We start from the raw sequence: 140,219 nt of genomic DNA, 5'->3' as shown, positions 1-140,219 counted from the left end.
CTTTTTTCATGGTCCACCAATCTTGACTCACTTATTTTCTCATTTAGTCATTTCTTGATATTTCAAAATCTAAAGTGATTCAACTTGCACCATTTTCTTCCCTTGAACATGAGATAAGTCTCCAAAGTACAAATTAAACTCATGGCTAGGGCCTTAGCATCGATTTAGGTCAAGTTGGATGATTTGAATGTCCCTTGGTGCACAAATCATATCGAATATGTGCCATTAGAACACATATTTTGGCTCCAATCACCCTTGAAGAGGCACAATTAATTTAAACAAGTAGCCCTAGGAGTGTTTTAAAATTAGCTCCTAAAAAGGTACAAGTACCTGATAATGATGAGATCTCAATTATCTACTTATATATAGAGAAAAATGGTATTGAAATACTCTTATCATCGACAATATATATTTTTTCCAAGTGGCTCTTGACATCATGAGAAATGATGAGGATCCCAAAGTAAAAACTATGGATGAATGTCAACATAGAAAAAATTGGCCAAAATGAAAAGAATACATCTTGACAAAATTAGACTCATTAGAAAAATGAGTATTTGAACCTGTAGTCTAGACGCCTGAAGTTATCAAACTTGTTGGATATAAATGAGTATTTATAAGAAAGTGTAATGAGAAAAATGAAATCATAAGATATAAAGCATGACTAATAGCTCAAGGTTTCACGCAGAGACCTAGTATTGAATACGAGGAAATATATTCTCTTATAATGGATGCAATCATATTTAGATATCTAATTTGCTATGCGATCTCAGAAGGATTGGATTTACATCTCATGGATGTCGTTATTGCGTATTTATATGGATCTTTAGATGATGACATATATATGAAAATCCTTGAAGGATTTAAAATGCTTGAAGCAACTAATTCAAAACATTGTAGCATATACTCAATTAAGCTACAAAGATCCTTGTATCGATTAAGCAATCAAAAGGCATGTAGTACAATTACTTCAATGAATATTTGAAACGGGAAGTATGCGTATTACCTTATTTGTCTATGCATATTCATTATGTTGAATATTTGTAATTTTTATATTATATGTGGAACATTTGAATTTTGTTGGAACTCCCAAAGAGCTTACAAGAATAGTTGACCATTTGAAAAACAAATTTGAAATGAAAGATTCTAGAAAATAAAATTTTTGTCTTAACATACAGATCAAGTATTTTTCAAATGAAATATTAATTTATTAGTCAACATATATAAATGAAGTCTTGAAGCACTTTCATATAGGTAGATTGCATCCATTAAGTTCTCTGATGATAGTTTGTTCACTTTAAGTGATAAAGGGTCCCTTCCGTCTTAAAGAAGATAATGAATAACTACTTGATCCAAAAGTAGTATATTATAGTGTTATTAGTGCATTGATGTACATCTTGCAAATTTTATACGATTAGATATTGCATTCTTTGATAACTTACTTACGAGATAGAGTTCTGCACCAACTCATATGTATTGGAATAAAGTCAGTCATGTACTACAATAACACGGGTCTATGTTTTTTAGAAGGATCAGAATCTTAATTGTTTGAATATGTAGATGTTGACTATATTTTCAACCCTTACAAAGCACGATCTCAAATATATGTATTTACCTATGATGGTACGACAATATCATGGAGATCAATCAAGTAAATAATGGAACCATGTGGACTGTCTTCCATAAGAAGTAATGCTACCAAGTTATATGAAGATAATGTTGCATGTATTGCACATATTAAAGAATGATGCATTAAGGGTGATAAAATCAAGCATTTATCGCTCAAGTGTTTTACTTTCATCAACTCTAGAAGAGTGATGAAATTGTTATTTAACGTGTAAGATCAAATAACAACTTAGTATATCTATTCACAAAGGCATTGTCAACTACAATACTCAAAAAGCTTATTGGAATACGTTGACTCAAAGATTTCCATGTTGCGCTACTAGAGAAAATATAATGATGTCAACATGAAAGGTGAACTAATTGATAAAAATATCATTATGTTGTCCTTTTTTTTTTCTTTCGTCTAAGTTTTGTCCCACTAGGTTTTACTGACAAGGTTTTTAATGAGGCAATTATAGTAGTCCAAAAGAATATCGTACTTTTTTTTTTCCTTCACTAGTGTTTTTCCCATAGGATTTTTCGTAGTAAGGTTTTAATGAGACATATTCTTATAATCATCCAAGGGGGAGTGTTAGAAAATATGAGAATTTATCGAATTATGAGAATTTGTGGATAATCATCCATATTGATATATATCTCTTTATGACTCCCTATAAAAGGGTGAGACCTCTAATGAAAATTTATTTCGTTTTTTTTCCTACATTCTAATTTCTTTTTTTTCTTTTTTTTTTTCTCCTTCCACTTTATTATTTTACAACAATATCATATTTTCAAAAAATGGAGGTCCGTCTTCCAAACTTGGGTTTTAAGGGATGAATAACAAAACCAAATCAAACCTTATAAATAGGCTATGTTTGGTTTCAAGAAAGTTTGAAGAAAAATGTGATTGAAAAAAATAGAGAGAAAAAATACCAAAAAAAAAAAATGATGCAAGATAAAAAATAGATTTAAAAATAATAATTTATATATATATTATTTTAAACATTTTTCACTTACTTCACTATTCTATATAAATATTAAATAAGGGTTTATTACATTTTACCCTCCCAACCTATACCATGTTTTTCACATTGTCCCATCACATTTAAAATCGAGCAATGCACCTTTCATACTTCATAAATACATGTAATGTACATTTGTTGTGTGACACTGTTAGCGGTAATGAATGGAAGACGCATGTATTGAATACGTGATGTGTTTAAGTGAGGGTAAAATCGTTATTTCATTTTAAAAAAACCTAAAAACCCCAACTCGGCCTTTCTCCTTCGATTTTTGGAATTTTCCTAGAGTTCTAGCCTAAAAACCTAGAATTCTGACAAATAGTATTACAAATATTATATATATATATATATATATATATATATTATTTTAAACATTTTTTACTTACTTCACTATTCTATATAAATATTAAATAAGGGTTTATTACATTTTACCCTCCCAACCATACCATGTTTTTCATATTGTCCCATCACATTTAAAATCAAGCAATGCACCTTCATACTTCATAAATACATGTAATGTACATTTGTTGTGTGACACTGTTAGCGGTAATGAATGGAAGACGCATGTATTGAATACGTGATGTGTTTAAGTGAGGGTAAAATCGTTATTTCATTTTAAAAAAACCTGAAAACCCCAACTCGGCCTTTCTCCTTCGATTTTTGGAATTTTCCTAGAGTTCTAGCCTAAAAACCTAGAATTCTGACAAATAGTATTACAAATATTATATATATATATATATTTTAAACATTTTTCACTTACTTCACTATTCTATATAAATATTAAATAAGGGTTTATTACATTTTACCCTCCCAACCTATACCATATTTTTCACATTGTCCCATCACATTTAAAATCGAGCAATACACCTTTCATACTTCATAAATACATGTAATGTACATTTGTTGTGTGACACTGTTAGCGGTAATCAATGGAAGATGCATGTATTGAATACATGATGTGTTTAAGTGAGGGTAAAATCGTTATTTCATTTTAAAAAAACCTGAAAACCCCAACTCGGCCTTTCTCCTTCAATTTTTGGAATTTTCCTAGAGTTCTAGCCTAAAAACCTAGAATTCTGACAAATAGTATTACAAATATTATGGTAATTAGAACCAAACTAAAAAAAATTTCAAAAAAAATAACAATATTATTAAACAATCATTTCAACTAATTCAAATAGTCTCATATTCAAAATTTATAAAAGAAAAAAAAATTGATTGATTTTCTCGCCAACCAAACAAAGTGCAAAAACTTAAAAAAAAACAATAACAATCAAACAAACCTAACAATACAATAACAATTACATGACACATGTATACAACACACACACTACAATCCACTACAAATGAGAGAAAAATTGATGATATAGAGAGAAAAGTATAAGAGGCTAGGCTTTCTAGAGTAGATTGTAGATCTGAATAGCTGGGTTAGAAGAAGTCGGCTTTCTTGGAGAGAACAACTTGGAAGCAAAGTACCAAAACACTGCAATCCTAATGATTCCAATGATCGTCTGTTGGAAACTTGGCTCCTAGTACTGTCATCGCACTCCTCATTCTCCATCTCCTTCTACTGTTGTTAGTGTTGTCAATGATGCCATGGTGTGACGAAAAGAGAGAATAGTCGATGGCTCCAAGGAGGAGAGATTCCAATGATATTTTTTATATATAATTTATAGGGTTTATTACACTTTGCCCCCAAAATTTCCCCAAAATTTCTAAGACATAAAAACAAAACCCTAACCTTAACCCTAAAACTAAAGCATGACATTAAATTTTCATCCATGTTTGTCAAGTTTTATTTTCCCTAATTTTCCCCAATTTTTCTCCAAATTTTCTAAAATAGAAAAACGAAACCCTTAGCCCTCTTTGCCGATATTTTTGTAGCCATTAAAGAAAAACTCAAGCTTAACATTATAAGATAAAAAAAATACAATTGAACTCCATATATTTGATGTCAACCCTTTGATGTTTGCATTAACTTGTTGGGATTCTAGGGCTTTGATTGTAATTTGTGGATTTAGGAAAATTCTTGCATCAAAGAAAGAGGACTGGGTTGGGGTTTTAAAAAAATAAAATAAAATGATGATTTTTCCCTCATTTAAACACGTCATGTATTTACCACATGCGACTTCCATTCATTATAACTAACATCGTCACACAACAAATATACATTGCATATATTTATGAAGTATAGATGGTACATTGCTCGATTTAAAATGTGATGGAACAATGTGAAAAACATAGTATAGATTGGGGGTAGAGTCTAATAAACCTTATTAAATAATTTAAAAATATACAAATTTCTAAATAATTTAAATTGTATTTGATTTTCTTTAATATGAGAAAATCATTTTCTTTAACATTTTTTATTTCTCCAAAAAAAAAAACTTTCTAGGTAATCTACTATAACACTTCTTATATGATTACGTTGTATTCAGTTATTTAATTTTAAACTAAGTTTTTTTTTTTTTAAGTTTAATAGTTTTTAAAAAATGTATGCATTCAATTTTAGTCCAAACCAAATAAATCAAATTAAAGTTAAGATGATTTGAATTTATAAAAAATCAGTTTTAGCCAATTCTAATTTAATTAAAATCAACCAATTCAATACATTCTTAGGTTTGTTAAAAATTGACTAAAATTGGATCATGTCCACACCTAACCTTGATTGATGGTTAGAGATTAAGTGTTTGTTTATGAATTATTTTTAAAAATAAAAACTCTTTTCCTCACTCGAAAACATGTTTGATAGTTTAAAAATAATAATAATAATTTATTGAGAATTTGTTCTAAAAGTTGGATATTTTTATACTTTTTTTAAATTATTTTCATTTTTTTCTTCTAGAAATCGTTTTAAAAAATTATTTAAATACGAAGAATAATTAAAAATAAAGTATTACATATAAAAATTATTTTTAAGAAATATTTAGAAATACCAAAAATTAGTTTTAAAAATGTTCTCAAATAGGGGTTAAGGTTTTCCATTGTTGTTTCAAAATTGGCATTTGAGGTTTACTTTACACCATAAATTTAAATTTTTTATTTTTTATTTTTTTGGCTTGTTGAAGTTAAAGTATCCATGGGGAGTCCAAGATTGGTTAAATTCATCCTTGGTTTTTGGTTTGCACATTTTGTTTAGAATCGGGGATTTCAATAGCTACTCCAAAATGGCATTCAGGGTTTTATAATTGGATATGTCATTTCCCCATGTCCTTAAGAGAACAACTACAAACAAGGAGCTCACAATATTGTAGAGTAAATTAGTTTGTGCGTGAGTTCAAATTGATGAATGCATTTATAAAGCAACTTGGAGTCTTATCTTGTTTCTTTAATGTCAAGATATTTAACTCTTTGTACATAGTAATTACAACTAAGAAAAATTAGATAATGAGTTATTATGACTTTTATAACAATTCAACCATCATTCTCAAGATTGACTTATCAAAATTACAAAACTTAAAGTAAGTGCTTTTATCTAAATTCATAAAGATAAATTATTAACCAAATTCATTTAAATGAACTTGAGAAAACTAAAATAAACCTAAATAACCAACAAAACAATTACTAATTTTCTAATTCAATTTATTCAAAAAATTTGCTTAATTAAGATCAACTAAGCTCTATAACTAAGGTTACATTCAAAACTTAATTTTTTTCTTTTATTCCAATTCCGAATTACCATCAAAGGAATTAAATTTAATATAAGTTCAAGTTTAGATTTTTCATCATTATTACTCTTTTGTAGGTTCATCTTAATATAGATAACAATAATAAGAATTGAGATAACTAATTATCTAGAGTTACTAAAAATCATCAGTATTTGATAATGTGCTAACATATCATCTCCTAATTCAAACTAAAATTAGAGAGTACTTTGATATAAATAAAAATGCTTTAATTCATTCATTAAATCTATCATTCATCTTATTTTTACATATCATTTCACTTAGTCTCTAATCCTAAGTTTTTATGTTGAACATATAAAAAGATAGGTTTTTAACATCCATATAAGAAATATAAAACACCATTCTTAAATCAATAGAAATTGGAAAAAATGATTAATTTAATTGCATATAGAAGAAAAACAAATAAAAGAAATCTTTAATATCTTATTCTTTTTTTTAAAAAAAAAAAACCTCATAAACCCTAAAACCATTGAATTTAAATAGTAAAAGGCAATTCCTAACATATAGTGAATGCCTATTGGCTACTTATTTCAAAATTGTCTAAAAGAATTAAATTTTATGATTTCTAAATGAATAGGGTTCATTTCCAAATGGATGGAGTCAAAAGGAGGCCATTTTTGAAATGGTCTAGGGCTTATTCTCAATTAGCATACCTTCATTTTGAAATTTGAGGTTGTTAGAAAAATTAGGCTAATCCAACCTATGGTAATCACCTTAGAGGGGGAGGGGGGGTGAAAAGGGTGATGGTCACTTTTTGCAAATTTAAACTATGTGAATGTAAGAGACAAACATATGTAAGTATATAATAAAACAATATAAAGACAATTGCATATAAAGTAAAAGAATATGGAAGAGAGAATGCAAACACAAGATTTTATAGTGGTTCGGCGCAACCCTACCTACATCCACTCTCCTCTAGCTTCAATCCCAAGCTTGAGGTTCCACTAATTTAAGGCTTCCAAACCAAGCCTTCAAGCAATACAATTGGATTATGGTTCCAATCGACCTTCTTGGAATTTTAGCTCCAAGTACCCTTTACAATCCTCAAGAGATACCCCACTCTTGAACAATCTCTCAAGTGATACCCCACACTTGAGAATCTTACTTTCAAAGATATATAAACAATTCATCTTACAAAATTTTAGTACAAAAACTTTAAGCTCAAATGATACAAGAAAAACTAGGATTGAATGGTGTACTAAAGATATGCAAGTTTTAGAACAATAGTGTACTCAAAAAATACTCTTCCAAGGCTCAAATATATTTAAGAAAGGTTTGGGAAGGTTAATATCATGAAACAATAAAGATTTGAGCATTTTTATAGAAGAAAAAAGACAAACTAGTTGTTGGGGGTTCGACTGGTCGAGCTGGGGGTCGACCGGTCGACTAGCCGTTAGCCTTTAATTGGCAGATGACTGTTGGACCTTAACCGCCCCTCGATTGGACCTTGACCAAACCTCGACCGGTTGAACAACCATTCTGGAAGAAAGATAAATTTTTTTGCACCCTTAACCGGTTGAGTTGGGGGTCGACCCGAACCTTGATCGGTTGAGTTAGGGGTCGACCTGGACCTTGATCAGTTGAGTTGGGGGCCGACTCGGACCTCGATCGATTGAGTTGGGGGTCGACCCTGACCTCGACCAGTTAAGTTGGGGGTTGACCCAGACCTCGACCATTTGAGCTGGGGGTCGACCTAAACCTCGATCGGTTGATTTGGGGGTCAACCTAGACCTAGACTGGTTGAGATGGAGGTCGACCGATTCCTCATTCGGTTCAACCAATTGAGTCGTTTTTGACTTAACAACCAAAATTTTCAACTTAAAACCTTTTAAATAAGTTTGAAAATCATTTGACACAAGGTTTCAGTTGAAAACATGAAATCATCCAATTTTAAAAATATTTAAAACAAAATAACTCTTGGATGATTTCAGTGCATAAGTAAAAAATGTAATGCATGAAAATCCTAATGCACCAACAACCTTACAAAGAGATCTTATGAAGCTTGGGTCTTGAAAAACACTTCTCTTTGAGGTGGTCTTCTTCTTCATGATTTCTCTTTGGCTTGATTTGTCTTTGTGATTGCCACTTTGGGAATCGTCTTACCTAAACACACTTGAAATATAATCATTAGTTCTAAACCTTGTTTTGTTATTATCAAAATCAAGATTAACCAAACCTTGGTTTCATAGAGGTTATTTTGAAATGGATTCAAAATGGTAAGTCATCCTCCTCAAAGTGACACACTCATTTCAAAATTACACCCTATTTTGAAATGTCAATGTTCATTTTGAAATGGATAGACTATTGTGCAACCCCACTTCACTCAGTTTTATCTTTTTCATTTCAACTTTAATTTGCAAATAGGTAAAAGCATTAAATTTCTGACTTCTGAAGTTTTGAAACCACATGTGGCTTAAGTTGATTTTCTTGAGTTTTTCCTACATTGTCCTTTTACTTTATTTTTGTTTACACTTATTTTTCACATGATTTCCTATTCTCCAAATGTCTTTATAGTCTTTGTAACTCATCTTTCATGTTGCTTGCACCCTACCCTTTTTGTCTTTGTTTGACTCTAATCTTTATACACAATTCCCATATCTTCTATTATTAACGGCTAGACCTCGTCGTCCACCTTGGTTAAAGATAAATCTTTATTTTGCATTCATTTTCATCTATTTTCTTTGGAGCATTTTCTTAACTCAAATAAGAGTGTATTTGAGAATTATTCTTATATTCTAAAAATAGTTTTTTTTTAAAAAAAAAAATTGCTCTAAAATATGTTTTTTTTAATAACAATTTAAGGTGTTTTTAGGGTTTTTAAGTATATGCAAGGTTTTTTAAAACCTTTTGCATTGTATATAATTGCATGTTTTTTCACAAAGAATAAATGAAGAAAACTATTTTCCAAATTTCAGTTCCTAATTTTTTTTTTCTTTTTTATGAGAATGACTCAAAATTATTCTTAAAATTTATATTTTGAGAACCATTTAAAAAAAATCGTTAAATAAACATTTGATTTTTTTAGTCTTGTTAATGATTATTGCAATTGTTATAGTTTCAAGTTAATGAAGTTGTAAATTAGTTATTTATTTGGCTAATAAAATATGGAGACATTCTAGTATTAACTTTTTAGATTTGTGAATTGAACCCTATAAATAAATACAACTTAGGAGATTGAAACTTGTAAACCTCATGTGATTTGTGGGTAATTTCTTTGTTGCAATTTCTTATGGCTTTCTTAGGCGGGCTTAGAAGGCATCTAAAAGCTGCATAGACACAAAAAAAAACCTGAGAGAAAATTTATGCTTGCGACAGCTTGACATCTTCATGATGAGCTTGGAAGAAGAGTTAGCATCCTTGCAACTAGTGAACTTAGAAAGATGAGTCAATGTCCATGTTATTGCTATACTTAAAAAGTAACCACTAACTGGCTTAAAGGCATTAAAGAGGAACCATACTTGAGTGAATTGTGAAATCTAACTCATAGTATTGTGTTGGGACCACATTTTCCAAATTGACAATGCCATGCATGTTACTTGCTTATCTAATAAATATTTGGGTTGGACTAAAGTCTCAAGTCACTGTTTGTTGAAAAGTACCACAAGTAGGCAACATATGTCATTCGAGTTTTATTACTTTAAATGAGTGTCATCACTTTATATCTCATATGATGTGTCGTTGCTTTGTACATTATTATTATTTTTTTATATATATATTGATCTTTTTTTTCTAAATATATTGATTCCATTTCTTTGTATTTTAATTCTATACATTTGTATTCTCATTCAACAATTCAAATTTCATCATACGTTTTAAAAGACCTAGATTAAACTTTGATAGGTAACAATTCAATACCCTAGATTTTTCTTGAATATTTACATTAAGAGTTTGCTTTTTATCACCTCAACTCCTTCTAAGGATTTAAGAATGATACATTTAACATTTTTTGCTACACTTAACTATTTGATAATAACTCAATGCAACTATATCATAATAGTCTGAAAATAAATAAAATTTGTAAAATTTAGTGATCAATAGATGTATTTCTTCTTGAGCTTTTTATTAAAGTGTGAGAATATTCTATGAAGCCTTTTGGACCCCAAAAACCCTAAGATTATGTTTAGTTTTTGAAAAATATGAGTAAAAGAAAATAAAGAAGAAAATTATGAGTAAAGAAAAAGGTAAGAAAGATGTTGTTCAAATTCGTAAGTATACAAATCGTGCAAGTAATATAATTGTACCTAAGTACGGATATCGAACCCACAAGGACTATGCTACTAATTGCTAAAATTTATTATTTCTACTACTATTTGATCAATCAAATTTTTAAAGTTGCAGAAGAAAGTAAATTAAACAATTAAAGAAAATAAATTCAAACTCTTATGATTTAAACGATCTAGGGCTTTTGATTTCACTACAAACACTTTCATGTAATTGATTGTTTAACCTAATTTCTGTTATGCATTATTTGGAGATTTAATTCCCTAAGCCAACCAATATTTTCTCTCGAAATATATCAAATTGCTCCTTAAATTACTAACCCAGCATATCTCTACGTGAATTTAAGTCTAAAGGAGTAATTAAGATCTATGGAATTATTATAGATTTAACTATTAATCTCTTAGAACATGGTAATGTATCTCTACTATTCATTCATTCTAACGTAGTCTATTCTATAGATCTAATTTAGATTCTAACTCTTGTAATCAACCTAAATCATAAATTCAATCAAAACTTGGGCCCTTAAGAATTGAGAGCTTTAAGTGCAGAATAGATACACAAATAAATTGATGCAAAATAGAGAATTAAATTAAACTAATAAAAAAAAAACATAAATCGTGATTGAGCTATATCTCAGCCCTAGACAAAGGAAATTAGCTCATATTAAGATGAAGAATAAACATCCTGAATTACAATCATTAAGAATAAACTAGAAAAATAGAAGGAAGTCTGCAAAATCCCCTTCTTGTTCTCTCTGCTATTTCTTCTTCCAGGTTTCTCTCCTCTCGAAATAAACCCTACTTTTGTCTATTTATAGCCTTGGTATCACAAACTCAAGTCCCACCTAATTCAGATATGAATAAGATGAGATAAGAACAAATAATTTTCAAATTTTAAATATCATGTCGCGGCGCTCAATGCCTTCCACCACGATGCTTTTGTCTCGAGTCCCCAACTACGATTTTCCACATGCACGCCCTGCGACGCTTAAGTCCTTCCCACCGTGACGCTTTCCTCTTGGGTAAGTCACTCAAATTGTCACGTAAGGGGCTGCCACGGCACTTCAGAGCTCCCGCCGTGGCGATTTTCACATTTTCGCCGAACTTCATATTTTTCTTCCAATCTTGCCTCGTATTGCTTCATTTTTGTACTCTTGGCTATTTGAGACCAAAAACAATAAAAATAATAATTTTTAAGATAAAATTACTCTTAAACTAATGAAATATCAAGTTAAATCAGAGATATTAAGTCGCTTTAAATCGACTTATCAAACTCCCCCAAACTTAACATTTTGCTAGTCCTCGAGCAAAAACAAAAAAAAATCTAACGTAAAACTATCCTAAAAACAATTAAATCACAAACTAAATCAAGACTCAAAACTTATCAAACTTCAAGAATCAAATTCATTCATCAAGTTTATTTCATAATATTGTCTAAAAAAATACTAATAACACAAAGTCGTTAAGAATCTATCGAACATTACAAAAATTAGAAGGGTCACTCAAACATTCATTCCATTCAAACCTTCAATCTTCCGAAAGATCCAAGTAAGCAATCTCTCAAACAATCAATTCTACTACTCGGATAATTTTATAAAAAAAAAATTATAGACAAAGTTGACCTCTAAAAAGTAATGTATGACATAAAATCTCATAGGCTTAGCTTTCCTGTCACTCTCCACTAATGTAGACTCATCATGTTACCTCGGATCAAAAGGTCTTTAATAAGCTTGTAATGTTAGGCTAAGGTGTTGGCTCAAAAAGAATGGAAAGGATAAATTCAAAGAATGAGAACACTCACAATTGAACAAAATGTAACAAACTCAATAGCTTTTAATCTAACATCACTTTATATCTTCTTGAAACTTTTCATACTTTTTCTTTCTTTCGTGTTCATAACCACTTTTCACATATTTCGCCACTAATGCCATTCTTTTCCTTCTTTTTTCACATACACTCTTCCTTTGATTCTTCAAAACCCCCAAACTTATTTCTCTATTATAACTGGGGTTAACAATACACTTTTCCATCATTTCCTCCTTAATAAAATAATTTTTTGCTCTCAAACAAAATAAATAACAAACATGTAAATGTTCTCAACAAGGGTAAGGATAAGTGATAAGGCTTAAAATAGGTAGGAAGACATGCTTAAAGAAAGAAAAATAAGGCTAACATTATATAAAAGTCTCAAATAGGTAACTAGCAGATAAAATATTCTGGGTAAGGTAAGAAAAACTAAAACGAACCAAAAATGACCTAAATCATCTCCCAAGTAACATGAAAATCTAGGATTTCACCTCGATTAACAATCAACCAAGTTTTAAAATTTGTTAAGATCTCTAATCATCCACAATTGTCTAAATAAAATGTCTCTAAGCATGCAAAACATGATCGTTATCAAAATCACCATACTAGACCAACTATGAGTAACCTAGCCCTCTAATCCTTCCATACACTCGACCATAGTAAGGGGCCTTGAAGAAGAAGACTGTCACCTTGCTTGTGAACCCTGAACAACTGGCCCCATTTTGTAATTTCCCTTCATTGCCTGCACCTTATTATCCGTTATTGCCGACATAGGAGCTAAAGACTCCTCATTCGGTCCATATTGGACCCCACTAGCAGTGCACATAACAGTAATCAATGACAGATAAAATAAGGACATGGATGAATTATCACATTGAATGATATGAGATGATAAAAATTTCCCCAAATCCAGAGACTTTCCAGTAACAATAGAATATAGAAGCACTGCCCACTGTTTATTAATGTCACTAAAATGTCTTACTGGCATCAACCTCACCGCCAAGAAATAATACTAAGATTTACATTCCTTAGTTAACCCAATACTTGGGAAGGTGACCGACTTATCGTCTGACATCTTCCATTGAGTATCCATAACTGCAATAGTCCTTAATACATCTTGATAATCAATTTATCTACCAAGAAAATTAGTATAATCATCATTTTCAATATCAGGAAAGTTGAAAAAAAACATTAATAGCATGTCCATTGAAATCTACTTGTTTTCCTCTCACAAATACCTTTCGGTGATGATGTTCAGGCACATTAGCATAAAATTCCCTAACAACCGGAACAATAGCAGCTTGAGGTTGAGCACAAAAACTATCCCATTTTCTCTCCCTAATATTAGTAGTAATGGTTGGCCAATTTATTCCAGTTACACATAAACCCCTCTTAGCCATCAGATTTTGGTTTGAAACAGGGTCATAATATCTATTTTGGGCATTTTCATTAACAAATTTGGTTTTATCAAATTGTATCACACCCTTGCCATTCCTTTTTTTGCTACTAGATGCATCCATATTCAACACAATATTCAATCCAGTAACAAATCACAAAAACAAAAATAAAAGGTAGAAATCCTTACCAAATTGCAACAAAAAGGAAAAAACAATCACCCTAAATCGTGACCCAACAAGAAGAAGGATTGAATTTGCGATTCCCCTTCCAAAATTACACCAAATGAATCTTCAATCTTGCCAAATCTCTAAAACCCGTGAGTCATCCAAAAGAAAGCAAAGAATTCAAGGTATAAATATGATTAAGATTGGAAGATAGAGAGAAAATTGAGAGAAAATGAGAAAATGAGAGAATGAGAAAAACTTTTCGTGAAAAATGAAGGAAAATGGCCCTTAAAATGCCCACTTACTTATCGCGCCACGACGCTCAAGTCTTTCCGTTGCGGCGCAAAACTCTAATTTTTATGAGTTAAACTCAATTGGGTGTGACCACTGCAGCGCAAAGCCTTACCCACCGTGGTAGTTTAGCCTCGGGTTTTCTTATCATGCATAGTTTGAAGAGCCCACCATGACGTTTTTCACTGAGTATGTAAAAAACCCTTTTTCACTTGAAAATAAAGGAAAAGTACTTAAAATTTTATACAAATAAAAAAAATTCCTAAACTAGCAAATAATTAACTCTAAAAATTCACTAACTAAATTAAAATTAAAACAAAATTGATTAAAATCCTAACAACTAAAATAATTCAAAATTCAAAAATAAAAATTGCTCAAAATAAATTGGGTTGCCTCCCAAAAAACGCTAAAATTTAAGTCATTAGCTAAACTTTCTCCACTCTTCTACTTCGGAATTGAAAGCACAACAGACACCATTTTGATGCTAAAATTGCCTCCCAAATAATGCTTCAATCGTTGCTCATTCACTGTAAAAGTTCTATTTGATGGATGATGAACTTCTATTGCTCATGATGGTAAAACCTTGTTAACTATGAATGGACCAGATCATCGTGATCTTAATTTACCTGGAAAAAGCTTGAGACGTGAGTTGAAAAGGAGAACTTGTTGACCAACTTTAAAATTGCGCTTCTGAATATACTTATCATGCCATCTTTTTGCCTTATCCTTATAAATCTTAGCATTCTCATAAGCATTATTACGAAACTCCTCCATCTCATTTAATTGTAACAATCTCTTCTCCCTTACAGTTCATAAGTCAAAATTCAAAAATTTAACAGCCCAAAATGATTTGTGCTCTAACTCAATTGAAAGATGACACGATTTACCATAAACCAATTGATATGGAGACATCCCAATAAGTGTCTTGAATGTCGTTTTATAAGCCCATAAAGCATCATCCAACTTACTTGACCAATCCCTCCTAGAAGAATTAACTGTTTTCTCCATAATTCGCTTGAGCTCACAATTAGATACCTCAACTTGACCATTTTTTTGTGGATGATAAGGAGTAGTTATATGATGTGTTACTCCATATTTACCCAATAGTGACTCAATTTGACTATTATAAAAATGAGATCCCCCATCACTTATGATAGCTCTTGGTGTACCAAATATTGCAAAAATGTTCTTCTTAAGAAATTTAACCACCACCCTAGCATCATTGGTCTGCACCACCTTAGCTTCAACCCATTTGGAAACATAATCTACAACATCCAAAATAAAACAATTAGCATGAGAGGATGGAAGAGGACCCATAAAATCAATACCCCATACATCAAAAAATTCTATTTCTAAAATATTTGTTAAAGGCATCTCATTTTTCCTAGATATATTCTCAACCCTTTGACATCTATCATAATTGGCAACAAAATTAAATGAATCTTTAAAAAGAGAAAGCCAATAAAATCCTGATTGTAAAAATTTGGTTGCAGTTTTAGTAGCTCCAAAATGTCTTCCAACTTCACGGGAATGACAATGATGTAGAATACTCTCCATCTCCTCTTCCGGCACACATCTCCTAATTATTTGATCGTCGCCCTCCTGCAAAGAAAGCCAGAGTTTGAGGCCCAGGAGAGTCATCAGCACCTCCACAGCCTCAGCCGCCTACTACAGAGTCTCAGATTCCTTATGAGATGACTCCGGAAGGGATTATCAAGTGACCTATGGTTACACAACCACCTATAGAGGGAAATTTGGATTGCCGAGCTAGGCCATTCCACTCCGAGCTATGCTTTGATAGAGAGACTTTCAAACACCAGCCGGAGCTCAAAGATTCATTCCACTTATTGTAGAGATACCATTTGGAGCACCTGATGACTCCAAGGGATGTCTTCTATCCCCGAGTAGCATTAGACTTTTATCAGTCTATGACTACACATCGCGTCCGGGATCCTACTGTCATCCACTTCACTATTGATGGATGTCATGGTATCTTAGGAGCCAGACACATTGCAGAGGCCCTGCACATTCCATATTAGCCTGTGAGTCCAGCAGATTACAGAGAGTGGGCTCATTTTTCTCAGAGCGACATGGTCCGTATATTGTCCAGGGGGACATCTACACGCTCATTTCTTTTTAAGAAGGAGCTTCCACCTGGGATGTTTCTTCTGGATATGTTGTTGTGCTCCAACATATTTCCACTTCAGCATATGGTGCAGAGGAGAGGAGCTATACTAGATGCCTTATTCAGGATATTAGAGGGTTTTTACTTTGACTCTCATCATTTGATTATGACCTCTCTTCTTTACTTTGAAAAGAAGGTCCATAGGAAGAAGCTATAGAGAGCAGATGTCATTCCACTACTTTTTCCTAGGCTGCTCTATCGGATATTAGAGCATTTAGGCTATCCTTCTAAGCCTCAGCTTGAGCGTCGACGCATTTGCCGAGAGATATTCACTCTCGACAAATGGAATCATATGACGACTTATGTTGCACCTCCAGGAGCCCCAACTAGGCTAGCACATCCAGAGATACCACAGGATGAGCAACCACAGTAGCCACAGCAGGTTGAGATACCTACAAAGATCATACCACCTGCCCCTGCAGCACCTTTTACAGTGACCATGCCTAAGGCTACATCTTCTACTCCTCCTACCACTCTTGGGACTCCACCATTCGTACTAGCTACATCTACTCCTCCATCTGAGTCTACTATCACCATATCTGCTCCAGAGTTCAGAGGTCTATGTCATACATTGCAGACATTAACTATCACTCAGAGCATTCTTGCCCAGCAGATGGCAGTCATACGTGCACATCGGGATCAGCTTATTGCCATGCAGACCCAGCATACTGCCATCCTTAGGGAGATATAGTAGCATTTAGGTATTTTGATGCCACCCGAGCATGATATGCCTAGTCCATCAGAGCCTACAGATCCATCTTAGGAGGCTCCTCCAGCAGAGCAGACTGTGCCCCATGAGGAGACTACTACAGTAGAGATCGAGACTCCGATCCAAAGCACTCAAACTACCACAACCAAGCCATCGTCTCCACACGATTCTCCCACCACTACCTGATCATCTATCTACTTTTTGTATTTACTTATTATAGTAGAACTCGTAATCCCATGTTTTTTATGTTTTATATACTGGGATTGGATGTATTACTTGTTCATAGTTCATATTGTACTTTCTTAAAGTAATACACATCCACCATTTTTTAGTATACTTGGCATACTATTATTTTATTTCCTCTACTCATATATTTTTTGTTGTTTTTGAATCATGTGGCTTCTCTTATACGACTCAAACCTCATGTCACTCAGGAGGCACCACTTCCTCCCTGTATTTTCAATCGCTCTTGCCACATTGAGGGCAATGTTCAGCTTGGTTGGGGGGAAGAGAGTTGAGGAAGGAAGTTTTGCTATAAATGCTAAGTTATTTGATAATTAGTTGTTTTTTGCTTAATTTTAAAAAAAAATTAAACTTTTTATTCTACTCTCCATGGTTATTAAGGAAAAATTCTCAAAATGAAATGGGAGAAATTGAATTTTTGTTTTTTTACTTGACTTAGAATTTGTATTATGCTTATTGAAGTTGATGAATTGTTGAAACTTATATTGAATTCAACCTTATTTCTTCCACTTTAAGCTATTCACACACTGTGCACACTAGGTTCCGATTATAAGATGAAAAACTATTTCACCCCCTTGACTTAGGAAAATTTAGACTTGGTACTTTTGACCTCATTTTAATAGTGTTGGGACACCTTATAAAAGACCAATGAGCCTTTGAAAAAAAAGAAAGAAATAAAAAATGTTTTACTTGCCTTGAAACCCGAGTAAGGTCTGAGGGGTATATGGTGAAAATCTTTAAAACCTGGTGCCCTAAGCCTTCATTGGTTGGGATTCACCGACCTCAATGCTCGTTACAAGGGTGAATAGGTGGAGTTTAACATACTGTAGGTGCTTGGGTATTAAAATTCATTCTCAAAAGTCCTGGGTAAAATCCGAGGAGTTAGTGGTTGAAAGATCCTTAAAGCTTGATGCCCTAAACCTTAATTGGTTGGAAGTCATCGATGGACCCTCGTTACATGGACAATTTAGAAAAAAATACCTTTAAGCTTTGTACTCCTACAAGAAAAAATGTGTGAAATGAATGAGGTGTGTTCTTAGCCTATTGAAGGTTGTCAGTTTGCTAAGATTTGAAAAAGAACTAGGTTGGGGGGAGAGATTAGTTCAGCATACTATATTTGAAAACTAATAAGTAACACATAGATTTTTGTGGAAGAGTTAGGATTGACCCTTTGGGAGTGGAAATTATTTTGAAGCTTAAATTTGCATAATATCTTCTCTTTATGAATTGTGATTAGACAAGTTATTTGATAACTCTTGTTGAAGTTTGAGTTTTATATCTTTAATGTTCCATGAGAGAGTTTGATCATCATGCCACTTGAAATTTTTTTTTGAAGTGATCAGCATAATGTTGTAAATTATAGTACTGTTTATTTTTCTTTTTCTCTCCTTCATTGCTAAGGGACTAGCAATATGTTGGTTGGGGGGAGTGATTACTACTCAAAACGTGCTATTTTATAGCTTATAATTAACTTTTTTAAACACTTTTGAGTAGTAGTTTTTACCTTTTAACTCAATTGACACGTTAAGGACCCTTGCAAGTGTTTCTAATCAAATTATGGCAAGTTTTGGTGTTTTTGATAGCTTTTTTATCACCAAAGCAATCCAAGAATGAGGGAGAGCTCTGTATAGTCCTTGGCAAAGCAAATAGAAGCTCATTTACATGAAGAATCCAAGCTTTGGAGCTTTGTAGTCCTTTGCCAAAGTCAATCAAGAATGCAAGGAGGAAAAACAGAGAGAGGAATCTAACATAAAGAAATTCAAGAGGAGAGCAGCTGCAGGACATATTTTGAGCACTTCCTAGAGTCCATTTTATACATACTATATATCTTTCGAAGCTCGGGAAGTCAAGAGTCTAACTCTTCAAACTGTGTGCAAATCGGAGCTGAAATGAAGAAGTTATGGTCATTGGAAGACAACCTCATCAAGCTAAAAGACAATTTCGCAAGTTGCGAAATCACAAATTCAACTTGCGAAATCAAAGTTCAATTTGCGAAATGGACAATTTCAACTTGCGAAATTTTTGCAAGTCATGTTTCAACTTGCGAAATCCACCTGTGTAATCCCAGATATTTGCGACCAACTCTGTTAGATTTTTTCTTCAAATATTTTTTGTTTAAATCCATATTTTCTCCTTGTAATCCACCAATCATAGGATTTCTTAGTTATGAAGTAAGAAGGAAGGGTGAATAGCCTTTCTATATAATCTATTGTAATTTTCTTTTAAAAATGATATCTCGGGAGTTTTTCTCAGAGACCAACTTTGTATAGTTTGAGAAAAAAGTAATACACAAAGTTTTGTTCTTCCTTACCTACTCATTTTGATTGTATTTTTCTCACTAGCCAAACAAACTCTGAGGATGTTTTCCTAGAGGATGAGTGGCTAGGCTTTTTGTTTCTTGGAGTGAAGGAGCTGGTAAGGTTCCGAATGCAAAAATTGGAAGTTTTATTGTTTCAGTTTTTAATGAAGAGAAAGTGTGATCCGCTAATGGTTTTTATCTTTTTGGTTAACTTAAAATGCCTTAAAATCACCTGGGCCAACATTTGATAAGGCAAGTGGACTCCGTCCATTGAGTTACACTAGTTTATCTCTTGCAAGCCTTTGGGAGGTGGTTTAAAGGTAGGATTTTCTAGAATAGCCAACACTTGGTAAGCTTTTGGACTCCAATGAGACATCCATTAGTTATCTCTTACGAGCTTTTGACGAGTAATCCAAGGTTAAGGATCACTTTGAATGGCCAATACTAGGTGAGAGGTATGAACCATTGCAAGATGATTCAATGACAGGGAATTAGTGTTTGAATCCATTAAGGAGAAACATCTATACCACACCGGTTCAGGAAATAACTATATGTTAAATCCCCAATACGAGGAAAAGATTCAAGTGACCGGAACTCTCTTTTTGTATAAGGAACCTGAGCCCAATGATCTAAAAACTCCAAGAAGCACTTTTCTTTGTAAGCAATTTTTGTTACTTTATTATTGGTTTCACTTAAAAACCAACCTTTTCAAACATCTTTATGTTTTCTTTTAAAGCTAACCTTGAAAAGAAAAAGCACCAATTCAGCTTTGAACTAATATCAGTTGTAATTTGAAAACTCATCCCAGTGAACGATCCTAGAGCCACTATGCTATGCTAGCTAATGCTACCCTAGTACATGGTGAAATAGGTTTATAAATTTTGTTGATTACTCCTGTCTGAGGACCGAAATCAAGGCACACCAGTTGATTGAACACCAATCAACAGGACATACACCAACTGGGCACGAATCAAGTTGGGATTGTATTGACGTTGATTATTGGCCACATAATTCACATGTTCGGATGAATTTGCTTCATATGGGCCTTCAGCTTGACACTCCAAGCTAGGATGGTTACTTGCACAATTTTCACAAACTACTTTAGAAACGACATCAACATTCATTTTCTTAAAATTATTATTTAAAATTGCAACTTGAGCAGCCAAATTATTAAAAGCATCGATATCATGAACGTCGGTTGTCCTCTTTTGTGTATTTCTATCCGTAGACTTTAAGAAATTGTTGCTAGCCATCACTTCTATAAGCTAATATCCCTCTTCCGGTATCTTATTAATAAAAGCTCCTCCACTTGCTGCATCCACCATGGTTTGAGTATTAGGATGCAAACTATTGTAGAACGTTTGCACTTGCATCCACATTGATAGGCCATGGTGTGGGCACTTTCTTAAAAGATCTTTGAACCTCTCCTAAGTTTCATAAAGGGACTTTTGATCTTGCTGTAAAAAGTTAGTTATATCATTCCTCATCTTTGCATATTTTGTTGGTGGGAAGTATTTAGCAATAAAAGCGTTAACCAGTCCATCCCATGTAGTGATTGTTCCCGAAGGTAATGAAGTTAACCATGCCTTAGCCTTGTTATTTAGAGAGCATGGAAACAATCGAAGTCTTATTGCATCATCGGTCACACCATTATGCTTGAAAGTATCACAAATTTCTAAGAAATTTGCTATATTTAGATTAGGATCATCATTGGCCAATCCTCTAAATTGAATAGAAGATTGAATCATTTGAATAATTGCCGGTTTGATCTCAAAATTGTTAGCTTGGATGGGTGGCCTTCGAATGCTTGAGACACCCACATTAGGAACAAAATAATCCTTGAGTGCCCTATTTGGGACTTCATTATCACCGTGATTCTCATCCCACATTATAGGAACCTCTTGAATTACTTGTTGCTTGCGTTCCCGATTTAGTTATCGCAGTGTTTTGTCGATATCAATGTCAATTGGCACTAAGTCCAAACTCCTTGTACGTCTCATACACTAAGAAAACCTAAAAAAAGAAAAACAATTGAGTAAGAATAAAAAGAAAATAAATCAAATTAGCAAAGAAATAACTGGTATTAATATTAGTAACAAATAGTCCTTGACAATGGCGTTAAAAACTTGTTCAAATTCGCAAGTATACGAATCGTTCAAGTAATTGATTGTACCTAAGTATGAATATCGAACCCACAAGGACTATGCTACTAATTACTAAAATTTATTATTTCTACTACTATTTGATCAACCAATTTTTTAATGTTACAGAAGAAAGTAAATTAAACAATTAAAGAAACTAAATTCAAACTCTTATGATTTAAACGATCTAGGGCTTTTGATTTCACTACAAACACTTTCATGCAATTGATTACTTAACCTAATTTCTGTTATGCTTTATTTGGAGATTTAATTCCCTAAGCTAACCAATATTTTCTCTCAAAATATATCAGATTGCTCCTTAAATTACTAACCTAGCATATCTCTATGTGAATTTAAGTCTAAAGGAGTAATTAAGATCTATGGAATTATTATAGATTTAACTATTAATCTCTTAGAACATGGTAATGTATCTCTACTATTCATTCATTTTAACGTAATCTATTCTATGGACTAATTTAGATTCTAACTCTCGTTATCAACCTAAATCATAAATTCAATCAAAACTTAGGCCCTTAAGAATTGAGAGCTTTCAGTGCAGAATAGATATACAAATAAATTGATGCAAAACAGATAATTAAATTAAACTAATAAAAAAAACATAAATCGTGATTAAGCTACATCTTAACCCTAGACAAAGGAAATTAGCTCCCATTAAAATGAAGAATAAACATCCTGAATTGCAATCATTAAGAAAATGGAAGAATAAACTAGAAAAATAGAAGAAAGTCTGTAAATCCCTTTCTTGTTCTCTCTGCTCTTTCTTCTCCCAGGTCTCTCTCCTCCCGAAATAAACCCTACTTTCGTCTATTTATAGCCCTGGTATCACAAACTCAAGTCCCACCTAATTCGGATTTGAACAAGATGAGATAAGAACAAATAATTTTCAAATTTTAAATATCCCGCCGCAGCGCTCAATGCCTCCCACCGCGGTGCTTTAGTTTTGGGTCTTGAGGATTTATGAAATTCCTTCGGGCGTCGCGGCGAACAAGTTCCTCCTACCGCGATGGTTTTGTCTAGGGTCCTCAACTATGATTTTCCATATGCGTGCACAGTGGTGCTTAAGTCCTTCCCGCCGCAGTGTTTTTCTCTCGGGTAAGTCACTCAAATTGTCACATAAGGGGCCGCCGCGACGCTTGAGGACTCCCGTCGTGGCGGTTTTCACATTTTCGTCAAACTTCATATTTTTCTTCCAATTTTGCCTCGTATTACTTCATTTTCATACTCTTGGCTATTTGAGACCTAAAACAATAAAAATAATGATTGTTAAGATAAAATTACTCTTGAAATAATGAAATATCAAGTTAAATCATAGATATTAAGTCGCTCTAAATCGACTAGTCAAAAGACTTATAAAATTTTCCTCTTATTTGGTTGCCAATATTGAGTTTAAAGGTAAAAAAATTAAATTATTAAAAATGTACTTTTCTAAAACTTTCTCCACCTTTATCTAAACAACATATGGAAAATCTTTTGACATTTTCCCTATTTTTTTAGTATTTTTGTTCTCACACTTTGCATGACATCTAAACATAATGAGATTATTAATTAAAAAAAATTTGGTATCAAATATGACTAAGAATTCTTTGGTTGCTAGTTATACACCATATCAGAGTAACAACTTAGCATGCAATAACAAGAGAACCATGTTTGTACCATCTCCATGGCTTTTTGTAGGAAATTTATACTTTTTCTATCTCTTCCACACTGATACTATCCTGATTGAAAGCAAATATCTGAAATAATCCAGTGCAAGTGCAGAGTTTTTACAAGAAAAATCACCTTTAACCCGGGCTGAGAAAACTAAGGGAGGAGCATATTTTTTCGAAAGTGCATGTAGAACAGATATGACATAAGAGCCCTGTTTGATGGAGAATCATTTTTGCTAAGTATTTGTTATCTAGGATTTGTCCAGGGAATCTTATAGATGGCCAGTTGATTTAGATTAAGTTCAGGTCGTTTTCCAAATTCCAACAAGAGCACCCACGTACCAACATTGTTCCCCACTTGTAACCTTCAAGCTTAGTTTAGTTCATTCCGCAGGAATCAAAGGAAATGGAGTGATTTGCTTTCCCTTTAATACCCTTGTTTATCCCTAATAATTCAATTCCAAAATTATAATCTTTAAAATACATCCATCCACACTTTTTGCATGTTGAGATGAAAGCTATTAATTCGTCTTCTTTGCGTTCTAAGTCGGCTGTGTTCTAAGTCTTACCTACTCGGTTCAGAAGAAAAGGTGGGCAGCTGCATGGAGGTCCTTGGGATGGTTTTCAGGTTGTTGATATCAGTTGCAGTGGTTAGTGTGTTGGGTTTGCTAGTACGTCTGTATCAGGTTTTGATGTTGAAGCCGGAGAGGCTTCGATCAAAGCTGAGGAAGCAGGGGATCAGGGGACCAGCTCCAACTATTTTGTTGGGGAACATCAGGGAGATAAAAAAAGGTTGTATCCACAGCCAGAGCCAGTGAAGTAGCTCCCTCTCTCTCGCACAACTGTGACCTTGTCTTTCCCTTCTTGGTCAACTAGAGAGAAGAGTACGGTACGTTTCACCCATCCATTCATCCATGATATTCTCACTTCTTGTTGGTTTATTTTAATTTCATTCAATGACCCATCAGACATTGTTTAGGTCAAGTGTTCATGTTTTCTCTTGGCGACATACAAATATTATATGTGAACCAGCCAGATTTGGTGAGAGAAATCACCACCTGCACATCATTGGACTTGGAGAAGCCTTCTTATCAGCACAAAGAGCGAGGTCCTTCGCTTGGCCAGGGCATTCTGACCTCCAATGGTGCCATCTGGGCACATCATAGGAAAATCCTTGCTCCTGAATTGTACATGGACAAGGTCAAGGTATGATTCAAATAGCTAGCTATTATATACTCAATGCTGATTGTTGATCAGCCACTGTATATACACACACATGATGAAACCCAAACACAAAACATCTTGTGACAAATTTCAGGGAATGATGAACCTGATGGGATAAACGCAAACAATGCACAACCAGATTTTATCCCCTCTTGTGAGAACCTAATAGGAATCAATTTAATAGAGTAGCAACAATTCACCCAATGCAACAAGAATATGAATACCAACAATTTTTAGCGTGGAAAACCTTCCCAAATGTGAGAAGTAAAAACCACGGGACCCTTAAGCCACTTAAACCCTCCACTAATATAATCAATGGGTTACACAATTCTCTCTAGATGAAACTAGAGGTTTACATCAGCCATATCTCAAGACAATTAGTCTTGGCAAATACAAAACAACTTGCATAAAACAATGGAGAGATCTCACCAAAATAGAGTCACTGTTCCCGGACACAAATCACCACTGTTCCAAACTCCAAATCCAATCTCCACCGTTCAAAATGAAGATCAATGAGTTAAGAACGTGCTAGCCAAAAATCATCTTGATCAGACCACGGATTAATCTCGATCAAGGCTGAATATCAGAACTGCCCGGGTGAGAAGAAATCAGCAACAAGACGCACTGTTCACGGACTGAAACAACAACCTTCCGGAACTTCAAATCCGATCTCCACCGTTCAGATTAGAGATCAATGAGTTGAAAATCTCTCCTTCAAATTTCAGGTCGATCGGACCACACATGAAGGTTTGATGAAATCTGGACAGTAAAGAGAAGAAAAGAAATTAGCGTTTTTCTTCTCTCTAATTTCAAAAATCAGTGGCTTTGGTCCTTTTTCTCTCCAACTTTCTCTTCCTTTTTCTTCTTACTCTCCTCCTAGGGCTGCAAAGATGAAGAAGAAGAAGAGAAAATGGTTTCTTCTTCCCTTTTATACATTAAGGCCTAAGAAGCCTTAAATGTTTGGGCTTTGGGCTTTCCTCCACAAGAAGGAAAAAACCCAACCCAACAAATCTCCCCCTTTCCGACTATGTGGAGGGACTCACCATCCCAGCGATGGAACAACAAACTCCAAGCTTCTCCCTTGGTAGTGTCTTTGTCAACATATCCGAGCCATTGTTATCTGTATGTATTTTCTCAATTTCAAACAAGTTATCATTGAGAGCATCTCTCATCCAATGATACCTCACATCAATGTGTTTTGATCTTGCATGATAGGTAGAATTCTTACTGAGGTGAATAGCACTTTGGTTATCACAGTATACCACATAGCGCTGTTGTTTAAACCCGAGCTCTTGCATGAAACACTTTATCCACAACAACTCTTTACATGCTTCTGCTGCTGCAATGTACTCTGCCTCTGTTGTAGAAAGTGCAACACATTTCTGTAGTCTCGATTGCCAAGACACAGCACCTCCTGAGAATGTCATCAAATAGCCTGAAGTAGACCTTCTATTATCCACATCCCCTGCCATGTCTGAATCAGTGTATCCAACAAGTATTGGTTTCCCACTTCCAAAAGTGAGTTTCAACTTGGAAGTGCCTCGTAAATATCTCATAATCCACTTGACTGCTTCCCAATGATGTCTTCCTGGATTCGATAAAAACCGGCTAACAACACCAACTGCATAAGCTATGTCTGGTCTAGTACATACCATAGCATACATCAAACTTCCTACTGCTGAGGCATACGGAACTCTTCTCATGTCTTCCTTCTCCTTATCTGTAGAAGGGCTATGTCTGCTGCTTAGCTTAAAGTGACTAGCTAGAGGAGAACTAACCACTTTGGCTTTGCTCATGTTAAACCTTGCAAGCACCTTTTCAATATATTGCTCTTGTAACATACATAGCTTCTTGGATGCTCTATCCCGCTCAATTCTGATGCCAAGAATTCTCTTTACTGGCCCTAAATCCTTCATGGCAAAGGATTTGCTTAACTGCTTCTTCAAGCTATCAATTCTTGAAACATTCCTGCCAACAATCAAGATATCATCAACATAGAGCAACAATATAACAAAATCATCATCAGAGAATTTCTTCACAAATACACAATGGTCAGAAGTAGTTTTTCGGTAGCCTTGCTCCCCCATAACTGACTCAAACTTCTTATACCACTGCCTCGGTGCTTGCTTCAAGCCATAAAGACTTTTCTTCAGCTTACACACATAATCCTCTTTCCCTTTTAGTACGAAACCCTCTGGTTGTTCCATATAAATTTCTTTGTCTAAATCACCATGGAGAAATGCAGTCTTAACATCCATCTGCTGAATCTCCAAATCAAGACTAGCTGTCAAGCCCAAAACCACACGAATAGATGACATCTTAACAACAGGAGAAAAAATCTCATCAAAATCAATACCTTTCTTTTGATTGAACCCTTTGACGACCAATCTAGCTTTGTAACGAGGTTGTGAAGTGTGTTCTTCTTGCTTCACTCTGTAAACCCACCTGTTCTTCAAAGCTCTTTTTCCCTTTGGCAACTTGACAAGCTCAAAAGAATGGTTCTCATGCAATGACTCCATCTCATCTTGCATAGCATCAACCCACTTCATCTTATTTTCATCTTCCATGGCTTCCACATAACTTTCAGGTTCTCCCCCATCAGTTAGTAATACATAGTCATCAACAGAATATCGTGTGGAAGGATGTCGATCTCTGGTAGACCTTCTAAGTGGAATATCTGATGGAGCCTCTGCTGCTGGTGACTGCTCATGAACATCATCATCCACCTCAACTTGTGTGGGTGTTTCAACATCACCCATGTCATGTTGGTCATCATGTGCTTCATCTTCAACCTGTGTGGGTGTTTCAACATCACCCATGTCATGTTGGTCATCATGTGCTTCATCTTCAACCTGTGTAGGAAGATTTGTTAGAGGAGCTGGATCTAAATCAATCAAATCACCACTATGCTGAGACTCCATTGGATTAGTCTTCTCAATATCCTGTATAGTATGGTCTTCCATAAACACAACATCTCGACTTCTTACAAGTTTTTTCTGCACCGGATCATAAAACCTGTAACCAAGCTCATCCTGACCATAGCCAATAAATACACAAGGTCTTGTCTTAGCATCAAGCTTAGATCTCTCATCTTTGGGAATATGCACAAAAGCCTTGCATCCAAAGACACGCAAGTGATCATAAGAGATTTCATTATTTGACCAAATTCTATCCGGAACATCAAATTCTAAAGGAACACATGGTGTAAGATTGAGAACATGTACAACAGTATTCAAAGCCTCACCCCAAAAAGATCTTGGCAACTGTGACTGCGAAAGTAAGCATCTTACTCTTTCAACCAGTGTCCTATTCATTCTCTCAGCCAACCCATTCAACTGAGGAGTCTTAGGAGGTGTCTTTTGATGTCGAATACCATGTTGTCTACAATACTCATCAAAAGGACCAGAATACTCACCCCCATTATCAGTCCGGATACATTTCAACTTTTCACCAGATTGTCTTTCAACAAGCGCATGAAATTGCTTAAACACATCTAACACTTGGTCTTTTGTTTTCAAGGTATAAACCCAAATCTTCCTTGAATGATCATCTATAAAAGTCACAAAATATAGAGATCCACCAAGTGTTTTTGTTTTCATGGGGCCACACACATCAGAATACACTAAATCAAGCATACCTGGCTTCCTTGTATGGCGAAGTGTTTTGAATGCAACTCTGGTCTGCTTTCCTGCTAAGCAATGAGCACACCTCTTCAAAGATCCCTTCTTCATACCAGAAAGAAGATTCTTCTTAGCCAAAATCATCAAGCCCTTCTCACTCATGTGACCAAGCCTGTTGTGCCAAAGCTCAAATGTACTATCATCATCCACTGCATTGATACTGGAATCAATTACCCTTGCCTGCATCAAATACAATGAGGAACTCTTATTTCCTTTTGCTATCACCATAGAACCTCTAGTGAGCTTCCACTGACTATCACGGAAGGTGTTGCAGAACCCTTCATCATCAAGCTTTCCTGTGGAGATTAAATTCATGCAAATATCCGGAATGTGTTTAACATTCTTCAAAGTCAACATAGTACCATTACTAGTCTCCAAACGTACATCTCCCATACCAATGGCTTTAGCTGAGCCATCATTACCCATCCTAACACTTCCAAAATCACCGGATGTGTAGGATGTAAAGAAATCCTTCCGAAGCGTAGCATGGATGGAGGCACCACTGTCAATCACCCAACTGGTTTCCTGGCAAGCAAAATTAACAATATCACTATCATAAACAATAAAGAAATCTGAAGTGGTAGTGGCAACTTGATCATCTTCACCACCATTGTCATTCTTATTTTCCTTCACTTTCCCTTGTTTCATATCTCTCTTCAATTGGCGACAATATTTTTTTATATGCCCTTTCAAATGGCAGTAGTGGCACTCAACATTGGCAAACTTGTTAGTCTTGCTTTTGCTTCTATCTCTGTTCTTTGGACCTCTACTCTTACTCCTCCCCCTCTTCTCAATAACTAGGACACTTGACTGTGAAGAAGAGCCCTGTGACTTTCTTCTCATTTCTTCATTTAGAACACAACTCTTAACTAAGTCCATATTCATAATACCATCTGGGGCTGAGTTAGACAAAGAAGTTCTAAACGTCTCCCACGAGTCCGGCAATGTACCAAGAAGCCACAACCCTTGCACCTCTTCCTCAAACTTGATATTCATTCCAACCAACTGATTAATAATACCTTGGAATGTATTCAAATGATCTGTCATAGGAGTTCCATCTTGATACTTCAAACTCATCATCTTCTTGATTAGAAACAATTTATTATTGTCAGTCTTTCGAGCATATAACTGTTCGAGCTTATTCCATAGACTCCTTGCATGTTTCTCTTCACTAACATGATTGAGAACATTATCATCTACCCACTGTCTGATATAACCGCAAACCTGTCGATGAAGTAAATTCCATTCTGCATCAGTTTTATTTTCTGGCCTTTCAGAAGCAAACACAGGCAAATAATAATCCTTCACATACAATAAGTCTTCCATTTTTCCTTTCCAAACATGATAATTGGAACCATTCAGAGTGATCATTCTACTTGTATTGCTTTCCATTGTTCTACACAAGGCACAAATTATCTTGAACCAATGCTCTGATACCACTTTGATGGGATAAACGCAAACAATGCACAACCAGATTTTATCCCCTCTTGTGAGAACCTAATAGGAATCAATTTAATAGAGTAGCAACAATTCACCCAATGCAACAAGAATATGAATACCAACAATTTTTAGCGTGGAAAACCTTCCCAAATGTGAGAAGTAAAAACCATGGGACCCTTAAGCCACTTAAACCCTCCACTAATATAATCAATGGGTTACACAATTCTCTCTAGATGAAACTAGAGGTTTACATCAGCCATATCTCAAGACAATTAGTCTTGGCAAATACAAAACAACTTGCATAAAACAATGGAGAGATCTCACCAAAATAGAGTCACTGTTCCCGGACACAAATCACCACTGTTCCAAACTCCAAATCCAATCTCCACCGTTCAAAATGAAGATCAATGAGTTAAGAACGTGCTAGCCAAAAATCATCTCGATCAGACCACGGATTAATCTCGATCAAGGCTGAATATCAGAACTGCCCGGGTGAGAAGAAATCAGCAACAAGACGCACTGTTCACGGACTGAAACAACAACCTTCCGGAACTTCAAATCCGATCTCCACCGTTCAGATTAGAGATCAATGAGTTGAAAATCTCTTCTTCAAATTTCAGGTCGATCGGACCACACACGAAGGTTTGATGAAATCTGGACAGTAAAGAGAAGAAAAGAAATTAGCGTTTTTCTTCTCTCTAATTTCAAAAATCAGTGGCTTTGGTCCTTTTTCTCTCCAACTTTCTCTTCCTTTTTCTTCTTACTCTCCTCCTAGGGCTGCAAAGATGAAGAAGAAGAAGAGAAAATGGTTTCTTCTTCCCTTTTATACATTAAGGCCTAAGAAGCCTTAAATGTTTGGGCTTTGGGCTTTCCTCCACAAGAAGGAAAAAACCCAACCCAACAGAACCCGATTTCAGACTCTACAGTCAAAGTGCTCAACTCTTAGAAGAGTAGAATTGACACGGAGGGCGGTCTTGCAGACATAAAGATAGATGAGTATATGAGAAGCTTCTCTGGAGATGTGATCTCAAGAGCTTGTTTTGGGAGCAATTACTCCAAAGGGGAACAGATTTTCCTGAGGCTTAGAGCTCTCCAGGAGGCTGTCCAAGAGAGGTTTAACTAGTGGGATTCTAGGCCTGAGATCTCTCTCCATAACTTGGTCACCAGGATAATCTTTGATTTATCTGATTTTATATTTGAAGTTGATTAGTTTAATTTGATGAATGTTACAGACACCTGCCTACAAAGAGCAATAGAGAAGCATAGAGGTTAGATGCTTCTCAAAAATTCATATATTACTAGATTTGAAATTATACCGGAATTTTCTCACACTTCTAATAATTTTTAACAACCCAAAACAATTATTTATCAACCAAAAAGAATTCCCAAAATTACAAAAAAATCCAAAAAAATTCTTACAATACCAATATTACCTACTTAACTCATAATGATAAGATTTATAAAAAAAATTCAATGAAAAACGCATTTAATTAAAATTTTAGGGTTAGGTTTCCCTACTACAAATCTAAGAATTCGACCCTTAAAATCACAATTGGCCACCGTATGATCGTTCCTCTCATCGAGTGGAACACCTTCTCAAAAATTCAAGCGAAACGTACATCGTTTGACCGTCCAAACGGCGAGTCAAGTTCTAGCGACAAGAACAATCTCCACAGTCCCGCGAGTCTCCTCTGCCACTTTCTCTTTTTTTTTTTTTTTTTACTTAACCAACAGCCACCACGGGTCCACGGCCCAATATCCAAGGCCCAATGAATTAATTCCCTTTGTTTTAACAACCCATATCTCATGGCCCATTATCCAACTTTTTGATTTATTTTTTTTCTTTTATTTATTTTCATTTGCTTATTTTTCATTTCCAATTTTTTTTAATAACACACAATTTAATTTATTAAACACCAACCCAAAAAATTTAATTTTCTCAATTTTATTAATACTCAATTTAATTTAGTTTTTACTTAATTAATTCACTTTTCATTTTCGTTTTCGTTTTTCTTTTCCGAAAATTTTCAATTTCTAAAATCCTAAGAAATCTTCTACCATAAGGTTGATGTGGCACAAAATTTTCAACTCGCCTAATGATCAACACAATAAATCGAATTTCGTCAATCCAAAATTTACACGTGTTCTTCAACACACTTTTCTATTTTATTTTTCAACCACCACTCAAAAGAAAACTTTTCAACTAAAATTTCCAATATGACCTAAAAATACCCGGTCATTACATTACAAAATGAGGTTCAGAGTTTGATACTACAGGTGGTGAAAGAGAGAGAAGAAACAACCTTATACCAAGGGCCTGTCTTGGACAAAACTTAGTCATGGTTGAACTCAAGATACTGTTAGCTCTTGTCCTCTGTAACTTCTCTTTCTCCTTGTCCCCCAAGTACAAGCACTACCTGCCCTTAGATTGGTCATGGAACCTGGAAATGGAGTGCATCTCTTGGTGAGGAAGTTGTCCACTAGTGCACTGCCTTGAGATTTCTATGATACACATAGAAAGAAAGAGACTTCTACTAGTGTATTTTTTGTGGATGCAAGGCAGGTGGTGCACATTCTTTTTGTAATGCCCCAAACCCAATTTAGAGGTAAAATCGTAATTTAGAAATTATCAATTAATTAAAGTAATTTAATAAGGGTAAAAACGTTTTTTCGTATTTAAAACCCTTATATATAAATTAGATATTTCCTATATTCTCTATTTAGAAAACCCTTTTACATAGAGATCAGAAAGATCAGAGAGCATAGGGCTGAAGGTTTGAAGGTTTAGGGTTTGAAGATCAATTTTTCAGGTAATATTTTTTAATCCTTAAATTAATATTTTATATTTATTAATTAGTTTATAATACTTTAGATATTCTTTGGAATATCTCAATTTTGATTAGAGTTCGTTTAATTAATTTCTAAGTCAAAAAATGATAAAAATTTATGAACATAGTTTGATTTATTAATGGAGATTGATAAATTTTGATTAGTCAAATGAATAGATCTAGATAAAAAATATATATATAGTTTCGGATGTGAAAATTACATAAAATTGTGAGTATGGAGGTTAAAAGTTTTTACTTTAGAGAGGAAAAAAAAAATTATGAAAGATACGTAGGAAGGATTTGACATGTTGAAAAAAAAAAAAAACAATTGCATGAGGTATTTGTTAAATTTCGGTGGGAGATTTAAATAATAGTAATAATAGTTTAATGCAAATAAATATTCTTAAAATATTTAATTTAGATAAGTTATAAAAAAAAGAAATAAATTATTGTTTAGGAAGTTGAAAATAATATTGGATGGTAATAATATTAATATGGGAAATTAATTAGGATACCTAATACTAAATAAAATATTTTTAAAATTTTCAAATTTATATATTTAGATAAATAATCAATAGTCAATATTGTGTATGATATTATGTTAGGTGAGGAGGAAATTCTTCAGAGTTAAATACTTCAAGATTTTGAGTGTTTTTTCAAGGTAAGGGAAGTTAATGCAGATTTTTATAAAAGAAAAATAATTTCCTTTTTACATTGTATTTTGAAATGTGTAAAAATATTATTTTTATCTTTTTGCATGGATCAAATATGTGTTTTATATGGATAGTATTTTTTTTGAGAATTTTCTTTGTTTATTTATGAAAAGTGAAAAAAATGAGGAGATATGATATTATAAGTTTGAATTAATGAAATAAAGTGTTTTACATTATATAGCCCTAGTAAACAGGTTATAATAGTTGACCTTAGTTATAATTGTTGACATTTGAATTTGTTCACCTTAAATGGAACAAATTTGAAACTAGCCACTCATTTGTAAAGTCTCACCTAATTGGGCACCATTTGTTATTTGATAATCAGAGGAAAGATATTATGAATGTATTTGATTTGATTTTGATGAAAATTTGTTTTGAAATTGATGTAAGAAAGTTTTGTTGAAAAGTTTGAATTTATTAGTATTTTGAACTTAAAAGTTTTTATGAAAATAAATATATGTTATATCTTCTATTTGCAAACATGATTGAAAAATGTTTAATCTATGAAACCGCATTGATGTTCCTTATTGAGCTTAAAGTTCATGCCCCTTTGTTGATAATTTTCAGGTACTTTTAGTTCGGGCGAGGAGTGATAGCTAAACTTGAGAATTTTTCTTTGTTAGGATTTTGGTTCAAACTTTATTTTTGGACATTGTGTGGTGTTTGTTTTTTTGGCTTTTTGCTTAAAGCAATTTAGTTTTAGAATTTAGGTTGTTTGTTTTTCTACTTTTTCATGACTTATTATAAACTTTTTACTAAATAGAAAAAATCAAAATATATAGCTTTTTCTAAATAGAAAAAAATAACATATTGGTTTTTTTTTTACTTTTTAATACTTAATAGAAATAAAATACTACAAAAACAAACAACCTAATATTTAACACTATTAAACATTAAGGTTCTATTTAAAATTAAGTAAAAAAACAAACACCACTAAATGTTAAAATTTAATTCCCATTTAAATTATTTGAATTTGGAGTTATTTAGACAAATAACACTCTAGTTGATGTGTTAGTTTTTTTAAAGTTGATACTTGGAGATTTTAGAATTTTGTCCTACTACTCTGAACAGGAATTTGGTAATTGGTAAATTTCCGGTTACAATATGAATGTTTGTGTCATTTCCACTATGAGCCTTTGGGCTTGAAGTGTGAAATGACCGTCATACCCTTCGAGTAGGTTTTGGGGCGTGACACTTTTTATGCCCACTCTAACTCTAGAGGGGACTTGGATTTCTAGTTTGCATGGTGCAATATAAACCTTATCAACTTTCAGATGTTTCTCATTTCATGTTCTATGGAGGATACAAATATGCAATGAACATCTGGTGCATCTGATTGACTTAAAAAAGAGACTTATTTGAAAAATATTGTTCAAAACGGTAAGAAATAGTTTTCCAACAAAAGAACATGTTTTACCAACTTTTTATTTAATTTTTTTTGAAAACAAATTATTTTTTAAAAATAATACCAAGTGTTTTTGCTTAATTTTTTTTAAAATTATTTTAAGCAAAAATTGAAAATATAAAGAATGCTTCGGAAAGCTTTATATGATACATAAATGCAAAATGGAGAACAAATCAAGAAAATTGATTTTCACATTTAAATTTTCAAAAAGAAATTTGTTATTGAACTATTTTTAATAATGATTTTTAAATACTCTTTTTGAGAGAAATATTTTCGAAAAAAGGTTCATACACAGGCCCTTCATATGTATCATCTTAGAACAGAGAAATGCTCAATTAACATGACAAAATGAAATAAGATACCAAAGATGATGAAATTCCTTGGTGACTCTTGTGATCCAGGATATTACTCAAAGATCTAACCATCCATTGGCAGGACCATGGAAAATGCTACTGAAGCAGTTCAGGAGCTGTAAGCCAAATATCTCATTCAATGTCATAGTTTCCAAACTGAAGTAACTGGAGAGAAAAGACTCAGACACAAGAGGCTAGAAAACAACCAAGCTTTTAATAGATCAATTTAATCTCATTGCTTTACAACGTTATGCAAGGTTCTTTCACTCCCAAATCATCACTCTGAATGCTGGAAAACTACAATGGCCCATTTTTAAGCTGGGTGAAACTACAAGAGATGGCCTGATATTTAAGAAACAACCGAGTGCTTACCTTCATATTCAATTTATTGATTCCAATTAGCCTCCAACATTGTGTCATGACTACTCTCAAGACATGTTTCACTCCTGTTGAGGTAGATAGATAACCCCATTTTAACCCCCTTAAAGCTGCCAAACACATAGAAGTTCCCCCTCCATCAAGCTAATCACCATTTCTCTTTCATGAGCACACTCTGCATAACAAAAGCCGTATTCTACTCTTTTGTCTACCCAACACTCAAAACTCCCATGAAATTAACTATAACTAAAACAAAAGAAAGTTCATAACCAAAATTGAAAATATCAACCAAACTACAGCATACACCGAAATCAGAGCAGGGAAGATGAAACAAAACAATGACAAATGTTGTAAATTGTGACAAAAATTACACTACAAACATCAATGGCCACCAACAAGGCATTCCCATGAGTGGCTTCATTCACATCCATCCCCATGGGCACACTACAAACAAAATAAAGATTCATTGAAGAAAATATATCAAGTAAATGGAGACAGAATACTTTGCTTTTGATGAATGTTGCTGGTTAGGGTGCTCAAATTGAAGAATAAACCTGAGCAACCTAATGTAATGAAAAGACTAATGCTGATTTCCTTATTTTTCTAGGAAAATATACTTTATGATAGATCTGCATGAAAAAAATTTCATGAACAAGGCATGGGATCAAGATATTAAACAGTCCTCTAAAATGCATATGATTTAAGCTGTAAGGACAAACTCAGAAGTGTTTCCCTTAAGTCTCAGTTTGGGCAAGCCAAGGAGAGATGTGCTAGAAAACTTGAACCAGTTCAGATATTCCTACATGATGCACTCAAAGGAGAGAACAAGAAGCCCTTTTTCTTTTGCACAAAACTTCAGTAGATTTATGGAACTTAAGTGCTCTCTCATGACAACAATCATATTTCTAACTTTCCTATCCACTTCTATGGGTCATCTTCAAGATTTCATTACCCAATAACAATGAAGATTAGAAATTAAACATAATCCGTATTTTCTATTTTACAAAGTTGTGTGCAAGCCTCACCAACTTAAACCACATTTTACTAATACATGCCAAAAATTATTGTTGGTTAGAAAAAGGGATGGAAAATCAAAAGATGAAGACTAACATGATTTTTTTTTTTCTGTGATAGGAAACAAGGACAAACATTTCATACTTTCGGCTTTACAGATCCTGGGGGCAAGAAGGGCTCCCACCACCCAAATTCATACTTTGGATAAGGTGCCACCCAGTTTTCTGGCTTCTCAAACTCTATATCGGTTGGATTAGATGCCAATGCTTCTTCTAGACTGACAGCCTCATAGCTTTCTGATAAAACTCGATCCAATCTTAACTTCATGAACCTGCCAAGCCACAAAATCATGTGCAGTGATATATGGTGGGTGAGAAAAGGCTATTCTTCTGTTTTGTGCAACGGTGTTGAATGTCAATACTTGTGCGTATCAAGAGAAAAGCTAATGACTGTTTATTGTTATACAACAAGCATAGTATTATGTAATATTGAAAGATCTTGTTATTTCTAAGAGTCAAACAACTGAAAGGCAGACGAAGGACATACACCACATACATTTCAGTATTTGAGAGCACAAATTATCTTAAAAGAGGGTACACACGGTCTTATTAAAGGAACATTGTGGAGATTGTCCAGGGAGTTAGAAGTTTGTCAAAGGCTACGACTGATCAGGGGGAATAGTCAGATGGAGCACTGCTCATTGATGTTTTCCTAAGGGTTGGAGACCTCTTTGTTGGGAAAAAATTGATTGTTGACATGAAATTTTGCAAAGGAAAATGTTAATGGGTTCATTCTATGCCCATTTGATAGAAGGCAGGGTATGATACAATGCCAAAGGGACTGCAAAGTCGTAGATGTTGTACCATAACAACATTCCTGGTTTATTGTTGAACCGCATTGGCAAATGACAGGTGAAGGTCTCAAACAGCCTTTGAAAGTTATGTTGCCATGATCAGGTTTTGATAATTGATAGAGCAGCAATATCAGCCTTCAAAAATTGAGTATCAAATTATCAATAACAAATGAGAGACGGGAATACTTACGTGATCCATGGACCATTGGTTGAAACCAGAGCAACAGCAGGCCTACGTAGTCTCTTGGTAATGTTGGGAAATTTATCCAAGAACTTGGGTTCAATGACAAGCCAGAAGTCCTGCTCTTTGCTACGCTCTCCATAATAGCGGAGGCGCTCGAACAAAAGCTCCTTGAAATGCTCCTCTTCGTCCAGCATAAATTTTGCGTTGGCCACCACAAAATAGTACTTGCCACTGCCTTGCTCTTGCTGCTACATAGTAATAAAAACCAAGTTCAAACGCGCCCAGCTCCATCACAGAGATTTTGATATTAAACAAGAGAAAAAAAGGAAAAAATAAAAAAGGGGGAAAAGGAAGGCAGAGCTACCATGTTGGCAGGATCAGAAGAACTAAGCTGGTCGGATTCAATGGAGGCGACGGCAGTCTTAAAGGAGGCACCTCTGGTGGGAGTGGTGTATGACTTAGATGGGGCTAGTGGTGATGCATTAGGACCAATGAACCGCGAAGGGAATGATGGACGGAGGAATCTGGAGGTGGGTTGGAGGGTGAAAGCTTTGTGGGCTTGGGTGGGCACACCCAAGGAGCCGAGAGTCAGTGTCACCGCCGGAGCTGCCATTTTTACTAGCTCTTGTTCAACACCCACTTTCAATTGTGATGCCACCGACAATTGATTAAAGCTTCCAGCTGCACGAGCTGGGAAAAGGCGAAGAAGATTGATACCCAACCTTATCTACTAGTGTTATCTACACTGCACTCCCTCCCAAAAATTTTATTCCACTCTTCTCCCTCTATATTTTCTCTTCTTTATTTATTTTTACTTTTACTTATAATAATCCCATTTTCAAAATTTTCACATCACACTGGATCATGACAATATTTTTTCAAAAATAATTTTTTTTTGGGCATGCTACTTATCCAATTTAATTCTTCATCTTTAACATTCAAAGCACTGATAAAATATAAGTCATTGATAAAATATAAGTCATTAACAATGATACCTCAAAAATAATATTTTTAAAAATAAATAGGTAAAAATAATGAAAGAATTAATCATATTTTTTAATAAATATCAATTTGATAACCCTTTTAAAAAATAATTTTTAAAAATAAATTTTAATTACTTTTAAGAATAAATTTCCCTTTGAGACAATTATTTCTCCCATCATAAAAAAATTTTCAAAATATTCTGGTAAAAAATATTTTAAAATATTTCATATTTATTTTCAAACACAATACATTTTAAAAATAAGTTCTAAAAATTTATTTTCAATACAAAATTTTAAAAGGCCTCGTATTTGTTTTTAAAATACCATACATTTTAAATCAGATCCTTAAAAAACATTTTTTAATAATAAAATTAGAAATATTGTCTTCAAGTAAAAAACATGTTTTTAACCATCAAGGATTAGTTGGTTCCATTAGTGAGGGACAACATGCATGCGTTCATTTATATTTCAAAAATGAGAAAATATTTGATTTGATTTTATTGGATGACTCGAACATGTTCCAAAGCAATTTTTTTATGAGATTTTGTTTTTGTGTTTTTTTTTTAACGTTTAATACAAATTAAAGAAATTTAAGTTTGATTTGATAATTATTTTGGAATATAAATTTTATTATTTATAATAAAAAATTTAAAAACATGTTTGATAATATAAAATTATTTTTTTATTTTCTATTATTAAAACCATGAAATATAATATTTTCAAATAATCCCTTTTAGTTATATTTTTTTCATTTATTTTTATGAAAGATGTTTTAAAAAATGATTATTTAAATATATAATATTAAAAATAAATTACTAAATATAAAATTATTTTTAAAACATAATAAAAATATTAAAAATAAGTTGAAAATATTTTACGTTATTTTTTGTTTTATAAAATATTAAAAAATTATTTGTAAAAAATATTTTTCACAACTGTATTTTAAAAATAGTTATAAAATGCATCTTAATTATTGTAATTTCAACAAAATATAGAGAATTTAATTATTTGCGCATATTTTGGTGTTGATATGAAGATTTTTTTTCAAATTTATTATTGTTTTATATTTTAATTTCAAAATTTTAAATGAATTAAATATGGATGTATGAAGGTGAAGGGTTGTTTTGTAATTGTCGTCGATGTTAGAAGAAAAATGGCGAGTGCCCGGTCCTCTTGCAGGTAGCGAAGCGACTCCGAGCCCTAACCCCAATAATTTCCCGAACCCTAACCCTAATTTCATTTGAATGAGAGAAGTAGGGGAGTGATTGGTTTGGGGTAATCGGAAGATTGGGTGTGGGCAAATGGAAACAGTGGCGGAGGGACTGTGGGGACTGGCAGACATGCACGAGAAGAAGGGGGAGATTGGAAAGGCCGTGAAATGCTTGGAAGCCTTATGTCAGAGCCAAGTCTCCTTCTTGCCCATACTCGAAATCAAAACTAGACTTCGCATCGCCACTCTTCTCTTGAAGCACTCTCACAACCTCAATCACGCCAAGTCCCATCTCGAACGTTCTGTCTGTTCTTCTTCTTCTTCCTCTTTTTTCATCCAATTCTACTTTTCTATTTCCTCAACAGTGTCCTTCTCTTCTTGCTACAGCAACTTTTGTTGAAGTCTATTCCCTCCTGCTTTGAATTGAAGTGCAGAGCGTATAGCTTACTCAGCCAGTGTTACCATCTCGTGGGAGCCATTCCTCCCCAGAAACAGATATTAAACAAGGCTCTAGAGCTTACAGCATCCTCCGGTGATGGGTATGCATTTCCTTCTCCTTCTATCTTTGCTTGCTCTTTTTGCCTTATCATAAGTTTCCTTATTCTGCCTCATTTCCCCTCATTTTTGCTTTCATATTTATCCCCTCTAGGTTTGCGGTTAAGTTATGGTTCTGCAACTTCAATTCACAGCTTGCTAATGCTTTGATAATTGAAGGAGATTATCAGAACTCTATTTCTGCTTTAGAGCGGGGATTCAACTGCGCAACGGAAATATGTTATATTGAATTACAGGTTTTTATTGATTCAGAATGAAGTCTTTTGCTACCGTGAATTTCTCTGTCTCTATTCTCATCTCAGGGGGAGTATATAAGGACGATTTTCTCTTTATCTCTATAGCATGGGCTGGCTTAATTTAATAAAAGAACCGTCATGCTCGCCATGCATTATATATCTCTAAGTGTTTGTCTTGTGTGATGAATCAGATGTTTTTTGCGACTTCTATCCTGCATGTGCACCTTATGCAGTGGGATGATGTAAATTTGGTGGAGAGAGCTGTCAATAAATGCAATGAGGTCTGGGATTCTATTGAGCCGGATAAAGTAAGTCAGATTTTTCCTTTACTCTTGTTGCTTCTAACTTATTAGGAATGTACTTAATTTGGGATTCCCACTTGATTTCCACCAGTAGCTTTGTTATGAATTTGACGATAGGATAATAACACTAATTGCATCGACTTGTTTGTTAATAAAACAAAAGATGAGTATGCCTATCATTTTTATATCAACTAAACTGCTAAGTTCTATTTAAAGCAATGGATGCATACTTGTGCCTTGGATTTTATTCAAATGATCAGTTTTGTATGACTTCTATGTGTGTTCAAGGTCTTTCATCTCACACCATTGATTCTGAGCTTGGTAAAAGAAGGATTGTATTGGGTGGACAGTAGTAGAATGTATTGTCAAACCTGTTTGAATGTTAACCTTGGAACTCACATCCTTACCAGTGGTCTTGGCATATGGCCCTGCATATGGAAGGATGGTAAAAATAGTTGTCAAAGTAGTTGCATGGCGCTTTGTTGAGTAAAAAGTGGAACACTGATTCACTTAATATTTGGTACTAAAATAGTTTTTCATGTGAAAATTTAGTGCCTTTTTTTGGATTGGTATACTTCTTTTCCTTGGGTCCTCCTGAGGACCTGAACCTGGGACCCCCCACGACTCTACCCTCAATCCCTTGCCACTTGAGCCATGGCTCAAGGGCAAAATTTAGGGCCAAAATTTAGTAGAGAATGAATTTTTTCAGAGAAATATTAAGTAATACCAAGGAATCCATAGTTCTAAACTTGTTTGGAGTTAAACGCAAGCTACCTATCTTACTCCTTATGGGGAGCCCTATGCATTAATAGCAATTGCAAAAACCATTTTCCCATTCCCTATAGATCCACTAGTCATACTGTTGAAGATTACTCCTTATGGGGAGCCCTATGCATTAATAGCTATTGCAAAAACCATTTTCATGTTTTTTAGTTGCAACTTTGATTACTTCAGACTGTTGAAGATTTATCTATTTCGTTCATTCATAAACACCAAAGTAAGCAAAGTGGAGCTGTATTTCATTTCATATTTTAGGAGTGAAAGAATACTCTTAAGATGAGGCTGGAACGTTTTTAGGAATAAAATAGAGGGTTAAGGAATGTTGGTTATAAATAAAGTGCGTGCAGCAGCAGGGAAAATAGAATAAAGAAGAACTTTAGAGTCTCAACAAAGCCCATGAGTATGGTCTTACCTTCAACCAACATACCACTTGAAAGTCACAAGAAAACACAAGAGGCTACTTGGAAGTTGTTTTTAAAAACAGAAAACTGTTTTTCATACTTGAAAACACATTTGGTATTTTTTTGATAGAAAACAGTCTTTTGAGAACTTGTTTTGAAAACAAGGTATTTTCTGACCACATCTTTTAATTTTTTTTCACTTTTTTTGTTTTGGTGGGGGGGAGGGGGTTGTTTTAAAAAATAATTTTACAAATATGGAGAATGATTGAAAATAAAACATTATAGGTAAAAGTAATTTTGAAAAATATTTGAAAACATAGAAAACAGGTTGAGTACATTTTGAGGTTCCCATATAGATTTTTATTCTACAACAATGTTAGAGAATTGTTTTTATAATGTTCCCAAACAAGTCCCAAGTGATCTCAAACTAGCATAAGAAATTGACAAAAATATAGCCAAAAAAAAAGAAAAAAGAAAAAAAAACACTTGCTAACTAAGACACCGAACAACCTCATTTGTGAAATTTCCAAAATATCTTTGACTATGGCAATTTCAGATTTTCTTCCAATTGAAGGGGGCTAGCCAGGTAGGTTCTTCCTCCTCTATGATGCAGAATTAGTTTGTTTCACATAGATCCATTCCCTCCTAAAACCTTCTTTCTTTTGCCTGTCTTATTCAATTATATTAATAAGGGACTCTATCAAATGAACTCCACATTGTCCAATTAATTAATTATATTGTTATGATTATGCCTACAAAAAATGGATCATTCACGTGTTTTTATTTGAATTTGATTTTTTATCCTTATTTTTACAGTTATCTGCCCTTGAATGCTAATTCTTGTTTTTTTCACCATACACATGAACCTCCTAACACATATAAAGAGGCAGCAATCCCTTGGTTTACTCTTTTACAATGAACTGCTTCATATTTTCTATCGACTCCGGATATGTGACTACAAGAACGCTGCCCAGCATGTGGACAAATTAGATGCCGCTATGAAGGCTGATTTGCAGCAAATGCAGCATATACAGGAGCTGACCAAGGAACTTGATGCCTTAAATCAAAGTCTGTCCCGACATGACTTACATTACACAGATAGATCTGCACTATCTGAAAAACAAGCTCAGGTTCAAGAGCAATTGAGACGTGTAACTAGATTGGGTTCAAGTGGCAAAGAATCTCTGGAATCAGCATATTTTGGAAATGTGAAACGGGCATGGGGAGATAAGCTTGATCTGGCACCTCCTCCTATTGATGGGGAGTGGCTACCCAAAAGTGCTGTCTATGGCCTTATTGATCTTATGGTTGTCATATTTGGGCGTCCAAAGGGAAATTTTAAGGAGTGTGGGAAGCGGATCCAATCTGGACTTCGTACCATCCAAGGTTTGTTTCTTAGATTAAGATACAATTAATCTCTCCCTCTCTCTCGATCCCTCTTAAATTAATGGAGGACATGATCACAGATAGAGTTAAATGGCAGACGAAGATTCTCATGACAGAACCTACATAGTTGGGATATAAAATCTTTCTGTTGCTGTTATCCTTTGACCATTTTATTTATTTGTTTTTGTTTTTTTTTTTTCCTCTTTGACTGATCCAAACAATTCTTTTCATTGAATAGCACAAGCATATACAAAATAAAGGACGGATTGTCCCTCTCAAAAGAACAAAATCTTTCCAATTTTTTACTATTTCACATTATCTTCATCATGGTAGTGATTAGATCGGATTCATCTCTCATGCTCCATGATCAACCTCTTGAAGAGTATATTTTGCTTTCTCTTTTCCCATGTTTACTCTTATGGATTTTTCTTGAAGGAATCTTATCCTCCCCTAAATTTTTTATATACTTTTCTTGAACTATCAATTGAAAAGCATGAATAACCTTAAAGTATGCACCACTCTAAAGATGTATGATATTCCAGACGCAAATAAATGTGGATACATTTATGTGTTTTAAGTTGATATCTTGCACTTATCAGCTTGCAGTTTGTGTCTCTGAATTTCATGATGAAAGGTATCAAGAGTAGAGAAATATAACATCTCACACTAATTGTTGATAGGGGGGAAGTTGTATCATTTTGCAAATGTTAGAAAGGTGTGACTTCACAAAATTAAAGAGAGAGAGGCACTTTAAATGAGACATTTATGTACCTTTTGGAATTTATTGGGATATGAGAAACATTAGCAATTAAAACAAGCTCTCACTCCATTTTAGTAGCATGTGTCATGTTTTGGCATAGTTGCCTATAGCTACTTGGAAATTAGTTCATAGACGCCTAGTTGATGAGCTACAATCTTGTTGTGTGCAGAGGAGCTGATGAAGCTTGGAATCAGTGATAGTGTGAGGGGTGAGCCTCAGTTTTCTTTATAGAGGTTCCTATTTTTTATTTTTTTTGATAGGTTTATATAGGTTCCTATTTTAGGCTCTTCTTCAGTGGATGCCCTTATTACTTTGTATTTGCGACTCTCTAAGGTTTCTAATGCTACCTTTCCCTAATCTTCTGTCAATCAGAAGTGGATTTACAACATTCTGCTATCTGGATGGCTGGTGTGTATTTAATGCTTTTAATGCAGTTCCTTGAGAATAAAGTAGCTGTGGAGCTCACACGGTCTGAATTTGTTGAAGCACAAGAGGTGAGTCATTTGCTTCCAGTATCACCATATTTAATTTACACTTGTTATTTGGAATCACATGCAATTATTTCTGTCCTTGTATTTCCGGATCCAGTTTAAATGAAATCTTGCATCCCCTTTGGTATGTTTTTTGGTGTTTGTTGTTAGGGAGCTTGTGCAATTTACAAGTGTTTCAGTCAGCATGAATCAACCATAGGGAACAGTGGGTTAAATCAATTCTTATTTTGAATTTGAATTTTGTTTACATCAACGCTTATTTATGACATTATGGCTATTTTTCACATATTGATAGGCCCTCTTTGTAGAGAAAAAGAACTAAAGAAAAAGGAAAAAAATCATTTGCCAAAGTACTATGGTGTTAAGGCCATTAGTGCACGATGTTTTTCTTCCCATAAATTCTCAATTTGTTTACATTTGAAGTATTTTAATTGTTTTGAAGGCTTGTTCTTGGAACTCCAATTCCTCTTCTTTTTCTTTTTAAAAAAGAAACAACAATTTAGTTGCACTGAAATAGTAAGCACTTGCTTTTTTAACCTTTTGAATTAGATTTTACATTGTGACAAAAACGAAGCACCGATGCTACCTTCATTGTTTTTGTACCAAAAGCGGTCAAACCAACAAAATCTCTTATTTTAGACCCATTAACTTAATCACTAGCTTGTAGAAGATTATTGCTAAGGTCTTATTAAGGTGTATATGAAGAATCCTCCATGAAACCATTTGCATTTCTTAAGGAGCCTTTGTTAAGGGGACACAAATTTTGGACACAATTTTGATGGCCAATGAATAGGTGGATGAGAAAATGCGATTAGGTGAGGAAGTGGTAATCTTCAAAATTGCTTATGAAAAACCCTTTGCTCTTGTGGATTGAGGTTTTTTGGACCATGTACTAGAGCAAAAGGGGTTTAGTACAAGATGAAGGTATTGGATGAGGGGATGCTTGTCCTTGGAAAATTTTGTGGTCCTAGTGAATGGGAACACCAAAGGATGGTTTAAGGCATTTTAAGGTTTAAGACAAGGAGATCCTCTTTCCTATTTTTGTTCATCATTGTAGTTGACGTTTTAAGTAGGTTGATGTTGGGAGCGGAGCATAATGGTTTATTGGAGGGCTTCCTTATGGGTTGGAGTAGGATTAGAGTGTCACATTTATAGTTTGCAAATGACTTTATCTTTTTGTCTAGAATTAATATGGTAGATTCGTAAAACCTTAAACTAATCTTGCTCGTTTTGGGGCACATTTCAGGACTTAATATCAATTTAGAAAAGGGTGATTTTTCTATAATCATCACGAGTTAGGATTAGCTCTCTAGTTTAGTTTTGATGCTTGAATGTAAAATCTTAGACTGTCCTCTAACTTACCTAGGTCTTTCATTGGGCTGAAACCCAAAGGCAAATGCATTTTGAGATCTAATGATTTGCAAAATTTCGAGGAGATAGGAAGGGTGGAAAAAAGTTTTTATTTTTGATTTTTTATTATTAAGTAGAAGAATAACTATAATCCAGTCTTGCTTGTCCCACGTTCCTAGCCATTCCGTATCTCTTTTCAAGATTCCAACATCAATGATGTAAAGGATTAAGAAGTTGTAAAGAGATTTTCTTTAGTTGAGGGTTAGGGAGGGTAAAAGAGATCATCTTCTCCGTTGAGACCTAGTATGTTAGCCTGTGGTGTGTGAAGGTTTGAGATTGGGGAAGGTTTCTTTAAGGAATCATGCTCTCTTGAGGGAAGCGGTTATGGAGGTTTACTAGGGAAAGTTCCCCCCTTTGTCATCAGGTCATTTTGAGTATTTATGAGATATGTCCTAGTGCTTGGGATACTAACATTCTAGTTAGATGGTCACATTGGCGCTCTTGGAAGGCTATTGTATAGGTTTTTGAGGATTTTTATATAACACTCGCTTTGTGGTGGGTGAGGAGATGAGAATTTGTTTTTGGGAATATTTATGGTGGAGGGATCAACCTTTATGTTCTCTATTTACCTATATATATATATAAACCTTTATATTCTCAATTTCCAAGGCTTTCCAAAGTTGTTATCGTGAAAACCTTTCCATCTCAACTATCCTTGACAACTCTCTCTTTTTCTTGGAACCTTAATTTCCGTTGTAACCTCATTGATTTAGAGATTGAGGACCTTGAAAGACTTATTCCTTCTATAAATTGTGTGCATTTGTCTTCAGTTGTCTCGGATGTGACAGCTTGGTTATTATCTTCCTCAGGTTTGTTCTTAGTAAATCCTTCTTCATGGCCTTGTCCAATTTGTCAGATAGAGGTCCTTTTCTCCAATCAAATTTGTATGGAAGTCTAAAGCCCCATATAGTGACGAATAAGAATTATTCATTTATTTCTAAATGAATTTGTACATGATATATATAGAGGACTTCTCTACACTAAAAGGGAAATAATTATGTAGTTGTACAATTCCTAAAACTCAAGGATCAATATTTAACAATTAAGTGTTGGATTGATTATATTTATAGTAAAGGAAAAAAAAGTCACAATATTAGAAATTAGCTTAAATTAAATAAAAAAATATACAATTCCTAACTTTGGATTATGTTGACTTTCCAAAAGGCCTTTGCCCAATTCATGACACATAAAAAGGTAAACCAATGATATACTACAATCGAGGAAAACCTTACACCCTTAGCCTTAACTGGTACAATAAAGGATCATATGTGATATGATGACCATCTCATATAGGGGTTTGAGGAGCACCATTAGAGGCAAGATCTTATAGCAAACTGCTTTTCTCACACTAATATCAATGGTGTAGTGAATGCTAGGGTCTTTGAGGATAAGTAGAGGATGGTAGAGATACTAGGGGATCTAATTCACTTCTATTCTTCTTTTTTGGCCTCTTGTACTTTTGTTTTTAAAGGCATTCTTCTCAATGTTGTTAAGCTTGATTGGTCCTTCTTGTGTAGAATGTAAAGGTTCGAATAGCAATGAGAGAAGTTTTGTTTGGGTTTAAGGAGATGCCGTTGTCTTTTCTTTTGGGCTAAACTATTGGCTAGGTCTCCTTGTATAGTGGTAGAGTTAAGCCATTTTTTTTATTAGCTTTTTGTAACTGTGGGGAGGACTCTTGATTTTGTTTCCAATTAAAAAACTAAAAAAAGAAAAAAAAAACCCTAGTATACACTGCTCATATTTTTTATCCTTCTTTGTACTTTACTTTTTTTTTTTTTTTTTAAATAATAGGAAACTACAATTTCATTGCATTGAAATATTAAGTATAAAAAAGGGTGAGAGATCCTTTTAAGAAGTACAATATACTTTACAAAAAGTATGATAAAAAAGGTAGTTAAGTGTATATTGGTTCAAAAAGGTAAATTTATATGCACATATGAAAATGATTAAGACATTTTTGTTTTTAATTTTTTTTTCTTTGGCAAACAAAAAATTTATTAAATGGTGTTATCAAAGAAAAGGGGTGCACACTATGTGGACTGAGGGTATACAAGGGGCTTTATCTAAATTGAGAAACTTGAATTTTGTTTTCTATAGACTTAAATGTAGAAATATGTTTCTTTAAAAGGAAGTCTTAGCAAATAGGTGGAGTCATGACAAGAATGGAATGTGAGAATGTAAATTGTGTCATTTCTCATAACCCTTCTAATGATCTCATACTTATTGTTAACAAATTCAGAATCAAATCAGAAGAGGAAATCTTGGTTCCCAAATTGAGTTTTGATTTTTGGGCAAAATCTATGTTTATTTTTGAATTTCTTTTTTATTTATTTTGTATTTATCTTGTAAGAGTTGTTACCTAATAGGAGCAGATTTATTGGATTAGATTATTATGAAGTTACCCTTTCATGGTTGTAGGATCCTGTATGTTTTTTTTTTTTTTTTTGATAACCGTGGATGTTCGGGTCAGCTTACGCGCACCTCGACTAATCCCATGGGGCCCTGAAGTTAACGACGGGGTAAACCTCTAGTGGCCCTGACGGGACTCGAACTGGTGACCATTGGGGAGTAAACCCAAGGCCAGACCAACTGAGCTACCCCCCAGGGTTTTGTAGGATCCTGTATGTTTTCAAAATCAAATTGGTCATTGAATTGAAAAAATTGTTGGACCATGATTCACTGATCGGATTGGTGGTCAATTATGGTTAAATTGTGATGTTAGCATGACTTCATACATATATAATTGTATATTATTAAAATTTGAAATAATATGATTGTAACTCGTTAAACCCATTAATACGATTTTAACCAATTAAACCTATTAAAACAATTAATTTCTTTTTTTGATAGGTAAAAATCAATATGTATATATTAGGGTACACTAGAGTGCACGGTACGTATACAAGGAGCACCAAAAGGAAGCCTTCACAAAAAGAACACAAAAAAACACTCAACACAATTATAATCCACTTAACCTATTTAAAATTTATAAAAATATTATTTTAAAATACTTTTTAGTTGCTTTAACTTTCAAATTACAATTTTTTAATCCTAATTAAATTAATTATTTAATTTTAATTATAATATTGTTATAAATTAGAAAATAAATTAAAATTTTAATTTTGCACTTGGTTATTATTTTATTAATGTTTTAATGAAAAAAATATTTTATTCCTTATGATAAAATATTTGAAATTTACTTTAGTTAGATCTTGTTTGGACACATTTTCTGTTTTTTGTTAGTAATAACTTCTATATAAAAATTAGAAATTTTTATATAAAAAGTATAGACTTATTTTATATCCTTAGAAATTTTAAAAATTGTAACCTGAGTTATATGAGTTATCTAAACATGACCCATTTATTAAACTGGTTATCTGATTTAACACTATTATGATACAAACATAATTATATATAACTTGAACTTGCTAAAGTTCATGTTGTTTTCAAGTCATGTTGTTATGTTGTGTTAAAATTATTAGACGCTTTTTCATTTTCTTGTTGGTCTGAATATAGAGTCTGTGTGAGGTCCAGGTTCTTGATAAGGAATCACTACCTTCATTAAACGGAGTCTTTTCAATCGTAATGGTTAGGAAGGATGGAGAATCGTGATGCTTGATTTTCGTGTTGTTGAAGGCTCAACTTTGTTCACTACAAAACCAAAGCATTGGGTTGGGAAATGGATCCATGGTTGAACTTGGAAAGATTGATCAATTGAGAGCAACAAGCAACAAGGATGATGTTTGGTGTGTCTACTGTAAAAAACCATGGGTTACTAAGGAGTATTGGTAGAAACTCCATGGATAACTACAATCCATTGATAATGAAAACTAAAACTTGAGATGGCAAAATGGATAGGCTAACCTTGCTCATTAGAGGATGGTTCTCATAAAGAGAAAGTGGTCTTCGATGCAACAAAAATCAATGGATTTAACAACAAAGAGATTGAACAACTCCATAGGCTGCTTGCATCACTAGATAAGCCTACGCCTTTTGTTTTTGACTTATGTGAATAATCCTTATCTTATGCCTTTAGTGCCTCTGTATGACAAATTCCCCATTGATTCACTTTCTATAGCCCTTGCCTTGGAAACCCAAAAATCAAAGTAGCAGATGGAATATTGACCATCATGGCTAGTCAAGGATCAATTGTTTTGACACAATCTCTCTCACTAAAATCTGTGTTATGCGTTTCTAAACTATCACTTAACCTTTTTTTATTTTTTATTTTTTATTTTCTTATTGGAAACAAAATATATATTGATAATAGTAAAGTTGAAGAGGCGGATGAAACGTCCTTCCCACAAAGTACAAAACCTGATTAAACTCTCTCAAACGTTATCTACCCCTTTACAAACCAAAAACCAACTAAGTAGAATAACATTAAGTGGAATTCCTATAAAAGTGATAGTACACGAAGCCCAAAAAGAGGTGTAGAAATGAATAAGATCCCATAACATCCCTTCCGTTCTGCACTTTTCCTAAAAAATCCTAGCATTTCTCTTTTGCCACACAAACCACAATGCAGTGGTGAATGCGATATGCCAAAGAGTCTTGCCTCTGATTGAATTCCCTAAGCCTTTAAATGAAATAATCATCATATCTTCAATACTCTTTGGTGGAACCCAAATCCATATTAGCTACATTGAAGAGCTTATGCCAAAGCTCTAGTGTTATTAGACAAGTAGAAAAAGATGGTCAATTGATTCTCCATTTCCTTTGCATAAAATGCATCAATGAGGACTAAGAGATTTGTAGGGTCTTGTCACTTGTGGCATGTCATTGGTAATCATTTAATATTTTATCCAACAATCAAGTCACAAAAGACCTTAATTGTAGTCTAATATTCTTCCTAACTTATTGTGTGTCCCTCTATCAGGTCATGGGAAGGCTTAATGAGCGTGCTAAGGAAATGGAAGGACTATATTTCCTTGAGACAAGTGATGGCAGTAGTGGCCGTCTTCCTCTCACTCATTTAAAAAAAAAATTCATTAAATGAAGCCTAAATTTAGCCTCATTATTTTCTTTTGATAGGCAAAGACACGGAAAAAGTATATATTAATAAGAAGAGGGCACATAATGGACAACCCAAAGCATACAGGAAGTATACAATAGGCGCCAAAAGACGAAAACAAAAGAGAGAGGGGTTAAAAAAAACACACCCGCCCTCACCTAGAGCCCAACCAAGAAAAAAAGTTGATTAAAAAATTAGACCCTTCATCTATATACGGGCTTAGCCCACAACCAAAAGTTACTAACAAAAGAATATTTCAACCTTTGAATCGAGAACTCCTCATTTTCAAAAGCAATCCTATTTCTTTCCTTCCAAACCGTCCAAAATACTTGAATGTCAGTGATTTTAATTGTGAATTCGCTAAATATTATCTGGTACATTTTCCTTTGAATGATACTAAATCTTTTGTTTCCTTTTTCACTAATCTATACTGATGTTTGGGGGCCATCTCGTATTCCCAACATCAATGGAGCTCATTGGTTTGTTTTCTTTATTGATGACTACTTTGGAGTTACATGGCTATTCTTATTAAAGAATAAATTTGATATGAGTTTTGTATTTCTAGTGTTCCATAAGATGATTAGTATTTAGTTTGGAGTCTTGATTTAAAAAATAAGACTTGACAATGGTATAAAATATTTTTATCAAGTTGTGTCCCCTTTTCTTTAGAAGCAGGGAATTGTTCATCAATCTTCTGCACATACACTCCACAACAAAATGAAGTGGCTAAGTGAAAAAAACCGTCATCTTCTTGAAATGACTTGATTTTTGTTGTTTAAGAAAAATGTCCTAGAAACATTTTTTAGGGGGCAGTTCTAATTGCAGCACACTTAATTAATCGATTGCCCTCTAGAACCTTGGACAACAAGACTTCCATAATTGTTCTTTTTGAGTTCTTCCCTCAATTCCGTGGTTATAATTAACTCCTTCCAAGCTATTTGGATGCTCTTCTTTTGTTCATGTCCCTGCCAATCATCATAGCAAATTGGATTGCCACTCTCTTAAAAGTATGTTTATGGGCTACTCTTCAGCAAAAAGGGATGCAAGTGTTGTCACCTAGCCTCGAAAAAAATGTTTGTATCCATGGATGTGACCTTTGCTGAAAATCAGACCTTCTTTTCTACCCTTTATCTTCAGGGAGTCCTAGCTGTTTTTCTTATCTCAACCACTTGGGAAACCCTTCATCAAGTAGTCTGAACCCTACCATTAGCCCATAAGCTGATCTTCCATCACTAGACAAAAATACTTTCTTGAAAACAATAGCTAATTTATCTTTTGGAAATGACCAAGGGGAAACTGTTGTGCCGTTGCAATTCTATTTAAGGAGGAGACAACCACCTCTTGTTCCAGTGCAGGTCTCAAACTCTGAACCAGTAATAAGTACTGAACTTCGCTCTCATTCTTCTTCTCCTTTATCTTCAAAGGAACAAACAAAACTCATTCAAACATGCACTACCAACGAACCAATGCCATCTTTTGATGGTTTAGAATTACCTATCACCCTTAGGAAAGGAACAAGAAAGTGTACTCAACAACCCATCTCCAACCTTAGTTCTTTTTGGTAAATTATCTTCTTCGCATTGTGGCTTGCTATCCAAATTGATCCATGTCAAAATTCCATGAACAGTTCAAGAGGCACTTGTGCGTAGGTGGAAGAAGGCATTATATAGGTTGGAGCAATCTCCTAGAGCATGGCTTGGAAGGTTTTCTAAACCTATGGTTGATATGAAGTTTTGGCATAGTCGAAGGATATTACACTCTCTTGATCAAGCACTCATCATTTGGTAAAGTAACAACCTTGATAGTGTTATGTGGATGATATTATTGTGACAGGTGATGATCTTGTAGAGATATATGAGCTTAGAGGGCAATTGTCCAAAGAGTTCAAATAAAAGATTTGGGGAGGCTCAAGTATTTCTGGGTATTGAAGTTGTTTACTCGAGAAGTGGGATCTTCATCTCACAACAAAATTACCTTCTTGATCTCCTTAAAGGCACATGGATGATTGGCTGTAAACCTGTTGATATCCCAATGACTCTGAATCATAAACATGGAGAAGCCAAAGAAGATACAGTAGTGGATTGTGGGAGATATCAACGGGTAGTTGGAAAACTGATTTATTTGTCTCATACATGTCCAAATATAGCCTATGCAGTAAGTGTGGCGATTGAATTTATGTATTCCCCTAGAGAGGTTCATCTAGAGGTTGTTCACAGAATTTTTTATTATCTGAACTTCACCCAGGGAAAGGAATTCTCTTTAAGAGAAATGGAGAGTTGAGTTTAGAGGCCTATTCTAATGTTGATTTGTCAAGATTCATTACTGATAGAAGATCAACTTTGGAGAAGCAAGAAACAATTAGTTGTTGCTAGGTCAAGTGCAGAAGTAGAGTTCAAAGCTATGACAGTTGAGATTTGTGAGTTGCTAAAGTTAACCAAGGAACTAGCCAGCCATTCATTTTAGGAGTTGACTAGCAAGATGGGAAGGGACGATATCTTCTATCCAGCTTGAGGGGGAGTATTTACAGATTTAGAATCCAATCAGGAGAGAGAATATTGGTTCCCTAATCAAGTCTTGATTTTTAGGAAAAAACTATGTTTATTTTTGAATTTATTTATGTATTTATTTTGTATTATATTATATGAGCTGTACCTAATAAGAGCTGATTTATAGGAACAAATTATTAGGAAGTTTCCTTTTTTTGGGTTGTAGGGATCCTGTATAAATACTTTATCTGTTATTCAAAGTAAAAATAGAGAAACACCTTTATTTTCTATGCTTATTATGGAATAAATTGATTTCAAAAGCTATGGAAAGGGGCTCATTTGGTATTTCCTTTCCATGAGATGGCCAAATGTTTCTTGAAATGAATAGTCACGTTTCTGCAGTTGTTTTGATAACTGAGCAGCTGGACTTTCATAAGTTGCAATAGACTATTGTTAGTGTCACTTTGGTGTGATAGTAAGTTCTCTAATCTTTAATCTTATTCTTGGCATGCATGTGCATAGACACATGTATGTATGTGTACATGTGTGTGCATGAATGAACTAATAAAACAAAACCAGTAACCAAGACCCAATTGAAAAATGAAAATAGAAAATAAAAGAAAAGTAATCATGATCTGTATGACTGCAGGCCTTGGTGCAGATGAGAAATTGGTTCCTTCGCTTTCCAACAATTTTACAAGCTTGTGAAAGCATTATTGAGATGCTCAGAGGGCAGTATGCTCATTCAGTTGGATGTTTTAGTGAAGCAGCTTTCCATTTTATTGAAGCAGCAAAGGTTTGTTGTTTAATTTGTTTATTTAGCCTTTTTTTTTTACATGAGTATGTTGTTTAAGATGTTAAAAACATTTGTTTTTATTTTTTATTTTTTGTTTTTATCAAATGTTAAAAAACAAAAATTGGCTTCAGATGTGTGGAGGAACCTCTTCCTAGTCTGTTATGTTCTAGAAGTTGAGTGAAACGTTATGGTTGTGCCATTCCTTTTTAAAAATATTTTAAGGATATTTTATTGCAATGCGATTATATCATATGATTTCTTAATGGTAAAATTTTCTAAATTTCCATTGATACATCCTCAATTACTTCATTGTGTCCTGTCATAAGTCCATATGAAATTCTTGCTTGTATGGCTGATTCGCATTTGATTTATGTTGTTTTAAAGATTGTTGTCCCTCGGGCTCATGGTGAAAACCAATTGCCAATTATCCTGTTTTGCCTATTCCTCGTCAAATTAGCAATTGGACTGATGTCTTAGTTAGGGTTTATGTAAAAAGTGTTTAAACTACGGGAATAAGGAGGCAGGGGACTTCTATCTTGCCTGGCATCTCCCATATTTCTTCTTATTTTTATTTTAAATTCTCTGCAACATCAATGATTTTGAGTGTAGTAGTAGTATTTTTTCCCATTTGATTCAAGTAAAAGACGGAATGTTGTTTGGTTTTTAACAGAATAGTCTGCATTTCATAGCAATTGATTTAAAGCATGAGAGATGAGATGGAAGTTGCCTCTTTGTTGTAATCCTTTTGAAATATATTTTACATATTGGAAACTAGTAATTGGAGACTTTAGAGTTAGAGATCCGAATGAGGGATAGGAGTGCTGGCACTGACATTGGATTGGTCCTCTCTCTGTGCACATTTTAAGTGTTGACACATGTTTTATGGGTTTCTTTCCTCTTTCAACTTAAGAATTGTTTGTGAAATGTTATATAAATCACAAATAATGGTAATTGTAGCTAACGGAGAGCAAATCAATGCAAGCTATGTGCCAAGTTTATGCAGCTGTTTCTTACATCTGCATTGGTGATGCTGAATCATCTTCACAGGTGAAAATTCCTTCTTGTAATAGAAAATGGGTTATTTTCTGAAAATTATAATTAATTTTTAGTTTCAGTTATCATTTTCATAAGTTAAATGCTCTTACAGAAAAGTTGTTTTTGTGCAGGCATTTGATTTGATTGGACCAGTTTACAGAATGATGGATTCATTTGTTGGAGTGCGAGAGAAAACCAGTGTTCTCTTTGCTTATGGCCTTTTACTGATGAAACAACACAATTTACAAGAAGCACGGTAAATGTTTCAGTTCTTAGCTTACCTCTACCCTGAGTGTGTTGGTTATTATTTTTGTTAAGACTTTGGAGTTATGGATACCAATAGAAATGGAATCAATCATTTGTGTGTTTTCCTTTTGATGGAACCTTCAAGCACTTGCATATTTTATGAACTGACCATCAGTTCTCTTTTGAAAATTGTAAAGGAGGGATTTGCATTTTAAATGCTATAATACTGAGTGGAACAACATTTTAGTGTAATCTACAAACACCCACTTAAACTGCGAAGCTAGTGTTGGTTATCTATTACAATTGGCCTGATGGGCTACAAAATGAGTGTTACTCTTCCATGGAGAAATCCTTTTGCAGCCCTGATGAAGACAAATCGATCCTAGGACTTTGGTACAGCCCTCTGAAAATTATGAGTTGGAACCCGCATTCAAATGCAACCCTATCAGCCCCAAACTTAATGGAGATTTTAATGTTGTAAAAAAGTTTCCTAGATTGGTTAATGTACAGGTGGAAGTTGGGCTAAAAGGTGGCTCTCTCATTTGAGGTGATTAAGGGTGATCTCTATCCTCCTCAAGGGTTGTGTTGTTTAAGTACTTTGTGTTGGTTTATATATGTATGCATATTTGCGTAGTTGTTGAACTTTTTTTGATAGGTAAATAAGCAAATAGATTAGAAGCATAGAGAAAGGCACATCAAGTACATACGGAGTACACAAAGAGAGCCAAAAAGCAGGCGAAAGAACTTTTCTAAGCATTCACTTTTCACTTGTAATTACCACTGCTTTGTTCAATAAAAGTAAAGAAAACCTCAAACAGCACATGACAACCCAGATCGTGAATCCTCAAACAGTACATGGCAACCTGATTGTGACCATAATAAAATGAATTAGTTGGTAGCAGTCATCTTCCACTTGTGGGTATAAACACAAATAATAAAACAACTGCGATGCCTTTCTAGTATCCACAATATCTGTATGGTGAATGATTGGGGAGCTTTCGTTCATCTTAACTGTCTCTTGAAGTTAAGCAGGATCAAAATGTATGGTAGATCACATGTTTGTAATTCAGCATTTACCAATTTACTGAGAGGCTTGAACTTATCTGTGCATACGTGCATGTGTGTGTTTCTCATTCATTCTCTCCTTATTCCAAAGTAACAACTTTGATGCAGAATTCGACTGGCCACTGGCTTGCAGATCACACATAATCACCTGGGGAATCTTCAACTTGTTTCACAGTATTTGACCATTCTTGGAAGTTTGGCACTTGCCTTGCATGACACTGGACAAGCAAGAGAGATCCTGAGGTCCTCCCTTACATTAGCTAAGAAGCTCTGTGACATCCCAACTCAGATATGGGTACTGTCAGTTTTGACAGGTATAAGTCATCCCATATTACCTCTTGTGTGTGTGTGTTTTAATTTTTAATTTTTTAAGTATAAAAAGAATGTTTATGACATACTGTAAACCAGACACATACAGGTTTGCATTGATTACTCTGGGTTTCTGGAAAGCAAAAGAAAGGTCTTTGGCATAGTGTGTACCTGAGTTGGACTACCCCATCCACAGTGGAAACCAACAAAGAATATCTACTTAAATCACAGTATTACTTATTTTATGTCATTACTTTGCATAGGTCTTTAGGGAAAACTGTCATTAAATTTGAGGTGTCTGCATGCTTGACCTATCTCTATAAGAATTTGATAACATGTGACAAATATATACCTCTTTGCAATGTTCTTGAAAAAAAAAATGCTTTAAATTGGTTGGGTCTATATGTGGTATTAAAATGTGTTCAAATTGGTTGGGTCTTATGTGGTGTAAGCAAGTTGTTAATATTCCACAATAACTATGTAAAATCTGTGATATTTTTTTTTTTTTTGTAACTCTTCAAACAAACAAGAGGATAAAAAGAACATAAGAAAGAGCATTTTAGAGCAGATTAAAACTATCAGAGTGCTAAAGCAAACATGATTCTAGAAACATTCTGCCAAATTTCTGATAGATTGATTGTCTTCGTTAACTTGGCCTGGCTGGCTGTGTTCAGAAGATATTCCGCTTCTTTATTACGTTGAATCTGGATGGAATTAAGTTTTGCATATCACCAGGGCTATTTAGTTATTTTTTGTTGTCTTGTAGCTTTGTATCAAGAATTAGGTGAGAGGGGAAATGAAATGGAGAATTCTGAATATCAAAGGAGAAAGGCTGATGATCTGCAGAAGAGACTTGTAGATGCTCATTCATCCATTCATCACATTGAACTAGTAAGGACATCCATCTTATGCTTATGCATTGGGTGTTATGAGAAAGATCAATTAGAAATATCTAACCTGCAGAAAATTGATTGTCAGATTTGCATGCACTTATTGGTATTCTCTCTTTACATATTCATGGGCAGATTGAAAAGGTCAGACTTGAAGTTCGGCAACTACATGAACTTGACATCAAACGTGCAGTTGCAGGCTCATCCATGAGGGTCAGTCTTGACATTCCGGAATCTGTTGGTTTGTTAACCCCATCTCCTGCTCCTTCATCTTCAAGGCTAGTTGATTTAGATACTGGAAGGCGTGGGAAGAGAAAAATTTAGTTGACAGTTGTAGAGTCTCCCTCTTTTTTTCTTCTTTCTTTTCTCAAAATTATACATCATCACCAATGTACAACTTGAAAGCTTGGTAGCTGCTATGACATAGGAGGGGATTGCAGGATAGAAATTGCAGCAAGCAGCAAGGTGCCGACATGGTTTACATTGTTGGATCGGATGCTGGCCATTTTTGTATTATGATGTTGTTAACCAATTATATCATCCTTTCCTAGAAGTTTGATATTTCTTTTCTCATCTCATTCTTTTTTGGTTGGAAATGTAAGTTTCTATTGGGTTCAGGACTTGACCTCACAATTGTATATAAGCAACACATTCATCAAATCTTTCGATTGATCTTTCTGTTGCTAAAGCATATAAGCTGTAATGGTAGATGATTGATTATATAGTATGAAGGATACAATGTCAAATATTTTGCCAACAGAACTTCTTAGTCGAAAAAATCCTGTTTATGGGCGCAAGCTGACTTTGAGTTCAGTTTTCCACAGCAATGAGCAGAGATAATTTTATTTTATACCATACTTTGGGTCCTCTGCGGTACAGTATAGAAGATCTGTCACTGTCACTACCCATTTGGTAAAATTGGATTACATCAGAAACCTTGAGGACAGATTGAGGCATAGCATTAGGATCATCATGCATCCTCGTTCCCAGTGAGTGCGGCAATCTCTTTGAGTGGCTTCCACATGAATTTTCTCCTGTGCATTTGACAGAAATCAATGATTATTAAGTATTCTTTGACGCAGATTTTCTCCTAGGAGGCAGTCTTACCAGTTTCCACATTCTGCAATGACCCTGACCTTGGGACGGAGGGTGGGCAGCAAGGCAAGAAACTGCAATTCCGACTTTGAGAGAACCTGGATATGAAGGCATAGTTCAACAAAGGGTTAACTTAAACTGCATTGGTTATGGGAGTGGTAGGGTGCCTACCTTGGCTTCAATGATCCAGACCACAAGTCCCTTGGCGTTTGGAGGCAGCAAAGAGAGCCTATAGTCCACTTCTGGGGGAAAATACCACCTTGCAATGGGCTGCTTCCCAACGTGAGCCTACAGTCGGCCAAGGCCAAAGAGAAAAAGAAGAAGAGAGCATAATTCAGCCTTTTTGCATGGATGGGGAAATGCATGATAGAGGGGAGCGGAGGGAGTGGGGGAGAAACTAACAGGACAAACGGGGTGAATCTCAGTGAGAGTGGTTTCAGGATCACCCAGGCCACGAGCTGAGAGGTCAAGGAAATAGTAGCCCTGGTACCTCAGCCTGTTGAGATATCGACCCTCATAGCCTCCCTCGTGGGGAGAGTATATGGCCAGGGCTTTGTGCTCTTCCACGTCCGAGAGCCAACGCCCCAGATCTAATTTCACCAAATCTCCTCCTACCAGGTCGCCTATTCCAATCCCCCCTCCACCACCACCACTACACCTCACTACTGAATATGAACTCCTCCTCTTCACTATCACCATATTCAGGCTTCTGTTCATCATCACGCACCTGTTTGGTGACACCACCACCCTTGGCGCCTTATACTGCAAGCAGGCCGCGGCTTCCATTCTTCAAAGGTCCGGGAGAGACAAGGACTCTATGGTGGGAAGACGGGATAAGCAACTCTTACCCTTTTTCCCGTCTTTGTCCAATATACATCTCCTCTCTTTTTATTTATTTTTTGTGGTTCTGAAAAAATACCCTCCTCTATCGGGACAAAAAGCTTCTATTCAAACTGAGAAATACCTTGTCTAACAGTGCTATAGCTCAAAATATTTCCATTTCAATTTAAATTTAGCAGAATCATGAGGTTTTTTCACTCCATGTATTACAGTAAATTGAATGGGACAGACGTTCTCATGCAAACAAGGCACTATTCACTGCAACTTCGAAAAATGGAAATTTTCTCACATTTTTTACCCAATTTTGTTCATTGGGTCCTTGGAAAAATTTAAAATGATAATATTTTTTTCTTTTCCTAAATCACAAATTCAGCCTCTTAATTATAAAGGAATATTTTGTTTCCCCTTATTTAGGGCTAGAATTCTCGGTAGTGGCCGACTAAATATATATATATATATATATATATAGAGAGAGAGAGAGAGAGAGAGAGGTCTGATACGGCGACAGAAGCGCTTCTGACAAGATACTTGGTCTTAAGAATACTAGAGAGTTCATCAGCATTAACCCAAAAAGAGAAAAAATAAGGAAGACCGCCATCCTCAAACATAAAAATCAGAGGGGAGGGCCAGACTAGGATTAGGGTTTTCAGATTTATTTACAGTGGATTAGATTGCAGAAACAATGGCGGGCGTTGCTTCTTGCTCAAGGTTGTTTTCGGGAAATTCAAAGCGCTTTTTGTTACGCTATTCTCATCGTAATAATTCAACTATCAATATCTGCAATGGAAGAGAATTGGGAATCGCTCGCAACCTCAACATCACCAGAAGGATCCATTTTTTTAGACATTTGAACAGCTTTCTATCGGATTCGCCTCCCTCCTATCGACCACCTTCCCCTTACCACCGACACCCTGTGAGTTCATCTCATTATTATTATTATTTTTTCCTCTGCTTCATATCTGAATTCCTCTAGAGGGTGATGATGATTTTTTATACTTGAAATGAAAGGAACAGAGTTGGACGCTCAAAGGATACGCACTCTTCTCCACATCTACTGCTGGTGATGTAACGGCAACAAAACAGGTTGGAAAGAAAAATCAAGCAAAAGTTGTTTCGGATGAACATGCCGCTGATATGAAAATCCTCCGCACTCTTGCTAAGTACTTATGGTCGAAAGACAACCCGGAATTCCGTTTCAGGGTGATTATGGCCTTGGGTTTCTTGGTTGGGGCTAAGGTCTGTTTCCCATGATGCCCTTCTCTTTTCACACCATTCACTTTATTTAAAATCATTTTTTTTTCTTTAAAGTTTCAGAATTTGTGTTTTTCTCTTTCAGGTTCTAAATGTCCAGGTGCCTTTTTTATTCAAGCTTGCTGTTGATTGGTTAACGACCACAACTGGAAATGCTACTGCTCTTGCTTCCTTTACTACTGCTAATTCAACTGCTTTGGCTTTATTTGTGAGCCCAGCTGCTGTTTTAGTTGGATATGGGATAGCTCGTTCTGGGGCTTCTGCTTTTAATGGTATTATATACATCTGAACTACACTCGTTATGTTAGGTTTAGAAACTCATAATGAACAACAGAAGAAAGGAGATGAAAATGCTGACTTCCGAATTCTATTCCGGACCTACTTCATCATTTTCCTTTCCCTCTCTCTCTCTTCAACTTCCAAACCAAGTTTCTCCTTTTTGCCTTTTGGTAATGTTTCTCTTGGCAGTATAGGCTTCTTCCTGCAGTTTTTTTAAAGAAATATTCCTCCTTTTTCCGTTCTTATGGTAAGTGAAATTCTGTTGTGGCAGAATTGCGGACCGCTGTGTTCTCTAAGGTGGCATTGCGAACAATTCGATCAGTATCCAGGAGGGTATGGAATTGCTAGTTTCATCTCCTTGTTTTAATTAGTAACTGTTTGAGGACCACAAAATTATTATGCAGTGTGTATAAGTTCATTCCTTTGGTGGCAATCCCTGATCCTGACTAGCATTGTCATTCATGAGTTCTAGATGTCGGTTTTCTCCTGTATAAAATAATTTACCATGTCTGGTAGCCATTTTAATAGGAAATGGGTTGAGTTCAGGTTGACCTGCTATTACTCTACACCTTTGTCTCTTGAATTAAAATATATTATTAGTATCTTCTTTTTTCTACTCTTTGTTAACTAATTCCTTCAGCTTATGATTATGGAGAATTTACCATTCACAATTCCATAGTGATACATGAATTATTTATTTTCTATTTCAAATCCTGAAAAAAGATATGAAGACGGCAAGACTAAATGGTCGATGGTTGGGTTTTTATTGAGGCCTCCTAAATGGAACACATTGTGATTTTTTCTTTTACAACCTGCTTAACAAATGCTAGGTTCTTTTCGAGGGTGCACTGTTAATGAAGGTGCTCAACCTGTTAGTGCCATGCTATGATACGAAGATGGAATGGAATGAGGAAAATATTTTGATTAAGAAGAAAGGTTAATGATACTGCAACAGCCTTGGGAGGGTTGACCACAGGAAAAACGTTCATTTACCTAATTAATGTTAACTAAGTAACCATGAAAGACAATTGATACTTGTTATACGCTTGCATAACACTATAGAGCATCCATTTACAGATTAAATTTATATCCAAGAGCACTACTTGGCAATTTTTTCTAATACATTCTTTCCCCAATACTTTCTGTTATATGCATCTATGTATTTTTGTGTGTGTGTCTCCAGTGTTCTGTGTTCTAGTACCCTTCTTAAAACTTATATGACAATATTTGATTTCTGCAGGTGTTTTCGCATTTGCATGATCTTGATCTTCAGTATCATCTGAGGTATTGTTTGGACAAATCTTGTCTTCAGCTTTCTGGAAATTTTCTGAGAGATGTCTGTTGTTTCATGTATTTTCTTGTACTAAAAGATATGCATGTATTAATTAGTGGATGAAACCTGCATCAGTTTTTTTATCAGAAACAAACAATTCGTTAAAAAGACATCCACCTTCTCAAATGGCTTTCTGTAGGCTCTACCTAGTTGCTCTTCTTCCCACCCAGAACACAAATGATCATCTTCTTCTCAAACTTTCCCACAATGATGTTCCCTTCTCTGCCAGCCATTGCCAGAACCTTTAGAGTCAATAAACTGCATATACCCACACTCTGTTCTCCTTAACAAAGCATACACTTGCCAGGTGCACCGGATGCGATTTTCTTTCAATGTTTTCTCCCTATAAAAGATCTCTTTGAATCTTCTCTAACATGGCCTGAAGCAAATATTGGTGTGACAAGTGAAGACATGAAGTACACTGGCAGTTTAGAAATGGTGCTTGTAGTGAAAGTTAATCTCCCCCACAAAGATACTGTCTTTTCCAGGGAGTGATTCTTTCTAAAAGATGTTCTGCCACTGATTTCCAAATCAATATAGCTTTAAAGGACTAATCTAGCATTATCAACAGTTAGGCTGATGGGAGCTGATCCACTCTACACCCAAATCCTAAAGCTAATACTTTTTTTTTTTTGGTAGGAAATCCTAAAACTCATACTTTGACATACTCCATTTCACCTACAACAATTTTTTGATAGGTAAATTTTTGTCTTGAACTTGGAACCTCTGATAAACCCTCCCCAACCCTTTATTTCATGTGCAACAATGATTTCACCTTTTCCTTATCTTGATTCTCAAACCAGGAGCTTCATGATATGATGAGATCTTAAGTACATAAGCTATCCATCCTCCTTCTCTTAGAATGATAGGGTATCTAGCAAAAATTGAATAAGAAAACTATTGTTTTCTTTTCCCCATGTTGAAGATCTGGATTTAATCACCATCAACCACTTTTAGAATGAGACAACTCAAGACTTCCATCACCATAACAAGTAGTTAAGGTGAGAGCAGATCCCCTTGTCTAAAGACATTGTGAACTCTAGAAAAAAGAAAAAAATAGTTACCCAATTAACCAATAAAGAAAATCTGATAATAGAAATGAATATCTTATTCAATCAATTCATTTTTGCCCAAAATCAATTTTTTTCTCAATGACCTTAAAAAAACACGAACTTCTAGTGTTATAAACTTTTTCAATGCCCAAATTACTAGCAAAAACTGTCATTGAACTCTTCAATTTTGAATCAGTTGTTTCATTAGCAATAACTGCATTACCAATACCCAACATCTGTAAATCAATTCTGAATCTGCCCCACAAGTCTCTCAACCACCTTCCTGAGTCTATTAGCAAGAATTTTGGACAGAAGTTTATACAAAACACCCATAAAACTCATTGGCCTGAAGTCTTAAATATCCTCTGCTCTACCCTTTCTAATGTTACCTTCAAGTTTTTTTTTCCCTCTGTTTGTAGATAAATCCCTTACAATTACCATTAGTTACTCTCTGACATCTCCCAACACTATTTTCAAAAATCCATAGTTATCCCATCGAGACTAGATGCTTGTCCTTGCTTAGATTATGTAAAACAATCAACACTTGCTTTTCAAGAGACCACTTGAAGCCAACTCTATTTGCCTCATTTGGAAATTAGAGAGCTGTGCTAGTTAGCCTATTTTAACAATTATTTTTTTTTGATAAGAAACGAAGAGAAATATATTAATAGAAGGAAAGATACAGGAGAAAGAAAAGAAAAAAGAAACAAAAGAAACCCTTAGAAGGATGAGAGGTCCTTCCTACACAAACTGAACAACAGAAAAAACACCCAATATTAGCTAAAAACAAAGAGAAACCCCAAAGAGAAGCCCCCACAAACTCAAACTTTTGAAGCGCAAACCTCACTCCAGTTGAGTTGTAACACATTTAGAGGAACTCCTCTAAAAGCTGCAGAACAAGAAGCCCAAAGAGAGGAATTAAACAAAATCAAATCCCATAACGTCTCTTCCGATCTCCCCTTATCCTCAAAAATCCTATTGTTTTGCTCTTGCCACACTATCCAAACCAAAGTAAGGCAAGCAACTTGCCAAAGAGTCTTGCCTCTTAAAGAATTCCCCAAGCCTTTAAAAGCAATAACCAACATGTCCTCAAAACTCCTTGGAGGGACCCAATCCAACCCAGCTAGCTTGAACAACTTGTTCCAGAGTCCAATGGTAAGAGGACAATGAAGAAAAAGGTGAACAATCGACTCTCCATTTCCTTTGCAAAGAATGCACCATTGAGGATAAAGGGACTTGTAGGGTCTTCTCAATTGCAACTTATCATTGGTGTTCACCTTCCCATGAGCTACTATCCAAGCGAGGGCCTTAACCTTTGAAGGGACTTTTGAACTCCACAAAAACTTGGCCGGAAGGAACAAAACAGGATTAGAGACTTTTGACAAGGCCAAGAAAAAAAATTTCACTGAAAACAAGCCTGATGAAGACAAAGACCACGCTCTAGAATCTGCCAAAGGAGAGAAACACACTGAACTGAGGGAGGGCATTAATCTTTGAAGGAGATCAATTATTATTATTATGTTTTTTATTAGGACTTGTTTCAGCAATTATGATTGCAGAGGAGCTAATGTAGGACTACCCTCGAATAAATGTCTACAATCAAGTATGTGGGCTAGGGTTTTTATCTTTTAGGATTTAAGGAAAGGAACAAGGGATAAAGTTTATGATAGTGGAAAAAAATAAAATAAAAATACAGAGAAAGAGGAGAAAAAAAAGAGGGAATAGAAACCTTAAAATCTCAATAAGATCATCTAGTACTCCCTCCTAGAATAAAATCAATTCAGTGCCACCATTGAGAATTGAGACACTTGAAAAAAAGAAAACAAGATTATTTAATCACTTTATCTTGGTTTACTTTAATTAACCTTGTTTATAAGCTTTTATAAGAAATTCAAATTCTACTAGGATTCTAAGCTTTTATAAGCTTTTATTTATGATTAAGGTTTCTCTAGGAAGTCCAAATTCTCCTAGGATTCTAATATCATATTATGACTTTAATTTTAATTCTCCTATAACTATTTGACATGTTTGGTACACGGGAATGAGGAATGAGAATGAATATTCTGTTTCCATTCCTATTCCCCCTTGAATAGGAATGAATTTAGTAATTTCAATTCATGTGCTTGGATGCATATAGGAATGTAAAATTAGAAATTTAAAATATTTTTTTATTTTTATTTAAAAAATCTGACATTGTACATAGTTTGAAATAATTTTTTGTTTTCATTTAAAAAAAAAATCCTTGAGAGTTTTTTTTTTTTTTTTTGGCAAAATAATAAAAATCTATTTGGGTGTGTGATTTAAAAACAAAATTGTTTTTAAAAATTTATATCAATGTTTGGTTGATGTTCTTTAGAAACAGTTTTTAAAAACAAAGTAAAATAGAAAACTATTTTTGTGATTTTTTTTTTTCATTAGAGAAATGAATTTCAAATCAAGTGAGACTTTATATTGAATTTATTAATAAGTTTAATAATTTTAAAAAATAATTTAAGACTCTAAGAATATATATAATGACTATGAAAAAATAATAGACATAATTAATGCTTTAAATTCTTTAATAAATCTTGTAATTTTTAAGACTAATTTGAAATTCGAAAAAATGATTAATTAATTAGAGATTAAATAAAATAATTCAAAATGCCATCTTCGTAATTGAGTAATGAATGTACATATATAATGAAAAATTTGGCTCATTTATACCTTAAAAAAATTAAATTTTGTTTGTTTTCGTATTCATTTAAAATAGAATAGTATTAGCAATTGTTAATTTTGAATAGTTATTCTTTATTTTTTTAAAAATAATTAATTATGCTTTTATAAGATGTTAATATCCATAATTTTATAATATTTATAAAATCATATAAATAGAATTAGAAATTATTAATTTTGAATTATTATTCTTTATTTTTAACAAAATAAATCAATTAATTTAATATCTATATTATTATAATATTTATAAAAAATATAAGTTATGATTTTATTATATTATTAATATTCATATTTTATTAAAAACTATTTATTTTAAATTTATTTGTAAATAAAAAATTGTTTTTATTTCTAATAAGATGTGAATTAAATTTAGTTTACATTGTATAAATTGAATTTACAATTTTTCTTTTTAACAAAATTAAAATAAAAAGCTATTTTTAAATACAACTTATCTAAAAAAGTCTTTAGGTTTTTAATTTTGAAAAGTATTTTTAAAAATTACTTGCACTAGGGAATCAAATACCTCATAGTTGGGATGAATTGAAATCCTCCTTATAAGTAGGATTTCATTTTCCATTCCTATCATCATTTAAGTTATTTAAACATGGGAATGAAGGAGAAAAAGAATGAGATGCTCATTCCCAGTCCTCATTCCCACGTACCTAACATGCCCAGTATGGCTATAATTATTAGCCACTCATAATTTAACTTCTGTAAATATTAATCTTAATTTAATTCCAACTAATACTAATTTTGTTTCTTGATGTATATCTTGGAGATTTATCCTTATTAATTCCCTATAACTTGGAAAAAAACTCGCCTTCCAGTTTTAGTGATTTTCCATACTCAATTACATCTCGAACAATGCCTTCCACCGTTTCTTTCTTCATTTACTCTTTACCATGTTAAGATAGGGTCGCGAGATCTCTTGAACTTGTTCAATTTCATGTGAGGCAAGTACTAAACTTCCAAAGATTTTCCACTATTGTGAAATAGGTTGATACTTCTTGAAATAATTTGGTCATCAACAAGCTTGTGACAAGTTGCTTCCTATACCCCTTTTGTAATCTATATTACAGAACAATAAGATTCTTGAATTCCTTAAATTCAAAAGAAATTCTAGTAATTCCTATTAAACCAACATAGAATTCTTCATGTTTCCCACCAATCATAATAATGTTTTGCCTTGGTAAGTTGAACACCAGTTCCTCTAAAGCTTTTGCAACTTCTTTAAGCTCTCCTATAAGTTGTTCTAGAATCGATTCCATAATCTTTTACATTCTATATTTGTCACTGACAATTTCTTCCTCCTCACTTTGAATTGCTTCTTATGGGAGTATTTGACGATACTTCTGGTTTTAAGGATGCTAATATTTTACCTGGATGCTTAAGTGGTGGAATTTCTTTTATTGGACAAAGGATCTTCTTATGCCCATCATGCACAAGTGTATAAGTGTTCTTGTAAAAAAGCCATGATCTTCTAAGCACAATATGGATAACTTCCATTGGAAGAACATCACATCATATTGATAACTTAAAATTATTTCTAAAGTTAAAAGTTACTAGACAATGAGAATGCATCAAATAGATGTTTCATTTACCCATGCTATTTGATAGGGATTTGGATGCTCCTTTGGCTTTTTTTTTTTTTAGGTTAACTTTCTCAGCATGTTCCATAAATAACTAAGTTAGAATTACTACCTCTATCAATAGTCATAGTGCATAATCTCCCTTAGCAACCAACATGTGTTTGGAAGATGTTAGTGCATTGTCAATCTTTCTTTTCATTTGCCCTTGGTATGTTCACAAGTGGTTGCATAAAGAAATTGTAGTCTTTAATCATGGTTGAATGAATTGCTCTACTCCTCAAGTAGTATCTTCAAGTCAAGAACTTTCACTTTGATACCAATAATTGTAGGACAACTCTCGAATGATTGTCTAAAACTAAGTTGGTGGGGTAGGATTTTTATCTTCTAGGTTTCAAGGAGAGGAACAAGTGATAAAGTATATGGTAGCGGAAAAAAATAAAAATAAAAATATAGTGAAATAGGATAAGAGGAAGAAGAAAGAGAATTTAGAATCTCACCTAAAAGATAATAAGTGGAATCTCCCCATTGAGAATTGCAATAGTTGTAGAAAGACTCATGTCAACCTCACTGGCATAGAGATCGAGGACCTAAAAAAACTCATCTCATCTCTTAAGTGCATTTGTTTCCAACAATTCCAGATGTTAGATCCTGGTCATAGACCTCTTTAGGCTTATTCTTAGTCAAATAATTCTTAATGGCTTTGTTCAGTACATCAAATCCAATCCTTTTTTCTCCAACCAAATTTATTTGAAAATCTAAAGCTCCATCTAAAGCTAAGGCTTTTTCTTAGCTAGTGGCACACTCATAGGTAAATACTAGCAACATTGGATAGTTGAGAAGACCTTAGAAATCCCTTGTCCTAATTGGTTTGGTTTATATATGAGGAGTGGGGAGTCAATTGACCCTCTCTTCTACATTGTTTGCTCACTTTGGAGCTCTAGTAGAGTGTATTCAAACAAACTAGGTTGGATTGGGTTCCACCAAGGAGCATGTGCAACATGATGATAATTTCATATAGGGGGTTTGGGGAGATCCATTAATGGAAAGACCCTTTGGCAAATCAATTGTCTCATTTTACTTTAGATTGTGTGAAGAGAGAGAAATCTTAGAATCTATGAGGATAAGTGGAGGTCATCAAAGACGTTCCTCTTTTTAGGCCTCTTGTACCGATGCTTTTAAAGGCATTCCTCTTAATGTTATTCAACTTAATTGACATTCATAAAAAAGGATGAGGAAACATTAAGAGGAGCTTAGTGAAGGTTTAAGGAAACAACATCCTTATATATTCTTATGTGGATTTAACCTGTTTGTATAAGCCTCCTTGTATAGTGGAGGCGTTCAATCATTTTTGATTGTGGGGAGGACTCCTCATCCTTCTCATGTTATTTTATTTTATTTTAAATTTTTATAATTAATACATCCTTTGTTTTCTAATTAAAAAAACTAATATTATTTAATCATTCTATCATGGTTTACATCAATTAACTTTATTTATAGGATTTTTTAAGAAATCCAAGTTCTAATAGGATTCTAATAACCTATTGTGACTTCAATTCTAATCCTCCTATAGCCTAGTATGACTCTAATAATTAGCTACTCGTAATTTAACTCCAACAAATACTAATCTTAATTTAATTTCAAATAACATTGATTCCTTTTCTTGATGTATATCTTGGAGATTACATGGCTGTGTAGGCTTTGAAGGAAGAAAATTGTTAGACTGCTTCTGCTAATCCTCATAATCGGCAAGATTACCCAAGCTAACATAGATCTAACCAGATTGAGTATCTCTGGTACAATCTCTTAGTATCTTTTAGAGCCATTATGATATTATCCTTAACTTTGTTTGGTTGTTTCAAGTGCATGTACTTGACATGAATCCTTCAAATTTTGAGCATAATTCTGAGTCTTAATCTAAGCACTGTTACTGGATACATGGGGCTTGAATGAAGTGTAACTGGACCCACCATTGATGATGATTATTATTATTATTTAATAGACAATATTGGAAACATCAAGAAAGGGGATGCTACCCTGGACCTGGTATTAGATGGGGCTTGTTGGAGCTTCGTGTCAAAACCTAGTTGATTGGGATAATTCTTGACACCTTGTTTGAAAACTTCTATCTTGTTATTTTCAATTAATAACTGGATATATGAATGAGTAATATCAGATGATCTGCACTTATATTATCACTTTATATGTTTCTAGCATCATTTGTACAAATTGATGAGAGGACAGTTTACTAGTGAATTTTCATTTGGCCATCGTATTGGGTCAATTTAGTGTGATGCATAAAATGATGATACATATCTAATATTGATGCTTAAGATCATCATATTTGCCTTTTTAACAGTTCATTTACTTATCTTTGCTTTTGTTTCTTGCTTGGGCTTTGTGTTTCTAGTCGAGAGACAGGTGCACTAAATCGAATAATTGATCGGGGTAGCCGTGCAATTAACTTTATTCTCTCATCAATGGTATTCAATATTGTACCTACCATCTTAGAGGTACGACTGTATTTGCTTGTTTAATATGAGATTCTTAACATCAAGAATATCATTCCTAGATTCTTTACTCCTACATGATGCTATATTGCTATTTGATATTCTGTATTGTTATTTCATTTGGCATCTTTGGTATGATGACATTTCTATCCTTGCTTTTGATTCTTTGTCTCTGAATAGTTTCAACATATTTAACACATATCCTTCCAGATTTCGATGGTAGCAGGTATTCTAGCATACAAATTCGGAGCATCTTTTGCATGGATAACTTCGCTATCAGTTGCTGCATATGTTGCTTTCACATTAGCTGTAACACAGGTATGATAGCTCTTGTCAATTTCTTTTCAACATCACTAGCAGTTCTTGTGAATGAAATTGTTGAATATAATGTATTTATAGTATATAAGCTTTCCTTGTTAATATAGGTCACATGTATGGTAGTTAGGACTCCTAGCCTTGTATATATATATTGCTCAATTGTAAGTTAACATATCAATGAGAATTAAGGTTTTTCTTCTTTCTCTCTCTCTCAACATGGTATCAGAGCCAAGGAAGAAAACCTAATTCTTTCCTGTTTCCCGTGTCATCAACTCCGGGAAACCTTCCGGTGACCGTGTTTCATTCCGGTCACCTTCCCCATCTCCCAATACTTTCCGGTCAGTCAGAACGTCGTTAGAAACCACTCACCGCCGGCGAAATTTTCCGGCGAACTTTTCCGGCAACCTATTTTTCCGACACCGACCATACCAGAAGGAGCGCCTGGAGGAGATCTCCAACTTTTGTGAAGGCACCAGCACCAAAAGAGCATCCACGCGCCGGCCACGCGCCATTTTCCGGCCGGCGGCTGCATCTCACGCGCCGGCCCGTGAGGGCGCGTGAGGCATTTTCTGGCGACGCGCCTCCTCCTCCAGCTTCGCCTGATGTCGACCAGCCTCCCTACCTCCCTGGTTTTCCCATCCGAGCCCTGCACGTACCTCTTTTGGGGATTTTTGTCTCCGTCGACCCTCCAAACAGTCTTTCCGGCGAAGCTCCGACTACTTTTTCTCCACTCCAATCCCTGCACGTGCCTTGGGAAGTGTTCTTCTACCTTTCTGGTGGTACCACGCCGTGATCTGAGGCCGTCTCCTTTTTTCGGTGGTGCCACGCCACAATCTGAAGCCGTATTAGGGCTCTCTTCGATCCAAACATACTTCATTCTCCAGATAAGTGGATATGGCTACTAAAGCTTCCATTTTTTCCTCTGTCATGTCTGGATCTCCTATGATTACTTCGGAGAAATTAGTTGGCAGTGAAAATTATCTTTCCTGGTCTGCCTCTGTTGAACTTTGGTTTATGGGTCAAGGATATGAGGATCACTTGGTTACCCAAGAGGCAGATATCCCTGAGGTTGACCGCGTACAGTGGAGGAAGATAGATGCACAGTTATGTAGTGTATTATGGCAATCGGTTGATCCCAAGATTCTTCTTCATCTTCGGGCCTACAAAACTTGTTTTAATTTTGGACTCAGGCCAAAGGATTATACACGAATGATATCCAGCGTCTTTATAAGGTGGCTTCTGCTATTGTCCATATCAGCCAACAAGACTTGGATCTATCTACTTATATTGGTCAGATTGCCTCTCTTAAGGAGGAGTTCTTGACTGTGATGCCTCTTACTCCTGATGTTGGGGCTCAACAAACACAGCTTGACAAGTTCTTCATGGTTCTTACTCTTATTGGCCTTCGTCCGGATCTTGAGCCTGTCCGCGATCAGATTCTTGGTAGTTCATCAGTTCCGTCCTTGGATGATGTGTTTGCTCGCCTCCTCCGTATCTCCTCCACTCAGACTTTGCCATTTGATAGCACTTCAGATTCCTCTGTGTTAGTTTCTCAAACTAGCTCTCGAGGAGGCCGCAGTGGTACCCGAGGTAGAGGTCAACATCCTCATTGCACCTATTGCAATAAACTTGGCCACACTCGCGATCGTTGCTATCAGTTACATGGACGACCTCCTCGCACTGCCCATGTGGCCCAGTCCTCTGATTCTCCGCTGCCTCAGCCTCCGAGCTCTTCCGCATCTCAGGCTTCTGTTGCCTCTGTTGCCCAGCCTGGTAATGTCTCTGCCTGCCTTACCCACACATCTTCTCTTGGACCCTGGATTCTAGATTCTGGAGCTTCTGATCACCTATCTGGTAATAAGGATCTTTTCTCCTCTATTACTACTACCTCTGCTTTACCTAATGTTACCTTAGCTAATGGTTCTCAAACTGTGGCTAAAGGTATTGGTTTGACCCTTCCTCTGCCTTCTCTACCTCTCACTTCTGTCCTTTATACTCCTGAATGTCCTTTTAATCTTATTTCCATCAGCAAAATCACTCGTACTCTTAATTGCTCTATTACCTTTTCTGATAAATTTGTGACCTTGCAGGACCGGAGTACGGGGAAGACGATTGGCATAGGACGTGAGTCTCAAGGCCTCTATCACCTCACCTCGGATTCATCTCCTGCAGTTTGCATTTCCACTGATGCTCCTCTCCTCATTCACAATCGTCTGGGCCACCATAGTCTCTCCAAGTTCCAGAAGATGGTCCCTCGTTTTTCCACTTTGTCGTCGCTTCCGTGTGAGTCATGTCAGCTTGGGAAACATACTCGTGTCTCGTTCCCAAAGCGTTTGAATAATCGGGCAAAGTCTCCTTTTGAGCTTGTCCACACTGATGTTTGGGGTCCTTGTCGGACTGTGTCTACTTTAGGATTTCAGTATTTTGTCACTTTCATTGATGACTATTCTCGATGTACTTGGTTATTTTTAATGAAAAATCGAGCTGAGTTATTCTCTATTTTCTAGAAATTTTATGCTGAAATCCAAACCCAATTCAATGTTTCTATTCGTGTGTTACGCAGTGACAATGCCAGAGAATATTTTTCTGCCCCATTTACTTCGTTTATGTCTCATCATGGGATTCTTCATCAGTCTTCTTGTGCTCATACTCCTTAACAAAATGGGGTAGTTGAACGCAAGAATCGACATCTTGTTGAGACAGCTCGTACTATCCTCCTCCATAGTAATGTTCCTTTTCGTTTTTGGGGGGACGCTGTTCTTACCGCTTGTTATTTGATTAATCGTATGCCCTCCTCTGTCTTACACGATCAGATTCCTCACTCCCTTCTCTTCCCTGACCAACCACTTTATTTCCTTCCTCCTCGTGTCTTTGGTTGTACTTGCTTTGTTCATATTCTCACTCCTGGACAGGACAAGCTTTCCGCCAAAGCCATGAAGTGCCTCTTCTTGGGATATTCTAGACTTCAAAAGGGTTATCGTTGTTATTCCCTTGAGACTCATCGATACTTTATCTCCGCTGATGTCACCTTCTTTGAGGACTCACCATTCTTTTCCACCACTTCTGAGTCTCTTCCTGTTTCTGAAGTCTTGCCCATTCCCATTGTCTCCCCACCTGATGCTATGCCTCCTCGACCACTTCAGGTTTATCATCGTCGTCCTCGTGTCGTTGCTCCTCTCCCTTTTGCTGAGGCACCTGCTGACTCACTTCCTATCCCTTCGGCTTCACCTGCCCCGACTCTGCCTTCTCCTAATGACTTACCCATTGCTGTTCGGAAAGGTACTCGCTCTACTCGTAATCCTCATCCTATTTACAATTTTTTGAGTTATCATCGATTATCTTCACCCTAATTTGCTTTTGTTTCTGCTATATCCTCTGTTTCTCTTCCAAAGAGCACCCATGAAGCTCTTTCCCATCTAGGCTGGCGACAGGCAATGGTGGATGAAATGGCTGCTCTGCACTCTAATGACACTTGGGATCTTGTTGTTTTACCCTCTGGTAAATCTACCGTTGACTGTCGTTGGGTCTACGCAGTTAAGGTTGGTCCTGATGGTCAGGTTGATCGCCTTAAGGCCCGCTTAGTTGCTAAAGGCTATACTCAGGTTTATGGTTCTGATTATGGTGACACATTCTCCCCTGTTGCCAAGATTGCTTTTGTCCGTCTGCTTCTCTCCATGGCTGCTATGTGTTCTTGGCCTCTTTATCAGTTGGATATTAAAAATGCCTTCCTTCATGGTGATCTTGCCGAGGAAGTTTATATGGAGCAACCTCCTGGTTTTGTTGCTTAGGGGGAGTCTGGTTTAGTGTGCAGGTTACGCCGTTCTCTATATGGCTTGAAACAATCTCCTCGAGCATGGTTTGGCCGTTTTAGTTCTGTTGTTCAAGAGTTTGGCATGCTTCGCAGTACATCAGACCATTCAGTTTTCTATCATCATAACTCCTTGGGGCAGTGTATTTATCTGGTTGTTTATGTGGACGACATCGTCATTATAGGTAGTGATCAGGATGGTATTCAGAAACTAAAGCAACATCTTTTTACCCACTTTCAGACCAAAGACTTGGGGAAACTCAAGTATTTCTTGGGAATTGAGATAGCTCAATCCAGTTCTGGTGTGCTCCTTTCCCAAAGGAAGTATGCTTTAGACATCCTGGAAGAAACCGGTATGTTAGACTATAAACCGGTAGACACACCTATGGATCCGAATGTCAAACTTGTACCAGGACAGGGGGAGCCTTTAGGAGACCCCGGGAGATATCGACGGCTCGTAGGTAAATTGAACTATCTCACCATTACTCGTCCAGACATTTCTTTTCCTGTGAGTGTTGTTAGTCAATTCCTACCGTCATCATGTGATAGCCATTGGGATGCCGTAATCCGCATTCTTCGATATATCAAAAGTACACCAAGCCAAGGTGTGTTGTACGAGAACAGAGGTCATACTCAGGTTGTTGGTTACACAGATGCAGATTGGGCTGGCTCACCCACAGATAGACGTTCCACTTCAGGGTACTGTGTTTTTATTGGAGGTAATCTAATATCTTGGAAGAGTAAGAAACAAGATGTAGTGGCCAGATCTAGCGCTGAAGCCGAGTATCGAGCTATGGCTTTGGCAACATGTGAACTCATATGGTTGAGACATCTTCTTCGAGAGTTGAGATTTGGAAAGGATGAACAGATGAAACTCATCTGTGATAACCAGGCCGCATTACATATTGCATCCAATCCAGTCTTTCATGAAAGGACCAAGCACATTGAAGTTGACTGTCATTTCATTAAAGAGAAGATCGAATCAGGATGTGTTGCTACAAGTTTTGTTAATTCAAATGATCAACTAGCAGACATCTTCACTAAATCTCTCAGAGGTCCTAGGATTAAATATATTTGTAACAAGCTTGGTGCATATGACGTATATGCTCCAGCTTGAGGGGGAGTGTTGAATATAATGTATTTATAGTATATAAGCTTTCCTTGTTAATATAGGTCACATGTATGGTAGTTAGGACTCCTAGCCTTGTATATATATATTGCTCAATTGTAAGTTAACATATCAATGAGAATTAAGGTTTTTCTTCTTTCTCTCTCTCTCAATAGAAATGATATGCATTGTTTCCTTTATCATTTATTATTCATGTCACAGATGCTGCTGCAATGATCTGTTTAGTAATTTATTGAGTCATTCTCTTTTCTTACTGGAAATCATGCTGGCTGAAAGTTTCTAGCTATTTTTCTTCTCTTCTTGTTGTTGGGTTTTGTACTTTTCCTCACTTTAAAATGGTGAGAATTTTAGGTTTTTCACTTCTCACATTAACTTTATCTTTTCCAGTGGAGAACTAAATTTAGGAAGATCATGAATAAAGCCGATAATGATGCAAGTACAAGGGCAATTGATTCACTTATCAATTATGAGGTTTCAATATATCTCTTATAAAGGCTTTCTTTCTAGTTAATGTCGATGCCTTTCCTTTTCCTAGCTAATATTCTTTATATAACTTCCACTCACTTAAATGTTCTAATTTCAGACTGTGAAATATTTCAACAGTGAAGCTTTTGAAGTTGAGAAGTATGATGAACTCCTAAAGAGTAAGTTGTTTGGGTTTTTATAGTTGTCCTTTGTCTAAAAAAAACAAAGGACAACTATAATAAATCTTTGTGTCGTTTCCAATAAATAAAAAATAAAAAAAATAGTTGTCCTTTGTCTAGTGTTTTGATATTAAACCTGAATTGAACCTACAAGTTGGAATGGGCTACTATTGGATTTTGTGCTATGCCAGTGATCATATATATGTATGTATGTATGTACATAGACTATGATATATGAACATGTTAATTTCATCAAACTAACTATATCAACATGATACAACATGAGTGCAAGTGTAATATCTGCATCAGATATGTTTCTATTGCATTGGGCACAACCATTTAGCCTATGACTGCTTTATCTCTTCTTTATTTTTTTATAAATTGTGCTTATATTGCATCTTATACAACTATCTCTCTTTTATTTCTTTCTTAATTTTTTAAAATTATACCAAATAATAGTATAAAATAAATTGTCATAAAAAATAAATAAATTTGTAACTAATTTTTAATTTTTATAGTTGAAGAAGTGTTTTATCACTTTTTTAATTTTTTAAAATTATAATAGATAAAATTCAAATATAAATATGATAATTAATGTCATATAAAATTTGAATATAATTATAATAATTAATAGCATGAAAAATATAAAGATAAATATCAAAATTAATATCTTAAAAAATTTAGAGATGAATTGGAGAAATTAATATAAAACACATGAGAAGAAATTAACATCAATTATATTTTATCAATATTTACAAAGTTAATACACTTTTTTAAAGTTTTAAAATATTTTAGGTCTAATATTCTTAAAGATATTTTTCAACAATCTTTTAAAATAAAAGACCTATTTAGACCTATAATAAATAGGTTCTTTATGTACAACTAGCAGTAACATCAAAGTGAAATCACGCTTAGCATCATTGAAAAGATATTATAAATAAATTTTCTTACTGCAATTAACTATGTACTATTATAGACAACTTATTAAAGTGTGTTTATATTTGGAGTTAATTATTTTTTATTAATGTGGTATCCAAGTACTCACACCCATAGTTGAAATTATTTTTAGCCGAATCCTTGTGTCCTAAGACTTTGGGATGCAAAGGATCCGACACCTAGAGATGTACGCTCACCCAACACATGCATATGTGCATAGCAATACTTTGTTGATGTCATCATATAAACCTCCATTCAAAGGTAAATTTATCTTCTTAAAACACAATTTTACAATGTTGTTAATCAAAAGTATATGGAGGATGATTCATAATGGACTAGTTTTGATCAATCCTAACAGGATGATTATGAATTAATCCTATTGATTTTAATAAAAAATTAAGCTTGGTAAGATGACCTCAAATCACAAGAAGATATCAAATCAAGGATTTGTAGATCTAACAAGGCTAAAAATCCAAAACAAAGAGGATGATTAGCTTGACAAAAACCATAAAAAACCCTATACAAAAATCAGAGATACTCTTTATAGTAGGCATGAGTTCTTTGTTAAAAACCTCTAGGCTAGAAGCATCATACTAGACGAACATACATCCATTGCAGCTATATGGCTAGCCAATTGGGGTTATTTGTAAGCTGGACATTGAGAAGGCATATGATGCCAATTGAGGTTTTGTATTAGCATTTTTTGAAAAAAAATGGGTTTTGGTTCCAAGTGTTTTAGTTGGATCAAATGGCATCTCTATGATGCACTTCTCTAATTTGATGAATGGGACTCCCTCTGTTTTTTCTTGGAGTTTTAAAGGTTTAAGACAAGGTGATTGTTGGTCCTCTTACCTTTTCATCATGGCCATGGAGGCTCTTTTCTACATCCTTATCAAGGCAAAGAAATGAGGTCTTATCAAATGGTTCTCAGTTAGGGGAAGAGGAGGTGTGGTGACAGAAATCTCCCACCTGTTATTTGTTGATGACACTTGGTCTTTATGATGCTTGGAAGGAGCACATAGAGCATTTCAATTGGGCGTTCATGTGGTTTGAGGCAATATCAAGGTTAAAGATCAATCTAAAAAAAAAAAAGCTCATCTTAACTAGGGAGTCACAACTATGGAGGAGCTATCAATCTGCCCACCACTTATTTGGGCCACCCATTTGGAGCCCCTTTTAGGTCTTCTTAGGTTTGGGATGGGGTGGAAGAAAGATTTTAGATAAGACTTGCTACATGGAAAAGATAGTACCTTCCAAAAGGAGGAAAGTTAAAATATGATAAAAAGCACTTATGCAACTTGCCATTTTCTTCATACCTGGTTTTTTTTTTTTTCATTATGAAAAAAGGTAAGTGGTAGATTGGAAAAGGTCTAAAGAGATTTTCTTTGGGAGGGAGGAGCCTTGAAGAGAAAGCTACATTTGGTGAATTGGAATATAGTTTGTGTGGATTAGAGGAGTGGGGGTTTGGGTATTAGAAACTTGTCTACTCTAATGAGGCTCTTCTCAAAAAAGGGCATTGAGATTCGTGATTAAAAAGAATTGTCTTTGGAAACATGTGATTCTAGTGAAATATGGGGAGCAAGAGGGGGGTTGCTGCTTTAGAGGAGTGAGGGAGTGGAAGTTTGGAAGACGATTGAGAGTGAGTGGGAGGCCTTCAAGAGTAAAATCGACTTGAGGGTGGGAAGTGGGAGTAAGGTGAATTTTTGGAAGGATAGGTGGTATAGGGACACTCCCGTGAGGGGGATAGTTTGAACCCTACGTTTACAAGACAAATTAACCGTTGAGAGTTGGAGGTGGAAGTCTTCTTTGAGAGGTTGCAAGAGTGGACATTAGTGGGGACATTGAAGATAATTTGGTTTGATTGAAGAAGAGTGACAATTTCTCAATCGAGTCTTTCTATTCCTTTTAATCATATGGGAGGGTGCAGACATTTCCTTTAATATAGTTTGGAATTCTTGGGTACCATCAAGGGTTAGTTTCCTTGCATGAGAAGCTATGTGGGGCAAGGTACTAACTTTGGATCCACTCAAAAGGAAGGATTGGAGGATTCTAAACAAATGCCACATGTGCAAAGAGAAGAAGAAACAATTGAACACATCCTCTTTCATTGTTTGAAATAAGTCATTCTATGGTATTTGATTTATGCCATGCTTGGAGTTTAGTGGGTGATGCATTCTTCAATGATATGTGTCTTTTTGAGTTGGCATGGGTTCTTTGTTGGAAAGAAAAGAAAATAGGTTTAAAAAGTTGCTCCTTTGTGCTTATTCTGTATGGAGAAAAATAGAAGAGCTTTTAATAATTTTGAAAAAGTTGATCAACCAATTAAACAATCGTTTATGTATATTTTGTTGGAATGGGTTAGAGTGTCTTTAGGTGGTTACTTTTTGTCCATGATGAATTTTGTGGAGTAGTTAAGCTCTAAGTAAGGCATGGTTGTTGTTTTTATATATCTCTCGCCTTGTTTTTTAGCCTTTTTTCATCCTTAATATACATCGTGTATACCTTTTGTTAAAAGAGAGAGAGAAGAAAACCTTGATTCTCATTCATGTAGTGTCTACTTACAATTGAAAAAATATATATATACAAGGCTAGGAGTCCTAACTACCATACATGTGACCTATATTAAAAAAAGGAAAGATTGTACACTATAAATTCATTATATTCAACACTCCCCCTCAAGCTGGAGCATATACGTCATATGCACCAAACTTGTTACGGATATATTTAATCCTAGGATCTCTGAGAGATTTAGTGAAGATGTCTGCTAGTTGATCATTTGAATTAACAAAACTTGTAGCAACACATCTTGATGCGATCTTCTCTTTAATGAAGTGACAGTTAACTTCAATATGTTTGGTCCTTTCATGAAAGACTGGATTGGATGCAATATGTAATGCGGCCTGGTTATCACAGATGAGTTTCATCTGTTCATCCTTTCCAAATCTCAACTCTCGAAGAAGATGTCTCAACCATATGAGTTCACATGTTGCCAAAACCATAGCTCGATACTCAGCTTCAGCACTAGATCTGGCCACTACATCTTGTTTCTTACTCTTCCAAGATATTAGATTACCTCCAATAAAAACACAGTACCCTGAAGTGGAAAGTTTATCTGTGGGTGAGCCAGCCCAATCTGCATTTGTGTAACCAACAACTTGAGTATGATCTCTGTTCTCGTACAACACACCTTGCCCTGGTGTACTTTTGATATATCGAAGAATGCGGATTACGACATCCCAATGGCTATCACATGGTGACTGTAGGAATTGACTAACAACACTCATAGGAAAAGAAATGTCTGGACGAGTAATGGTGAGATAGTTTAATTTACCTACGAGCCGTCGATATCTCCCAGGGTCTCCTAAAGGCTCCCCCTGTCTTGGTACAAGTTTGACATTCGGATCCATAGGTATGTCTATCAGTTTACAGTCTAACATACCAGTTTCTTCCAGGATGTCTAAAGCATACTTCCTTTGGAAAAGGACCACACCGGAACTGGATTGAGCTATCTCAATTCCCAAGAAATACTTGAGTTTCCCCAAGTCTTTGGTCTGAAAGTGGGTAAAAAGATGTTGCTTTAGTTTCTAAATACCATCCTGATCACTGCCTATAATGACGATGTCGTCTACATAAACAACCAAATAAATACATTGCCCCAAGGAGTTATGATGATAGAAAACTGAATGGTCTGTTGTACTGCGAAGCATGCCAACCTCTTGAACAACAGAACTAAAACGGTCAAACCATGCTCGAGGAGATTGTTTCAAGCCATATAAAGAACGGCGTAACCTGTACACTAAACCAAACTCCCCCTGAGTAACAAAACCAGGAGGTTGCTCCATATAAACTTCCTCGGCAAGATCACCATGAAGGAAGACATTTTTAATATCCAACTGATAAAGAGGCCAAGAACACATAGCAGCCATGGAGAGAAGCAAGCGGACAGAAGCAATCTTGGCAACAGGGGAGAATGTGTCACCATAATCAGAACCATAAACCTGAGTATAGCCTTTAGCAACTAAGCGGGCCTTAAGGCGATCAACCTGACCATCAGGACCAACCTTAACTGCATAGACCCAATGACAGCCAACTGTAGATTTACTAGAGGGTAAAACAACAAGATCCCAAGTGCCATTAGAGTGCAGAGCAGCCATTTCATCCACCATTGTCTGCCGCCAGCCTGGATGGGAAAGAACTTCATAGGTGCTCTTTGGAAGAGAAACAGAGGATATAGCAGAAATAAAAGCAGAATAGGGTGAAGATAATCGATGATAACTCAAAAAATTGTAAATAGGATGAGGATTACGAGTAGAGCGAGTACCTTTTCGAATAGCAATGGGTAAATCATCAGGAGAAGGCAGAGCCAGGGCAGGAGAAGCCGAAGGGATAGGAAGTGAGTCAGCAGGTGCCTCAGCAAAAGGGAGAGGAGCAGCGACACGAGGGCGACGATGATAAACTTGAAGTGGTCGAGGAGGCACAACATCAGATGGGGAGACAATGGGAAGGGGTAAGACTTCAGAAACAAGAAGAGACTCAGAAGTGGTGGAAAAGAATGGTGAGTCCTCAAAGAAAGTGACATCAGCGGAGATAAAGTATCGATGAGTCTCAAGGGAATAACAACGATAACTCTTCTGAAGTTTGGAATATCCCAAGAAGAGGCACTTCATGGCTTTGGCGGAAAGCTTGTCTTGTCCAGGAGTGAGAATATGAACAAAGCAAGTACAACCAAAGACACGAGGAGGAAGGAAATAAAGTGGTTGGTCAGGGAAGAGAAGGAAATGAGGAATCTAATCATGTAAAACAGAGGAGGGCATACGATTAATCAAATAACAAGCGGTAAGAACAGCGTCCCCCCACAAACGAAAAGGAACATTACTATGGAGGAGGATAGTACGAGCTGTCTCAACAAGATGTCAATTCTTGCGTTCAGCTACCCCATTTTGTTGAGGAGTATGAACACAATAAGACTAATGAAGAATCCCATGATGAGACATAAATGAAGTAAATGGGGCTAAAAAATATTCCCTGGCATTATCACTGCGTAACACACGAATAGAAATATTGAACTGGGTCTGGATTTCAGCATAAAATTTTTGGAAAATAGAGAATAACTTAGCTCGATTTTTCATTAAAAATAACCAAGTACATCGAGAATAGTCATCAATGAAAGTGACAAAATATTGAAATCCTAAAGTAGACGCAATCCGACAAGGACCCCAAACATCAGTGTGGACAAGCTCAAAAGGAGACTTTGCCCGATTATTCAAATGCTTTGGGAACGAGACACGAGTATGTTTCCCAAGCTGACATGACTCACACGAAAGCGACAACAAAGTGGAAAAACGAGGGACCATCTTCTGGAACTTTGAGAGACTAGGGTGGTCTAAACGACTGTGAATGAGGAGAGGAGCATCAGTGGAAATGCAAACTGCAGGAGATGAATCCGAGGTGAGGTGATAGAGGCCTTGAGACTCACGTCCTATGCCAATCGTCTTCCCCGCACTATACAAGTAGTTCACCATATACTATACTATACTATCTTAAAGTAACATCGGGGAAACGGATTCTATTCAAGAAAGGAATAAGTTTGACTCTTGAAGTCTACATAGATGCTGATTATGCAAGGTCTGTGGTTGATAGACACTGACTATTAGGTTATTTTACATTCCTTAGTGAAAACCTTGTAACATGAAGGAGTAAAACGTAGAATGTAATAACAAGGTCAGCCGCTGAGGCGGAACTTAAAGCAATGGCTTTTGGGATTTGTGAATTACTATGGCTGAAAATAATTCTTGAAAATATTAAGATTAACTAGGAAGCACTGACTCTATTGCAAATCAGCGATCGATATTGCACATAATCTTGTGCAACATGATTGGATCAAACATGTGGAGTTAGACATGCACTTTATTGAAGAAAAATTGGAAAGTGGCTTCATGTGCACTCCATACGTTTCCTCATGCAGTCAACTTGCCGATGTGCTGATCAAGGGTCTAAACAATATCGTGTTTCAAGCAATAATTGGCAAGCTGGCAATGCATGATATTCACTCACTAGCTTGAGAGGGCGTGTAGAGAAACATGTTTCTTTATGAGTCTTGACTTTATATTTTATGTAAATAGGTTTAAATCAGGTAGATAATGTAATCTATGATTTATAGGGATTTAATCCCTGATTTATAGTTATTTAGTTTACTAATTTATAAGGATTTTGTTTAGGGTAGTTTCGGTTTTATACAACACTCCTATGGCTTATCTTAACCGGATATGTATTCTATTCAAAATGAAGGACATTTCCCTTCTCAATTTTTCCACATGTTTAGCTCATTCCAACAATCCTAGAATCATTGAAGCTTGACAAATATTCTTTCTTCTTCTTTCATAAGTTTTCAAACAGTACTTCTAGCATAGTTCCTTATTGTCTTCCTCTCCCTTGAGTTTTGGTATTCGATTTTCTTTGGGGTTGGAAACCAATGCTATCTATTGTGGGATTTTTTTTGCTTTAATGGTTATATACCATATTTTCTTTCCTTTCCTGAATGATTTCTTATCCTTCTTCCTTTTGTGCAAACCTTTACTTTTTAACACGAGAATAGTTTCTTATAAAAAAAATGAATACAAAATGAATGCTCCTAACATGTAAATGATCAACATTCATACAAAACAAACTCTAGGAGCTTGCACAAGAGGGATTGCTCAATCGAGCAAGGCAATGATCAATCTTCACTTGAATTTTCTGCTTGATGATGGCCTTAAAACAAGTATTGCTTCCACACGGGTGACACTTAGGATTAAACTATCTAATATCATGAAATTGCCATATCTTATAGGTTCTAGGGATAGAAATGACTGACTTTGTTTAAATATTTGTTTTATGCTACTACTAATGATGCTATCTTTCAGGGTATGAAGATGCTGCCTTAAAAACGCAACGCAGTCTTGCTTTTTTGAACTTTGGCCAAAACTTAATATTTAGCACCGCCCTATCAACAGCTATGGTGTTATGTTCACATGGGATTATGAATGGCGAGATGACAGTTGGTGATTTGGTGAAAAATTCTTCTTCATAAACACTAGTAGAACTTCTACGCATTTGGAAAAATGATTAAGAATGATCTCTCATATTATGGGTTTATTTTGGTATGTACAGGTTATGGTGAATGGGCTTCTATTTCAGCTATCTCTTCCACTCAACTTTCTCGGCAGTGTGTATCGTGAAACTATACAAAGTCTTGTTGACATGAAATCCATGTTTCAATTACTTGAGGTATTACTTAAGCAATATCTTCTAGTTTTTCCTGGCAGTTTAAGATTCATTGATGTCAAGTTCAATTTCTGTTAGTTTTATCTGTTATATAGTTTATTTTGGAGTTCCATGGTTTATAGTTTCATGTGCTTCTGTGTTTATGCCTAGACGTACAATTTCAAGCTTAACATTCATAGTTTCATGTGGCTTTGTGTTTATTCCTTAAAATATAGCTTGAATGTTTTGCTGTGGCTGATTGAGATCTGGAATTGCTATAATGTTGATGAGGGCAAAAGAAAAACTAGTTCTTCTTTTGGCTGACAGTATTCTTTTTCAAATCTTTTTTATTTTGCACAAATGCTACCCTATTTTTGTATGTGATGGGAAAAAAAATTTATTAATTCATTATTTGCATTTTTCACTTTTTTGAATTTTGTTTTTTAATTTCTCACTTGCAAAAAGAAGAAAAGGATCCAATATGAGTTAAACAAAATGTTATGTTACTTCTTAGACAACATTTCCATTGAAAATTTCTATATCAATGAAGAGGAAACCCAACTAACAAGGGGTATTTCATTCTGATTGATGCAACCACAACTGAGGTGCAGCTTTTGGATCTGAAAGGCAGATGATCAAGCTTTAAAGAAAGAAAACTTGAGGATGTGACCTGTTTGACTTCAACTTAGGTTCCTCTTAAAGTTCCACTTTTATAGTTTCCACCCTAATTAATTTGGATTTTAGTATTTAAGGGGCATTTTGGAATTTGTTTTCTACAGTTGGGTTGATGTTTCAAGGTTTGAGTTTTATTTATTTATAATGGGCCAGCCCTAAATCATTCATGCAATAATTGAGGTCCAGGAAAAATACGGTATCGTTAACTTGGGCTGAAATAACTTCTAACCCAAGTAACTTGGGATGGATATGCCTGGTGTATGTAGACATGCATTTTTTTTTTTTTATCATGAGGAAACCACTAGCTCTCAACTTGATAGTCATGGGAAGATGGGCTCCCTTTGGTGAGCTTTAAGTCTATTTAAATGCATCCTATGATGGTTTCTACAATCTTAGACTTTGGAAGAATAAAAGCTTGATATTAGTATTTCCTTGTCTCTTTATCTTTAGGGCATTGTAGTTTAGCCCCATAGTCATGGGTTTTGAGCCATTTTTCCTCGAAATGGCAGAATCTGTTTTAAAACTGTGTTTGCAGAGTTTCAACCTTTGTTCTTAACATCTTTGTCTCTAATTTATAGCCATTTCACCGAGGTTGCATTAGTTTTGGTATCAAAAGCAAACATGTTACTTATTTATGTGTTCTCTTTTTTAAAATGGTTAATGTTGAATATGGCAAAAACTTGAGGATGAGTTCTCTAATTTAGGGGATAAATATAATTGAAATTGAAGTTTGGTTTTCCAATGTGAAAGAAAGATAGTCAAGCTCCAAATGATGGGATGCCAACATTGTTGTTTAGTGGTTGCACTTATGCCTTTGGAAATCTATTGCATATGTGTACTTACTTTGCATTTCCTGTTTTATTCATGTTTTTGTGGTTAGTGATACAAAGTTTGTTTTTAGAAAGATACTTGTGGGGGAATCAATTCCATTGTACTAAATTCCTAATTGTTTCAAGTCAACAATTCAAAGGCTCCTACCTATGTCGACATGACACGACACGACACGACATGGGTGTGGGTATGACAATGATCCTTAGACTCTCTTCCCTTTTAAGTTGGAACTTTAACTTTCAAAAAACCTCACTTGTTTGGAGATATAGGATCTTGAAATCCTCATGTCTATTCTCAATTGTGTTAAGCTATTAACGCTTTCCTAGATGTGAGAGTTTGGCCATTATTGCCCTCCAATTTATTTCCAGTCAACTATTTTTTCTTAGCCTTATCTAATTAGTCAACTCCACTTTTCTTCTCTCTAGCAAAATTCATATGAAAATTGAAATTCCCATCAATGGTCAAGGCATTTGCTTGGTTAGTGGCCAACAAGAGGGCTAATACCAATGGCTTGTTTTAGGTGAGAAGACGTTTTAAAGCCCTTAGTTTGGATTGTCGCACTATGTGTATAGGTAATGGAGAATCGATGGATCACCTTTTTCACTATTCAATGACTTTGAAGGTATTGCCTAAGCTATTTAGACTTAGCCAATTTGGAGTGGGTTCCTTTTAGAAGTGTCAATGACATTTTGGCCATTTCTTTAAGGGTTTAGGGAGCACTATTAGAGGCAAAATTCTATGACACATTGTTTGTCTTACTTTGATTTGGATAATATGGTAAGAAAGAAATGTAAGGATCTTTTAGGACAAGTGGACTTTCGAGATGATATGGGGATCTAATTTATTTCTATTTCATCTTTTTTAGCCTTTGCTATTATAGCTTTCAAGTGCATTATCTCAACATTATGTGGATCAAAAAAGGGTTAAAAAACAATGTTAAATTGTTTTGATGTCTAGTGAAGTGTACTTCTTTCCCATTGTTTTTTTTATTGGGTTTTGTAATTTAGGAAGGGATTTTTCATTCTTCTCTTGTGTTCTCATATTTCTAATGAACGTGCTTTTGTTTCTAACAAAAAAAAAAAAAAAAGGAATTAAAAAATAAAACAAAAATATTTTAAAGATAAGAACGAAAGATACGGATAAAATAGAGAAAAAAAAAACAGATCTTATGAAAGATATCCTTTTGTTGATATTGAATTGATTTTTTTTTTTCCTTTTATTATGTTGTATCCAAGTGCCTATACCTGTTATTAAGATTGTTTTAATTGTACCCCAATATCCAAAAATTTGTGGTGTAAAGGACTAGACGCATTGGCACATACCACATCCAACACTCTTGGACCTATGCACCATGGATTTCATGCATGTTAGATCCTTAATTTTCCATGTTGTCTCGGAACTTCATTTGATTTTTGTAAAGCAAAGTAAACGATATGCATTAAAAGACATCTAACAGAAAAGGGGATGCAACCCTTGTACATAGGAGGTGTAAAGATGCACTAAATAAGAACTAAAAATACCTTGTACAACTACCAGCACAAACTATATGAAAGTTGAGTACGAAGTAGTTGATACCCATCCTTGAGCATCTTAACTAAGAAAGCAAAGACTTAAAAAAATGTCTTTTATTGCCAACAAAATATGCTCAATGCCTTTAAAGATTCTTTTATTCTTTTTTCCAAGTAGTCCAAAAGGGCTCATCTTCCATACTAATTCCTTCTTTGACCCACAAAGCTCTCATGCCACTCAATGAGAAGATCATGGACCTTACTTGAAAGGATTCACACTGCTAAATGAACAAAAACCAAGGAGTAGAGGTCAGATGATCATTTGCAATGGATGAGAATGTAGTCAGCCCTTTTTGATTCTTGCGTAAGCAACACTTGTATATTAAAGTCCAACAGATGTTAACCTTGGATTGCACCATGGAAGCCCAAATCTCTAGGCAAGGATAAAAAAATTTTTAGGACACAAAGATGTTGTAGGAATGATCGAAAAAACACTAGTTTGTCAGTCTTCCACACTAACTTGTCTATAATGTTGATCCAAAGAGACAACCTGTTCAAAAAGTGTAAAACTCCAATATCTCAGACTCCCAATATAAAAATTTCCTCCTAAACCTTGGATTCCAATAAGCCATTCTCCTTTCTCTTGCATCCCAATAATCTACAACCCAAACTTCTTTATTGACTGCTATATCCAATAGAGTCAAAAAGTGATTTTCTAGCGTTGTCCCCCACACCATTTATCTATCTAAATTTTTTTCAATTGGTCATTTCCAATGGAAATGTTAGCTTTGTTTGAAAATCTGCCCAATGGTTACTTATCACTTTCCAAGGCCTACAACAATGAGTTTCTCTACCAATTCTAGAGCACCAGCCCCTTACCAGCTTACTGAGGTTTTCCCATAGTGACTTTTTTTGCGCAGATTCCTGCTCACAGTCTCCATAACCATTTCCTAAGAAGGTCTTATTCAGTACTAAAGACCTTTTATTGCTAGCCCTCCCTCATTTGTCTCTAAACACACCTTACCCCATCTAACCAGATGCATCTTTTATTTATTTTTATTTTTATTTTTTATTTTTTATTTATCAGAAACAGACAGATGCATCTTAATATTAGGAGGTTCGCTTGCCTTAAAAATCTGTCTGAGTTCTCTCTAATTTGAGTTGCATTTGTCTTGGAATCATGGAAGGGGACATAGAATAAATTGGGAAGGTAGAGAAGACGCCTTTCAATAAAGTGAGCCTACCACCTTTTGAAAGGTATAATTGGGGGGGCCAACTGCATCACCTTTTTTCATAGGAATGAATTCTTTTCCAAATTAATTTTTTAGCCTGAAAATACTTCAAAATAAAGAAGCATCCATCATAAATATCATAATTGCTCCTTGCTAGCCTAAAAAGGAGGGAGAGGGAAGGAGACTTGTTAATGAACAAAATCTTTTACCTTGAAGCTATTAATAAAACCTCCATTTACAGCTTAATTTGTAATTCAACTCAAGGCCTCAATCACCAAAATGAATAAAGGTGGATAAAGCATATCTCTCTGCCTTAGGCATCTGAAAAAACCTAGATAGAGTCTCATTCACTAATTCTAAAAAATGGACTATTGAAAGGTAAAATCTAATTCACTCAACCCATTTTTTTTTAGAGCCCATGCTATTCAAAAGGAGGAATTTTCAGTTTGCATGATCATAAACCTTTTCAATGTCCAATTTGCAAGCCTCACCAACTCTTATGCTCTTGATTTGAGAATCAATGGCCTCATTAACCATCAAAACTGCATCCAATATTTGCTAACCCTCGGTAAAGGCATTTTGGAAATAAAAAACAACTTTGTCAATAACCTTTTGAGCTTATTTTCCAACATGTCCACTAGAAGCTTATACAACTCACCAACTAAAATAATGAAATAAAAGTCCTTGATATCTTTGATAAAATTTTTGATATGGAAATTAAGGAGGGTGAGCTTTTTATGCCTTTTTCAATTCATGTCTATTTCCTCCTAGATGTGAGGGTTTGGTCCTTGACTTCCTCAATCCTGTTCTGTTTCTCTCACTAAAACTTTTGCAAACACTACTTTGAGGTTTCTACTTCTATGATGGAACCTTGTTGGTAGGTCTTGAGAGGATTGTTGAGGTCCTTGAGGATATATATAAAATGTGGAATTTGCCTCTGAATGGTTTTGTAGCACTATCTTTTGATGGGTGTAATACAAGCAATTAGGAATTGGAGGCATGATTAGAGATTATTGTAGTATAGTGTTGGAAAAAATTTCCCCTAAAACCTACCGAAGAAAGCTTGGTTAGTCTTTAAAATCTTTGGATTGTGGGAGATTTTAGAGTTGTTATTTCATGGGTTGTCGTCTAAGAAGAAAAATGATTGTGGGAATATGATGAGCGGCTTTCCCAAATTATAGGTGTAGCTAGTGGGTTGGGATGCTCTTTGTCTTATGCTTTGCATTTGGCTAATCATATTGTAGATTAGTTAGCTAAGCAAGAAATTAAGTAATATCTTTTGTAAAGGACTTCTTTCCCACTTGAGGAGTTCGTACTCTTTCTATTTGTCCTTTACCATTCCTTTGAATTCATTAAAATGAATTTGCTGTTTTTGATTAAAAAAACAATTGAGCTCCAAATAAGACAACCTTAGAGAATAACTTTTTCAATTTTTTTTGGCTAAGGTCCTTTTAAAGTTCTATTTTAATTTATTTGGATAACTACAATATGGGGTTTTCGAAAGGAAAATTTCTAATTTTATAGATAGTTAAGTGTTATGGGCTTTTATTGGTGTGAATTTTACTTCTTTCTAATGTTCTAAGCTTGAATTGTTTCATGGGAAGACATTTTTTTTTTCCTTCGTTGGAAAGGTAATTTTTGTTCCCATTGAGACTTGAACTTGGAACCTCCTATAGACCCTTCCCAACTTTTTACTACTTGAGCCAAGCCTCAAGGGTTTGTTTTATGGGATATTTAAAGTTTAAATTAGGTTTTTTCCTTTTTATTTATTTATTGGTTTGTATATATCAGAATTACTTCTTAGCCAACTAACTTGAGGATCACATATGTAATGTCCATATAATTACATTCCATTATTTGATCGTCCTCTTTTCTAAAAAAATCTAAATCTTTACTATTTTTTATAGAGCGCCCCCCCCCTCCTCCAAAAAAAAAATCCTAGTTAAACGAGGGATATCATCTTCTATTCCCATAAGAAGTGTTAGAAACAATTTTCACTGGGTATCACTAAAAGTGTCTTGGATCAAATTATGTCAAGCCATTTATTCATCTTCCTCTGCACAACCCACTAGATGTCCAGATTTGCACACAAAATTGATTTTTCATTCTTTGAACATCTTATGCATAACATAAGTCTTGACTTGCTACTAATCAAAACTAGTTTTTCCTTTTAAATTTAATCATGCCAAACAAAAGTAAGAGACCAAAGAAACCCTAAAAGATAAACAAATAAGAGACCAGATAACCAAAACCTGGTGACCTAGGGTTTAACCTTTTTTATTACATGATAGAAGTTTTGGTAATCTAATTTGAGGATTAGGGACTTGAGATGATGGTCTTTTTCATGGCCTGCAATTCTAGTTTTGCTCTGAAAGAGGAGCGAGGAGATTTTCTTAGATGGAAGGTGTTAAAATGGTTGCTTTTCTGTAAAATCCTTCTCAAAGGTTCTTTATTGTGATGGTTCATTTTCTTTCCATTTTGGTTGGTCTGGTGTCTGGGTGGCCTGCTAAAGTTGAGGATTTTCGCCCTGGAAAACAGTTGGAGTTAAAGATTCTTTCCGAAGAACAGTTGATGAGGAGAGGGGGGATTTTTCTTTTTTGGGTGAATTGGCTTTGGTGTAGAATAGTTAAGATGCTCACAGATCATATTCTTGTTATTTGTGAGTTAGCTGATTTTGGGTGGGCTTTACTTTGTTCGCTTTTGGCATTTCGTGGGTGTTTTTATTTTATTTTTATCAAAGAAGCTCTAACTTGTTAGCATGAAATTCCATTTGCAAGAAGCAGAGAAAGGTGTGGAAATCAGCTCATCTGAGCCTATCTTGGTGGCCTTATTGTTAGAGAACTTTATTAGGGATCTTATGCCCCCAAGATGTTTTTCTATTATAGTCTTTTTGGACCCTGTATTGAGCTTCATGTATATCTTATCCCCTGGTTCTTTTTATTGTTCCTCTTTCTTTCCCATCAGTTACCTTTCTTCTTAGGCTGGCTTGAAGTATTTCTCATCATTGTTTGTATTGTTGTACAATATTTAGAACCCAAAAAGTTTAGCAACCACCATGTTGTATTTCCACATCTGTCTTTCATGTTAGTGTTGCCAAATAGGCATGGAACATCAAGGACCTGTTGGACTGTGGTTGTCTTGGCTGTGTGGTAAAATGTTGACAGCCACAGAGAGGATGACTTGGGTTTGATCCTACCTTATGTGAAAAGGGGGAGAAAATCTAGAACCAGTTCAGTGAGAAGCCATGGCTCCTAGACTATCCATGGTAATACAATAATGGCTTTCAGTATGAAATTTTTTTCCTGCTTGTGAGTTGCCCATGATATATCATGAAACATGCTTTTAAATCTCCTTTGTCCCTAACAATTCAAATAATAATTATTTAGCTTTTCAAGTCCTCTTTCTCAAGTGTTATTTTCGTGTTCTAGCAGTGTCAAGGGGATTGAAAATTTTTCTTTGCGAGACTTTGGAGATAGCTTGGGATGTGGTTGTTAGGCACGTCTTGTCTCTTTTTTCCTTTTCCCTTTACTTTTTTTCACCATGTATTCTTCTGTACTCAGGCTGCATCCATTTTCCATTAGGTGTCCTCCTAGTAAATATCTTTTTTCCTGTTCTCATCTTGGAATACCAACCTTCTCCTTGAAATACTGCAAAAATGTTTTTCTGTGACTGTTTCCTTATATATCCTTTACACCTTTCTTTCTCCGTGATTTCTGCAGGAGAGGCCTGATATTAGGAATGCAGATGATGCAAAGCCTTTGAAGTTAAGTGGGGGGAGCATTCAATTTAGCAATGTACACTTCAGGTAACTAATGGTTCTCTAATTTAGCCCTTGTTATATAAAGGGGTCAGCTGGCATTTGAGCAATGCAATGATTTTCAAGAATTGTAATTAGGGAAGTGGTATATGTATCTATGAGAGACGACACTAGGTGGTAACAAGTTAGGATGTATTTATTGCAAAGTTGATAAAGATCAATTATTGTGTGAGATAGCTATTGGTGGTAATTATTTGGGATTGTGTATCACAGAAACTGATTTCTGTTGATCATTCAAATTATCTCGTTTGCAAATTTTCTGCATCATGTTTCAAGGAATTTTCTAATTTTCTAGAAATAGGAAATCAGTTCGTCCAATGTCATTGAACATCCTTGCTTCTACCTTTTAGATGCCTTATGTCAGACCCATCCATTATTGAGCCCTTGACCTTGTACTTCTGAACATGATTTAGTGAGAGAGTTCTCGGCCTTTGTATTCTTTCATCATTACAGTCGAAACTTTGTAAAATTACTGTCTTTAACTTCTATCATGTTCATTGTGGCTATGCCTTTGAACTCTAATGCATGTATCAGGCTCCTCCCAAACAAGATTTTCTTTTTATGAAAATGGTACCATCTGTTCCCTGGCTGTTGTTTGCCTTGAAGAATACAGCAGTCTTATTAGCTGGATCTTTCTCTGTAAAATTTAGTTGGCAGTCTGCATCAGGTTTACATAGTTACCTTTCTACACCTTGGATAATTTATGCGGTGCAGCATCATGATCATTATGTATTGACTTTTTTCCATGTTGGAGTATTCGTTTTGTCATTAAAATTGTGGGTACTTTTCCTGTGGATTTTATTTTTTCTTTTCATTCAACTTGATGCTTAGATATGGTTGAGCTAGCAACTTGAGTGATAGTGCTCAAGTACCCGCTCCAAGTTTCTGCCTAGTCCTTCTTATGCAACTGATTTGGCTTTGTGTTTTCATGAGGAGCTAATTGAAGAGAATCAATGACTGGGGAATCATTTTTATGTCAGGGGCATTATGGGTATTTCTGATAATTTCTTTTGGGTAGGACTAGTAGTGGTATTTAGCTAGGATCCTTTTGCCATAAAGCAAAGGGTTGGGGAGGGGAATTTGGGAAGTTTGATATATATATTATATAGTTTGTTAGATAACCTATCTAAACAAGATGTACATATTTTGAGATATTCCTTCCTTTGGAAATGTAAGCAATGTTTTTTTTCTAAATTTTTTATTTTTAATGTCTATTTGAAACAACAATTTAATTGCATCATTTGAAAAAAAGAAAAAAGCTAATAGGTGAAAAAGGGATGAGCTATCCTTTTAAGCAAAACAAGGGAAAATTTTCCTATAAATAGCCCGTAAAAGAAGTCAACATAGAAAATGAAAAGAACACAAATATATAAGTTAGGAAGGCATTGTTAGAATTTTCATTGTTTAGGGTAGAGTGGGGTGAGCCACAATCAGTTTATTTGGCTTTGTTTCCTTTTGGCCTTGGTGCAAATTGTATACCTATTGTGTATCTAGGTTATGCTCTCTTATCCTGAATATGAATGATCAATTCTTTTATTATTGTTAAGTTAACAACTTCCTTAAAAGGTTATGCTATTTTGGATCCATATGTATTCCAAGCTCACACCTTACCTCACATGCGGCCCCATACCCGCATATGAAGAGACAAATCAATGGTTATGGGTTACTAAATAAATAGTAGGAAGGACTCAAACTTGAGACTTAAATAAATAGTAGGATACCATATGAAGCTACCAATTTTCCTAGAAATTTTAAGGTTTTTTTTTTTTGATAAAAAACAAAAGATATATTAAATAAAGTGAATAAAAACATGAGAAGAAAGAGAAATCCTCCCCATGAAATACAAACTTGATCAAAAGACCCAAAGAAACCTCCACTATATAGGGAGGACTATACAAAAGGAACCAAAAAAACCTATACAAGTATAACAACTCCTGAAACTCAATTAAGGGCCTCACCAAGTAGACCTACCCCTAGGGTGTACATACTGAAAGCCAATTAAACTAAATTACATTCAAAGAAAACAATTTAAAAACATTAGTACAATAGGAACGAAAAGAAATATGGAAATGAAGCAAGTACCACATCATCTTAGGCGTCTTTTAATTATCCTAAAAAATCATAGCATTCCTCTCTCTCCACACAATCCACAACAAAGTGAGACAAACAATCTTACAAAGAGTTTTGCCTCTAGTAGAGTTCCCAAACACTTGAAAGAGAACCATCATATCGTGAATACTACCTAGCTGAACCCACACCATCCTAGCCTGTGGGAATATCCTGTGCTATAACTCTAATGTAATTGGGCAATGTAGAAAGAGATGATTAATCGCCACTTCACTTCTTCTACAAGGGGTGCACCAATTAAGGCTAGGGGCTTTGGATGACCTTCTCAGTTGTAGCATATAATTGGTATTTACCTTCTATATTTTCCACTAACCAAGTAAAGGCCCTAACCTTAGAACGGACTCTTGATTTCCACAAAAAATTTGTTGGGTGGAAAGGAACTGAATCTGAAAAATTGTTAGGAGAAGAATTTTTTTTTTTATTGAAAATACTCTAAAAGAAGAAGTACCTAAGCTTTCACATTTGGAACAAAAGAAGACAAATGTACATGAGAGAGTAAGGTCATTAGTATTCCAAGATTTTCAATTTTCACATCAGTTAGGTTCTGATGAAAATAAAGATCCCAAGACAAAGTGGTGTCATTATCCAAGATAGTTGAGATGGATAGGTTCCTAGTTGTGGTGATTTTGAAAAGTTTAGGAAATTGTGAATACAAAGGTTGGTCTCATCCACCACGAATCTTCATAGAATCGAATTTTGGTCCCATCACCCACCACAAAGCGAGTGTGTGTAGAAAAAACCTAGAGAATAAGTGCAATGACCTTCTAGGGGCAACGATGTGACCATCTGACTATATGAGGCTAAAAGTTTAATTTGTTAGGATATGGGTTCATTATGCATATGAGTAATAATTAATTCTTTTTTAAATTTATTTTATTATTTAATAAATTATTATTTCATGGTGGTTGTATTTAGTGAATATTCATTTGATATTTCTCTCCCTATAATATTATTGTATTAATTGAAATGTTTTAAAGAACCATTATTAGTTATTTGGTTAGAGGTAGTTTAGTTTGTTTTATTTATTTATTTATTTATTTATTTATTTTTTTGTTTATTGATTTATTTGTAAAAGTGTATATATATACTTTATATTTTTTTTGGTGAATAAAACACTATTTTTTTTCTCTCACTTAACATGGTATCAGGGCACATTTGATTTAGAACCCTAACCCTTGCCAAAAAAAAATAAAAAATTGCTACTACAATACTATACTATAGTTATCTCCAACACTAGTGCCTATGTATTGGTTGTATTGTGTGATGCAAGTATGTGTTAGTGCTAAAGGTCTCCCGACATCTCTTTGTTTCAATTTTTTTTGAAAACAATAGTCCATGTTTTGTCTCTTCAATAATTAACAAGTGTGACATCTAATTGTGATCACAAATCCAGTGATAGTTGGTATGCTACAAGAACCTAATTATTTACTATGGGGCGAAGCTGTGAGGGCGTATATTAAGGCAAAGGGAAAACTAAAACATCTCAAAGAAGATCTTCCTCCCCAGGGATCTAAAAGTTATGATGAGTGGCAATAAGATGACTTTATGATAATAATGTGGTTGTGGAAGAGGATGAAACCCTATGTTTGTGTTAATTTCATGTTTTTAAGAATTGCAAAGCAGATATAGGATGTAGTTAGAGAGGCATACTCTCAGGAAATTTTTTTTTAGAGAATCTATCAACTATATGAAGATATTCTTGGGATAAAACAGAATGGGAGACCTTTGAGTGAGCACCATGCATCCCTCAATGGGATGTGGGAGGAATTGAATGCATATCAACCATTGTATATTGATATTAAGATTTAAAGAAGGCAAAGTAAAGAGCTCCAGGTTTCTAAATTTCTTTCTAGCCTTGATTTAGAATTTGTCAAGGTCAAACAAACATGGTATACTTGCAAGTGAGAAGTTACCATCTCTCAGTAATGTTTATGCTCATCTTCAATGCATTGATTTACAATCCTTTTCATCTGGGAATGGTATTAAGGATACTTCCGCACTTGCATCCATAGGACAAGGTAGAGGTGGTCCTCCTATTTGAGGCCTAGGCTAAGGTTTAAGAGGAGGTGACGGTAGAGGAGGAAGTGATATGTATTGTTCACATTATGGTAGGAGTAATCATACTTCTGATAAATGTTGGGATAAGTTTGGCTATTCTACATGGTCTAATTAGGTTGTCTCCTTTTTTGATGGTGGAGTTGATATTCCTATTCTTGTTCAGCATGCATGTATACGGTAGCAAGGAATCTATTACCTTATCTTTAGATGATTATGACAAATTGGCACAACAGTTCTCATAGATTTCCTTGTGATCCAACATCAATGCTCCTATTGCTACCTTAGCATGTTCGAATACCCATGCTCTTCTTACTTTCAGTAAGTCTTCTTCCCCTTGGGTTATAGATTTTGGAGCTTCTTGTCATATGACTGAAGAGTTCTCCCAATTTTCTCACTTAACTAAGTTTTTTAATACATCCCCAATTCTTCTTGTTGATGAATCTTCTTCTTCCATTCTTGGTCTAGGGGTGGTCTATCCAATTCCCTCGTCTCCTTTTAAACTTAATTATATTCTATATGTACCTAAATTTTCAATTAATTTATTATCTATTTATTAGGTTACTAAGCAATTTAATTGTGTTACTATCTTTTTTCCTTCTCATTGTGTTTTTTAGGATCTCTATACAAAGAGGATCAGTGGTGGAGGACTTGAGTGAGATGAGCTTTATCATCTTGACAATCAATCTATATTCTGATCTCATGGTAGAAAGATGTTAGATGTTGTTGCTCTCTCTTCGTTTGTTAATTTTCTCTAGTGGCAATTTTTTTGATAGGTAAATTAAAATAGTATCGAGAAGTGCCGAAAAGGGGTGTACCAAAGTACACAAAATGTATACAAAAATTGCCAAAAAAGTAAAGGGAAAACAAAAAACTACCCCCTCCCACAAACCGAACCCAACCAATCAGTGAAAACAAAAAATTCCTCTCTAGTGGCATTATAGACTGGGGTCATGCTTCTTTTGAGCAATTACATTCCATAGGATTGTCTCCAAAGTTGTCCAATTAGCTTGAGTGTGAGTTGTGTGAATTTGTCTAACAAATGGATGCACTGATGTTATATGTGGTTATTTCCATTTTTTCTCATTATGCATCTGTCTTGGTCAGTCTTTCTAGAGTTAAACATAGGATGGTTTTACTGAACATCTATGATTTATATGACCTGCCCCCTGTTAATGTAATTGACACTGTTTTGTACATTTTTATTGTTGTAACTGTGTTATTGTTAGCATACTATTTTAAAGGCTGTTCCTGATTAATTGCTGATTCACTTTCTTGATTTACTGTTATAGCTACCTGACAGAGAGAAAAATTCTTGATGGAATATCTTTTGTTGTACCAGCTGGAAAAAGTGTGGCTATTGTTGGAACCAGTGGCAGTGGTATGGATCTAAATGCATCAGAATTCCTCTCTTTATCTATCTATCTATCTATCTAAATTTGCATAGCAATTTTTTTTCCTTGCATATCTCAGCATTTGATCCCAACCTGCAGAGATGCATGTTGTAAATGGAACTGTTTTTACCGATCTCTAATTGGGGTGCATGTTCTCTTTGATGAAGAGATGTTTAATTTTACCCTCTTAAGTATTGCAATTATTATTATTATTATTATTTTCATGAGAAACATAAACTGCAATTATTATTATTGACAACCAATGAATTGTTGTCAATGCACATTCATGTAATCAATCGAGTGTTGGATTAAAATAATATTCTTGCATGCTTTTAACTCTTTACTTTCCTGGAAGCAGCATTAATGTATTTAAATTGGTGTCCATGTGCAGGCAAATCAACCATTCTTAGATTGCTTTTCAGGTTTTTTGACGCTCAATGTGGAACTGTAAGAAGCTATACTTCTCTTCTGTCATTGTATGCAATTGTACAATTTTTATCTCTATATATTAACATCTGTAATTATCTTGCCAACCAAGTTTTTTGGTCCATTCTTTATTGATGTTCTGCTAGTTAGGTTTGTTTGCTTAGATATATTTGTGCTGGTTTCTTTGTGATCCTGTGAACTCTGATTGGCTAAACAGAAAGATGACATTAAATATATGGTCACTCCTTCCACATGAATAGGGGAAAACACAACAGATAAGTAAAGAAATGGCCATTATCCAGCAAAACATAGGGTCTGGGAAGGGGTGAGTTGGATATGGTTGTAAGCCCTGGATTTTTGCATAAAATGGCCACTCTTGAAACTCAAGTCTCTCACACTTAGCAGTCTAGGGACCTTTCCTATTACACTTGTTAGGGCTCTATCCCGATTGGCTTAATGTACAATGTTTGTCTATTACCTAATAGTTCAAACTTTGGGTTAAATTGGTGGTTTAACATGGTATCAAAACCTTGATTTACGGGGGACCACGAGTTCGAACCTCACAAATATTTTTTTATCCCATATATTGAGTTCATGTGCAATCTTAAATAAGATTGGCCATGAGAAGTGTTAGGACTTTAGCTCAATTGGCTTAATATAATTGTGAGCTAAAAGCCCAAGCTTTTGGGTCAAATTGATGATTTTACAGCATTGACAATGTCCTGTAAACAGAGATTGAATGTTCTTTATAACTAATTAAGAGAATTGAAGCATATCTACTGAGAGACTTGAATATGTTGGTAATGACATCTGCAGGGTGTTGAGTTTTACAGCCATTTAGTATTCAAATTGTTGGTTTTTCATTTGTCATGCTAATAAGATGGAAATTTTATTATGAACAAAATGTGTTTAGGGCTGTGTTTTGGCTTATATTTCAGTCTTGCTTTAGAATTGGTAATTTCCAATTGATTTTCTGGGATTTTTTTACTGTGGTGAAGAATCTCTTCATGCTTTTATTGCCAAGCTGAAAGTAGATTCTTTGGACTTGCTTTTCCTATGGATCCAAACAGTTTGCTTCTTGACAGATATGTATAGATGGAGAAGATATTCGAAAGGTTACTCTTGAAAGTCTTCGAAAATCTATTGGTGTTGTGCCGCAGGATACAGTAAGTTTATGAAAGCAACAAACTTCTGTTTCTCTAATTTTCCTTCTATTCTGTAAATTAATAGGCCCTTGTAGTACCTTGCAAGCTGTTGTAGTGATAAGGAAAGCAACTCCTGCTTGTCGACAGGTACTTTTCAATGATACAATATTCCACAACATTCAGTATGGTCGTCTTTCAGCAACCAACGAGGAGGTTTGAAACGAACTCTGTTAATTTTACTAATGTGTTTTATCTGAAAATCATGCAATGTCATGCTTGGTTGTTGTATTAGACTAATATTTAAATTATTGCTCCACAGGTGTATGATGCTGCTCGACGTGCAGCAATTCATGACACTATCATGAATTTCCCTGAGAAATATTCAACTGTTGTGGGAGAACGGGGGCTCAAGGTGAGTGGCCTGCTGCTACTGACTGACAGATGTATTTTTCAACTTCGTTGCAGTTCTTTGAGTGCTTCTGTTGGGTGGAGTTGGGGGGGGAAGGTGAGAAGAGGATCTGGATTCAAAAACATGGCCTGCCTCTTCAGGGAGTAGAAACACTTGTTCTAATACTAATAAATTTACCAATATAAAAAATTAAAGAATACATGAGCTATTCATATGGCTTAGGGGGAATGGAACTACCACCTCTAAAATCACAAGTTATTTTTATCCTTTATAAGTTATAACCACAAACACTTTCGATGAAAAACTGGGTTCCTGGACGATAGATAGATAGATAAGTCAGCAACTGTATGTCTTCAAAGGATGCTCATCCTTATTTTTAATTATCATTCAATGAAATGGATATAATTTGTTTCTCATAAAAAAATAAAAATAGTAACAATAACAACCGAGTCAATTTCATATCTTCCTCTGACAGGGACAATCCTCATTATTATCTCATGAAGTTGCTGGCAATTTTATGAGCAAGTTACTCTTGTTCAGGACCAAGGGTTTATTCTTCCAGACTGCTTTATTTTCTTCTTATATTTTTAAATTCGATGAATTTTCTTTGCAGTTAAGTGGTGGTGAGAAGCAGCGCGTGGCGCTAGCTCGTGCATTCTTGAAAGCACCTGCCATTCTGTAAGCATCCATCTTCTTCATTCTTTTTAATTAATTGAATGGGGACCCCATTTCAACATCTCTATGACTTCTATTTACATCCTTGTATATGTGCATGTTTGCCTATCATAGAGTGCACACATACACTCAGATAATTAATAAGTACTTACAGGAATAAATTAAGGCCCCTGTAGGTAAACCTGAAGGTGACCACGGGTCTTCCATGTACTGGGGCCAAGACCTGATGGTTTGTTGTATGTATTTTCCTATCTGAAGATCCATCTGTGGTGATTCTATTAGTAATTTTTTGGAGGTTTTAAACTTGACTGAGAAAAGAAAAATGAGCAGAGTTTGAAACTTGTATGACAGAAAATGACTTAGGATATCTTTTGGCAATCGATCTATATGATTCAATCATTTGTACTCATGGTTGAACTGAGGTCAAATTACAGATAATTCAGTTTCAGTCCAGTGTGTAAATAACTGTGTTCTGTTTTAGAGTTATATTTCATAGTCAAGTGTTGTAAATAACTGTGTTCTGTTTTAGAGTTATATTTCTTAGTCTGTCCTTAGCCCAAAGGAAGGAGGGTTACATAGGCAAACAGCAATTTTTAGTAAAACCTTTATTTACTGTTCCCCTATGTGGAAAGGGGAGGATGTTCTGTCACCATTTTTTTTTTCTTCTTTTTCTTTCCTTTTCCTCTCAAGCAGTGTATGATTCTAATCTCAATCTGTCCCCTCAGACTTTGTGATGAAGCTACGAGTGCACTAGACAGCACAACAGAGTCAGAGATATTAAATGCACTGAAGACATTAGCAAATAATCGAACTTCAATCTTTATAGCACATAGACTTACAACTGCGATGCAGTGTGACGAGGTAACTATTATTGTAGTGACCATGCTAGATTTTGTGAATTTCCCAAGAGGTTACTTTATATGCACCACATTACATTTATTGCAAGTATTCTTTTTTATATCCATCATGTTCTATTTATTGTCTGCCCCCTGCCCCCTCCCCCAACCTGTCTTTTTTATTTTTATTGTAGCTAATTTCAAACTTGTTCTATTCTCTTAAAAGAGGAATTTACATTTTTTTGTACTTGTTTCATTCTCTTAAAAATTTTCTAATTTCCTTTTTAAAAAGAAATTATTTGATTAAAAAATTAGAACTTATCTAATAATAATATAACAATTTTTAGAAATTGTATTTAAGAAAATTCCTTGATCTCACTTCTCATTTTTAGATAATTACTTGTTTTTTTTTTTTTTTTGCTTGAAATCTCATAGATAATTCCATTGGAATTTTTCTTTTATAGATTTCATTGATATTTTGAGTAGTACTTTAAGGAGTAAAGAGTTTTCTTTTGGCATTTATTATAAAATTTTACTTAAAAAAAAAAATTATACACTGAGAAATATACTAGCAACTTGCCTCATTACTATAGAAATTTTAGGATGAATGACTAAAGTCCATTATTCTTTCATTCATTTATTGTAGGATATGGTATAAAAATCTATTTTTGGCAGGACTTTTATAGCTATTAACCTTGTAAACTTTAGTTTCCATATCTTTTAAGGGCATCAAGGACACTAAAACTCTTCCATTGTTATGTGCGAGTCCCCTATACCTTTTTGTCTTGGAATTTCAATTTCTATAATTACCTTTTTTTATACCTATTAAAGAGTTAGCAATCCTTTAATTTATTTATTTTTATCATAAACAAATATGCATTAATATGGATAAGGAATTTATGTAAAGGACATCCCAATTTTACAATTTTTTTTTTTAAAAAAAAATGATGATTGAACCTTCTCCAATATACAAAAGAGATCTATACGACGACATAGTACCACATGAGGATATAAAATGTAGAGCAACTCATCACTTTTATGAGGGTTAACATATCCCCTTCAAAAAGAAACCAAATCAATACTCCTCTTCTTGCTATCCAACCCCTTTTAATCTACATATTGCTTACAAATCGAGTTAAACAACATTGAGAGGAGTGCCCTTAAAGTTTGTGGTACAAAAGACCCAAAAAGAGGAATAAAAATGTATTAGATCCCATAATGTCTCAGAAGTCCTCCACTTATCCTAAAAAATCTTTGCATTTATTTCCCACCACACAATCCAAATCATCACGAGACAAGCAATTTTTTGTAAGACTTTGCCTATGGTGGTGCTCCTTAAACCCTTAAAAGAGATGATCATCATGTCACATATACACTTAGGAGGAATTCAATCTAAGTTGGCTAGCTTGAATAGCCTATGTTATAGAAGTCAATGGACGATGTAAAAATATATAATAAATCAATTTTCACTCCTCATAAACAAAATACAATAGTCAGTACTAAGGGCTTTGTAAGGTCTTCTCATCTGTAGTGGGTCATTGGTGTTACTTTCTTATTTGCCACTAGCCAAGCAAGGACCTTGACCTTAGATGAGACTTTGGATTTCCAAATAAATTTAGCTAGAGAGAAGGAACTAGATCTAATAGATTGGCTAAGGCTAAGAGGAAAGACTTTACTATAAATGAGCCGGAAGGAGACATTGACCAAATTCTTGCATTTGGAACAAATAGTGACAAATACACAAAAGTAAGAGAGGACATGAGTCTTTCAAGGTCCTCTATCTCCAAATCAATGAGAAAGTTTAGGTTTCAAGAAGAAGGGGAAAAAAATGCCTAGGATAGATGAGATAGGTAGATTTCTAGTTGTGACAACCCTCAAAAGACTAGGAAATTGAGAAGATAGTTAGAAATCCTCTTATCCTCTTTACTTATCGTGAAACTTTCGCCTTACCTTTTAAGATGTGAAGCTTTGGTCATTGAAATCCACATGTCTTTTTTCTCGGTGAGTTCCTTAGAGCACTTGTAGTCTGTCTCTCATCCTAACTGCTATTGCTCTTGCTAACTTTCTTTGAAATCAAAAGTTCCCTCTAAGGTTAGGGCTTTTGCGTGAATTATGGCTACTGAGAAAGTCAATATGAATAATATGTCATAGGGGAGAAGGCCTTACAAAGTTGTTGGACTAGATCAATGTGTCATATGCTTCAAGAGTAGTGAATTAGTTGAGAACCTCTTTGTGCATTGCGAGTAGCACTTGGACTTTAGCATAGGTTGCTTTGTTTATGTGGGTCATCCTTGTGTTGGAACTTTAGCAATCATCTAAAGTTAATGTTCTTTGGCGATTGGCTATCTTATCTTATCTTTCATATGATTTATTTAAGCCTTTTTTATTGACCTTTTTTTTTTTTTTTAATCTTATCTTCTCCTCTTAAGCCTTTTTTATTGATGCTTTTATGCATACCTGTTTGAATATACTATTACTAGATTAGAACATTGTTTCCTACTCTAAGAGATCAAGTGAGAAAAATATTCTCAATTGAGTGCCTCCTTCAATGGTTCGGTAAAGTTACATTTTGACAAACATTGAAGATTTCTGAGAAGTGAATTTTTATTGATTCTCGTGCATTTTCTATAGAATACAACATGGTATATATACAAGAGAATGGTGCAATCAGCCACCATAAGGACTGAACTCAATCTTAACTAATTAGAGAACAAAATCTCCACTAAACAAGGAAAGGCATTAAACTAGGAACTAATAACAAAATACCTAACATGGCCTTAACAAATCCCTAGAATTCCTTACTAACTTTAAGCTAGAATTCCGCACTCACCCTCAAGCTGGTGCATGGATATTGTACATGTACAGATTGTGACTCGGTTCTAAAAAGTTAGTTCTTGAAAGAGCTTTAGTGAGTATGTTTGCCGTTTGGGATCTTGTAGGAGTATAGACCAACAGTACAATTGCCTTCTCAATCTTTTCGGAAATGAAATGTCAATCTATCTTGATGTGTTTCGTCCTATCATGATGCACAGGATTCTTTGCAATGCTTATGGCAACTTGGTTGTCATAGAACATCTTAATAGGCTTCTCAGTAGATATTCCTAACTCATTCAGCAGTTTCTGCATCCAAATTCCTTCGTAAATACCAGGAGCCAGAGATCTAAATGCAGCTTCTGCACTACTTCTTGAGACTACGGACTGTTTCTTGCTTCTCCAAGTCACAAGATTTACCCATACATAGGAACTATATCCAGATGTTGATCGCCTATTTGACACATCACCTGCCCAGTCTGCATCTAAGAAAACTTCAACCTCTCTGGTATCATTCTTTTTGTACAACAGTCCTCTTCCTGGGGTCATCTTCAGATACCTCAAAATTCTATTCACAGCTTCCATGTGTTCTTCTGTTGCGTTGTTCATAAATTGGCTCACAACACCAACAGAGAATCCAATGTTAGGTCGAGTATGTGAAAGGTAGATGAAACGTCCTACAAGTCTCTGGTATCTTCCCTTGTCAATTGGTGCACTATCCTTCTCAATTCCTATCTTCTTGGTTGAGTCCATTGGAGTGTCTGTAGGTTTACATCTAAGCATACCTGTCTTGTTTAGTAAGTCTAGAACATACTTACGTTGGGAGACAAATATGCCTTTCTTAGATCTTGCCACCTCCACACTGAGAAAGTATTTGAGATAGCCAAGGTCTTTGATTTCAAATTCTTTGGCTAAGCGCTTCTTCATTCCCGATAGTTCCTCTTCATAATCACCTGTTAAGATGATATCATCAACTTGCACTATCAGGACTGCTATTTTCTTTTCTGAAGAGAACTTCACGAATAGTGTGTGAACTGTTTGACATTGAGTATATCCTTGCTTTGTAACTGACTTTGCAAACCTGCCAAACCATGCTCAAGGTGATTGTTTGAGTCCATAAAGGGATTTCTTAAGCTTGTACACCCTGTTGTTGTTGAAAGAAGTTTCCAGTCCAGGTGGTATCTCCATATACACTTCTTCCTCCAAGTTACCATTTAGAAAAACATTTTTGACATCCAGTTGATGTAATGGCCAATCTTGGTTCGTTGTAAGAGATAAAAGAACTCAAATAGTGTTGAGTTTGGCCACTAGAGCAAATGTTTCTTGATAGTCTATCCCATAAGACTGAGTAAAGCCTTTGTCAACAAGGCAAGCTTTCAATCTCTCAATACTTCCATCAGCCTTATGCTTAATGGTAAAAATCCACTTACACCCGACTGGTTTCTTTCCATCAGAAAGGTCAGAGATTACCCATGTGTCATTCTTCTCCAAAGCTCTGATTTCTTTGTTAACTGCCTTTCTCCACTCTAGATTCTTGAGAGCCTCCTGAATAGAATTAGGAATCTGCACACTATCAAGAACCGAAACAAAATCTTGGTAGGTGGGAGACAATCCATCATGTGAAATAAATCTGCAGATAGGATGGTCTGTGCAAGTTCTAACACCTTTTCTCAAAGCAATCAGAATGTTTGAATCATCTACAAATGGTACTGGCTTCTCAAGATCAGTAGCTCCTTTACTTGAGTGAATTTGAGTAGGACTTGGACTCGGTTGAGATTCTTGGTCATATGTGAGAGGAGTTGGTTGCTCTATTGTTCTCTCAGGCCTTTTCCTCCTAATGTAGATACGAAACTCATTATTTGCAGTTTGTGGTGATTTAGAGTAATTATGGACCGGAGTTTGAGGTGAGGTAGTAGGAGGATGACTCTCAGGTTCAGGTTGTTTAGGCATTGAAATTTGAACTGGAATTTGATTAATGACCTCTGGTTGTTGACTGACAATTGGCTGAGAAGTAGGAGGAAGTAATGGTAGGGTGTCCCCAAGATCAAGTGTCGCCCAAAACTAAAATGCTCTCATGTTCTCCCTTTGCATGTCGGTTTTGTGGTAGTAAGCTTGATGTTCAAAAAATGTCACATCCATAGAGTTGTATACCCTTTTGGTGTGAAGAGTATCCTATAAAGGTACATTTGATGGATTTAGGGTCTAATTTGCTATGGTGTTGCTGATGTATATGAACAAATGCTAAACACCCGAATATTTTTGGATCTAATGAAGAGATGATTTTTGTATGTGGAAAGATCTGGAGAAGGGATTGACAAGGGGTTTTGAATTTAAGAATTCTGGATGGCATTCTATTGATGAGATACGTGGCTGTAAGTACTGCCTCCCCCAAAAAATGTTTAGGAACGTGAGTGGAAAACATGAGGGACCTAGCTACCTCTAACAAATGTCAGTTTTTTCTTTCTGCAATCCCATTTTGTTGAGGGGTGTCAACACAAAAACTTAGGTGGACTATTCATTGACTCATGAGGTAACTACCCAGAACAGACTTGAAGTACTCTTTGGCATTATCAGTTTTTAGAACTTGGATTTTGGTCTGGAATTGAGTTTGGATCATGGAATTGAATTTTGAAAATTTTGGCCAACTTTAGATTTTTCTTTCATAAGAAATACCCAGGTCAATCTAGTGTGATCATCAATAAACATGACAAACCACTGTGCTCCTGTTATATTGTTTTTTCCTGAGGGACCCCACACATCACTATGAATCATGGCAAATAGGTGAGATGGTGTATATGAAAGACTGGGGTAACTACTGCGAGTATGTTTTGCAAGTTGGCAGATTTCACAACTGAAAAATTATGGACTTTTATTGATGAATAAAGATGGAAACAATTTTTCAAGATACATAAAATTTGGGTGACCAAGACGATAATGCCATAACATGACCTCATTATCTTTATTGACAAAAGAATCTAAAATTGACTGACTCTTAAACGACACACAACTTGCATTTTGAGTTTGTCTTCTTAGAGGAGTATCGCCCTTGAGAAGATAGAGTCCAGAGCACATCTCAGCACTGCCAATCATCCTCCCTGAATCCAATTCCTAAAATTTACACAAGTTTGAGAAAAATTTAGCTTCGCAATGAAGATCATGAGCTAATTTGTTGATTGAGAGTAAATTATAGTCCAAATTAGGGACATGGAGAACAGAGTTTAGATTCAGGTCGTTTGTAACCCTGATTGAGCCTATTCCAACAACTTTGGATAGAGATCCATCAGCAATCTTAACTGTATATTTCTCATTACAGGGGTTGTACTCATGAAATATGGTTCCATCTCCCGTTATGTGATCTGATGCTCTAGAGTCAATAATCCACGGATTCGAGTGTTGTTTATTTACTATAAAGGCATTTGAAAAATTACCTTTTTGTGCCAACATGCCTGTACCAGAGGCTCAGTTATGGGACTGAGATAGGGAGTTTTGACTCATGAGTTGTTGAAGCATCTCAAGCTGTTCTTTGGTGAAAGGACTGGTCTTGGTTGAGGTTAGCTTGTCTTCTGAGACAACAACACTATGGGCACTGCCTTCTCTGTCATTGACTGGTTTGGATGGCTTCCAATCAGCTGGTTTGCCATGAATCTTCCAGCAATTTTCTCTGGAATGTCCCAGTCTTCGGCAGTGGTCACACCAAGGTCTCCCATTTTTCTGGCGGTTTTCACTGTTGGTGTTTGATGGAGGTCCTCATGCTATAAGGGCAGATCCTTCGATTGTTGGGGCAGAATTCTGAGATCCCATCATAACCTTTTTCCAGCTTTCCTCACGACGAACTTCTGAGAATGCCTCTCTAATACTTGGAAGAGGTTTGGTCCCCATCACTCTCCCCCTAACCTCATCCAAATTCTTGTTGAGGCCAAGGAGAAACTTGAATGTTCGCTTCTGCTCCACGATTTTCCAGTACAGTGCAGTGTCTTCAGGTCACTTCCAGGTGTGAACTTCAAACTTGTCTAGGTGCTGCCAATGACAAGAAAGAATGTTGAAGTATTGGGTAACAAAGAAATCTCCCTGCCGAAGGTAGTGTAAGGTGGCTTCAATCTCAAATATTTCTGAAGTGTTTTCAGAATTTGAGTATGTCTCCCTTGCTGCATCCCATATTTCTTTGGCAATTCCATAGAGGAGAAAATTCTCTCCTATGTTGGTATTCATTGAATTAATCAACCAAGACATCACCATGTGATTCTCGGTCTTCCACACTCTGAATTTGGGATTGGTCTTCTCAGGGATAGATACTTCACCGATGAGATATTCATCCTTGCCCTTTCCACAGACATACATCATCACTGACTGAAACCACTGGAGAAAATTATGCCCGTTGAGTTTGTGATGAGCAAAGATGGGTTCTCGGCTCTTCCATGGTTGTTCATCGTTGGCGTCATTTCTGGATTGGAGGTCACTTCAGATGTTTTTGTCTCTCAGTAGCCATGATGAATTTTGTGATGTTGGAAATTAGGGTTTTAGAGGGAAAGCTCTGATACCATGAAGATTTCTGAGAAGTGAATTTTTATTGATTCTCATGTATTTTCTGTGGAATACAACATGGTATATATACAAGAGAATGGTGCAATCAGCCACCATAAGGACCGGACTCATTCTTAACTAATTAGAGAACAAAATCTTTAACTAAACAAGGAAAGGCATTAAACTAGGAACTAATAACAAAATACCTAAAATGGCCTTAACAAATCCCTAGAATTCCTCACTAACTTTAAGCTAGAATTCCACAAACATTTTTTAGGTAACCTAGGATATTTAGACATGGGAAGCATGGCAAAGATTATTGTGGTACAATGTTGAGGGTTGTGGAAAGATTGGTTCAGATTCACTACTGAAAATTAGGAAGTATTATTCATATTTAGAATATTGTATTTTTTAAATTTGAATTTGAATTATTTTATGTGAATAAGTTATTCCCTTAACTAGATTAGACCGTTGTATCTAGAAATATAATTGTAGATCTCGTGTAGAATGTATTGATGAGAATCAGAAATTTATTCTCAATTCATCTTTGTGTTCCTCGTATTAGAGCCACCTTAAACCTAAGACAGACTTTTGAGTGTTTTTGGTTGACCACTCAAAATAAAAATAATAATAATAATAATAAATAAATAAATCATCATTTATCTGGTTGTCTACCATTTTTTTTTTTTTCTGTTTTCTTAATCTAGTTTATAGTCCTAATTTCTTGTTTTTTTTCTCAATCTGGTTTGTGTGTACTGGATTTGCAAAAGCAATATGTTCATCTTTAATTCTTCTCTTCCTTGAATGATTTCTCTACAATGTTTGGAGCATCTTCTGATGAAACATTGGGGAAATCCTTTAACATTCAGACTTCTTAGAATGGTTAAATTTCATCAACTGGGGCTGTTGAAAGTCCAATCTTGCAGATCACTACTCATTGACTGAATCCACAAAATTTCTTGTGGTGGTCACAATCTGTGAAGTTGTTCATTAGAGGAAGGTGTAAGATTGGCTATTTGATTGGTACAAAACATACCCCAAAATCTGATGATCCTGCATACCATGCCTGGGATGCTGTGAATTCTCTAATTTTATCATGGCATGTTAGCCCTATGGAACCACAGATTAGCCAAACATATATGCATCTCAGCGCTGCCAAACAACTATGGGATGCAGTGAGTGAGACATACACAGATTTGTGCAATTCCTCGCAAGCTTATGAGTTAGAAACAAAGATTAGAAATACAACGCAGGGGAATATATTTGTAACAATTTATTACTATATATTGAAAAGTGTGGTAGGAACTTCACCTGTTCTATGACCTTGAATGGTTGTGTGCTGAAGACAATGCTCAATATTAGAGGATTGTGGAAAGAACTGTGTTATGGAATTTTTAGCCAGCCTGAATACAGATTTGGATGAAGTGAGAGGTTGCGTTCTAGGAAAAGAGCCTCTGCCCTCCATCAATAAAGCATTCTCTAAGGTTAGAAGAGAAGAGAGTCACTGGGGGGTGATGATGAGAAAAAATTCCACCAGTTGAGAATTCAGCACTTAATGCTATTGCACCAATCAATAAAACCACTGCAACAACATACGATCAGAAACCTGCAGCCCAGATATCAAAAAAACTTGATGAAAAGCCCAAGATCTAGTATGATTATGGCAACAAGCCTTAGCACACTAGAGAGAAGTGCTAGAAATTGAATGGAAAACCAACAAATTAGAAGGAAAGGAAACTTGGACAAAAGAATAGTAGCGGAATGCTAGCTACAGCAGAAACTGAGATTCCTTTTAGCAAAGAATAGCATGAGCATCTCTACAAAATGATGATTCAAATCCAATTTCAAGTGTACCCTCCTGCTCCTTGGCTCAAACAAGTAGTGTATTCACTAGTTCCCTAAATTCAGCACCATGGATCATTAATTCTGGTACATCTAATCACCTGACTAGTCAGTCACTTCATTACCACTTGTTCTCCATGTTTTGATCATTTAAAAATTGGAATAGCAAATGACTTGTCTCCAGTTGCACAGAAAGGTTCTATATTTATCTCTGAAAATCTAATTCTCAAATACGTTCTCCATGTTCCTAATCTTTCTTGAAATGTTTTGTCAGTTTGCAAAATAACCTAAGATTCTAACTATTTTGCAAAATTTTGTGAGACTCATTTACTTGATACACTACGACAAAATGGTGTAGTTGAGAAAAAATCATCATTTACTTGAGGTGGCTAGGTCTATAATGTTCACTACAAGGGTTCAAAAATACTTATGGGGTGTCTATTCTCAAAGCATCTTACTTACTCAATAGGATGCCCACTAGAGTCTTGAAATTTGACAGTCTAAATAGATTATTGGTCATCTTCCCACATATTCACATCTTTACTTCTCTACCTCAAAAAATCTTCGATTGCATTGCATCTGTCCACATCCACAAACAAAACTGTTCTGAACTTAGTCCTTAGGCGAAAAAGTGTGTATTTGTTGGGTATTCTCCTAAACAAAAAGGGTACAAATGCTATAATCTTATTGCAAAGAAATTTGTTATGAGTAAGGATTTGACATTTTTCGAAAACCAACCTTCACCAAAAACCATCTTTAAGGGGGAAGTATTGAGAGAGAAGATCCTTTTTAGGAGATGATGTGACCTTTACTCATGTCATTACCGAGTGACCCATCAAAATCCCACTCAGAGATGTTATCCACCGAGCCTTTACCCATTGTCCAACCTTTATCTAATGGACCAAGCGTTATATAATCTAATTTAAGGGGGAGAACCACTACAAAAACAAACTCAAACTGAGTTGAGTCTCTATTCTCAAAGGAAAAATAATTAGAATAGAGAGTCATAGTCAAACATATGCCAAAAAACTCCTCCAAACGATGGCTCTTTGGATGAAACAGGTATCCCTTCACCAAACCCATGCTCAATTCCTAAATATAGTAATCTAGACAATGTTCCACATGACCTCAATGTCTCCGTTGCACTTAGAAAGGACACATATTCCAGCATTATGCTTCCTAGTGCAAAGTATGTCTCATTCCATTGACTTTTAAAAAAATATAAAGTTGTTACTTTTAATCTCTCTAGTGTTTAATTGCCTAAAACTATATAGGAAGCCTTACGTCACACTAAATGGAGGATGACAATCATAGTAGAGATGAATGCTCTTACAAAGAATGATACCTATGAAATTGTTGAACTACCTAGAGAATAAAGGACTATAGGCTGTCAGAGGATATTTATGGTTAAATACCATGCAAATGGAAGCATTGATAAGTACAAGGCAAGGCTTGTAAACAAAAGATTCACCCAGACTTACAGAATTGACTATAAGGAGATCTTTGAACCTATTGCAAAAGTTAATTCAATTTGAATTCTTAAGAATTTTGAGAGAAACTTCTTTTTCTTCTTATTTTTCTCAATGAAAATTACATAGGTATTTAACATACATGACAAGGAAAGACTTCCTAAAATTAGCTAACTAGAATCCTGGGTAGAGGAAAGAAATCTCCCATTAATTCAAGGAACAAAAACAGAAAAGATAAGAATTGGGTGACATTCTACCTCAAATCCTATTAAGTAAGGAAAGAAGAATTAAAAACAAAGGTAATAAATAGTTGTAAAAATCAGTTGTAAAAAGACTGAAAAAGGAAAAACAAAATTCCACACTCCCCCTCAAGCTAGGTTGTAAATATTGATCATACCTAGATAGCAACTCAAGTCTTCAAAATTGGATCTTGGAAGTGCTTTAGTGAGAACATCAACTGTTTGGAGACCTGTTGGAGTGTAAATTAGAGTGATTATTCCTTCCTCTATCTTCTCTTTGATGAAATGATGATCTATCTCCACATGTTTCGTTCGGTCATTGTGAACAAGGTTCTTGGCAACGCTTATGACAGCTTCATTGTCACAAAACATCTCCATAGGTTTCCCAATGGAATTTTTAACCATATTCCTTCACAAATTCCACGAGTCATAGCTCCAAACTCTGCCTCTACATTGCTCTAAGCTACAACGGATTGTTTCTTGTTGTTTCGCCAAGTAACTAAATTTTCCCACACATAAGTGCAATGCCTTGAAGTTGATCTTCTGTCTATAACTAATCCAACCCAATTTGCATTTGAGAAGATTTCAATATTCCTTTTCCTTGTCCTCTTGAAATATAAGCTCTTGCCAGGTGTCATCTTGAGATATCTTAATATTCAATACACGGCTTCCATGTGTTCCTCTATTGGATCATTCATGAATTAACTCACCACACTGATTGAGAAACCAATGTCAGGTCTAGTATGGGAAAGGTAAATTAGTTTTCCCACAAGACGTTGGTATCTTCCTTTGTCCACAAGAGCACTTCCTTCCTTAGTTCCCAATTTGACTGTGTGATCCATAGGTGGATCTGCAGGCTTGCATTTGAGCATCCTTGTCTCTTTTGATAAATCAAGGGCATACTTCCTCCGAGAGACCGCAATACCCTTTTTTGACCTAACTATTTCCATTCCAATGAAGTATTTGAGATTTCCCAAATCTTTGATTTCAAACTCTTTAGCAAGAAAATTCTTGAGTTTGCATAGTTCTTCCTCATAATCTCTAGCTAAGATGATATCATCTACATATACAATGATAATGGTCATTTTCCCTCAAGAGAAAATGTTTAACAAACAATGTGTGGTCAGATTGACATTGAGAGTATCCATACCTTTTTACAACTTTTGTAAATCTGTCAAACCAAGCACGTGGAGACTGTTTGAGACCATACAAGAATTTCTCGAGTCTGCAAACTTGATTAATATTTGATCTTGTCTCAAGACTTAAACGGATTTCCATGTACACGCCTTTTAGAAATGCATTTTGACATCTAGTTGGTGGAGAGAGCAATCTAGGTTAACAACCAATGATAACAACACTGGATAGTGTTAAGTTTGGCAACAAGAGAAAATGTCTCTTGATAGTCAATTCCATAGGTTTGGATGAATCCCTTTGCAACCAAATGAACCTTGAACCTATCCACACTCCCATCTGCCTTGTACTTACCATGAATATCCATTTACACCCAATTGGATTTTTCCCTTTAGGTAATTCCATTATTTCCCATGTCTCATTCTTTTCTAGAGCTCAAATTTCTTCTCCAATGGCAGCCTTCCATTTAGGAATTTGAAGAGCTTCTTGGATGTTGTTAGGAATCTGAACATCTGTAAGGCTAGCAGTAAAGGCTTGAAAAACAGGTGACAACCTATCATAAGATCAAAAATTATGGATTAAATGATTTGTACAAGATCGTACTCTTTTCCTCTTGGCAATAGGCAGATTAAGATCATCATTCTGTAACCCATTATAGATAGGGTCAGAATTAGTGTTACTTGGGAAAATTTCACCTAGGTTTGAATTTGGTTCAGCCTTATGAACTTGCTTGGGATGTGTTCTTTGCTTTGTTTCCTCTTAAGTCTTCTTCCTTGTGTAGACAATGAACTCACTGTTCTTGGCAAGTTGTGAGTGAACTGAATGAGGAGGAGTTCTAGGTGGCTTAATCGTGGTGTCTAAAGACTCATTGATTGGAGGACTTGGATTATGAGGGATATGAGATTGGGGAATATGAGACTCAAGTGTTCGAATGTTGTTGGTTATGATTTTTGTTTCCCAAAACTGATATTCCTAAGTGGTATGCTCCCCCTGAATATTAGATTTAGGATAATAAGGCTGATTTTCAAAAAATGTTACATCCATGGAGTTATATGATTTTTTGGCTACTGGGGAGTAACATTTGTAGCCTTTCTAGTAGTTAGTGAATACCCAAGAAATATACACTTGATTGCTCAAGGATTGAGCTTGCTTTGGTTTGGTTGGTGAATGTGAACAAACACAGAACAATTGAACACTTTTTCTGGAATAGTGGATAGAAGTCGAGTATTCAAATAAGATTTGAGGACTTGACATGGTGTTTGGAAACTAAGGACACAAGAAAGCATTCTATTGATGAGATAGTTGCAATAAGTGCAGCTTCTCCCCAAAGGGTGTCTATTTTTTCTCTTAACAATCGCATTTTGTTGGGGAATTTCAATGCAAGAACTTTGATGAATGATACCTGTGCTTAAGAGGAAATCTCTCATAATGGAGTTGAAATATCCTCTCATTGTCAGTTTTCAACACTTGAATTTTCATATGAAATTGGGTCTAAATCATGTTATCAAAATTTTTGAAAATTTGACCCACTTCAAATTTTTCCTTCATAAGAAATATCCAAGTAATTACAGTATGATCATCCATAAAAGAAACAAACCATCTAGAACCTATCACGTTTTTTATCATAGAGGGCCCCCAAATATCATTGTGGATCATAGAATTTTGAGAGAAACTTCTTTTTATTCTTATTTTTCTCAATGAAAATTACATAGGTATTTAACATACATGGCAAAGAAAGACTTCCTAAAATTCTCTAACTAGAATCCTAGGTAGAGGAGAGAAATCTCTCATTAATTCAGGGAAAAAAAACAAGAAAGATATAAATTGGATAACATTCTACCTCAAATCCTATTAAATAAGGAAAGAAGAATTAAATATAAAGGTAATAAACAGATGTAAAAAGGCTAAAAATGGAAAAACGAAATTCCACAAATATTATTATCCCTTGTTGCAATTTTGAGTTGGTTGATGCATCAACTCAACATGAAGACTGCTTTTCTAAATGGAGAGCTAGAGAGGAGGTCTTCATGGACCTACCATTGGGTTTTGAAAGCATGCTTGGAGCTAAAAGGTATTTAAGTTAAAGAAGTCTATCTACGGACTAAAACAATCAAAGGCCTAGTTCGATTGATTTACCAAGGCTATTAAAAAGTGTGGATATGAGTCAAGTCGATCACACATTGTTCTACAAGCACTCAACTACAAGTAAGATGGTCATACTCATTGTACTTGTGGATGACATTATTCTTATCGGTGATGATGCAAGGAAACTAAAGGTCTTGAAGAAGTTCCTTACAAGAGAATTTGAAATTAAAGACCTTGGAGCCCTAAGATATATTTTGGGCCATCAAGTTTTTGAGGTCTCCAAGAAGGCGATATTTGTGTCACAAAGAAAGTTTGTATTTAACTTACTTGAGGAAACCGGTTTACTTGGTTGCAAACCAATGGAAACCCCAATGGAGCTTAATCTTAGGCTACAACCAACAAGTGCAAATAAGTGGAAACCCCAATGGAGCCTAATCGTAGGCACAATTATCGCTCTTACCTAGTCGAGCATAGCATTGTAATGAGTGTAGTGAGTCGATTTATGCACTCACGCAGGGAAGAACATTTCGAAGCAACTAACCGAATTCTCATTTAAAAGGGTAATCTGGAAGGGGTTTATTGTTCAAGAATCGTGGTCACTTGTAGATCGAAGCTTACATCGATGTTGATTGTGCAGGAAATTTAACAAGTCAATAGTCTACATATGGTTACCGTACATTTATGGGAGGCAACCTAGCGACTTAGAGAAGCAAGAAGCAGATTGTGGTAGCTAGAAGCAGTGTGGAGGCTGAATTTAGAGTAGCAACTCATGGGTTTTGCAAACTTTTATAGCTGAAAAAGTTACTTGAAGACCTCAAAGTGAGAAGTCCTATGCCTATGAAGCTCTATTGTAACAATAAAGCAACAATCAATATAACATATAATCTGGTTCAACATGATAGAACCAAACATGTAGAAGTTGACCAATACTTCATTAAAGAGAGGTTAAACGGTGGAATGATCCACATGCCTTATATTCTTGGCAAATGCTTTTAATAAGGGCTACACAAGGGGTACTTCGATAGCATAACTGGCAAGTTTGGGTACAAAAGACATTTTCGAGCTAGTTTAAGGGGGAGTGTGGAAAGACTGATTTGGATTCACTGTTGAAAATTAGGAGATTCATTGCTAAAATTAGAAAGCATTATCCCTATTTAGAATATTGTACTCTTTAAAATTGAATTTGAATTATTTTTTGTAAATAAGTTATTCACTTAACTCAATTTAGACCATCCTATCTATAAATAATATTGTAGATCCCATGTGCACTATAATAATGAGAATCAGAAATTGATTCTCAATTCATCTTTATGTTTAAGGGCTTATCTTAAATCCCCTAATGGGGATTGAGATATAGAAGTAGAGATACTAGCATCGTTGGAGGACTTGTTGCAGGCCAAAGCTTTGCCTCTACAATCTAAGAGTGGAGAAAGATCTTATTGTTGTTATTTTCTGGATGTCTATTAGGGAGAGAGGCTCATGGTAGTTGGATGGTTGGCTTTGCAAAATCTTAAGTAGTCCTAGAGAGGTTGGTACCCTTTCTATTGGGTTCTGCATTCAGCTAGTCAACCCCAGGACAGGTTAGCTAAGTGAGGAGCAACGAAGCAGATTTCTTTTGTTGGAGTCCATACTTCTCTCAGTGTATGGAGCATTTTAGTATGTGTGTATATTGCTCATTCTGCATTCAGTTTGTGTAGTTAGTTTAGTTTTTGTAGAGCAATCTGCTTTTCAACTTTTTGATCCATAGTTGTATATTTTAGAAGGATAGCTCATCCTTCTTTGAATTCACCATTTCAATAACAATGAATTCTGTTGTCCCTGATCAAAAGAAAAAAAAATTAGAGATCTTATTTTTTTGCACAGCAGGGTAGCCAAACCCTGCTCTACACCATTGAGGTTCTTCCTTTGCCAACATATTTGGTCTCCTATCCCTCTCTTACTGTTTTTCTATTCATTGGTCCTATTTATTGAAATACTTTAGGATTTCCTTTTCTCAATTCTGGTTTTCAGATTATTGTTCTGGAGAACGGGACGGTGATTGAACAGGGACCACATGAAGTTCTATTGTCGAAGGCAGGAAGATATGCTCAGCTGTGGGGCCAGCAAAATAATTCTCCTGACGGAGTCGATCCCACCATTAAATTGGAGGCGTGAATTTCTTTCCCTCCCCACTCCTTCCCTCCCAAATTTCAGATGTTTACATTTCCCATCATTTTTGGCCTTTATGTGTCGATGAACTGACATTGAAAGAATCACTTAATTTATCGAATGTTATTAGCACTTATATTATCCATCATCAGAAACTTATAACAACTCTAGTGCTGTAAGCTCTATGCCTTTACTCTTTGACTGGATCAGAAAAAAGGTTCAGAAGATAATGGCAGCCAGTGTTAAAATGGTGGTGGACTGCATTTGGATCCTGTAATAAATTTTGGCATTGAAGCTCTGAAATGGTTCAAAGGACAGGTACTGAATTTAGCAAGTAACTGACTCCTGCTTGTCTATAATGATGAATCATCTGTTAGCAGCTTTCACTGCAGTTTATTGCAATACCTCATAGTTATTCACTTTTTACCAGCTTATGAAGATTTCTAGGTATGAAGAACGGTTCAAATAGTTTGATAATGTTGAATTTAATTATTGCCTACGTTTTCTTGTTTCCTTGTTTGTGTATGAGCAACCTATGTCTCAGGTTAAAGAAGTTCCTCCCCATTTTACTCCCTACTCAGGATCTTACTGTTTATTTTAGCTACAAGTCCTACAAAACACATCTAACTTCCCTTTCGGCATTTTCAAGTCTTAGCTCAGTTGGCACTGAGGTTGAAGTTTGGAGGTTTTCCTTCCCACAGCTTTAATCTTTTTCTAGGACTATGATTGTGCTTTCCTTTTCGTTTCAAATGGTAAATTAGAAAAGATGTATTACATCTGATGCCCTGTCTTATATGGCAGAGGTTGCAGTTTGGAGAATATATTCGAGCTTACTCATTACTTTTGTCGCATCTGTAATGACATTACCAAATGTATCACCAATATGCAAAATGTGGCATAACAATATCATATTGAACCAAATTGAATATTATTGCCATATTTAGCACAAGAAATGAATCACCGTACATTTGTCAAATTGATGCTCCACGTAACACCCTTGCTGTCACCGACACAAGACTCGATTATCGGCGAGAACCCACCTTAAATAGGTCGAGTACTATGTGAAAGGGCACCTTAGGCTTAATGGAGCACCTTGATATGGTGCAGCAGCAATAGGGTTTTTGACAAATCTGAGAGATTTTCTACCATTCAAGGTTGATTGCTTTGGTATTGAGAAGGATTTGGTAACCATTTTTCCTTTTTCACTTGTTTGCTTTCTTTGTACCGTGAGTGATGCAAATGTTTTATTCTGAAAAATGTTTCTCTTTTAGGTTAGATTTATTTTATCATTGCTGTTCAGATAAATGCTATGGTGGATTTCATGAAAAATGTCAAACCTTTATATGTTATTGCCTTAAAGGAAAAACCCTAATCTAACATAAGGAAAGGAAGGAGAGTTGCGCTTCATTGTTGCATGCCGAAATCGAAGCCTCCTTATGTTATTTTTGGTGGATGATGTCTAATGAAAGGCTACATTATCTTTGTTTATCGAAAATTTTCATCATCTGTTTTTTTTTTTTTGGGGAGATCGAAGTCTCTGTTTCCTTTGTTGTTACAAATCTTTGCTAATTGGAAAACTACAGAAACTAGACAAATCGAACAATTCAAAAAAGCATTGTATATCATTGTTGCATGCCCAATCAGGGTCTCCGTTATATTTGTTATTGTGAATCATGTTCGATCCAAGTCTCTATTATCCTTAGATTTTATTTTGTATATTGAAATCTCCTTTAGCTTTGTTTTTATAGATTCAAGTTACCTTTTTTTTTGTTTTTGCGGATCTCTTCTTTTTTGTTGAAAAACCCTAGACTAGTGTCATATCTTTGGTTGATTTTGTTTGCATCTTTAAATAGATACATGATATAAATGTTTTTAATTTTATAAATAAATTAAAGCATGTTACCGGATATGTTGAAGGATATGAAACATTTCAATCTCACCATCTCAATGCCCTTGACATTTTAATCTGAATTTTGTCTACTTATTCTGTATCATCCTAAAGTTTTGTTTGACTAGGGTTTTGATGTTTCATTGATGACATAAAAACAGTTTCCTTCCATTTTTGTGACTATATGTTTGGCTTTGAAATTACCAAAATGATGTGGAACAGGTAGCCCCTGTTCCTGGGGCTCATATGAAAGCTTTGACTTGATCACTTGTCTCTCTTCTTATTATGACCAATAAAGACAAACCAACCAAAATCAAATGGGCAGGATGCAAGGAATAAAATGATTTTGGGGTCTAATCATCAAAAAGACCAATGGGGTCTAATCATCAACCATTGGTCTTTTTTACTTGTCTGAAATTTTGCTTTTTCTTAATGAAGACAGAAAACAAAAAAAATATAACTAAAGCTGTTGCTGTTAGTGCTTGGAACTTCAACTTGATCTCTGCTGCCATTTTTTTTTTCTTCACTAGCCTTAGAGACAAATTTAAAATTTTAGGCTTCTTTGATTATCTTCATTTTTCCATAATCATCATATCACGGTTCCAACAAAGAAAAGAAAAGGGGGCTGTCTGTACCATACATTCAGGTGCTGGGGGATGTTTTTTGGGTCTTGTGTACAGAGGTTCTGTTTGTTGTATAGAAAATTAAAAATAATAATAATAAAGGAAAGCAGGTTTGAATGTGGAAATTTGCTGTGTTGTGTTGCATGGCAGCAAAGTATATGTATTACAGAAAAGTGAAATGTCAAAGGAAGAAGAAGGGTACAGAAGGAGGAGCTCCCGTTTATGGGCCTTAGAGGAGGCAGCAAAATTTAAACAGAAAGAAAAAGAGGAGAAGGACAAGGAGGCGAAGGAGAAGCTGAGAGCAAAGCAAAATGCCTCACCTTCCATGCCTTTGCCTGACCGCAAGAGGGGCCGGAAGAAGAAAAGGCTTGAAGAGGTTGTGGTTTCTTCTGTTGCAAGGGTAACATTTTCAACTTTCTTCTTCTTTGCCTATTACATATTATATGCACATGCACTCTCCACCCCAATTTTTCCTTTTTTTTCTTTATCCATTCCAAAATCCCAGTTAGTTAAAACCACCAGTAACTGCATTCATGCCCACCACCCCAAACCATGCTTATTATTATCCTTAATTCTCAGATGTTTTAGCTGTAAGAAGTCTTGCTATCTTAATGACCTTAACTGCATCTCCATATCCATATCCATATTTCTTTCTTTCCAGTTTTTACATCACATGAACCCAATTTCACTTCTTCTGTCTCAATCCACTAATTGAAGTAACCTCACATATGTGACCTTAAATTGTCATATTCAAGCAGCTCTGTTTAGCTTAAAATTCTATTCACTTTATCTAAATGGATGCTCCCTTGTCTTTTTCTACAAAGTTCAACTACTTCACATTCTACAGTATCACCTTCATTTGTTAGGCCACCCTTACAGTCTCTTACTGAGGTGTAAAGGATGAGAAAAGCCATGTACACAATAACACTATGTTTCCACTGCTAGAACAGGTTACAGAATAGCAAAATGAATCTTTTTTAGTGGTGGAGAAAGCCATGATTGAAAGCCTAATCAATTGATCTTGGGATAAACAGTCTCCATTGCTTATGTTTTTTCCACTTAACTATTGGTTACATGGGAAATGAGACCCAATATTTCTACTGTGAATTTATCAGCTGTTTGTTTCACTAATATAACTATCTGATCCATCCATTTCTTTGGATGGAATCGGATTCAACAAAAATCTGTTCAGTGATAGAAGGAATTTCCGACTTACCCTTTCGTGTGATCACAAAGGTTTTATATGAACTTAAGATCTGCAGTTTTATCATAAGACCCATATGCATACTTTCTTATAATTGGTAGTATGACTCCACGCCAATGCCAAAATTGGTCAATGTTAACAATCTTTTTTTCTCTCACATCAGGCTGTATGGTTCTAACCAGTCAAGTCTCCTAAGTGCATAGTCATGTGGCCATCACATGTAATAACTTATTTTATCGCAAATTGCAAATATTGGAATATGTCATTGTTTCCTAATGGTTCCCACATCAAAACTTTTATGCATTTCATGTGTTCCAATTCGAGTGTTAACACGCCTTTGCTCACTTTGTTTTTTTTAATCTTACTAGAAATGAACAGATTCAATACCTTTTATGTATGCAAACAAGCATGCCGGATTTTTTTTATTTGCTAGAAGACACTATTTATGATCATGTGTTTTTTGTGATAAGACACATACCTTCCCTGGGAGCTTACCACTTCTCATTCTCAAATTCAACATGTGTATACACACAATCTTCTCTTGAGACTGAAATGTGTTTTATCTCGATTTTAATTTTCATATGCTATGGTGCTTAGGCTTTATATTTGAAACTGGCTGTGCAAGCCATTGAAAAGAAATTTGGTTGGTGAAAAGATGCTAGGCTTGATCGAGTCCTGGAATAGAAAAAACCATACAGTGTTTAGTATCAAGTATATGCAAGAATTAGCAGGCCACTACATCTCTTACCTTGAATACACTAATTTTGGGCAAAATAGTTCTGGTACTGTAGGCTTGATAGATGAAGTTTTTGATGTGTTGATAGTCATCTTGGGATTCCAATTGCAAAATTGGTTAGGGTTTGGGCCTTGAAAGCAGCCAGTTGGTGCAAAATGCACAATTTTAGGACTCTATCCAACTCACCTCTCCAAGGGCCCCACTTGCAGGATTAGCAACAAGTCATGGCATAGCCACTGGGCATAGGGATTGTGGTTCTAGTTAATTCTAGTTGTAGATGCACAAACTTAATTACAAACCTCACTTTGGGAAGATTGATGGGATTGTCATAGTGAGCTTACAATTGTTTTGACATTGCATATTTTTATCTCCTATCTCATTTCCACTCATGCAGGATGGAGAAAACCCAAAAGATGAAGATCCTCCACTCAACCCTGGTGAGCTTGTTATTTGTAAAATATGGTATTCTATTTAAGATTTCAATCCCTATAGTCCTGTGTCTCAATAGAAATCAAATGCTTGCTTGTATAAGATCAACCAGCAATCTTACCATCTACGAAACCGCTTCCAGAAAAGAGCAGACTTGAATTTATCCTGGATATACTACAAAGGTAAGTGATCTTTTGTGATCATTCTTTCTGGTATACTCTGCAAGGAACTCTTTGCTTGAAAATTTTAAGAAAAAAACAGTCTACATTTGTAAATTTAACTCACACAAAATGGTTTCTTATTTTTAACCATTCTTGCTACCTTTAGGAGAGATACACATGAAATATTCGCTGAGCCAGTTGATGCTGATGAGGTTGGTAGTGGTTTTTGGTTTCTACATATAATGTTCTGAAATGTTCTTAATTTTTATAATCCACAAAATGGCGATTTCTTTCTTTGGTAGGTGGAGGGTTACTATGATGTTATCAAAGAGCCAATGGATTTTGGGACAATGAGGGCAAAACTCCAGGAAGGAATGTATAAAACTTTAGAGCAATTTGAGGTTTGCTCTTTATTCAGCATTTATTTCCTCCTTTTTTTGTCTTTTTCCTCTTGTTTCTCTTTTAACCTGACCACATGTCTCTCACCAGCAATCTGCTGCTTAGTATGCATGATACACGTGGCAGTTTCTATTTCATCATGGATCATATGTATCACACACACACACACAGACTACTCACCTACCATCATGAACGTGAAAATTTTAACATTTTTCACTTTGAGGACATTATTTGAATAATCAACTAATTTCTTTTTTTTTTCATTTTTTCTTTTTTTTGCAGCATGATGTATTTCAAATATCCAGCAATGCAATGCTTTTTAACTCATCAACTACTGTTTATTTCAGACAGGTAGTCTCATTATCCATACTAAATAGGATAAAGTGAGCCTAATGTGTTTGCGAAGAAGATCTCAGTAGTGTCATTAACATGAACCTTGTGATCTCCAGGCTCGTGCTTTACGGGAACTGGCCCAGAAGGTTTTTGATGCTCTTAAAACTCATCCAGAAACATTAGAATTGGAGTTCTCCCAGATAAGAAGACGCCCTGGTAGGAAACCCCAAGGTGAGGGGAGTGTTTCACACACTAAACTTGCAAGTAACTTGAAGTCCATTGGTATTGGTGTTTCATCAAATGGTAGAACATGTTCCTTAAATGGACCATCTATCAGGAGAAATACCCAAGCATACCTTGCAGCATCTCGCTCAATTTCTCGTGCTGATCAGAAAGATAAAGCAATTCTTTCTGGTAAGACATTTAAACTAATCTGCATTGTATTTCTTAGCCTACAATACTTGACAGATGGCTGGTGTTTGGACAGTATTATCGCAATACAATTAGGAATTCAGTTTTCCCTTTTCATTCCATTGTAAGACTTCTGTGCATTAGAGTGCTTTAGGTCGTCTTCACTAGTTTGGTATACATTCATGGCTTACCATGACAAAATGACAATTTCATGTTTTTTGTACTTTTGACATCTTTGTCAACTGGTAAATCTTTATGAATGCATGTTTTAATGGATTTCTCTACCAGTTGATGTGGATGCATGCTTTGATATCAGTCTTCTACATAAAGTTGTCCTGATATCTGCCCTTTCATATTTTTTTCCATGCAAAATGAAACATATTGCCAAAACCAACTGATGTATGTTTCTGGTAGTTTCCTTACAAATGTTCTGTACAGTGTTTTGTGTTTGTGTATCAAAGAAAGTCTTGATGGTCTAGAGTATGCAATTGAAGACAACCTCTGTGGCATAGCCATTAATATACCTTGATATTAATCATAACTATTTTATACCTTGTTTCCTTTGAGATAGTAAGGATGCACTATTTGGCCTCCTCATAGTTTGAAAATGATTTAAGGTTTATGCTTTTGACATTTCAACTTGAGGCTAAGCCAATTCAAGGCTTTGACATGATGATGTGACTCATGATGTATGCTCCTCTTCCTTGAAATTTTCTACATTATTTCTGCAATATCTTATGTTATTCTAACCAAAACATGGGGTCTTTTCTATAAACTGAGCTTGATTCTGAACTCTTTCAAATTTTGTTGAATGTTAATGCTTGCCTTGGTGGATGTGTTAATGCTTGCCTTTGTGGATGTATAGAGCCAGAAGCTTACACTAAATGTTATTTCAATCTCTTTGCAATAGTTTCTTAGAAGCAACATCTATGTAAAAATGATATCTAGATATGAGTTTCTTTGTGATATTATAGCCTTGAGATTCCTATAGTCTATAGTGTTAAGTTATTTGTCACTTGCATTGCTGGCTAAAAGTTGAAATACATCCACCAAATATTGGTTTTGTTCCTTAGATTTCTCTCTTATGTCTCTTTAGCATCAGACCCTAGTGCCACAAAGCTATGTTTCAGGGTCTTGTTGTTCCTGACCATGATTATGGTTTTTGAAAGTACTTTTGAGAAGCAAGAGAAGCAATTTGTTTCTTGTTCTGACAAAGGAAAATGATGCATATTTGGCAAAATGCTCCCTCCCAAAAGTTACTGATAAATAATGAAGTATGTGAGACATGGTGTGGATGATGTTGATGGTCTAGGTGATGGTAGAATTGGTTATTATGGCAGTTGTGGTGTTGGTGCATGTGTTTCTTATCATGATACAGTAACTAGAAATGTCTTCAACAGAATTGGGGGCTCCATGGTGTCTAGTGTTGTTGGTCCTCTGATGGTGGTAACAGTGATCATAGCACTGGTCTGTTGCTGATAACAATGGTGTGCGTGCAAAGCATGCCAAATCAATAAATCAATAAGTAAAAAAAACAAAAACCAAAATGGCTCAAAAACCATGCATTTTTGCTTCTAATCAGTAATCAATCTTTTGCTTTGAAGAAATACTTTGAAGGAACCTTCATAATTTTTTATAGGGAACTTCAAAATGTGTCACCAAATGGAATTGATTTTCCTAAGGCCAAAATGGCAAATCTTCAGTTTTCTGATTTTCCTTTTCCTTTTTTGGTCTCATCCACTAGTGGTTTCCAAACAGTGCCTAATGCCATCTTGTATTATTATCCATGGTAGAATATAAAGGTATGTGCTTTAAGGACCATCCTTTATAATTGACTTTGATGTTTTGGACCTTTATTTACATTTTTTATTGGAATGCAAATGAAGGTCCAAAACACCAAAGTCAATTATAAAGGAATGGTAAGGATAGCCAAGGATAGCCACTAGGAGTGCTGCTGCTGGAACCAAATGTGTTGCTCACTTTCTATGATAGCAGGAGTCCATAAAATGCTTGCACATATGTACTAATCGAATCCTTTTTCTCATTACATCTGTGGCATTTACAAGCACTACTAAATTTTGCATCATTTATGGATCGATCCTCTTATAGAGTGTACAAGATGCTAACTCGATTTCTTTTTCCCCTTCTCCCCAGGGTCTAGAGGTGGTAGGAACTTGAATCAAATGGAAACTGAAAGGCGCCGAACATATAGGCCTTGGAGTACTTTTGCGAGTGAGAATGACTTACTAATTTCAGCAGTTTATAATGAATCAAAACAACTTATTCAGGTAACTTCCACATGCATACACACAGTTGCTTCTTTGTTCCATTTTGTTTTTTCTTATCGAAAAAAGTTGCCAACTCCATCTTAACTACTCCCCTACACCACATAAACATCCCGCTTCCAGAAAATTTTTAAATTAAAATTTTTTTTTTGAAAAAAAAAAAAAAAGGAAAAAACTCAAGCACATGCATGCACACAGACCAAAGCCAAAAGGAACTAAAATACTAGTAACTAGCAAGTAAATTATGTAATATGATTAAAAAATATATATTTATGTATATTTCAAACTCCAATGTTTAGATTTAATTTGTTCGCATGTAGACAATAAATACCATAATCTGCTTGCATTGTGATGCATGGGCCTCTCTTTGCATTTATGCTTTTGGTGGTTCATAACTCCTTGTGTTGCCAAACTTCTAAGCTTCTACTTTGGGGTTCCTTGGATCACTATGTAGTTAAAATAAATGTGTAGCTTTCTATGCTAGTTTCTAGAAGTTTGAAATCAGAATGTTAATTTTTTTTTTCTTTTGTTGTTGCATAATATGTGCAAGTTTTGATTGGGAATTACCTATGGAAGATGTTGCTTGTCTTTTGTTATTCCTTTCATTTCCTTGCTGACACCAAGTCCTCCTCCCTACTCTTACCTGCTTGACCTCCTCATGACAGAAGTGTCTGATTAACATGTGGACCAAACAAGAAATGTTTTGAAAGTGGTTTTGGTTATATCAAATACTATTGCTGCCTTTTTGTCATTGATCTCTGTCTTATAAAATCCCCAAAGTCACATATTTCAATTGATTCATATCAATCAGAAACCAGTGTTCTCATGTACATTGCATGTATACATGCAAACTCATACACAACCATGTGCTTTTCTGAAGGACAGGACCATTAGTCAGATGATCCCCACTATAGTGCTTTGGTTTTTTTTTTCATGGGCAAGAGATATTGTTGAAATCTCCCAACCAAAGAGGTGCACGGTGCACCAACATGTATGGAAGGTATCCAAGGTGCACCACATGGCATACAAAAAGAACAAGAAGCAAAATAACAGGCTACATACAGCCTATTTCAGTTCTAAAATCTCTATAAAATCTAGAAAAATAAATAAATAAGACTGTGATCCCTCCCTCCCATCTCTCTTAGTCAAAAAGAAAAAGTGTCTGGAGAAAATGGTCTTTAAGGGCCAGGTTTGACATCTGAAGACTCTTAAAAAGTCCTATTCCACTTTTTTGAACACCAAAATAAGCATAAAGAGTCATTGTCCAAAACGTTTGGCTTTAGTTACACATGGAACTATCATGCCAAGCAAATAGACATTCTAACTGCTTTAGGAAGAACCCAACTCAGTCCAAAAAGTGAGTACATAGAAGACCACAACTTGCTGGCCTGTTCATAATGAATGGGGATGTGATTGATTGTTCCATCCTTCTACTTGTACAAGCAGCAAATTTGACAAGGGACCATCCCCTGGTCATGACTTCATTAATAGTAAAAGTATTTCTGCAGACCCCAAAAGGGGCACACTCCTTTGAGGGAGCTATTAGGTAAGGAAATGCAAATATTTGAATAAAAAGAAAAATTGACTTCACAAAGAAAATGCCCTTTTTCAAGGCTCTTCACATCCATTTGCATACTTTAACGGTGAAGAAGCTACAAAAGAGACTCAAAGGCACCCATCTTCTAGTCCTGAAAGCTTCTCTTGAATATAAGAAGCCAGTGACCTGTCTCCTTGTCCATCCACCATGGATCCAAGATCCATGCCTCTATCCATAGTTAAACTATAAAGGTTAGGAACTCAGTCTTTGCTACCTACCCACACCAAACATTTGGTCCTCTGCCCATTCCCTACCTCAAAGCTCACCCTAAGATGAAGCCCATCCCAACCCCTACTAATTGCTGTTATTGAGGCCCGTTCCATAAGTTTGCCTCCTATCCTATAACTCTGAAGTGGATTTTCTCTCTGTGGACCTGCCACCCCATAGAAAATCCCTTGGTACTTTTCTAGCCTTTCTCCTTACCTTGCTAGGGATCACAAAGGAAAACAAAAGATAGACTGGTAATCTAGAGAGAGTGCTCTTAAGAAATGTGATAATGATATTTATTTGTGTAAGACATATTGTTACTAAACTTTGATATGCTTCCTGTGCAATAACTTCATTTTGTTTTCTTTTCCACTTCAGCTACAATTCTATTTCTATGCTGATTTTTATGTGTTTGATGTTTTAGGTTAGGAATGGGGATGGTGGGTACAAAGAAAGTTTAATGCGATTTCTTAAAGATATGGGACCAACAGCCCAAATGGTTGCCAATAGGAAAATGGCAAACTGTCCAACTGGAGATCCAAGTTCCCAGTCTGTGACTCCAGCCCCTTCAGCTAACACTCCAAACCATCTGCTTCCTGCATCAACCTCCCAAACAGGAACACCTTATCTGGGTGCTGTTACAAATTGCCCAACGCCTCATAATTTCCAGCAAAACTTACCTGGGGATTCTAGTGGCTTTGCAGATGCTAATGACAGATTGACTGTCGGTGGTAATGCTTTCAGAGGAAATATTCATACCCGCAACAGCATGGATATCCATAGTGGAGCTTACAAAGGAAAGATGGTTTGTCTTCCTGGAAGAATGAATATTCCTAGTGCTATCCAAGGGGAAATTTTTCCTACCAATTACATGATGGGAACTCAAAGTGCTTTACAAGTTCAAAGGACCTATCCTGCTACCAGAAAGAATACTGATAACACTGTGCTTGGAGAAACGGCTGTTAACAAACCTGCCATAATGGACATTCGCAATCCTACCAGAGAAGAGATGATTCACACCAGTGACAAAATGGGTCTTCTTCGTGGAGCAGTGAGAGAAGATTCCATGAAGCAAAAACAGAATGCCCAGATCCACTCAGGCTCATACTTCCCAATTACTGGAATTAAAGATTTGAACTCTGTTGGGAGTACAGGAGCTGTCAGAGAGGATTCCAGTAAGCAGAAACAAAACACCCAGATTCAGTCAGGCTCATACTTCGCCCTTGCTGGAGTGAAAGATTTGAACTTTGTTGGGGGTACCAGCTCTGTTGGAGAAAATTCCACTGAGCAAAATCAGAACACCCAGATTCGGTTGAGCTCATACTTCCCCATTAGTGGAATGAGAGATTTGAACTCTGTTGGGAATACTGGAGCTGTCAGAGAAGATTCCAATAAGCAAAATCAGAACACCCAGATTCAGTCAGCCTCATACTTCCCTATTACTGGAATTAAAGATTTGAACTCTGTTGGGAGTGCTGGAGCTGTCAAAGGAGATTCCCCTAAGCGGAATCAAAACTCCCATATTCAGTTAGGCCCATACTTCCCTATCACTGGAATTAAAGATTTGAACTCTGTTGATAGTACTGGAGCTGTCAGAGAAGATTCCACCAAGCAGAAACAGAACAGCCAGATTCAGTCAGGCTCATACTTCCCATTTACTGGAATTAAAGATTTGAAATCTGTTGGGAGTACTGGAATTGAAGATTTGAATAGTCCCTCCATTAGGATCACAAACACCAGTGGCAAGCATAAAATGATGGATTTGATGATGGACTCTTGCCAATTTGATGATCAGGTACAGCTGGCTCTGTTGGCCACGGAATCTCAGTCAAGGCTGCTTGAATTTGGGTCTAAAAGTGAATCATCATTGTTGCCTTTACAAGTAGCAAATATGACAAGCTCAGGCTATGCCACCACAGCCTTCCATGGCTTGGGTTCAGATTATATGGGAGGGGAGGACCTGACTGATGCTCCACTGATCCCGAATTATGGAGCCATATCTGCTCGAGAAGGTCAACTCCTGGAATGGAGCCGACCCACACCATGGGGACTGCAGGCAATCCATGATTTTCCATATAAGAAAATGCCAGCAGGTGGGATGAATTCATTTCCCCAGGATGCACTTGTTGCGCTTGGTGGGGTGAATCCAGTTCACCAGAATGCACTTGTTGGGCAAGGACCACAGCTGGCATCTGCTCCTCGAGGTCCTTTTGTTGATGCACTGAGTTTTTATGAGAGAGCCTCCAACCAAGGCTTCCAAGCAGAGGCTAGCGGTCATCATCTTGGGAATATCCAACAACAGCAGCCCGTACAGGCTTCTCAGCAGCTCAGGCAGGCTTCTCAGCAGCCCAGGCAGACTTCTCAGCAACCCAAGCAGGCTTCTCAGCAGCCTGATTTGGCTCTTCAGCTGTGAGCCAACAATTAGGTTTCTCATTTTGGTAAACCATAGAATAAATGGACAAATGAGTTACATGTTTTTAAACTGTTTTCTACTTAATGTCTAGCTATGTTTCAGGAGTCAGACAAATTTTGCTGTTTTTTTTCTTCATATAATGCTTCTGGGAGGATAATTAGACATACAGTTGGTGGCATCAGGCATGCCATAAGCTGAACTCTGGAGTTGAAAAGTAAAATAATTGAGTTACCAGCCTATCCCTTTTAATGCATAAAATGTCTGGAAATTAAGTATTGCTGCCTCCCTACCATGGTCATTTTCTGTGGTGGTTAAAAGGGATTAGGCAAAATTGAAGGTAAGTGAAGGATTTGGATCTCTTAATGCTTCTTGAACATGTTATTTTGAGGAGAAAACAGGTTCAGACCTCTGAATGGTTGCTTGAGTTTAGACAGAGAGATGAGTTTCATCTCATAATGACTTTCCATTTTATCAATTTTCCTTTTTGTATCAATTTGCAGGCTAGGTTATATTGCTGTCAAATTAGTGTGCCGCCTTCCTCACTCTGTTAAGTTTTGAATTTTTTGGTTGGTAACATCATTGGGTACTTGGAATATTGGGAATACAAGAGCTGGTTTAATCCAATGCCTCCTGCTTCGAGCTTCAACTGATTCAGACCCCAGCCCACAAACTTCATTCAGCTCAAGCTATTCTTAGCCCCAACTATCATCAAATTAATTCTGGGAAACCAAAATGCGCATGATTGGTTGGAATTTGATCTTCTTCAATGGAATTGTTGAATGCAACTTGTGATGCTTTTTCCTGAAGATGATATTATTCACATTCATTATTTATGTTGAATGTTTGCGTTTGTGAACTTTGGAATTTTATAATACATGGTATTAACATTTCTTCTTTCAACCAGTGTTTGATGATTGCATCTGTACAAGGTAAGTAATCCCATTGAGGATATTCCTTACAGAATCGAAAACCGTCTCGCCAACTTATAATTAATGTTTCAGATGTTCAAAATTGTGGATTCTAAAACTGAACAACTTGAGAAGGACATATCTTTGTGATTAAGCTTAATTTAATTCTCAGAATGTTTTAAAAGAAGTAACCCAATATGTCCCCAGTTTGGAGCCAGCCAACTTTAGTGAAATTATCCATATATATTTATAAAGTAAAAAATATTAAAAACACTTATTAAAATCACCATCAAACACATTTTTATCATTTATTTGCATTAATAATTTATCGGGCATGTGGTAGAAACACGGATTCTATCTATGCATTCCAAAAATTCTAGAATTGATTTATTCCAAAAACTCTCAAAGTGATTTATCCCGTTTTAAAGAAACATAGACTCTCGTTTTTGTTCCGCCTTCCATAAAAGCATATTTCTTATCTAATTAAAATCTTTAAAAATAATTATTATTATTATTATTATCATTATTATTTTTAGCTTTGACCAATATTATATTTTTGAAGTATAAAATTCAATTGTTTTCTATTTCTAGCTGTAAAACGTAGGGAGAAAGGGCTTAGACGACCTCCGTATTTAAGATGGGTATGGAAGAAAAAGACTTCTGCGAACATCTTTCTTCTACTGGGGAAGAAGAAAAGGAGGAAAAAGAAGTGCACCCTGCCTCCATGGCCAAAACCTTTTTCATTCAAACCATGTAACTGCCCCAGTCTTCTTGACTAAAGCCTAAAGCCTAAAGCCTCAAGCCTCAGATATGATTAATGGGAGTCGATAGTCTTCATCGTAACTCCATGGAGTAGACATAATATCATATGTGATGTTTAAATCCCATCATTATCCTTGAGCGAACCTGTCTCTCTAATAATCATTTTGAAATACTAAAGATTAAGATTAAAGTTTAGGCTTGGATTTTGAAAGGTGAAAGGGAAAGTATTTGGCTACTGCGAAAAATGACATAAAAAGTTACGTACGTAGCATTAGAAAATAGAACAAAAAGGAAATTATTGAATATAATCCTATCTTTTTATCTTTCTTGGCTTTTCCATTTATTTTTTTTCCCTTCTCCTTGTCAGTTTTTTTCTCTTCTTTGTGCTTCCATCATCCAATATGGAAATCTCACGGTGGGTAACGATTCTGCAATGGATGATGCCATAACAAATAATTGAGAAAGCAAAGTCTGAGAATTGATGGAATAAGGAATATATGGTCGAGAGCTGCCTCCCTAATACTCCTCCAGATGGAGGGTTGCCTTTCTTTTCGTAAAAGGATAAAGATAAAACAAAGGAAACAAAACGGGTGGGGCAGTTGGCCCAGTATCTCTCATCCATGCCGCCATTGCCGGCCGGTATTGAAAAATACAAGACAGAACGCATCCCATTCTCATTCTCATATGTAATGAATGGTAAATACATTATACCCATTTGCAGTTATCTTAAAAGCTCCAGCCAACATCATATGGTTTTTATATATTCTAATAGCAAGTTATTGTTAAAAACAATTTAAGGTGCTTTTTAGTTTTCATAAAACATTTTGAAAAGCACAATATCAAAAATCAAAAATAGTTTGAGGAACCTTTCATTATACATAAAGTGCATGTTTAGTCCCTTCAGGGATAATAAATTGAGAAAACTATTTTTTTTCTCATCACAATTAAACAAACCCACACCCACACCCTCAATCATTGATTACCCTAATCACCCTTGGTATCTTATAAATCATGCAGTTTTACTTTTGACCATGGGTTGAGAGCCCAACTCCCAGAATTTCATTAGCCTCACAAGCACTACAAACACCCTCATACATATATATTGTTAGTATGGGAGACTTTTAGGTTATTAAATTTTATTTTTCATATACTTATTTTATCTCTTTTATAAAATAAATAATCAACTAAACAATTTAAAAATACATTTATTCTTTCATAATAAAATCAAATATAAAAAATTATTATTTTTATTGCTTTCGTGAAAGCAGCATTAGAAAAATTGGTCGTCTAACATGCGCAAACTCATCCAAAAGAGATGTAAAATTGATGGAGATTTAAGGAAGGGCACAGAGGAAATTAATGTGACAGTAACCATCAGATTCCCATCTTTATTGCAAGGGAACTCAATGTAGCTCCAAGGCGTGTGGGCAGCAAAGACAGTGATCGGAGAGAGATGAGAGTACCAGGGTACTTTCGAGAACGGTTTTAAAAATAATTTTCTAGAATAATCATTGGTTATTTTCAAAAATTAAATTGCCATTCAAACTTCTGAGAAACCTTTTTTTTATTTTTGACTTATTTTTCATGAAAACATGCAAAAACTTTCAAAATATTCCCCATATTTCCAAACATCACTTACAACACCACCCTTCAAAGACAAAAACCAAAAGTATAAACACTTGAAATTTATTCTCAAAAACAACTTATTTTGGAAACAAATGATCAAAAAACAGTATTTTATCAAAACATGTTTTAATTAGAAAACTGTACTTTTCTATTCTTTCCAACATGACCTTAAATGCTTGACACTCCTGTACACAGGAAGAAGAATAAGAAGAAGAAATCAATGGCAGCCGTGTCTGCAAGTATACTGCAGGCTGCAGCGACCACCCCCAGTTAATTTAATACGTTTGACTCCCCATGCTCCACCCAAATTAATTGCTAGTGCCAATTACCACCTAATAATTTTATTGTAAGCCAAGGGTTCAAACTGACACATCAACGGTAAATACTAGTGTTCACTGACCATTTCCTAACTTCCAGACCTTGTACTCGTCAGCTGATAAAACCACAACATTTAGAAAATTCCAATACAAAAACAAAAACAAAAGACTTTCTGGTGGTATGCGAGCCATGAAAAGCCCCCAGCATTCAGCAGCCATAAACGTTGATTCATTCATTCATTCATTCCTTACACCCCACCCACCAACACCATGCAATGCAAAAAGTAGTCAAAAGTGGTGTGCATAAAGAAAGAGAGGGGGGGGCACAGAGATGATGAAAAATCCTTTTAAGATCTTTATGATCACCCACCAAGGCAAATCTCGCAAAATCTTTACTATTTCCAGGGCTTTATGCCAGCATTAAAATAGTATTAAGCTTTTCAACAAGTACCAGAGGCAGTATTAGGTCGAGAAAAGAAGAGGAGATGATTATGGGGCTTATTGTTCATGCAACATGACGACACCAATTCCGGATTTAAATATTAAGGGGATGATGATATTGCACCTTACAACACGCCACAGACAAGCCTTCAAATGGAAGAAAAAAAAAAGAAAAATATCATATCACAAACGCAGGAGATTGGACGAAACACATGCCCATTACTTTGACTAAATAATATATATATCAAACACAAGTGTACTTCCATCCTCGGTCCACACAAGGAACTGCGCTTTCCTTCTTTTTCTTCCCTTTTTTTTTTTAGAATTCAGTTCAGATTGGTACTTTACACGCACGCATCAAATATTAAGAAGTTGTTGTAGGACTTTAATAATGACTGTTGGCTCGAGAAAAGACGAGAACGATTGTAAATTCAAAATGAGCCTTAAAAAAAAAAATAATAATAACAGTACAGAAATGGAAAAGACTTATAGCTGCGGGTGAACACAGGCCGACACAGGCCGTACTCTTGTGATTAGAGAGCATATCGAGGTGGGTAAGCCGGAGATGGTGCTTACGGCTGCCTAGTCAGACAATCGGCGGACCCTTTGCCCTATATCCCTCTCACTCCCTCTCTCTCTCTCATATTAATATATCATATGGTTATTGTACAGAAAAAATCTCACGAATGTCAACAAACCATAAATTAGCTCCAAGTTCCAACCCCATTAAGGGTGGAGGGATTTGTTTTGGATAATGGGGTTTATCAAGTGGGCGCAGTGGCAAGTGGGAGCTCAAACCCATTTAATGCAAAAACTCAAAAACCCCTGGCCATGATTTTTGCATAATATTAAAAACCAACCACACCACACCACCCCACAAGAGACACCACTCCAAGTTCCAAGTTACAACCCACTTTCATCTCCACCCCCCAACCGTGAACTCTTTTTTTTCTCTTCAGAAAAATATGGCAATATAAGCTTAGGGAGGGAGGAGGATCCAAAGAATAAAAGGGAAAAAAGATCCAAATCTCTGCAGCTTTATCATTGCATTGAGAAAGTTCACCATCAACCAACAAAAGCTAGCAGTTTTGTATATAATGTAGAAAACCCTAAAAAGATATAAGCCCCTCCACAAGGGACGAAAAACTTGAAACTTCTAGTCAAATGACAGGTCAGGTTCGAAGAAACAGGTGCCTGTTTACCATTTCCAGGGCTACAACTCTCCAATGTCCATCAATGAAGCCAACACAAACTGGAGCAACTTAATACTAAAATAATACCATGTTGTAATAACTTTTCTAACCATTTGTCAGAGGCTCCCAAATGCTTCGGCACTGGGAAAGGGGAAAAAAAGAATGATACAAGAAACAAAAGTCTGAAATAAAACAACTCTAAACCATACCAAAAAATGAAGCAAAAATGTGAAACCAAAAGAATCATTCAAGCCCATAGAAAAACTGCATAGACTTATATCTAACAAAATAATTCCCCCTTAGGATCGAAATGTTTGCACTCTAACCGAATAGAAGTATAAATGATCAGCAAAGAAATTATACCAAAGGGTAAACATGAAGAAAACAGTAGAAGGGAGCTCCCTTCAGTCCAAGCACAGACAAGAAAAGGATGAAATTTACCTCCCGCATCATTCACACATTCACAGTAGTAAACTCCATTTCCATTCTACTGTGTTTGAATGAATGAGTCGGCAGCTAATCCAAACCCCTAACCCATCCATGAGTGGACTGAAGGAAGCTCTCTTAAACCACTTCTCATAATACACAGGCCCAAATACTCCAAACAACCTTTCATGGAATTGTATTTCAAAACATGTAAACTTAAAATGCCATACAATAAGCATTACATATGCGCATAGAACCTGCTCAAAAACGTAAAAAGGAAAGTGATATATCAAGGAATAATCATGAATTTAATTCATAGATTAGTGTATAGAAACAGCCACAATGTAGAATCAAGGGTTCCTTTACATCCAATACAGAAGCTACTCAGTGTGTAACTTATCACAAAGAAGACAAAAAAAAAAAAAAATATATATATATATATATAGGAACCACAAGCTGAGTAAAGATAATTTGTCAATGTATAACTAACTTATCACAAAGAAGACAACCACACACGAGTTCCGAATCATCTTAAACTTAGAAGACAGAGTGCATACTTCTTTTTCAGTCAGTAGACTGGTTAAACCAAGTACAACTAGTCACTTCCTGAATTCGGACAAATCATCAACTCTTTTGCTAATGATAACCGATGAGTCATGACATATACTAAATTGACACCAACCCTAGATTTCTGTCCATATTCCATTCCAACAATGGCTTGGAAGCTATCATTGGTATCTTATTCCACCATCCAAAGCAAAAAAATTTCAGAATCAGACTATAATGTGGGATCATTGAAAATTGATAGAGGGAGTATGTTTCTTTTCAGATCAAAATTTTATAAATTATGAACTTTCTGCTGCAAAACCACAAAGAAAAGAGAAAAAGGAAATATCAATCTAAATGTTACATTTTCATTCACGGAAAATCAATCTTGTTTAAGATTTTCAAACCCTAAAAGCAAACAAATGCCTATTCTCCATTAGGATCCGTCCAGATTCTAGGACTGACCATCAAAATCTGACAGTTCAAGTACTACTCTCAAACATATTAAGGAAAAGTCTTCAAATTGGGCCAAATATTAAACGGAAGTCCGCAATTTCTATCACACCAGAGAGTAAGCCAGGAGAGGCAAGATGGTTGCATGATCCCTAACCCTAACTAGTGAAAAACTGTAGCCACCCAAGAAAGAAAGATGACTGAAATATTGTTAATGCGAGAAAAGAAGAAAACCCAGTTTGCACTGGACCCTGGGATCAAAAACTACCACCCATAAACATAATAAGATCAAACAACACAGATCTAATATCAAATCAAACTCACGTAACATTATGCGCCTTTCATCTACATTAACAGAATACCTGGAGATCCGGGTAGCCATTTCCTTCATAATAAAATGATAAGATGGTAGAATTGCTAGCTTTATTATGAAAACCTTGAATCAAGTAGTCAGTGTCAAGCCTTTGGTTGTCCAAAACCTAAACGAGATCACTTTCTTCAGACAAAATAAAGTGAGTTATGTGCTCTCAATGAGGAGCATAAAGGACCAACTTGCTAAAATGGAACCAACGTAGGACCAATTTGGTTAAAACCCTTAAATATAAAGGGGGGAAAATAAAAATGGAATGACATAAACAAAGAGATTTTCAGCTAACTTACTAATATTCTTGAGGGTTAGTCTCCACCTATAAATGGGAACCCAATTGCTCCACCGCTGCTTCTCTGCATTTTAATAAACCCTAATTCCTAGTCTTCAGTAGAGATCAGCTGAACTGTTATACGAAAAAGCAAAGAGCGAGAGAGAGAAAGAGAAAGAGAGAGAGATAAAGAGAAGAACTTTCACAGTGAAGAAAAGGAAAATGAAATTTTTTTAAAAAAATCCAAAGCAAAAACGAGAGGAAGGAAGGAAGAAGGAAAGAGAAAAGGAAAAATAAAAACGAAAAGTTAAAAGAAAAGAGAGTTGCACAAATCACGGAAGAGAAGTGTGTTTTTAAGCAGGCAGAGGGAGAGGATGTGTCGCTGTCTTCATGAGAGTCAGAGAAGGGAAAGCGATTGAATATCTCTACAAATCTGGCAAGCAGTAGATAAAAGAGAGTGGGAGAGTGGGAGAGTGGGATTTTCTTTTCCTTTCTCAGGAGATTTTGCAGGAGATGTTGTAAGCTGTAAGCTTGTAACCCAAGGGAGTGTGTATTTATATTTGATAATAAAGCAAGCAAGCAACCGACCCCTCCTCTCTCTTCCCTGCACCCCCCTTTTTCTCTTTCAAAACTCAAGAGACTACCTCCCACACAACTCTGCTCAGTTTTCACTGCTCACTCGCTGCCTGTAATCGTAGAGAAAGAATAACATGTGGTGGGGTTTCTTTCTTTTGACCTGTAAGTTGCCTGCCCTTTAAACCACACACAGTTACAGTCACTCCCTCTCTCTCCTCTCTCCTCTGGCACTACATGTAGTCTTAGCCTTAGGCAGCTGCCATTACTATACCCACCCAGTATTTGTACCAAGCATATTACTGGGTTGGAGTTTACTGAGAATCACAACTTGAGAGTTGAGACAAAGTCATGATCACTGTAATATTATTTTCAAAATCACGTAAACACCCCTACCTTTCCTCCAAATCTCCTTTTCCATCCAACTTTTTGTTTTTCCAATGTGCATTTATATATATATTGTTATTATACTATTTAAATCTCTCATACATATTCCCTTGAAACCCCAAATAATAAAACGCTCAATCCAATTTATGCCATTCATTTTTCTCTTAGAGCCTGACGTTATACATTCTCTCAATCAGCCAGGTGAGAGTTTCGGCTTTTTCCTTTTCCAGTCCTGGCTTATGATACGGTGCAGATAATATTATTAATAATTATGCAGATGTAATGTACCTACCTATTGCACTGCAAGCCCTACCTACCTATTGCACTGCAAGGCCAGCCAGATGCTGTAGCCAGCTACTCTACTTGAATATGTGCTCGGATCTGGAGGCTTCCTCCATCCATGGTTCACTTCATAGTCCACAGTCCACGGTCCACACCACGACAGTACAGCCCTGTGTGAATACTTTTATTTGATGAGGTCGTCCTATGGCGGCATGTATCATGTGGGTTATGTCTTTATGTTCTTATACAACGGAGACAAAACCCTTTTCCTTTTTCTTAAGTTAATGTTGATGCTACAATTGTTTTGTATAAAATAGCTGTAGATAATGGAGGGTGTTGCCACCGCCGTCAGAGTTGTCCCACGTTGGTTTGTCTGGGCAGGAGGTGGTCATGGTCATGGCCATGGCCCATGCCTACCATTCACGCTATTCATTCTCACTATTTACTATTTTGCACTATGAACTCATCATTACTCATAGTCATTGCATCCTCCTGAACCCAATGTTGAAATCATCTGTATAAATATTCTTACTTAATAAATATAGCTTCAATAGCCTACTCTTTCAACTGCCTTTGCCCACTTAAGACTCGGCTTCTTGGTATAATCCTCATCTTCCAATTGAGGAGAGCTAGCAAAAATCTACTTAAAGAATTTACACATGCAAAACCTTTCTCTCCGCCTATTCTATATAAAGATATTGTGTACAATGCATGTAACACGAGAAACTTTCAAAAAACACCTCCAACTTAAATTTGTTCTCAAAAGTCATCTGATTTCAAAATAAATTTTAAAGAAAACATTTTATTTCTAACTTTTTTCCCAAGTTCTAAATAACAACTATTTTTAATAACAGTTTCCAAACAAAATGCAAAATGCAAAATACTTAGTGGATTTTCATTAAAGTTTGGATAAAGATGTAGGTGTTGGGCATGTTGTATTGATTGGGCAAGTGGGTTAAATAGTGACCTAAGCAAAATGGGCGTGATGATGAGAGATGGATGATGAGTTA

General features: G+C 35.4%; 5 protein-coding genes and 2 non-coding genes across 11 annotated transcripts; 4 read left to right on the top strand and 3 right to left on the bottom strand.

The window, feature by feature from the left end:
- Positions 1 to 21,008: 21,008 nt before the first annotated feature.
- LOC132253983 (small nucleolar RNA R71) lies at positions 21,009 to 21,115 on the top strand. Its single transcript, XR_009465933.1, has one exon. It is a non-coding gene; the product is annotated as a small nucleolar RNA R71 (small nucleolar RNA).
- A 15,287-nt stretch (positions 21,116 to 36,402) lies between these two features.
- On the bottom strand, positions 36,403 to 38,273 carry LOC104879510 (hypothetical protein). Of its 2 annotated transcripts, none has more exons than XM_010652489.3 (3): positions 37,870 to 38,273; positions 37,512 to 37,750; positions 36,403 to 36,799 (listed from the first exon to the last, which is right to left on the bottom strand). In XM_010652489.3, the coding sequence occupies exons 1-3, from the start codon at positions 38,116 to 38,118 to the stop codon at positions 36,607 to 36,609; spliced, it is 681 nt and encodes a 226-aa protein (XP_010650791.1). In that variant the 5' UTR covers positions 38,119 to 38,273; the 3' UTR covers positions 36,403 to 36,606. The 2 variants fall into 2 exon arrangements, with proteins under 2 accessions (XP_010650791.1, XP_010650790.1); XM_010652488.3 differs by having other exon boundaries at positions 37,512 to 37,753; positions 37,870 to 38,240.
- Positions 38,274 to 39,548: 1,275 nt separating this feature from the next.
- Positions 39,549 to 58,520, top strand: LOC100253529 (sister chromatid cohesion protein SCC4). 2 transcript variants are annotated; one of them, XM_010652490.3, is made up of 13 exons: positions 39,611 to 40,002; positions 40,086 to 40,237; positions 40,348 to 40,489; positions 40,681 to 40,797; positions 42,857 to 43,358; positions 44,288 to 44,326; positions 44,491 to 44,612; positions 54,169 to 54,315; positions 55,273 to 55,362; positions 55,482 to 55,606; positions 56,770 to 56,975; positions 57,737 to 57,861; positions 57,996 to 58,520. In XM_010652490.3, exons 1-13 carry the CDS (start codon positions 39,790 to 39,792, stop codon positions 58,182 to 58,184), a joined length of 2,169 nt encoding a protein of 722 aa, XP_010650792.1. In that variant the 5' UTR covers positions 39,611 to 39,789; the 3' UTR covers positions 58,185 to 58,520. The 2 variants fall into 2 exon arrangements, with proteins under 2 accessions (XP_010650793.1, XP_010650792.1); XM_010652491.3 differs by lacking the exon at positions 44,288 to 44,326 and having other exon boundaries at positions 39,549 to 40,002.
- Positions 58,521 to 58,553: 33 nt separating this feature from the next.
- Positions 58,554 to 59,741, bottom strand: LOC100248423 (NAD(P)H-quinone oxidoreductase subunit N, chloroplastic). The gene is made up of 4 exons (XM_002275840.5): positions 59,358 to 59,741; positions 59,127 to 59,243; positions 58,968 to 59,053; positions 58,554 to 58,894 (listed from the first exon to the last, which is right to left on the bottom strand). Exons 1-4 carry the CDS (start codon positions 59,739 to 59,741, stop codon positions 58,831 to 58,833), a joined length of 651 nt encoding a protein of 216 aa, XP_002275876.3. The 3' UTR covers positions 58,554 to 58,830.
- A 602-nt stretch (positions 59,742 to 60,343) lies between these two features.
- Positions 60,344 to 118,305, top strand: LOC100243299 (ABC transporter B family member 25, mitochondrial). Of its 2 annotated transcripts, none has more exons than XM_002275866.5 (20): positions 60,344 to 60,708; positions 60,810 to 61,031; positions 61,132 to 61,318; positions 61,597 to 61,658; positions 62,566 to 62,609; positions 70,419 to 70,521; positions 70,729 to 70,836; positions 76,161 to 76,244; positions 76,357 to 76,417; positions 84,256 to 84,401; positions 84,503 to 84,619; positions 92,561 to 92,646; positions 98,133 to 98,221; positions 98,626 to 98,681; positions 99,746 to 99,826; positions 99,953 to 100,018; positions 100,125 to 100,217; positions 100,828 to 100,892; positions 101,615 to 101,750; positions 117,834 to 118,305. In XM_002275866.5, exons 1-20 carry the CDS (start codon positions 60,478 to 60,480, stop codon positions 117,975 to 117,977), a joined length of 2,181 nt encoding a protein of 726 aa, XP_002275902.2. In that variant the 5' UTR covers positions 60,344 to 60,477; the 3' UTR covers positions 117,978 to 118,305. The 2 variants fall into 2 exon arrangements, with proteins under 2 accessions (XP_002275902.2, XP_010650796.1); XM_010652494.2 differs by having other exon boundaries at positions 60,804 to 61,031.
- On the top strand, positions 118,193 to 130,894 carry LOC104879511 (uncharacterized). Of its 2 annotated transcripts, none has more exons than XM_010652493.3 (10): positions 118,193 to 118,289; positions 120,633 to 120,882; positions 122,817 to 122,859; positions 122,955 to 123,033; positions 123,179 to 123,224; positions 123,315 to 123,413; positions 123,694 to 123,762; positions 123,861 to 124,158; positions 126,310 to 126,443; positions 128,669 to 130,894. In XM_010652493.3, exons 2-10 carry the CDS (start codon positions 120,661 to 120,663, stop codon positions 130,655 to 130,657), a joined length of 2,979 nt encoding a protein of 992 aa, XP_010650795.1. In that variant the 5' UTR covers positions 118,193 to 118,289; positions 120,633 to 120,660; the 3' UTR covers positions 130,658 to 130,894. The 2 variants fall into 2 exon arrangements, with proteins under 2 accessions (XP_010650795.1, XP_010650794.1); XM_010652492.3 differs by lacking the exon at positions 118,193 to 118,289 and adding an exon at positions 118,411 to 119,155.
- A 5,391-nt stretch (positions 130,895 to 136,285) lies between these two features.
- MIR319F (microRNA MIR319f) lies at positions 136,286 to 136,478 on the bottom strand. The gene has a single exon (NR_127796.1). It is a non-coding gene; the product is annotated as a microRNA MIR319f (primary transcript).
- Between the last annotated feature and the right edge of the window lie 3,741 nt (positions 136,479 to 140,219).

Source organism: Vitis vinifera, chromosome 6 (assembly GCF_030704535.1).
Source record: "Vitis vinifera cultivar Pinot Noir 40024 chromosome 6, ASM3070453v1".
NCBI lineage: Eukaryota > Viridiplantae > Streptophyta > Magnoliopsida > Vitales > Vitaceae > Vitis > Vitis vinifera.
Note: the sequence above shows the minus strand (reverse complement) of the source record. Positions and strands in the feature narration are given on the sequence as shown.

Bases quoted from the DNA above. Each gene is read 5' to 3' on its own strand.
- LOC104879511 (XM_010652493.3), top strand. From the start codon at position 120,661: ATGTCAAAGGAAGAAGAAGGGTACAGAAGGAGGAGCTCCCGTTTATGG. The intron at 123,034-123,178 runs GTAAGTGATCTT...TGCTACCTTTAG, and splicing joins ATCCTGGATATACTACAAAG to GAGAGATACACATGAAATAT. The intron at 124,159-126,309 runs GTAAGACATTTA...CCTTCTCCCCAG, and splicing joins AGATAAAGCAATTCTTTCTG to GGTCTAGAGGTGGTAGGAAC.
- LOC104879510 (XM_010652488.3), bottom strand. From the start codon at position 38,118: ATGGCAGCTCCGGCGGTGACACTGACTCTCGGCTCCTTGGGTGTGCCC. The intron at 37,754-37,869 runs GTAGCTCTGCCT...ATTACTATGTAG, and splicing joins CTTCTGATCCTGCCAACATG to CAGCAAGAGCAAGGCAGTGG. The intron at 36,800-37,511 runs GTAAGTATTCCC...GTGGCTTGGCAG, and splicing joins ACCAATGGTCCATGGATCAC to GTTCATGAAGTTAAGATTGG.
- LOC100253529 (XM_010652490.3), top strand. From the start codon at position 39,790: ATGGAAACAGTGGCGGAGGGACTGTGGGGACTGGCAGACATGCACGAG. The intron at 56,976-57,736 runs GTATAAGTCATC...GTTGTCTTGTAG, and splicing joins GGTACTGTCAGTTTTGACAG to CTTTGTATCAAGAATTAGGT. The intron at 57,862-57,995 runs GTAAGGACATCC...ATTCATGGGCAG, and splicing joins CCATTCATCACATTGAACTA to ATTGAAAAGGTCAGACTTGA.
- LOC100243299 (XM_010652494.2), top strand. From the start codon at position 60,478: ATGGCGGGCGTTGCTTCTTGCTCAAGGTTGTTTTCGGGAAATTCAAAG. The intron at 76,418-84,255 runs GTAAGTTGTTTG...GCTATCTTTCAG, and splicing joins GTATGATGAACTCCTAAAGA to GGTATGAAGATGCTGCCTTA. The intron at 84,620-92,560 runs GTATTACTTAAG...TGATTTCTGCAG, and splicing joins CCATGTTTCAATTACTTGAG to GAGAGGCCTGATATTAGGAA.
- LOC100248423 (XM_002275840.5), bottom strand. From the start codon at position 59,741: ATGGAAGCCGCGGCCTGCTTGCAGTATAAGGCGCCAAGGGTGGTGGTG. The intron at 59,054-59,126 runs GTAGGCACCCTA...CTTCATATCCAG, and splicing joins TCTGGATCATTGAAGCCAAG to GTTCTCTCAAAGTCGGAATT. The intron at 58,895-58,967 runs GTAAGACTGCCT...TCAAATGCACAG, and splicing joins ATTGCAGAATGTGGAAACTG to GAGAAAATTCATGTGGAAGC.